Genomic DNA, 144,179 nt, shown 5'->3' on the forward strand with positions numbered 1-144,179 from the left:
CGAGGGGCATGAAAGGGAAGCAGTGGTTGGGAAAGGAGTGAGACAGGGTTGTAGCCTCTCCCCGATGTTATTCAATCTGTATATTGAGCAAGCAGTAAAGGAAACAAAAGAAAAATTCGGAGTAGGTATTAAAATTCATGGAGAAGAAGTAAAAACTTTGAGGTTCGCCGATGACATTGTAATTCTGTCAGAGACAGCAAAGGACTTGGAAGAGCAGTTGAACGGAATGGACAGTGTCTTGAAAGGGTAAAAATCGTAGAGGGAGACCAAGACATCAATACACTAAGCAGATTCAGAAGGATGTAGGTTGCAGTAAGTACTGGGAGATGAAGAAGCTTGCACAGGATAGAGTGGCATGGAGAGCTGCATCAAACCAGTCTCAGGACTGAAGACCACAACAACAACAATGTGCAATGCGGTATTCGATTGCTATGTTGCAATCTAGAGTACCTATCTCCTGTATCAAGAAATACACTCTCATCCATTCATAAGTAATTTAAGACTTGACGTCCTCCACTTGCAGCTCTCTTAACAAATTTTACTGAATGCTTCTATGGTCTCGACATAATACCTATGACTTCATCCAAGTATGTTTCCTTTTCTTCCAAATACACACACAATGCAATTGTGGTAGTAGCAACTGCAGTGCATGATAACAAGTTGTTGTCTGCCATCTTGAAAATTGACGAAAAGTATGATGACAGCGCAATACCCCTTTCTACCGCCATGTCAAAAATCTTTCTCTAAGAAATCTGACAAACATTTGAACATATTTCCTTGTCAAAGACATATTATCACGTAATACTAGCCTTAACACTGGTTCTGTTTATACCAGTGACATGTTATTAGTGAATTAGAAGGAGAGATGAAAATTGTATTTTATTGGTAACTTAATATTTAGTTGATTAATTTGGTATTTTAAAAAGCTGTAATGTAAGTATGTAATTACAGAGGACAGTTTACAACACACTGCTTGTTATGCAGCTAAATGGAAATATAAATCATTGCACAAAGATAATTAGTGGAAGGAGTTTCTAATGAGGGATTTTTTTAAATTTTCTTCTGAATTGGCAGAGATCAATTACTTGATTTATGTTAGATGGGAGCTCATCGAATACCTCTACACCATAGTACATAACTCGGCTGTAAATCAGAAACAAAGATGTGAAGTTTACACAAAAATAATATTTGTGTCTCGTATTAGGGTAGTGCAAATCACAGTTCAGCTTCAATTGATTTTTCGTAAACAAACTAGGCACTGAGTAAAACAAATCTGTAGTTGACTTTCTGGTGCATCAAGTGGCAGCAGCTTTGAACTCAGCCAACTGCAGTTCTTTCTTAGCACCCATGTGCCCACTATATTGGCTAATTTTTAGGCACCACAGAGCTTTCCCAGGCAAAGCCTATTGTGCTCTCTCCATGTAGCTAAATGCTTGGGAGAAGGGGTGGGCGGCGGAGGAAGGGACGAAGGCCAACTATTGCCTTAATGGTCACCCTCTCTAATGTACTTCCCGCTGCTGCTAAAGACAACTACAATCTGGAAGTACATTTTGCTCCATTTGCAGTGTGTGTGCATAGCTATTGCTCGCTGAAGTATGTGGAATACTGTGGACAACCAACAATCCTGCACCCACTATAGATGTAAGTCACAAAGTTATTTTAGTTGAGATTTAGAAGAAAACATAATAACCTCTTATCACTAAGCCAACAGTTCAGAAAATGTTCAACAATAGCCACAAAAATTTTCTGCTGTTTGCCCATTAATAATGTGACAGGTAGCAACACAAATTTTAAATCTGAAATCAAATTGCTTCTTTGGGACAACAGCTCTCTATAGAAATATTTGACTAAAATCTTGTAGCATGAAAGACTAAAATGATTGCTTCCTTTATTAGGATGTAGATAAAATATTTCGTAACTGTGTCATGAAGAATGAGAGAGACTAATATATTCATTATTACTTTTAAGCCACCAAGCTGATTGGTACCCTGTAAATGGCTTATATGTTCCCATAAAGACAAAAAAGACACATATACTGGAATGTAAAACAAATGCAGGCTACATCATTTTCATAAAAATAGCCTAAAGATCCTTGAAACATGAATCTATTTGTAATCAATTAAATGACACACAAAATATATTACACGAATAAAATCAGAGTAAAAGGGACTCAATGCTCAAACTATTATAGAATGTATATTGACAAAAGTTGTGATGGCTGCTGCCTGCTTTGACCAGTGATGTCATCAAGGTGGGTGGAGGAGTCACCTATTTCAAGTGCATAGAATATGGTGACCATGATATCACTAGTTACACCTGCTGACAAACATAAATAACATGTGAAATATTGAACTCCACCAACAGAATGAAACTAGAGGGCAACCACAGGAAGAAGGTTGTTTCAGGCTGAGAAAACCTATAACACCACCACGCCCAAACAAAAGTAAAGCTTATAAAATTCTCAACATTTAACAAAACATTGGTATCACAATGTTTGCTCGACCTATATAGTTCAAATGAAGACCACAATACCAATAACCCACACACTACTGTAAAACATGGTATTGCAAATTTAGCTTGACCTGCATAGCAGCAAAAATGAAACCCACAATACCGAAAACCAACACACCCAAATTGTCAAATCCACTATCCCAACCTTCACTTTATCTTAAATGAAGCCCACAGTGTAACAAAGCAAAACACAGTAACATAGTTTATACGAAACTGTAACCTAACCAAAGATGGTAAACCAGTACACAGGATACCTAATAGTAACAACCCAACACAATTTCCAAACACCAACAAGAAAAACTCCGGAATTCGTGAAATATTGCCCACAATGCGTGCTTTTAGTTCTTAATCCAGGTGTTAAAATCCTAGTCGTCCAGGATAACAAAATGAGGTGGCACCACCAAGCGAAAAAGGTACCCCAAAAGGTCAGTACTGAATGGTTTGTGCTTGAAAATCTTCCTCTCTGTATTGACCCATAAATATATCTGCTAGCACACTTTTATTCAATCTGTTCTACAGTGTGATCTTTTTAAGCAATGCAGGTCAGGTCTAAAAACTATTTATTCTACAAAAGCATACTGTAAGAATATTTTATAAATCTGATAAATGAACACCTTGCAGAAGCCTCTTCAGGGGCACATTCTTACATTTAATGTACCAATCTGTTTATTCCTTAATGTTAATTATGGTTATTAATAATGTGTGTCTTCAGTAGGTGCAGATTTGATGTATTAATTTTCTTAATGCCAACTGTTACATTAAAATTAACCCTCACCTTGTATTTCAGCTTCTTGTATTGCAATTGCAAATTTACAATAGTATCTCCATTTCTGTTGCTCGCCTCTTTTTGCATTTCTTGGGTTCCACCATTAATCATTTCAGTGGCTGAAAATAAAGTTGAAAAGCTCCATCAAAATTTTAAAATGATATATTTGAAAAAAAAAACATTCCAGTAATCATTATAGTAATACTAAGTTGCATGCAGTACAGCAGTGCAGCCTTTCACGTCACAGTTACATTCAAAGTAATCACTGATTTGCTCACAGCTTTGAAATTAATTTGTGGTTTATAATATTCCTCAGTACAACACTGCATTTGCAGTTTAAATACATGTCACAGTATTGGTCACAGTTGTTGGAATGATTGTACCTTTGAGCTTTTACATATTATATGGTATTGTCACGAATTAAAAATTCCTTATACTACACATGTAACCGTAACAAACGATCACACAACACAACACTACGTCAAGGGTCAAAAACAAGGAATTGGACGCTTCCCATGACCCCAATATCCATCGTCTCCATTCATTAAAAATGACGAGTCCACAAAATGAAGCTTAAATAAATCATGTGCAATTATGTTCTAAAGAAGAACACTATATTCTAGGCACAATCATTTTAACTACTTTAAATGTAGATTTCCAGCAATTTCGCAATCATTTCCCCTACCGGTTTTTATCTCTTAGAATTTACAATAGCTTGATTTCTTCTGCTGTGTTGCTACTACAGTTCGTTTCAACTAGCTGGTAAAGAAAGTTAATCCAACTGCTCAACAGCACAAGGTCGACAATATAAAAGTCAGTTTGTAGTAAAAATATTTCTGTTACTGAAAAGTCAGGTATATATACATTTTCTGAGCATTGCTGGTAAATTAAATAAAAATTTAGTTTCTGCAGGGAATCATATAACTTTCTTGGCTTTTCCGAGATTGGTGTCTGAAATACTCCTCTGAGATACAGACAAGAGGGAGATTGATTCAATAATTAAATCACTGAAGACTAAGGACTCTCATGGTTATGATGGAGTTCATAGCAGAATATTAAAATACTGTGCTGCACATGTTAGCCCTGTAGTTTGCCATATTTGTAATTTTCCCTTTTGGAATGGTCAGTTTCCTGATCGATTAAAGAACTCAGTAGTAAAGCCACTTTATAAAAAGGGAGAAAGGGCTAATGTAGATAATTTTCGACCTATTTCTATGCAATCAGTGTCTGCTAAAGTTATTGAAAAGGCTGTGTATGTAAGGATAATTGATGATTTTATATCACACGATTTGCTGTTAAATGTGCAGTTCGGCCTTAGAAGTCGTTTAACAACTGAAAATGCTAGATTTATTTTCTCTGTGAGGTACTAGATGGATTAAACAACAGGTTTCAAACTCTAGCAATATTTTTTTTATTTAACTAAGGCGTTTGATTGTGTTGATCACAAAATATTGCTCCAGAAGTTGGATTATTACGGAATACGGAGAGCAGCTCGCAACTGGTTCACCTCTTACTTTAGCAATAGACAGCTAAAGGTCATTATTCACAATGTTGAGAATGGCTGTGATGCGGGGTCTGAGTGGGGTACAGTCAAGGGAGGGTGCCCCAGGGATGAGTGTTGTATATTTTTGTGTATATATATATTCCTATTGTGATTTCTTGTTAACAGTATTAGCTTATTCCGAAGAATAACCAGATTTCACTCAGTTAATACTCGGCAGAAATCAAAACTGCATTTTGATCGGACTTTCTTAACTCTTGTGAAAGGTGTGCAATATACTGTCGCATGCATTTTCAATAAGCTAACACTCGAGTTCACAAATCTTAGCAGTAATCCAAGCGCCTTCAAATCGAAACTTAATAGTTTTCTCATGAGTCACTCCTCCTATTCTGTCGAGAAGTTCCTTGAAACATTAAGCTGATTCTTATTGTATTGTTGATTGCGTTTACGTAAACTTATGGATTGACTTTTTCGGGTTCATAAACATTTATTTTTATCTGGTATTCCTTTTATGTTATTATTTCATGTACTGACACGTTCCATGACCTCGGAGATTTGCTCCTCAGTTTGATCCTACGGAACTTGACATGTAAATAAATAAATAAACGCATCACATCTTGCATCCCACCACATATTTCGTCTTCAACGATAAAACGCAAAACATATTCCGTTGAATGTGCGAACTGCTGTGGATAACGTGTGTGTCGGGATAATCTTGTTCTCAGAACCAGAGCTCAGTATTAACTGTATCCATTGATATTACTATTAAACGCCTTCTGCCAGAATCCTAAAATGGATATTTAAATTAGCTTTAAGATATAAGCCTAATATATTTTGGCAATTTTATGTAATAAATGTGTGTGTGTTTTCAAAAACAGTAGAGAAATCAGCAACCTATATAAACTGTTTATATACCTCATTGAGAGAAATCTGAAATAAAACCAAAGATGTTAAAACGCTCAGCAAATCGTTAGAATATTATATCTTTACTAATGGTTATGTTTGTGTTTGTTTGTGGAGTACGCGTGGTGCTGATTTGAATGGTGAATGTGCGTGTGTGAGCGAGTTGATGACAATATTATCGTCCCATAATTTTTTAAGTGGTGTTAATTTCGTGGAATGATTTGGTAAATTTTTGTAGACGTGAACCAATACGTGTCAGCGTAAGTGTGAAAAACGTAACAAGTGCAAGGTATACGAATTGCCCTCCTCATCACGAGGTAGTTGGAAAAACGTTGATGTACGTGTGAGAAGATATGTTTCTTGTTTCATTTGCAGATTAACTATCGACGCGGATGTGAGTGTAGTGAAATAACAATGTCTTTCCGTGGAAGAGGCGGCGGTGGCGGTTATGGACGTGGTGGCGGCGGAGGTGGCTTCCGAGGAAGCAGAGGTATCGTATGCGCAGCATATTTATATAAATACGCGTGTGTTTCACGGAAATCTCCGAATTATTAGGAACCTTATGAGAGCAGCTTAGTTTCTTGCCCTCTCTGCCCTGATTAGTGAATAATGAAGTTGGAAATGAAATACAAAATAATGCAACATACTGGCACCAAAATAATTTACTTAAATTTGGAAATAAATAGTGTGAATGCTCTCCGTGGATAAGTATTACCAAGGATTCATTCCATGTCAACTCAACCAGGGGCTTCAGCTCATAGTCTCAGATTTGACTGAAGTAAGCACAGCAATGCTACTATTTGCAGAACGTTCATGTACAAAGTATTAGTCTGCCCCGGGAATTTGTTCCAGAATTAAAGCTCGCGAAAGAAGGTGGTACGCCCGGAAAAATGCAATGCGCGTTTGCCTATCAATCTTTAGAGCCGGCTTCGGGGCATAATAATTTTAGAAACTATTCCTCACGGTCCAGTGAAATTTTTACCACCTAATGACATCTACTTGGCAACCACATGACAATGTAACGTGTTAAAAAAGATACATATTGTAGGTGCCCACCATGCCAAATATAATTCACTCAGGAAGGAGATAATATTTTTTCTAGTAAGCTGTGGGATAAACAAACACACAACACATCATGTCCACATCTTTCACTCATACTTAGTCACATGCACAAGAAATTACAAAAAAATGAAAAATCGCTGGAAAAATGTGGACTCTCAAAGTGTGGTGGCACAAAAGGGACAAGTGATATCTATATCCATACTCCGCAAGCCACGTGACGGTATGTGGCGGAGGGTACTTTGTGTACCTCTATCGGTTCTCCTTTCTATCCCAGTCTCGGGGTCTAGTGTAGCAGGGGATACAACCCGTCGGCTTTGGACAATGACGTCACAAGTCGCCAGAGAGCAGTTTACCATTTTCGCTTTTGCTGTTATGTTTCAGTTTCGTTTTTTTACTGATTGCTTAAGAAAGTGGATCTGTTTATTCTGTCTCGTGAGATTTTTTTTTTAAAGCCAAAAAACACTTATCAGCCACTGAAGGGAGCTACAACACTAAGAAGAATCGCTTCTCGATTGGCGACTTGTGACGTCATTGTCCAAAACCGACGGATTGTATCCCCTGCTACACTAGTCCCCAGTCTCGTATTGTTCGTGGAAAGAAAGATTGTCGGTATGCCTCTGTGTGGGCTCTATTCTCTCTGATTTTATCCTCATGGTCTCTTGGTGAGATATCCGTAGGAAGGAGCAATATACTGCTTGACTCCTCGGTGAACTTCGACAAAAGCCCGTACCGAGCTACTGAGTGTCTCTCCTGCAAAGTCTTCCACTGGAGTTTATCTATCATATCCAAGTCAAAATTTAATACACTGCATAAGTATACCACAATGTAACTCTCAAAATTTCAAAGTTTTATTCCAAAGTATTTGTGTACAACAAAAGTTGACATGGATGTATTTGATGATGTAACAATTGTTGCAGAACACAATTTTGAAAAAAGTATCATAAAAACTTGTGCTTCTTACCTCCCCCCCCCCTCAATGGTTTAATTATTAAGTATCAACATATAGGTAGATTAACACAACATAACCTGTCATTAATGTACCTTAACTGCCAAAAATCAATCACTTGTCCTTAGATCAGAAGTTTTCCCAAGTTGTAGCTACTGTACTCTGCAACATATGTCTGTCAAATATGATCAGGGAAACGATCTTGCTTGTAGCATGAAGTTCACTAATACGTGACCTCTTGCTCCGCAGCAGACTGCGACACGTCCCAAGTTCCATTTTGTCATCATAAATAGCAGCAACCTGGATGTATGTTGCCACTTTTGCTTTTTGAATCCAGACACAGATACACTGTGAAGGCACATGGTGGGCATGAACCTATAATTATAACCACACAATGTGTTCACCTGCACATTGTCAGAGTCCACCATAGAAGAGTGATGATGGCTCACCGTGCCTGGAATAATTCTAATGCCATGTGGGGTAGCAGAGCAGTGAGCGGTCTGTGAGGCACCTTGTCACTGTTAACTGTTTACGAACCGCCCCCCCCCCCCCCTCCCCCTCCATTGCAGGTTTAAGTCCTCCATCTGGCATGGGTGTGTGTTGTCCTTAGTGTAAGTTAGCTTAAGTAGTGTGTACTCCTAGGCAGTTTTCACCTCATTTATAGAAACATAATTGATTGTATGCCAGAGTAAATTGTACCCAGGTAAATAATGGAAGAGGTGTTAGATTGTAGCCTTCTGTAGGCTGCTGCAGACTAGCTTGTGATGCCATGCACTTATGGTAGCTCCAATACCATCACATACATTTTTGCCTTGACTTGTTGCAAAAAATTCCACTCTCTGTGAATCTGAAAATCATGGTAATGCATGCATAAATTTTTGGGGTTAACGGAAACGTCCGATTCCATCCGTCTTCTTTGACCAATGACATCACCAATATGGCGGAAACAACCATTCACAACTACTCCCATATCGCGACTATGACATCATTACGTAGGCATGGCATCAAACACAAAATTAGATTGACAAACCATCACACACATATTCCTCCAAAAATATAATTAAACTAACGGGACAAGTGGGGGAAATTGGGGATTTTTGGGTGGGGACAAAATAAAAATAAATACACGGCACTAAATCAAACGACAAAAACGATAAAATAAAACGACCACAACCTTCCCAAAATCAGCTAAAGACAATATCCAGCGGAATCGAACACTTACCTTGACCTATATAGGTCAACAGAAACTACAGATACCAAATCATAAAACCCAAAACTACCACCACGTCCAGAATCATCACTACCTCAAAAACCACAAAAAATCAACAAAATTGGAATCGAACACTTCCCATGACCTATATAGGTCAACAGCAACTACCGATACCATACTATAAAACTCAAACTTTTCACTACACTACACCTAGAATATCAAAATTGGAATCGAACTCTTCCCTTGACTTTTTATCCATACATCTCCACATACAGCCCTCCCTGGTCCGAGACGCCGGAACTTTAGTAAGCCTCATTTCTCCATGACACACTGAACACTTCGTGACTTCATCCAAAAATCCAAATAGTTAAAGAAATTCTATTAGAGACAACGAAAGACAAAAAAAGCAATTTACCAAAATTCACACATGATGAAAAGAAAAAAACCTCAATAACGTCTATATAACAAAACCAAAATCGTTAACTCACTGAAAAATATTCTGCTGAAAGCACAATCACTACCGATACCACACACATGCAATGCTACTACGCAAATGAACCCTGTATGCCACATAACATGCTACGCATAAGCACACCACCAGAGAGAACCACCGACCGCAACAATACGCCACCTGTAAACACACCACACACACAAACTAAACCAAAAACATCACCTAACACACAACACATAAACACACCGCCAGAGAGCACCACCAATCACATCAAAACTACACCTACAAACACGCCACTCTCACAAACTAAATCCCGCACTGTCGTGACGTCACACACCACAACAGCCTTACGTCACGGGTCAAAGCCGACGGGTGGAATCGGACGCTTCCGTTGACCCAATTTTTGAGATTTTTTTCAATTCTTCTACTGTCTAGCTGCTGCATGCAGAATGTATGTGATGCAGCTTGTTTTCAACCTATGCTGTGGCAATACGTGTGTGAACATGAACTGCAGTTGCCCTGTGAATTAAGCAGTCTCTAAAAACACAAAAGTTCATGACAAACACACCACCTGATTCGTCTCTATAGTAAGTCACAAATGGTTGAAGAGTTGCTTGCAATTGCTCTAGTGATATCCTTGAGTAGCATCTTGCGTTATAAATCTGTAATTTTCAGAAAAATCCAGTTGTACTAAAATTTCATCTCGTTTCAAATTATTCTTTTGAAACTGGAGATAGGAAGATGGCAGTGTTGCCATGAAGCTGTGTGTGGGCAGTTTGTCTGTTGTTGTCCCACTCCCTTCCCTCCCCCTCCACGCAACACAGTTCATCAAAATCTTCCAGTGAATTGTGCTTTTTTTTTTTTTTTTTTTTTTTTTTTTCCCCCAAGAGCTGTGCAAATCTATGTCTGTCCATTGTTTATAAGTAATAAGTTCGTCGTTGTCCATAAGGAGCTCATCATTCAGTTCATTATTCATGTGTTCTGCAAGTTTTGCCTAGCAGCTCCATTGCATCTTTGTAATCCACTCCAGAATCCTTTATAGCAGAAAATATCAGCATTTTGATGGACCTCACATACACATACATTGTGTGTGCTCCTTGCACATATGGCCACAACCCATTTTGGCCAAAGACTGAAAAGAGACAATAAACTCACTTTCGCATTAGAATACTTTTCATGGAATTCTACATATTATTCAGAAATGTTACATAGCAAGAGTCTTTCTTGCATCTGCACACACGTTTCCCATTTTTACTATGACACATTCTTTCTTGCTAGGCATTATTCTGCTGCAGTCATCATTTTCATAAAACACTGACACCAGCATCTTTATTTCTGAACTCCATTATTTACCTTGAGCCTGTCGAAGTTCTGGAAGCACTCCTTGGGTTGCTTTAATTTCCCTGTCTTGCTTTAACATATATGTCCATTCACTGTCCCATCCATGACAAAGTTTTAAAGAAGATTAACAGCATACTTAAGAAACTTCTGATACTCTAATTTGAAGGGAAGGTAAAAAACTGTGATCATCAATAAATCTTTAATTTATTTCTGTTTATGGTTTTTGTTATATTAATTTCTGACTGTTGGAAAATGTAGTGCAACTCTCCCTCCTGTGACAATGGAATCCCTTTTAGTTTCCATTGTTTTTAAATGTTATTTTGATATAGAATTAAATTTTTTGTTAATGATTTTCCTTAGTTTGAAGTGACAGTTTCCAGTCACACTGATATCCATACAATGAGCAGTTCTATTTAATGTGTCGGCTCTTTAGTTTCATAATGTCACCGCTTGCATGTGACGTTTGTGGATCTAAAAACTGTCACAACATGTTTATCATCCCAAACAACTTAATCTGCTATCTAACTCCAACATGATCCTCACAAATTTAGCATCCGCATCTGGATGATGATCTCAAAACCTGTCATTGCACTGCCCAAAATATATGATAGGAAGTGTTTATAATTGGTCTTTGACTTTAAAATGTGGTGAATTCGTCAGACATAGCTCTGTGTTAATTACTATTTTTTTCTTCTCATGTTTTGTTGACACACACTCACCTCTACCGTATGGCCATCTAATTTGTTGCATTGGACAAATGTTACTTTTAATTGGATCAAAAAGAGAATTCACTCATGAAAACTCTAAGGTTACAGGGAAGTAGAATGACTGGCAAGTAGGCCTAACTTGTCTCAGTGGGCATAATTGTGAGAACTGCCTTGTTACAATTGTGAACATAACTGTAATTAAACTTAAACATGCCATAATTACAGATTTTGCAGATAAATTTACAAAATTTTTATTGTGATTTCATTTGCAGCGATTGCTGAATACCACAAAATAAGTACAGTTGAATCAAATGTTTTAGTCTGCTACACATTGTGTATCAGTGCCCCAAAACAAATGTACAAATTTGTGAGACTTTGACAAATGTTGCAGTACTGGGTAAACTCTTGAGAAATTCTGGATACGCTATCAAAATTGAGATTTTGAATTTCTGTGCAGTACGCAATAGTGTACTGTAATCTGTGTTCCATGTGCATCTCATTTCATTATTCTTACTAAGACTACATGCATTAGCTGCACTAATCAGTAAGATCTGAGGCAGCCTGTGGAAAAATCCTCATTGACCAATCCTGCTGAAAACAAAGTGGAATTTGGATTTTGTAGCTAGGTATCTTCTCAGAACTGAGAGTGTAGTAAAATTATAAACAGTGTCGTTGAAAAGAATTTTTAATATTGAGCAGACTACATCCTGAACTGTGATTCTGGAAAACGCCTTGGAAAGGGTAAGGTTGATCACACTGCATTAATTCTCTTGGTAATTAATTTCCATCTGATTTAAAATGAATGTTTGCTTTCCTCATGTTGGTAAAACATTAATGTAGCCTACTTAACTGTTCTGCTACCAAGATTATTTTAAACTTTCAGGTTACCAAGACAGCTGACCTAATTGCTCCTGGTAAATATTGTAAAAAATTGTCAGTCGTGGTCATACAAAAAATTCATTATGACAATTATAACATACATAATTTAAAATCTATGGCATGTAGTAATTTTGCTGTCAGGTTTGAAAATTAAAATTTTAAATAACAAATAAATTTAGCCTCGTTAGATAGCTTCTCCTAACGTTGTAAACATTTTGCCACAACTATGACTCTTCTGTAGTTTTTGGCACACTGATTGTTTGCACTTTATGCACGAGTCTTGCAACTTCTGTATGTAGTTCCGTTTTATTTCTTGCTCATTATTCCTTTGCTAATTCTGTGAAAAGTTCCTGAAGGAAATGCTTCTGTTTTGTTGAATATATATATATATATATATATATATATATATATATATATATATATATATATATATATATATATATATATATATATATATAAAAAGAAAGATGATGAAACTTACCAAACAAAAGCGCTGGCAGGTCGATAGACACACAAACAAACACAAACATACACACAAAATTCATTCTAGCTTTCGCAACCAATGGTTGCCTCGTCAGGAAAGAGGGAAGGAGAAGGAAAGACAAAAGGATATGGGTTTTAAGGGAGAGGGTAAGGAGTCATTCCAATCCCGGGAGCGGAAAGACTTACCTTAGGGGGAAAAAAGGTCCAGGTATACACTCGCACACACACACATATCCATCCACACATACACAGACACAAGTCTGCTTGTGTCTGTGTATGTGTGGATGGATATGTGTGTGTGTGCGAGTGTATACCTGGACCTTTTTTCCCCCTAAGGTAAGTCTTTCCGCTCCCGGGATTGGAATGACTCCTTACCCTCTCCCTTAAAACCCATATCCTTTTGTCTTTCCTTCTCCTTCCCTCTTTCCTGACGAGGCAACCATTGGTTGCGAAAGCTAGAATGAATTTTGTGTGTATGTTTGTGTTTGTTTGTGTGTCTATCGACCTGCCAGCGCTTTTGTTTGGTAAGTTTCATCATCTTTCTTTTTAGACATATTTTTCCCACGTGGAATGTTTCCCTCTATTATATTCCTATCATTAATTTGAAGCCAACAATCACGTTTGTTATTGTTATCGTTATTGTTATTGTCACTGTTACATTTCGAAGTCTTTTCTGTCGTCTTATTTCCTCCTTCTGTTTTTGCCAGCAGTTTCACTTTCTATTCACCTTCTCCCTTTTTTACCGTAATCCAGTATACAATTTTATCCCGTCGATATACACTCAATAATACGTAATAATACGTAAATCACTTCGAAACCATAACCAAAAAAATTTTTTTTCCCCGCTTTGCTGCTATAAAATCCACCGTTTCCAGTCCACAAACAGTTCCTTTTAGCTATTAAACAACCCTTTCGGCAGTTTTAATAACTTTTGCTTTATTTCCATTTCCGTTTTTCTCACATCACCGATCATTTTTAGCCGCTTCCCACAGGTTTTAACGTCATTATTTCTTCATCAAACAATTGTTAGCTTCATTTCCATAATCTGCCACCACCAAACCACTCCTTTTAATACATCCTCACGTAGTTTTTTCGAAATTTTCCCGAATTTCTCCACCCTTTAACGTGTTTTGGCGGCAACACAACCACCTAACCTTTATGCACATCATTATCTACCTACACAAGTGAAATGTCTGCTTGTGTCTGTGTATGTGTGGATGGATATGTGTGTGTGTGCGAGTGTATACCTGGACCTTTTTTCCCCCTAAGGTAAGTCTTTCCGCTCCCGGGATTGGAATGACTCCTTACCCTCTCCCTTAAAACCCATATCCTTTTGTCTTTCCTTCTCCTTCCCTCTTTCCTGACGAGGCAACCATTGGTTGCGAAAGCTAGAATGAATTTTGTGTGTATGTTTGTGTTTGTTTGTGTGTCTATCGACCTGCCAGCGCTTTTGTTTGGTAAGTTTCATCATCTTTCTTTTTAGACATATTTTTCCCACGTGGAATGTTTCCCTCTATTATATTCCTATATATATATATATATATATATATATATATATATATATATATATATATATATATGGAGTCATTCCAATCCCGGGAGCGGAAAGACTTACCTTAGGGGGAAAAAAGGACAGGTATACACTCGCACACACGCACATATATATATATATATATATATATATATATATATATATATATATATATATATATATATAGAGAGAGAGAGAGAGAGAGAGAGAGAGAGAGAGAGCAGTGATGTCCATCAAATCCGTCATCATTCAGTACGGTCAACAATTTGTTGTATGTATACAGTTTTATTGTTTTGCCATCATATCACTCGTGCCAACTGTCCATGTAATCTTATTATAATGGGCAATTATGTTTTTCTGCTTCAACAGTGTCATTGTGGTGTTGTGTTGAAAGCAGAATAACACACTTCTTTTTCTTTGGAACATATGAGATGTCATCTTTTGTGAATTCAAGTAATGAAGATTTTTCCTTTTTTGTTGCATTTGGCAAAACCCTTGAGATATTTCTCTTTTACTGGGTCTTAGAGCACCAACTAATGTAAAGTTCCACTCCCATAATTTTTCGCACAGCAGTGTGGAAACAAACAAATTATCTGTTTTGACCCACTACTAGGCTGAAAATATGGTTCAACCATATCCTGCACTACATGTTGTCCAGACATACTTCTCTCTGGTTGTCCTTCATGTCAGTATGTATTTGAAGATTGCAAGAGTATCCATTTGTAGCAAATGTACATACCCATATTTTTATTCTGCACTTCCCTGGTTTTGATTTCATGCATACATGTGTACTCAAACTGAACAGTTTCCACAGAAAGTTATCAGTCTTTCATTAACAGTTTGGCATTAGGACTGTGATTTTTTTATGCATATATTCACAAAGATGTAACTTCTTGAAGTTTTTCATTTGCTTCAGCATTTCTGATGTGAGTTCTTGTGTTGTGGAAGAGACCAATATCTCTATAGAGCCTATAAAGGGCATTTTACTTATCTTACCAGTACATTCTATTGACAAATGTGATTGTTTCAAGTATGTGTTTCCAAAGTGTATTGAAGTTGAGGAACATGAAACATTTATAGATGTAAATATTTCAATTTTTCTCGTTATTAATTTTGATGCTGATTATTCAACATAATTGAAATAAAAATTCTAGGGTGATTTCTTGTTCCAATTAATTGCACTTCACGTAATGTTCCACTCATTATCTCAAGAATTACTGAAACAAAATTCATGAGGTTTTGTGGAATCGTTTCTTGTTGCCTGCGCTATGCATATATAACTAAATATAGGTTTGATCAATTTCACCCCAAAACAAGTATGAGGCTCATTGTTTATGTATCCATGGATCAACTTACAATGATATGGGATTTGTCACCAGAATACAATGAAAATAAATAACTCAAAAATACACATACACACAGAATATGTAAGTGTGCTGTTATGACGTTTGGGCAGGTGGTTAGTCGTGGCCTTTACAAATCAGATGATCTCTCACGTTTCACCCCAAAACAAATATGAGATCACTCATGTTTTATTTCTTTTCTGGTCCTCTGATAAGGAGTAAGAGCATAGCAACCCATTTTCTTATGCCTTTACTTTTCATCTATGCTCTCCATATGCTAATTTTTGATTGCCTATGACTGAGCATCATTATTGAACGGAAGAAAAAATCTTCAAGGAAAAGGAAAAAAATCACTTTCCCTATTCCATGCTACCAGTCTACAGCTATTATAGCCTCTTCATTTGACTTGTAATGTTTTCGAGACGGAAGTTTTCTTTGATGTGTGAATAACTTCAAGTCAGGATGTCAAATATAGTGGATGTATGAATATTTTAGGTTATTAAATGGATGTATGAATAGTTTAGGTTATTAAAATGTATGTTTCTGAAAGCCTATTACTTTTTTACGATGTGCTCACAGTACAGGGTGTTTCAAAAAGGACTTTACAACTTTGAAAATTCATATAAATTAATTTATAGTACCTACAGAGGTGATTGTAGTGTCAATTTGTAGAGAAATACATCAAGTTTTGACTCATGTAGTTTGCTAGTGCCGCATTGCACGGTAAGGAGCACTAGCAGCAGTTGCATTAAAGATGGTTGCCTTCACTGGACCCGAGCATGCTAGCTGTGTGTTTTGGTATGAAGAATCGAAGTCAGCGACAACAGTTCAGCATAATTTCGATACCAAGTACGCTAAAGATCCTCCTGGTAGGCCTACAATTTATGAGTGGCATAAATGTTTCGTAGAAACAGGGTGCTTGATAAGACATGGGAAATTGTCAGCTCGTCCAAGCACATTTGATGATGTCATTGAGCAAGTGAGACAGTTTTGCCAACAGTTCTACGAAATCAACCTGGCGTGCATCTCGCGAACTGCAAATCCCACATATGACTGTTTGGTGTGTGTTGAGAAACCGTTTGCATTGGAAAGCGTACAGATTGACGATGGTACAAGCAATAAAGAACACTGGTAAAATTGCTCACAAGAACATTTTTGTGGATATGTTAAATCAATTACATGAGGATGAACATTTCTTGAACAAAATCATCTTTTCTGACGAGTCGACTTTTCAGTTAAGTGGCAAGGTTAACACACAACTGTAGGATTTGAAGAAGTGAAAATCCACATTGAACATTGCAACATGTTCGTTATAGCTCTAAACTGAACGATTTTTGTGCATCGAGCTAAAACAAAGCTCCCCGTTTTTCCATGAGAGAACATCAATGGAATAGTGTACCTGAATATGTTACAACAATTATTGATATCGCAGATCGAAGAGGATGACAAAGAATGAAATGTTTACTTCGTGCAAGATGGTGCACCACCCCGCTACCTGACTGACATCTGAAATTTTCTCAGTGACTTCTTTCCAGATCAATGGTTTGGCCATGATGCACCAATTGCACGCCCCCCCCACATTCCCCAGGCCTGACACCATTTGATTTTTTTAATCAGGATTCATCAAGGATATTGTGTTTGTACCTTCTGTGGCTCCCCGTGTGGGTTAGAATAGGGAGGTGACTAAAAGGAGTCTCCCACTTTTTGGCCCTGTAAGTTCAGGTCCCATTTTATGGTTTGACCTTCCACTTTCAAAATTCACAGAAGTGCGGTCCATTTGGGGAAGGATGCCTTACATGGTGCACCAGTAATCCACAGTGCCATTAGATTCGATTGCCTGCATCTTTTCTTGTCATAGCTTTGCATCTCCACCTGCGGTTCAACTATTTTTGTGAGGACAGCTTCTGGGGTATGTCATCTTCTTCTGCTGTCTACTGTCCTCTTTCGCCCCCTTGAAAATATCGGATTTCTCTGCGCCTGATATCCAGCATGGTAGCTAGTCAGTTGTGGTGGGGCCGCCATGTACCCATTTGGTGGTAACCCCCTGGCAACACAGGGATTGCACTGCTGATGCCTGCGCTGTTAACTCGTCGTGTATGCCAAGGAGTAGATGCCCATCTATTTGGGACATCAGGACTCCCGGCAATGGCCATCCTGCCAGGTGGCCTTTGTTGTGGCTGGGTGGTGCCCGTGGAGAGAGCCCCTGTTCACAGTGGGTGGCATCAGGGCCGGATGACCCGCAATGAAGCGGATCAAGCCGTCTCTTGCTGGTGACTGAATGGCGCGAGCAGTCTCTAAAAAGAGGAAGATCAAATACAATGCGGACAGGTATGACCCTAAATCATTTCCCCTCACTTGCTACACCGTGGGTAGAACATAAGGCTACAGAAAGAAGAGAGCCATATTCACCTCAGTGTTACGTCTGTAGCAGAACAGATAGGGACCCCTTTCTAGGTATGAAGCCTCAGTTTTTTTTAATATCTCAAGGATAAGTCTGGGGAAGTGAAAGTGCTGTCCAAAATAAGAAATGGCTCAGTCTTGATTCAGACAGCATCCCCAACCCAGTCCTGGGTGTTACTCGCCTGTGACCAGCTGGGTAATATTCATCCTGTTTTCGTCACTCCCTGTAAACGCCTCAACACAGTCCAGGGGATTATATTCCATCGCGACCTCCTCTTGCAGTCTGATGATGAGCTCCTCGCCAATTTAGAATGGCGGGGTGTTCATTTCATCCGGCGCATCTACAGGGGATCCAAAGACAATAGGGTTGCTACTGGTGCCTTCATCTTGGCCTTTGAGGGTGATTCATTTCTTGAAAAAGGTCAAGGTGATGGTTTACCACTGCGATGTCAAACCATACATCCCTCCCCCTATGTGGAGCTTTAAGTGCTGGAAATTTGGACACGTCTTCCCACTACAATTTCAGCGCCACACATCAAGACTGCGGACACCCACTACATCCAAATACTCCATGTGTGTCTCCTCCCACGTGTGTCATCTGTGGAGAGCACCACTCGCCCTGCTCGCAAGACTGCACAGTACTCCGAAAGGAACAGATAATTATGGAGTACAAGACCCTGGACTGGCTGACTTACCAAAGGCTAAATGCAAATTTGAATGATTGCACCCTATTTGGTTGATATCCACATATGCTGCAGCTAAGTCGACGTTACCCTCTCAAGCGAAAGTAGTTCCACAATCTCTGCCATATACAGCGGGTCCTCTGGGCCACCAGAATACATCCACCCCCATGTTAGTAGGGGACTCATCTTCTTCTGTTGCTCCCAAAGTACCTGCTTCAAGAGCAGTACCCTCCTAAACATCGGGGACGTCTGTTCTCTACCATCAACCGGAAAAACAACAACCTCCTCTGGCTCCTCTCATGCGGCAGGGGCCCCTCGGTGGTCTCACTTCCGAGGTATCCACTAATGCCACAGCAGACACTCGCCAGTGGCTAAAGAAGCCACAAGCTGTTGGACGAAAAGCTTCAGTCTTCCTCTGTGCCTGAAGCTACTTCAGAGAAATCCTCCCAGCAGGTCCCTAAAGAGAGGCAAGAGGGCAATCAAACCAAGAAGTAATCTGCTAAGAAACAGGACCCTCTGGTGGCCCCAGCACCACCACTTTGTACCGGTTCTGCGTCTGATGATGAGGTGCAGATTTTTGCGTCCCCTGAGGTCCTATTCCAGAAAGCATGTGTAACTGTGGTGGTTTTTTGTCCCACTTGGCTGAGTTACGGCAACTCCTAAGCGTTACTCATGCTTTTTGCATTCTTCTTCAGGAAATGTAGATTCCCTCAATGTGGACACTCGCTCACTGTGGTTATTGGGGTACTACAAAAACCATACTGCCTGTGACAGACCATCAGGCGGAGTTGGTATCTTTGTCCTTACCTCTGTCTGTAGTGAGCTTGTGCCCCTTCAAACACCTTTAGAAGCTGTGGCTGTCAGGGTGAGGACAACACGGGAAATTACCATCTGTAACATTTACCTCCCTCCAGCTAATGCAGTGGCGCCCCATATATTGGCTGCACTAATTTCCCAACTGCCCCCATCTTTTCTACTTCTGTATGATCTTAATGCCAATAATCCTTTGTGGGGTGGAACCAAGGTTACTGGCCGTGGTAAAGATGTCGAGGACCTATTAACTGCCCCCTGCAGGTTCAGGGGTAACAATAGGCCCACAGTATTCCTGCCTGTCGTAAGAGGCGACTAAGTCTCAAATGTTTCGGTCCTTATGTTATGGTCCCCTCTTAGGGTTGACCACCATGTTTCAAAATTATTCCAAAGAGTGAGCCAATTGGGGAAGAGTGCCTTACTTGGTGTGTTGTGTCCATTGTGCATTGAGACCTTTAGCCAGCTTATTCATCATTGCATTGCAGTCCCGTTCGCTCTCCATCTCTTGGGCGAGGATACATTCCTGGGTGCGATTTCCGCCATGTACTCTGCAGTATCGCTTTCTGCACTGACGACCACCATGGACCACTTGTCACCTAATATCCAGCACGGTAGCCAGTCCGTTGTGGTGGGTCCGCCATGTACCCTGTTGGTTGCAGCCCCCTGACAACACGGTGGTCACCGATGCCTGCGCTGTTAACTCCCCACATATGCCATGGAGTAGACGCCTATCTCCCTGGGGCATCGGGACTCCCAGCAATGGCCATCCTGCCAGGTGGCCTCTGCTGTGGCTAGGTGGCACCTGTGGGGAGGGCCCTAGGTGGCATCAGGGTGGATGACATGCAATGAAGCGTGACACATCTTCTCTTGCCGGTGCCCAACCACCAGCTGTCCCTAAGCGTTCAAGGGCTCACTTTAATGCAAACATGTATGACCCCAAATCGTTCCCCTCCCTGGCCACACCATGGGAGGAACGAAAGGCTATGAATGACAGAGAGATGTATTCACCGTGATATCTAGTCTGTACGAGAGCTGATGGGGAATCCATTCTGTCCATGAAGCCTCAGTTCTTTGTAGAGCACCTAGAGGACAAGTTCAGAGAGGTGGAGGGCTTGTCAAAAATGCAGTCCAGATCAGTCTTCATAAAAACAGCATCCTCTGCCCAGTCACAGGCATTACTCACTTGTAAGAAGCTGGGGGATGTTTCTGTTACTATCACACACCATAAAACCTTAAATATGGTCCAGGGATCTTCCACAGGGACCTTCTTTCACAGTCCGATGATGAGCTGCGCGCCAACTTAGGGCGATGAAGTGTCCCTTTAGTCCGGCGTGTCCACCAGGGTCCGAGGGATAATCAGGTTGCCACCAGTGCCTTCATCTTGGCCTTCGAGGGTGACACATTACCCAAGAAGGTGAAGGTGATGGTCTACCGCTGTGATGTCAAGCCATATATTCCTCCCCCGATGCGGTGCTTCAAGTGCTGGAAGTTCAGCCATGTGTCTTCCTGCTGTGCTTCCAGCCTCATATGTCGCGATTGTGATCATCCATCCCATCCCGATACTCCATGTGCCCTGCCTCCCATCTGTGTCAACTGCGGAGACCACCATCCCCCTTGCTCACCGGACTGTAAGATTGTACAGAAGGAACAGAAAATAATGGAATACAAGACCCTGGACCGAGTGACCTACACTAAGGCTAAACGGAAATTTGAACAGCTTCATCCCGTGCGCATAATGTCATCTTATGCCACCACTGTCACTCCTGTTACAGTACCATCCGTTGCACCACATACAGTCAGCTCTCAGAGCCAAAGGACCACATCTGCCCCCTTTATGGTGGGGGGCACTTCCCTCCCTGTTGCTCCCGCACCACCTACCTCGGGAGCAACACCCCTCCCCACTTCTAAGCCAGAGCAGCGTAAGTCTTCTTTGGCTTCTCTCGCTAGGAAGGGTAGCTTTGGGTCACTCCCTTCCCAGGTTCCTACCAGTGGCAAACCAGACACCCCCCAGGGGCTGAAGAAGCCCCAGGTAGCTGGCCATAGACTAAGGAAATTGCGGTGGCACCCACTCCACCGCTGCCTACAAGCTCTGCATCTTACGATGCGGTGGAGATTCTGGCATCCACTGAGGACTTAGATCTCGTCGGTCCCTCAGACATGATGGATGTCGCTCCCGTTGGTACTCAGTCGGTGGCAGCAGGTGACCCAGCGGTGTAATCTGCCTCCTCGGTCCCTTCACACCTTTCTCGGCCACGGACAATGTCATCCTCCAGTGGAACTGCAGTGGTTTTTTCCACCATCTTGCTGATCTCTGACAACTTCTCAGCCTTCACCCTTTCCAATGCATTGCTCTTCAGGAAACTTGGTTTCCGGCAATGCGAATCCCTGCCCTCCGTGGCTATAGGGGTTCTTATAAGAACCGGACAGCTAATGAGAGGGTATCTGTTGGCGTCTGCATCTACGTGCTTCACTCTGTTTACAGTGAATCTATCCCTCTACAAACACCTTTAGAGGCTGTTGCTGTTCGGGTGTGGATGCCTCAGGCTGTTACTGTCTGCAGTCTCTATCTTCTACAGGACGGTGATGTCCCGCAGCATGTCCTGGCTGCGCTGATAGCCCAATTGCCGTCACCTTTCCTGTTACTGGGCGACTTCAACGCTCATAACCCTCTGTGGGGTGGATCAGTGGCAACAGGCCGAGACAGCATTGTTGAGCAAGTATTGGCACAGCTCGACCTTTCTCTTTTAAATACTGGTGCCTTCACACATTTCAGTGTGGTGCATGGCACGTACTCAGCCATCGACCCTTCAATCTGCAGCCCTAGCCTATTACCACCTGTCCAATGGAGTGTACATGACGACTTGTGCGGTAGTGACCACTTTCCGATCTTTCTGTCACTGCCAGAGCGTCACTCTTCTGGGCGCTTCTGCAGATGGGCTATGAATAAAGCTGACTGGGACTTGTTCACCTCCATTGCCACTATTGAGCCTATTTCCAGTGACGCCATTGATGCGGTGGTTCACTCGGTCACCACCGGCATTGTTACTGCCGCAGAATCTGCCATTCCCTGTTCTTCTGGGTCCCCTCGATGGAGGACTGTGCCTTGGCAGTTGCCCAAGCTCGCAGAGGCGATTAAAGATCACAGGCGGGCACTCCAGTGTCACAAGTGCCATCTTTCATTGCCCCACCTCATTGCCTTTAAACGGCTCCGTGCGCGAGCCCGCCACCTCATTCCCCAATGCAAGTAGGAGTGCTGGGAAAGGTATGTCTCCACCATTGGCCTCCGTACCTCTCCATCACAGGTTTGGGCCAAGATTAGGCGACTCTATGGCTATCGGACCCCCGTCAGCGTACCTGCGCTTTCACTGAATGGAGCAGTCTGTTCTGACTCTGACACAATTGCAAACCGCTTAGCGGAGCATTTTGCTCAGAGTTCTGCTTCAGCGAATTACCCACTGGCCTTCCGCTCCCTGAAAGAGCAGTTGGAATGTTGGAGCCTTTCATTTCGCACGCGCAACCCTGAATCGTAGAATGCTCGATTCAGTGAGTGGGAATTCCATAGTGCCCTAGCCACTTGCTCTGATATGGCTTCCGGCCCAAATTGCATCCACTGTCAGGTGCTCAAATACCTCTCGGTGGACTGCCAGCAACGGCTCCTAGACCTTTTCAACCACATCTGGGTTGAGGGTGAGTTCCCGTCGCAATGGCGGGAAAGTATCGTAATCCCCATGTTGAAACCTGGCAAGAACCCACTGTAGGTGGACAGCTACCGCCCCATTAGCCTCACCAACGTTCTTTGGATGTTGCTCGAACGCATGGTGAGCCGGAGGTTGAGTTGGCTACTTGAGTCTCGGGGCCTTCTGACTCCATCTCGGGTTGGGTTCCGTAAGGCCGCTCTGCCGCCGATAATCTGGTGTGCCTGGAGTCTGCCATCCGTATGACCTTTGCCTGCCATCAGCATCTGGTCGCTGTCTTTTTTGACATGCGGAAGGCATACGGTACGACATGACGTCATCACATCCTCTCTACACTGCTGAACGGCAGCTGCAGGGCGCTATCTGCGAGGTGCAGTCTTGGGCTGTTGCATATGGCTTCCAGTTTTCGGCTGCCAAGACCTGCGTTGCACTGTTCACCATGAGCCACAGCTTTATCATGATGGCGAACCTCTTGCTGTGGTGGAGACACATAGGTTTTTGATACCTGGTTGACTTGGCTCCCTCACATTCGGCAGCTCAAACAGATGTGCTGGCGACGCTCTTCATTGCTTGAGTCACACCAGCTAGGGTGCCGATCGGTCTACCTTTCTATGGCTGTACCAGCCGTTTATTCGGTCCTGTCTAGATTATAGGAGCCTGGCTTACAGTTCAGCATCCCCTTCCGCATTGCGGTTGCTGGACCCCATCCTTCACAGCGGGATCCAGCTTGCCACTGGAGCTTTCCAGACAACTCCTGTCAACAGCTTACTTGTGGAGGCAGGTGTCCCTCCATTGCGGTTCCGGTGCCAATGATTACTGGCCGCTTATGCTACACACGTTTGTAGCTTTCCCAGCCATCCCAATTATTGTCTCCTGTTCCCTCAGTCGGTCGTCCATCCTCTGGAACGGCGGCCCCGGTTAGGGTGTCCGATCGCAGTTCACGTCAGAGTTATTCTCTCTGGGCTTGAGGTTTTCCCAATTCCACCTCTTTTCCAGGACCCTCTGCGTATACCCCAATGGTGTGTGCCCCGCCCATGCCTTCGGCTATATTTGGCACATGGCCCAAAGGACTCAGTCCCTCCTGAGGACCTTCGCCGCTGCTTTCTTTCAATCCTTGCTGCGTTTCAAGGCTCTGACATTGTCTATACTGACAGTTCGATGCTTGCTGGTCGTGTCAGTTATGCTCTTACTGTAGTGGATCATTATGAACAACACTAATTGCCAGCTGGCTGCAGTGCTTTCACTGCCGAGCTGGTTGCCATCTCTCGCGCCCTTGAGTATATCCGCTCCTGCTCAGGTGAGTCCTTCATTATCTGTAGTGACTCCCTGAGCGGTTCACGAGCTATCGACCAGTGTTTCCCTCGCTCTCGTCTGGTGATGCCTATCCAGGAGTCCCTCCATACTCTTGCCTGTTGCGGCCGTTCTGTGGTCTTTGTGTGGACCCCGGGTCATGTCGGCATCCCAGGAAATGAATGTGTTGACACACTGACCAAACAAGCTGTCGGTGCACCAACCTTGGAGGTTGGCCTTCCAGAGAGTGACCTCAGGTCAGTTTTGCGGCAGAAGGTACTTCTCACCTCGGGTGAAGAATGGTGCACTCTTCCTTCACTCAACAAACTTCGGGCCATCAAGGAGGCTACTGGTGTGTGGCACTCCTCCTTGCGGGTCTCTCATAAGGACTCCGTTTTCCTCTGCTGGCTGTGCATTGGCCACACCTGGATGACACACAACTATTTATTGCGCCATGAGGACCCACATTTATGTCACTGCAGGTCAGCTTTGACAGTGCTCCACATCTTGTTGGACTGCCCGCTTTTAACTCCGCTTTGGCAGACATTTGTGCTGCCTGATACGCTTCCAGCACTTTTATCAGATGACATTGCGATGGGAGATTTAATTTTGAGTTTTACTCGTGCAAGGGGTTTTTATCACTTGATCTAAGTGTTTGTCCTTTTTTTGAGTTGAGTGTGGCCTTTGGCCTACGATTTTAGGCTGGGGTTTTTAGTGCGCTTCTTGGTGGTTGGCTTTTCCGTTTTTGTTTCTATGGTTGGCCAACCACTCGGTGTGATTTTAATTCCTTTTTTCTGGTCTCTGTCTGTGTCTTTCTTGTCCTGTGTTGTCTCTTGTCATCCCCATTGTTTGTTTTTATTCAAGTTCATGGAAAAAGGGACCGATGGCCCTAGTAGTCTGGTCCCTTCAATCCCACAAACCAACCTATTAACTCTACTCGACCTTTGCCTCCAAAATACAGGTGCCCCCACCCGTCGTTTCAGTGTGATACATGGCACATACTCGGCCATTGATCTCTTGGTTTGCAGTCCTGGCCTTCTTCCGTCTATCCACTGGAGAGCTCGACGATTACTTGTGTGGTAGTGACCACCTTCCACTCTTCCTCTCCCTACCCCACAGTTCTTCATCTTGACGCTTGGCCAGGTGGACTCTTCCCAAGGCTGACTGGGACACCTTCACCTCCACTACCACCATTGAATCTCTGTTGCATGCCACTATCGATTAGGTGATCCACACCATCATTATCACCACCCTTCCCTGGAGAACCTCTGTGCCCAGGTCCACCTACTGATCAAACAACGAAAGCAGGAGTGCTGGGAACGCTTTGTCTCCACGACTGGAACACGAACCTCTCCTTCCCAGGTTTGGTCCAAGCTCTGATGACTTTACTGCTATCAGACCCATGCAGGTGTACCTGGAATTTCCACAAATGGAGTTGTATCTGCTGATCCCAATGTAATTGCAAAGTGTCTTCCTGAGCATTATGCTTGCACCTCTGCGTCTGAGAATTACCATCCCATCTTTCGTCTCCTTGAACGGTGGGTGGAATGACAATACCTCTCCTTTGCTCCACGCCACCCTGAGCCATATAATGCTCCCTTCAGTGGGTGGGAATTTCTCAGTGCCCTTGCCGATTGTCCTGACACATCTCCTGACCCAGACCGCATCCATTTTCAAATGCTGAAACATCTGTCAGTGGATTCCCAGCACCACCACCTTGCCATCTTCAACCACATCTGGAGCAATGGCGAATTTCCATTGCAGTGGCGGGAAAGTATCATTGTTCCAGTGCTAAAACCTGGTAGGATCCCACTAGATGTTGATAGCTATTGTCCTATCAGCCTCACCAATGTTCTGTGCAAGCTCCTCGAACGTATTGGGAGCCGGTGGTTATGTTGGCTCCTTGAGACTGGGGGCCTTCTGGTTCCGTCTCAGGGCTGTTTTCACCAAGGACGCTCCTCCATCGACAACTTGGAGCATCCGGAGTCTGCCATTCGATTGGACTTTTCCCAGCGACAGCACCTTATTGCCGTCTTTTTCAACCTGACGGAGGCCTACATTACCACTTGGCGACACCACGTCCTAGCTACTCAGCATGAGTGTGGTCTCCGGGGCCCGCTCCTGATTTTTATACAGAACTTTTTGTTGCTCCACACTTTGAGAATTAGCATTGGTGCTTCCCACAGTGCATCCATAAACAAGAGAATTGCAGTCCTGCAGGGCTCTGTCCTGGAGTGTCCCACTCATTTTAATTGCTGTCATTGGTCTCGAATTTGCAGTGGGTCGTCAGTATCTCCCCTCCTATATGCTGACGATTTTTGTATTTTCTTCTGCTGCTCGTCTGTTGTTGTGGCTGAACGTTGGCTGCAGGGAGCTATAAGGAAGCCGCAGTCATGGGCCCTCACTCACAGCTTTCAGTTTTTGGCCACCAAGACTTGTCATGCACTTCTGTCATCATCATACTGTCCATCCCTATCCCGAGCTTTACCTCAATGACCAACTGCTAGATGTAGTTTGGACTTACCGCTTTTTGGGACTGGTATTCGACGCCCGCTTTACTTGGCTTCCCCATCTTTTTCAGCTTAAGGACAGGTACTGGTGGCACCTTAATATTATTTGATGCCTGAGCCACACCGACAGGGGTGCTGATCGTCCTACACTGCTGCAGCTATACAAAGCCCTTATACCTTCCCATACTGACTATGGGAGCCTGGTGTATGGTTCAGCATCGCTCTCTGCACTGTGTGTGCTGGACCCTATGCACCACTGTGGAGTTCGGCTCGTGACAGGAGCCTTCTGAATGAGCCCCATGAACAGCCTCCTTGTGGAAGCTGCTGTTCCTCCATTGCTACTCTGGCGGCAACTACTGCTTGAAAATTACACTGTCCACATTCATGGTTCGCCTCACACAGCAGTCCATCTCCTGCAGTGGTGGCCCAGAAGCAGGAATACCCTCACTGACTGTGTCTGGTCACTTCTTAATGAACTCGACACTTCCCCCCTACCACATTTCCTGCGGGTCCATGTACGTACGCCTCTGTGGCCCATACCTCAGCCATGGCTTCGGCTGGACCTATTGCGAGGCCCCAAAGGCTCCGCTGGCAATTTATCTCTCTCCTCGGCAAGTTCAAGGACTTAGAAATAGTCTACACAGATGGTTCAATGGTTGACAGTATTGTTGGCTTTGCTTGCTCTCAAGTTGACCATACTGATCAGCGCCCTTTGTCGGATGGTTGCAGTGTTTTCAGTGCAGAGTTGGTAGCCATCTATCTCACCCTTGAGCATATCCGCTTCTGCTCCATTGAGTCCTTCATCATCTGTAGTGACTCCTTAAGCAGCCTACAAGCTCTTGATCAGTGCTTCCCTTGACATCCTTCGGTAATAACTATCCAGGAGTCTCTTTATGCCCTCAGGAACAGTGGATGTTCAGTGACTTTAATTTGGACCCCAGGACCAGGATACCGGACGATGAACTTGCTGACAGCCTGGCCAAACAGGCTTCCGGTAAACAAACTCTGTGGATCGGACTGCTGGTGACCAATCTTCGATTGATCTTCTGCCACAAAGTTTTCGTGTTCTGGGATACTGAATCGCGCACTCGAAGTACCCCAAACTAACTCCGCATTATCAAGGAGACAACGAATGTGTGGCAGTCATCCATGCAACCCACTCAGAGGGACTCTGTTGTCCTCTGCGGGTCCGCATTGACCGTACTTAGCTAACACATCGTCATGTCCTCTGTCGCGAGGACCCACATTGGTGTCACTGTGTCTCCTGTGTAACTGTTGTCCAATTCTTCTTGGACTGTCCAATTTTAGGTGCTCTATGGCGGACTTTTAACCTTCCCAGCACCCTACGTATGGTGTTGGGTGACAACGGCTCAATGGCCGATTTAGTTTTACGTTTAATTTGTGAGGGATGTTTTTATCGTACCATCTGAGAGTGATGTTTTTATCGTACCATCTGAGATTGGGTGTCTTGCCTTCTCTCCCAGGCATCCACCCTCCCTCCCTGTTACCTCATTGTCACTCTTGCTTTGAATTTTGTTTGCCTTGTTGTTCATGTTTTCCTCTATGTGTGTTCTTCTCACCTTGTCTTTTAGCCTGGTGGTTTTAGTAAGTTACAGAGTGGTTGGATCATCCTTTTTTATCCTTGTGATCAACCAGCGCAAGCCTTCTGCTACCCTGTTGGTTTTACTCTCTTTACTTCCCTCAGCTCCTTTGTTTTTAATTGTTTTACCTTGAGACTTGTTTTCTTGAGAAAAAAGGGACTGATGACCCTGTAGTTTGGCCCCTCTATACCCCAAACCAACCAACCAACCTTCTGTGCCAGCTTCTGTACCTGAACGTAGAGCAAGAATTTACGCCACCACTGAGCAAGTTACACCTGGAATGCTACAGTAAGTTTGGGAAGAAATTGACTTCTGTTGGGATGTGTGCAGGATAACCAACAGAAGCCACATACAACACCTTTAATCTAAGGTAAAAAAACTTGATGTGTTTCCCTACGAAATAACACTAAAAACAGCTCTGTATCTTATTTCAATAAATTTGTATGAATTTTTAAATTTGTAAAGCCCTTTTTGAAACACCCTGTATATAGATTGTTCTTCTATTTTGTATGATCTGGCAGGATACCAGTTCTTTTACTAAGCATTAATCTCATCTAGGATGTGGTCCACTGTACTCAGGACTTGGCAGTTTAATATTATGTAACTATATGGCTAGATGCCTATCATGTCACTGCAGCCATCAGTTACCCAACGGAGGGAAGTCGAATGTGTTGCCTGACTGTGGTACATGTAAACTTTGTTCTGTGTGTGATTGTATTTTAACTGTTTGGGAATCGTACATTCTGGGAGATAAATCCAGCATTTGCCATAACTTGTGTGGGAAACCATCTGAAAACCACGTTCTGACTGACCAGTGCACCAGCTGTGGACAGTAATCTCGATTCTGATCTTGCTCATATTCCTCTTGTGCAAGCTGCTGTGCAGCACATTATGCTATATGAGGAGGTTCTCTGGCTGCATACTGCTGTTTCTCCAACAAAAGTTCATCTGTTTATGGTCCTGGAATCAGTTATCCAGGCACGACAGGGGCATAGCAGCGTGTCTGTGATTCTGGAGTCATCAATGAAGGTGTGTAATGTGTCCAGTGATAATGTAGAGAGATACAAAGAAACAGTGCAAAACAATTTTTTATATTGTAGGTTATCTTATACAAATTGTGTATGAACAAAATGCATTTTACAGTAGGTGCCGACTGAATGAGGAAGTACAGTTTTTAAGATATTCAGGAAGATGGACTTAGTTCTGTCCAGTCATTCTGATTAAGGTATTCTCTGGTGTTCCTAAATGATTCCTTCAACAAGGCCATGGTCAACCACTTGCCCAATGCTTGTTAACAACATATATTTTGTGCGTCTGTATGTTTGAGCTTTTTAGTTTCATTATATTGTGACAACAAATCCTATATCATTATCAGATTATCCCTGGACAAATAAACAAATAAATAAAGCCACAAGTCTCATGCAAAAGTAGATGTTGTGCACTGTCAGTGTAAGAGTCCCCAGCTCTAAAGACCTTTATAGATGTCACTCACTTGTTCCTAGTTCTAGACTTTTATGGACATAAGGCACTTGCTACTTTGTCAAAAACTGACATTCTGAGGCCGTGGCTGTGTACAAAATCCTGGCGCCACCACTCCAAGAAAATTTCATCTCATTTGGGAAAACAAAAAGTGAAAGCTAATGTAAAATGTATCTTAACGTGAACAACCTGTCAGAAGATGAACCTGTCGGTTCGAAACTGGTAATAGTGCTATTTCAATAAATAAATAGCATGATGAAAATTGGTTGAGTGCTGTTATCTCCTCTGTAAGAGTCAACTGATATAAGTCACTTGAGCTAAAAATACTGTTTCTACTTGAACTGAGTTGCCCTAAAATTTAAATTTGTTATGTGAGACATTAACACGCAGACTAAATATACAGTAGCAGTCTCTTCTGTTGTTTTTGATTTTATCAGCTTCCCAGAAGGTTCTTGTTCATGGTGGGATCAACAGGACATGGTATTGGGATTAGTTTGTGGATGAATCTATTGCATAGATCAGCTGTTCTCAAATGTTTTTGGTGATGGAACCCTATTGAAATACTCAGTATTTTACAGAACCCTAAAATAAGGAAAACCTGAGTTTACATTCATACTCTAATTATAATCATTAAATGAAAATCATACAAAAATAGGTACATTGTGCACTACTGACTTCAACAATATCCAAAACAACGCAAAGTTTAATAAGTCGCAGCTGCAAAATACTAACACGAATTCCTTACAGGCGAATGGAAAAACTGGCAGAAGCCGACCTCGGGGAAGATCAGTTTGGATTCCATAGAAATATTGGAACACGTGAGGCAATACTGACCTTACGACTTATCTTAGAAGAAAGATTAAGGAAAGACACACCTACGTTTCTAGCATTTGTAGACTTAGAGAAAGCTTTTGACAATGTTGACTGGAATACTCGCTTTCAAATTCTAAAAGTGGCAGGGGTAAAATACAGGGAGCGAAAGGCTATTTGCAATTTGTACAGAAACCAGATGGCAGTTGTAAGAGACGAGGGGCATGAAAGGGAAGCAGTGGGTGGGAAAGGAGTGAGACAGGGTTGTAGCCTCTCCCCGATGTTATTCAATCTGTATATTGAGCAAGCAGTAAAGGAAACAAAAGAAAAATTCGGAGTAGGTATTAAAATCCATGGAGAAGAAATAAAAAATTTGAGGTTCACCGATGACATTGTGATTGTGTCAGACACAACAAAGGACTTGGAGGAGCAGTTGAACGGAATGGACAGTGTCTTGAAAGGAGGATATAAGATGAACATCAACAAAAGCAAAACGAGGATAATTGAATGCAGTCAAATTAAGTCAGGTGATGCTGAGGGAATTAGATTAGGGAATGAGGCACTTAAAGTAGTAAAGGAGTTTTGCTATTTGGGGAGCAAAATAACTGATGATGGTCGAAGTAGAGAAGATATAAAATGTAGACTAGCAATGGCAAGGAAAGCGTTTTTGAAGAAGAGAAATTTGTTAACATTGAGTATAGATTTAAGTGTCAGGAAGTCGTTTCTGAAAGTATTTGTATGGAGTGTAGCCATGTATGTAAGTGAAACATGGACGATAAATAGTTTGGACAAGAAGAGAATAGAAGCTTTCGAAATGTGGTGCTACAGAAGAATGCTGAAGATTAGATGGGTAGATCACATAATTAATGAGGTATTGAATAGAATTGGGGAGAAGAGAGTTTGTGGCACAACTTGACAAGAAGAAGGGACCGGTTGGTAGGACATGTTCTGAGGCCTCAAGGGATCACAAATTTAGCATTGGGGGGCAGCATGGAGGGTAAAAATCTTAGAGGGAGACCAAGAGATGAATACACTAAGCAGATTTAGAAGGATGTAGGATGCAGTAAGTACTGGGAGATGAAGAAGCTTGCACAGGATAGAGTAGCATAGAGAGCTGCATCAAACCAGTATCAGGACTGAAGACAACAACAACAACAACAACAACAACAACAACATGTTGTTTTATACATTACATTATTACACTATTATGAACTAGGCCATGTTGTTCCTTGCATTCAAAACATATTACTAGATTTTAAATGATTTTCTTCTTTTATGCATTTGTAATCCCTCAGAAGCACACACAGATATAATAATTACTGAACATGCTTATATCCAAACATTTGACAACAACAGGAGGCAATCATCTTAATCCACTTATTTGAACTTCTCAAGCTTTCTGTTCTACCTGAGTAATTTGGAGTCTCAAAATGAAATGATGTCAAAGCTCCAGCTCCAGAAAATCTACTTTGTAACCAGCACTACCACGCACCCAAGTGGTGGCTGCATATGCCTATATCCATCCTTCTCAAACGGCAGACCTTCTTTGGGAGTACCATGTACACAGTCACTAGCTTAACCACAAAAACTTGTGTGTACGATGGCCGTGCGTGGGCCTTTATGAGATGGTATTTTACAGAACAAAGGAATTGTGGGCCTGCATAGAAATAAAAGTATACTAATTGTAGGTCATCACCTATGAGTCTCCTTTAATTTCCTTGTTTGATTATTGCAATGCCACTCAGTCTCCTGCAACATTTATGTGTATTTTAATCTTAGTTGACTAGCTGTAACATTTGTGTGTATTTTAATCTTAGTTGACTAGCTGTGTAATGTAGTATTTTTGTGCGTAAGGGATATTGCAAGACATATGTTGATTGCAGAAAAGCAATTAGTGGAAGTTTGTAATTGAAAAAAAAAAACGTTTAATACAATACATCTACAAATTCCAGGTGGAGGTTTTCGAGGTGGTGCCAGTGGTGGAAATTTTGGTGGTAGACAGAGCTTCCATGATCAAGGCCCCCCTGAGCAGGTAAGGCAGCTCAGTTCAAGAAAAAGGTTCAGAAATTTTAATTGGTACTTCAGCTAAAATGTAATACTGTAAAACCAAAAAAGATAACATAGAAGCAAAATACCTTTAGTCACCCTCAAAGTAATCTCCATTTGCCACAGTACCATTTTGTACTATTTCTGAAGCTGCCAGGGAGCTATGAGGGAAGGCTTTCTTTGTCATTTTGAATAAAGTCATTCCACTTATAGGCTGTTAACATATTATTTATTGTGACTGAAATCTCAACATGTGGTCATTGTCATGCATTCTGAAAACAGTCGGTCAACAAATAAAATACACGTAGTTATGAAATTGACAAACATTGAAAAATGAAATTTCAAAGTTACTCAAGAACATAAAACTGCCACATGTTGGAACATAGTTCCTAGTTGCGTAAAAGCAAATGCATGTGGTGTGAGCAAAGATGCTAATACACAGAGTTCATGTGCTTATCAAACATATGCACAGAAAGGAGGAAAGTGACAAATATTTGTTAAATAAAAGCAGTATCAAGATCTTATACTGAGAATGAGAATTAAATTAGGTAACAAGATGAAGTGACTATCAAGTCACAATAATACAATACTCATAAAATTCGAGTATATAAGAGGGTCTTAAATCTCAGATATGGACGAAAGCAGCGGTCCACACATGCAAAATGAGCAAAGTGATAAAATGCAAATAATATACAAATGTGGGAAAGAAGCAGGTGCTACTTACAGGGTGTTTCAAAAATGACCGGTATATTTGAAACGGCAATAAAAACTAAACGAGCAGCGATAGAAATACACCGTTTGTTGCAATATGCTTGGGACAGCAGTACATTTTCAGGCAGACAAACTTTCGAAATTACAGTAGTTACAATTTTCAACAACAGATGGCGCTGCGGTCTGGGAAACTCTATAGTACGATATTTTCCACATATCCACCATGCGTAGCAATAATATGGCGTAGTCTCTGAATGAAATTACCCGAAACCTTTGACAACGTGTCTGGCGGAATGGCTTCACATGCAGATGAGATGTACTGCTTCAGCTGTTCAATTGTTTCTGGATTCTGGCGGTACACCTGGTCTTTCAAGTGTCCCCACAGAAAGAAGTCACAGGGGTTCATGTCTGGCGAATAGGGAGGCCAATCCACGCCGCCTCCTGTATGTTTCGGATAGCCCAAAGCAATCACACGATCATCGAAATATTCATTCAGGAAATTAAAGACGTCGGCCGTGCGATGTGGCCGGGCACCATCTTGCATAAACCACGAGGTGTTCGCAGTGTCGTCTAAGGCAGTTTGTACTGCCACAAATTCACGAAGAATGTCCAGATAGCGTGATGCAGTAATCGTTTCGGATCTGAAAAATGGGCCAATGATTCCTTTGGAGGAAATGGCGGCCCAGACCAGTACTTTTTGAGGATGCAGGGACGATGGGACTGCAACATGGGGCTTTTCGGTTCCCCATATGCGCCAGTTCTGTTTATTGACGAAGCCATCCAGGTAAAAATAAGCTTCGTCAGTAAACCAAATGCTGCCCACATGCATATCGCCGTCATCAATCCTGTGCACTATATCGTTAGCAAATGTCTCTCATGCAGCAATGGTAGCGGCGCTGAGGGGTTGCCGCGTTTGAATTTTGTGTGGATAGAGGTGTAAACTCTGGTGCATGAGACGATACGTGGACGTTGGCGTCATTTGGACCGCAGCTGCAACACGGCGAACGGAAACCCGAGGCCGCTGTTGGATCACCTGCTGCACTAGCTGCGCGTTGCCCTCTGTGGTTGCCGTACGCAGTCGCCCTACCTTTCCAGCACGTTCATCCGTCAAGTTCCCAGTCCGTTGAAATTTTTCAAACAGATCCTTAATTGTATCGCTTTTCAGTCCTTTGGTTACATTAAACCTCCGTTGAAAACTTCGTCTTGTTGCAACAACACTGTGTTCTAGGCGGTGGAATTCCAACACCAGAAAAATCCTCTGTTCTAAGGAATAAACCATGTTGTCTACAGCACACTTGCACGTTGTGAACAGCACACGCTTACAGCAGAAAGACGACGTACAGAATGGCGCACCCACAGACTGCGTTGTCTTCTATATCTTTCACATCACTTGCAGCGCCATCTGTTGTTGAAAATTGTAACTACTGTAATTTCGAAAGTTTGTCTGCCTGAAAATGTACTGTTGTCCCAAGCATATTGCAACAAACGGTGTATTTCTATCGCTGCTCGTTTAGTTTTTATTGCCGTTTCAAATATACCAGTCATTTTTGAAACACCCTGTAGTAGTAAGTGTAGCATGCTCTAGAATATTTGCCAGAATTAACACCGCTAAAGTAAACCATATTGAAAAATTCTAGATTGTAAGATGTTCCTGAAGTAGTATAGGAATCTCCCATTTTTAAGCTCAGTCTTATCATTCAAATTCAAAATGTATTCTGGCTGGTCTCAAAATGCCATATAAATTTCAATCTGTTCTAAGTAATCAAGCTCTTCCTTTTCCAATTCTATGGAGAATTTCTAAAGAGTAGTTTTCAGTGTTATATAACTTGTGTTTAGTCATCTGAATATGATTCACAGATGTATATCTAAAATTACTAGTTTTACTGTGCTCTCTAGAACAAATGTTACAAATTCTACCATTTTTTTCCTGCATAAAAGTTATTGCATTCTGCAGAGTTAATTTTATAAACCCCCAGACAGCATGTAAGGTTTATTGTGTTCACTACTATGACATATAGTCATATGTGTAGTCAATTATGCCACCATTTGCATTTGCTTTTACACTGTGAGGAACTATGTTTCTACATATGACAACTTTATTTTGTTGAGTGGGCTGCAACATCCCGCATTAGTGGTTTTGAAATTTTCATTTTTCAGCATTTGTTAATTTTTTAACCATGTGTATTTTATTTGGCGACTGCTTTCAGAATGCTTGACAATGACCATGTGTCGAAATTGCAATCACAATAAATAATATTTTAATGGCTTAAAGCAGAATGACTTCATTAAAAACTTTCATGTAGACTGTAGACCAAGTCATCATCAAAATTCTGGCATTTTTGTAATCAGTTGAAACATTGACATGCCATGTCCTCAGTTGTCTGTTGAAATGTATTGCAGTTGTCTGTACACAAGGACTGATAAATGTCTGCTTTTCTCCGGAGCAAACTAATACCATCAGGGTATGAGTCCTGATGTTTTGCAGAAAAGACCAACCTTGATCACTTGTCAGTGACTTCTCCACTTGGTTCTATATATGTATTGTCCTGTACTCATTAGTCAGTTGGTGCAGCATGAATTGAAAGTAAATGAAAGTGGACAAATTCATGAACACTGTCCTGGCCAATCCTGAACTTCTCTAATGGCAGTCTCATGCATAGTTTCTCATTATGCGCTGTTATCTTTCATACTAACTTGTTGTTGTTGTTGCACACCAATCTATCAGAAGTTCCATTTCCATTTTGAATGTGTTTGAAGCAGTGATTAAATACAGCTTTCAATCCATGCATCTGTACTGTTACCAAATTTGCTGGCATGACAGTGTTTCGAAGTCTGAGAGTTTGCCATTTACAAGTCCACATCCATAGCTGAATTGTCAGTGTGTCTGACTGCTGTGTGGAGGATCTGGGATCAAATTTCAGTATTGCCAGCAGAGTTTCCTTGGTTTGAGAATTTGAACAGAGTCCACGCAGCCTCATGATGTCAAATGAGGAGCTAATTGATGGCTTCAAGGTTTCTATAGCCAACAACAACTGGATCAATCCACATGAAGTGGTCCAGTGATGGCTGCGTGACCATTTTTAAATATTTTAATTTTTTGTTTGTGATTGTCCTATATTTGAGAAGTTCAAAACAGTTTTTTTTTTTAATAATTTATCTTGCATCTTTACTGGATGGTGGTCATTTTTATTTGTAGGCACGTGACGATTTTTCATTCTGGAGACATTAGCGAAAATTTGAATATCTCTGCACTGGGTTAAGTTACAACATTGCAATTGACATTATTGTTTTTAAAAAAAATTGTCCTCTACAAATTGTCTATTACACAAAATACCCTAAATTCAAAAATAACCAGTCAAAATGACCTCCAAAGTTTGGTATCCAAATTTTCAAAAATCCCCTTTTTAGGCTCAACAATAACAAACAAGGAGTGATTTATGAGAGTCTATTTTTTTCCTATAGTTAGATATCATACACACAAATTTTTGAAATTTGAAAATTTTTATTATTTGTTAAGTTTGGGGTTTGTTATCTCAGGTGGGACTAAATATAAAAATATGATTTTTGCACAGTTTGTACACCTATATGATAGCAATGTACTTTAAAAATTTCAACATAGATATCTGACTGTGAACAAAGGTATGAATTTTTTAAGATGAGGAAATTACAACTGATCTTATGGCTGTTGCCTATTTAAATGGTATATTGTTTCATTGTAATAAAATTTAATTGTGACATATGTTTAGTTAACACATTCACCCAATATTCATTTAGTTTATTTATTTTTAATGAGGCAATATTAAAGAATAGGAGCTTTCGCTTTTGTTATGTGCTAATAAAAATGCCCATTTACGTTTAGGTTTATTGTCAATAAAGAAGTACATTATGGCTGGGTGTGGCATTGTAGAAGTACATTATTGTTAGGTGTGGCATTGTTGTAGTCAGTCTGTTCTGAAACCTCTGTTAGAGTGGATGTACATACTTCATCAAGAGTGTAGAATGTGTTACGTGCTTTGTTCTATGTGTAATTTGTAATTAATTTTGAGAGATTAACTGGAATGCTTTAACATGGATGAACAGTGCTCTGTTGGACAGATAGCAAGTGAAGTGTGTCACAAAACAGTTTACAGTTCAGTTTCAAAAAACTTGAAAAATGTCAATGACTTTGAAGATGTTAGACAAACTTTGTTTATATTTTGAGTAAGTTCTTCTGTCACATCAGTGTGTGAGCATCATGAGAAGACATATGTTCTGAAGTACAACCACATTTTTGGAAGAAAGTGCTGTGATCCACTTCAAGTTCATAAAAAGCCTATTACTAAAGGTTTGAGGAAAGTAAAAATTGAACATTTGTCCTTGTTATGTGACAGTGAAAGAGCTTCCCAAGTGAAACGTAATGTGATTCCTGGAAATTCCCTGTGCCCAAATTGTTACTAAAAAATATTCGTTGTGAATCCAGAACCAGAATCGTGTAACCTCCTTAATGACATTTATGTTCCTAATGAGGAAGCTGTTAGCATATTGGATTTTGCTTGTTCTAAGTTAAATATATCTCCTGCTTCGAAAATAACAAAATTAAGTAGCCGAAAAAGAAAAGCAGCTATTGAAAATAAGGTACAACAAATTTCAGACAAAATAGTAAATATTTGGAATCGTGTTTTAATAATACAGATACCAACATTATTTATAAAGAAGAAGAAAACCTACCACCAGCATCATCTGACACTGAATATTTGAGCTTAATAGAGGGAATAAAAATTAAATGTTCAGTGACATCTAAAGAGGATTGAGTTAAAACTTTAAGTTTGCTCCCTGACTCATGGTCAAGAGAAAAAAATAGTTCTTGAATTAAACGTTTCTCATCGTTTGGTTAAACTAATCCGAAAATTAGTGAAAGAGCAAGACTTTCTTCCACTTTTAGGAAAGAAGAAAGGAGTAGGTGTAGTTGAAGAAACAATTAAAAAGATCCAGCAGTTTTTTGAAGATGATGAAAACAGTAGAATGTGCCCAGGTTGCAAAGATAGCAAAAGAGTTGTTATAAATGGAGTTAAAGTAACAAAGCAGAAACGACTAGTGCTGTCAAATTTAAATGAACTTTATGTAGCTTTCAAAAATTCTCATCATGATTGCAAAATTGGAAGGTCAAAATATTCTGACCTCCGCCTTAAGTGGTGTATTTTGGTTGGATTCTCAGGGACACACTCCGTGTGTGTTTGTTTATATCATCAAAATGTCAGACTGATGATTGCGGGTGCAAAACTCGGTGATCTTAACTACAAAGAGTTACTAGATTTAATGGTCTGTGACACTAACAGTTATGACTACATGATGAGTTTGTGTAATAAATGCCCTGGTAAGGAAACCATTATTGAATTGTTTCACAAATATGATGAGGAAATGCCAGACAGTATTACCTTCAAACAGTGTGTCACAGCTGCCAGCGCAGAAATGATAATAGTGGTTAAATATCACGAAGAGTACCCGTGAATTGATAACTTACAAAAACTCAAAAGTCCCCACTATGTTTCTAAAATCCAAAGTAAGTTTTTGAAGGACAAAAAAAATCAGAACTTCACGAAACTGACTGCATAGTGCTAGCTGATTTTGCAGAAAATTTTACATTTTTGATTCAGGATGCAATACAAGGGTATCACTGGGTCAATGATTGCAAAGTTACTTTTTATCTTGCTTGCCATTTATAAAGCACTTATTTCTAATATTATACATGTCTACACATGACTGGCCACACCAGGTAAATCCGCTTCAATTTAATGGCTGTAGCACTCCTTGAGGTTTCTGTACATGTTTCTCCGCGTGCTCCTACTCATTTTTACCATTTATAAGTTAGCTAATGTTCAGCTCACTGAAGCTTTTAGTTACATGTTGTACATTAATGTTGGTAATAGCTCATTGTATTTAAAAAATCAGTAACCCAGTACAGGGAAATAGGTTAAAGTAGTCAGCTGGGGTTCAAAAGAAGTGAGATTCAAATTCACAAACCAGTTGCAACCAGTTTTGGGGTGGTGCAGTTGAAAAGGACATGACAAATTTCCTTCTTCACCATTGTCTTATTAGAGCTTGCACTCTAATGACTTCAACTTCCAGTTTGTTAAATGTGTATAATAAATAAAAACTCTAGTTAGCTATCTGTCAAAGCTCTGTGTTCAGTAGATTTTCCCTCCCCCCCCCCCCCCCCCCCCCCTCCCCCCTCGTCCTGCTAAATACAATGACTAGTGTCACTTTAATGGACATTAATGTCAGACAGTTATCATCTCCTAATCCATTCCATTTTGAATTTAGTATGGTATAATACAGTATACTATGTAAGAGGTGATCAAAAAGTTTCGAGTCGAAGACCGTACAGCCCAGAATCAGTATGACAGTCAGACATGAGCACTGAGTTAATCATCCCACCAGTGCACCAGGTTGAACATACCTGATTGTACTATAATAATTTGTTCATCCAAGGGTCACTTTGCAACGATGAGGGCATATCATCCAAATAACAGGAAAAACATGTCAAAATGGGTGTGTAAATCTACAGTGTGAAGAAAAACCTACACAATTTGACTGAACAGTGATTCCTTTCCTACTAATGGTACATAAATGTATATAACAAAATTTTGTCTGAGTAGGAAACTGACTTCGGAGATTGGTTGTATGACAGACTAGAATCACATGTGTGACAAATATCTTCTTTTATTACAATGTAACAGTGCTACTCAGTTAGCACAGTGTTTACAGTTTTGCATTAGAATACTAGAAATGGAGAGAGAGTTAGTCTGTGTCTAGGTGTTACATTGTTTTTATTTGATTATTTTGTTCTATCCAATATTGACTCTTACACACCCTAACAACTTAAGAATTTTTTAACAGAGAATATAAAAACCATTATTCAATCATGTCAGAAATATTCATGAAGAGCAATAGTCAGTTAAACAAAATTTGAGAGTCATAGGACAGAAATAACTACAAAACTTACATCTGTGCAAATAGTAATGATACCTAATATATTTGGTATGAGAGGCTAGGCGTAAAACATCTGCAACTTGTTGCTGTTGGTTGGTTTTTTCCCCCCTCTTCATTCAAGTACCTGCACATTGGTAGCCCCCTTACCAGACAGGGATCACACTGTTTGTATCTTAGCTGGAAATTCCCTATGCTAGCTGAGGGGTGTGTGTCCATCATGCCTGGGGCACAGGGACTCCAGCCAATGGCTTACTGGCCTGGTAACTGTTGCTGTGGCAACTTTAGGGGGAGCCCTTGTTTGGATTGGATGGTACTGTGGCAGAAAATTCGCACATAAAGCAATTTAAACTTTCGTGTGCAGGTGGCCGCGTGGCCCCAGCAGTATTTCCTGAAGCTAAGACATACACAGTGTGACCAAAAGTATCTGAACACCCCAAAAAACATAAGATTTTCATAGTAGGTACATTGTGCTGCCAGGTACTCCATATCAACGACCTCAGTAGTGATTAGACATCGTGAGAGAGCAGAATGGGGCGCTCCGCGGAACTCATGGAGTTCGAACATGGTCAGGTGATTGGGTGTCACTTGTGTCTTATGTCTTTACACGAGATTTCCACACTCCTAAACATCCCTTGGTCCACTGTTTCCGATGTGACAGTAAAGTGGAAACTTGAAGGGACAAGTACAGCACAAAAGCATACAGGCTGACCTCGTCTGTTGACTGACAGTTGAAGAGGGTCATACTGTGTAATAGGCAGACATCTATCCAGACCATCACCCAGGAATTCCAAACTGCATCAGGATCCTCTGCAAGTACTATGACAGTTAGGCAGGAGGTGATAAAACTCGGATTCCATGGTCGAGCAGCTGCTCGTAAGCCATACATCACGCCGTTAAATGCCAAACGAAGCTTCACTTGGTGTAAGGAGCGTAAACACCTTCTTGCTTGCCACTGTTGAAGAGCAATTTGGAGATGGTGATTGCATCTTTCAACACGATCGAGCACCTGTTCATAATGCACGGCCGGAGGTGGAGTGGTTACATGACAATAACATTCCTGTAATGGACTGGCCTGCACGGAGTCCTGACCTGAATCCTGTAGAACACCTTTGGGATGTTTTGGAATGCTGACTTCATGCCAGGGATCTCCTCAGTGCAGCACTCCATGAAGAATGCGCTGCCATTCCCCAAAAAACCTTCCAGCAACTGATTGAACATATGCCTGCTAGAGTGGAAGCTGTCATAAAGGCTGTGGGTGGGCCAACACCATGTTGAATTGCAGCATTACTGATGGAGGGCACCATGAACTTGTAAGTCATTTTCAGCCAGGTGTCTGTATACTTTTGATCACATAGTGTATTACATTGTGGAGAGGTATGACCCCAAAATGTTCCCTTCCTTGGTTACGCCATTGGAGGAAAATAGGGCTCAGAGACAAAGTGAAAGAGAACACCCACCAAATACTTGATTGGTTCTAGGTATGGAAGGGGATTCCTATTTCACTACAAAGTCCTTGTTCTTCGTAGAACATCTTGAGGACAGGTTTGAGGAACTGGCAGCGATTTCAGAAATGGAAAAGAGGCTCGGCACTGCCTAAGACTGCCTCCCTCACTCAGTCATGGGTGCTTCTCACATGCGACAAGCTGGGTCATATTCCCATGGATATAACCCCCCATAAGTCCAAATATGGTACAGGGTAGCATTTTCCACTTAGATCTACTTTTACAGACTGATGACAAGTTGCATGCAAATTTGGAACGATGTGATGTGCATTTTGTCCATTGTGTCCCATGGGGACCAAAAGACGTCAGAATGGATACTGACATCTTCATGTTGGCCTTTGAAGGTGACTCATTGCATGAGAAGGTAAGGTTGGTGATGTCTAGTTGTGTTGTCAAGCTGTATATTCCTCCTTCCATGTGGTGCTACAAATGCATGTGATGTGGACACATGTCTTCGCATTGCAACATCAGTCCAATCTGTGCCTGATTGTTGCCATGATTACACACACATGCCCCCCTGCGGGTCCGGGCGTTAGAATAGGCCTGAGGTATCTCTGCCTGTCGTAAGAAGCGACTAAAAGGAGTCTCTCACATTTTGGCCTTTGTGATGGTCACCTGTAGGTTTTGACCTCCATTTTTCAAAATTTTCCTGAAGAGTGAGCCAATTGTGGAAGGGCACCTTACATGGTGCATCGTGTCCATCGTGCATTGAGATCTTTAGCCCACTTTCTGGTCATTGCATTTCAGTCCCTCCCATTCTCCATGTTTTGGGCGAATACACCTTCCTGGGTGCGTTTTCCACCATGCACTATGCAGTGTTGCTTTCTGCGTCGACGGTGACCATGGACTTCTTTGCACCTGATATCCAGTACGGTAGCCAGTCCGTTGTGGTGGGGCCGCCATGTACATCTACATCTACATGATTACTCTGCAATTCACATTTAAGAGCTTGGCAGAGGGTTCATCGAACCACAATCATACTATCTCTCTACCATTCCACTCCCGAACAGCGCACAAGAAAAATGAACGCCTAAACCTTTCTGTTCAAGCTCTGATTTCTCTTATTTTATTTTGATGATCATTCCTACGTATGTAGGTTGGGCTCCACAAAATATTTTCGCATTCGGAAGAGAAAGTTGGCGACTGAAGTTTCGTAAATAGATCTTGCCGCGACGAAAAAGTCTTTGCTTTAATGACTTCCATCCCAACTTGCGTATCATATCTGCCACACTCTCTCCCCTATTATGTGATAATACAAAACGAGCTGCCCTTTTCTTGCACCCTTTTGATGTCCTCCGTCAATCCCACCTGGTAAGGGTCCCACACCGCGCAGCAATATTTGAACAGAGGCCGAACGAGTGTAGTGTAAGCTGTCTCTTTAGTGGACTTGTTGCATCTTCAAAGTGTCCTGCCAATGAAACGCAACCTTTGGCTCGCCTTCCCCACAATATTATCTATGTGGTCTTTCCAACTGAAGTTGTTCGTAATTTTAACACCCAGGTACTTAGTTGAATTGACAGCCTTGAGAATTTCTTTTGGAACTCATGTGGATCACCTCACACTTTTCGTTATTTAGCGTCAACTGCCACCTGCCACACCATACAGCAATCTATTCTAAATCGCTTTGCAACTAATACTGGTCTTCGGATGACCTTACTAGACGGTAAACTACAGCATCATCTGCGAACAACCTAAGAGAACTGCTCAGATTGTCACCCAGGTCATTTATATAGATCAGGAACAGCAGAGGTCCCAGGACGCTTCCCTGGGGAACACCTGATATCACTTCAGTTTTACTCGACGATTTGCCGTCTATTACTGCGAACTGCGACCTTCTTGACAGGAAATCACGAATCCAGTCGCACAACTGAGACGATACCCCATAGGCCCGCAGCTTGATTAGAAGTCGCTTGTGAGGAACGGTGTCAAAAGCTTTCCGGAAATCTAGAAATACGGAATCAACTTGAGATCCTCTGTCGATAGCGGCCATTACTTTGTGCGAATAAAGAGCTAGCTGCGTTGCACAAGAACGATGTTTTCTGAAACCATGCTGATTACGTATCAATAGATCGTTCCCTTCAACGTGATTCATAATGTTTGAATACAGTATATGCTCCAAAACCCTGCTGCAAACCGATGTCAATGATATAGGTCTGTAGTTCGATGGATTACTCCTACTACCCTTCTTAAACACTGGTGCGACCTGCGCAATTTTCCAATCTGTAGGCACAGATCTATCGGTGAGTGAGCGGTTGTATATGATTGCTAAGTAGGGAGCTATTGTATCAGAGTAATCTGAAAGGAACCTAATCACTATACAATCTGGACCTGAAGACTTGCCCATATCGAGCGATTTGAGTTGCTTCGCAACCCCTAAGGTATCTACTTCTAAGAAACTCATGCTAGCAGCTGTTTGTGTTACAAATTCTGGAATATTCCATTCATCTTCCCTGGTGAAGGAATTTCAGAAAACTGCATTCAGTAACTCCGCTTTAGCGGCACAGTCATCGGTAACAGTACCATCGGCAGCGAAGGTATTGACTGCGTCTTGCCGCCTGTGTACTTTACATACGACCAGAATTTCTTCGGATTTTCTACCAAATTTCGAGACAATGTTTCGTTGTGGAACCTATTAAAGCCATCTCGCATTGAAGTCCATGCCAAATTTCGCGTGTCTGTAAATTTTAGCCAATCTTCGGGATTTCGTGTTCTTCTGAACTTCGCATGCTTTTTCCGTTGCCTCTGCAACAGTGTTCGGACCTGTTTTGTGTACCATGGGGGATCAGTTCCTCCTCTTACCAATTTATGAGGTATGAATCTCTCAATTGCTGTTGCTACTATATCTTTGAATTTGAGCCACATCTCGTCTACATTTGCATAGTCAGTTCGGAAGGAATGGAGATTGTCTCTTAGGAAGGCTTCTAGTGACACTTTATCCACTTTTTTAAATAAAATTATTTTGCGTTTGTTTCTGGTGGATTTGGAAGAAATGGTATTGAGCCTAGCTACAACGACCTTGTGATCACTAATCCTTATATCAGTCATGATGCTCTCTATTAGCTCTGGATTGTTTGTGGCTAAGAGGTCAAGTGTGTTTTCGCAACCATTTACAATTCGCGTGGGTTCGTGGACTAACTGCTCGAAATAATTTTCGGAGAAAGCATTTAGGACAATCTCGGAAGATGTTTTCTGCCTACCACAGGCTATGAACAAGTATTTTTGCCAACATATCGAGGGAAGGTTGAAGTCCCCTTCTGATATTCACATGAGAAAGACATGGCAAAATCATAATTTGATTCTGGTATTCACATAAGAAAGACATGGCAAAATCAATCTGCAAAATGTGAATACCACTGGTTTTTAGTTTATCAATCTCAAATGCTGCAAACTGTATTTGTTTGATACTTATATGGCCTTTAAAGCTTGGCAGGTCTTGTAGTGTGGCTTCAAATTGGTCTACAACCTGCCCTTCCTGGGTAGAAAGTTTTAATCCTTGATCATTGTTTTCCCAGCCTTTCCAAAAAACTTCATCATCGCTGTTTTCTGGCACAAGCAAAAGTTTGCCATTACAGCAGGCTTCACACCTGTTTTGCCAGCAAGCAGAATTGGTTTTCATATCACACAGTATTTTTTTTTCCCAGAAAGAGTTTGAATAGCTGTATTGAAAGGCTTTAAGTTGGAAATGAAAGTTCTCGTGTACTCTGCACTTGCACTTATCGGATGGAGTACTTTTCAGAAGTGGAACAGTCTTTGGTTGCAAGATGCAAAATTTGCGGAAACCAATAACAAGATCTGGATTTTCATCTTTTAAAAACTGAGAACACTTCTTTCAAGAAAATTGTTATGTAGTGTTTTTGTAACTTTTTCTTGATTCCATTCTCCGAGATAGTGATAGAGTCCTTAATTACTGGGCATGTATATACAATATTGGCCTGAAGTAGAAATCTCTCACTTTTTAATAATCAACTTTGGATTTTGCATGAGAATGATGCACTTCTGTGGTTGGTGGTGACAAATCAGCAAGTTCTGTTAAGCATTCAAAACTGCCTTTTTCTTCCTTGATGATTTGGGCAATGCTCATGTTGTTCTCTGTATGGCCTTTCCCAGTGACTGCTGACATCAGTATGGACCCACAGAGCCTTGTGAGAACGTGCCTTGCTTCTCTATCTTCCTTAATTGCGAGATCCGCTTGTTTTCCTGTTTTTGAAAATCTGGGTTTTCATTTTTAGTCTTTCACGCATCTTTTGCATCTGCCCTGCACTTGTACTAGCTGTCTTTGTTATTGTATATCCCTCTAAAGAGAGTAAATATTGTAGCCTTAAATAATAATATAGATGATGATCCAGATGTCATTTTCAAGAAAGTGTCAGCTTCTTTAAAGACAAAGCCTTCAAAACAAAAATAGACTAAAATAATAACAACAGTAAAAAAATTAAATAACAAATGCGTAAACACACATAAAGATCTGTACAAAAAAGCGTAACATAAAAAAATCCAGTTATCACATATGGAACACACTTTAATACCTAATGTAACCTATGATAGAAATGTGGTAAAACCATTAAAATTATGGGAGTTTCAGAACATACAACTAGCTTGTAATATAAATAAAAGAAATTAAATTATTGAAGGATATGCACAAGAGGCAAAAAATGTTATTTTCCATCACGAGTGAGACAAAGAAATTCTTAACTAGTTATGGCATAATTACTGTTCATAATTATAAAAATCACTGAATTGAATACTTGTAAATGTGTTGTCAAGTGCTTGATTTCCACAAAGTATGTGGTACGAATTCCTAAAGATCCTTACTGTCTGCTGACGAAGCCTGCAAAATTGGTCACGTTTTGCTTGTTTCAGAAAATTCTACAGTTAGTCATCTTGATTCAGTACTACCAACTCAAAACTGCAAATTTCACCAAAATTACGTTCAATATGTTGAATTTAAAGTTTAAAGACACAGTATTGGCACTTTTTTTAAAAGGAAAATGGCCTGTTTTCTATGGAATGCTTCATTATCAGCCTGCATTTCACGTCCTCAAACAGCAGATACAGCGACTTCCTTTATCACTTACTACACGTCACCTGGAACCTTATAACCCTCCATTCAGTGAGTGGGAACTCCTCTGTGCCATAGCCCTTTGCCGTGACACGGCTCCAGGCCCAAACTGCATCAACAGCCAAATGCTCAAACACTTATCAGTGGATTGCCAACATCACATTCTTGCTGTTTTCAACTGTTTCTGGAGTAAGGGTGAGTTCGCATCACAGTGGCAATAAAGCTTAATCATCGTAGTACTGAAACAGTGTAAGCATCCCATTGAGATGGGCAGCTATTGCTCAATTAGCCTCACTAATGTTCTCTGCAAGTTGTTTGTAGATGTGTTGAACCAACGACTATGTTGGTAAGTTGAGTTTGGGGGTATTTTGGCTCCATCCTAGGATGGTTTTCACCAAGGCCAATCTGCTGACAGTTTAGTCTGCCTGGAGTCTGCTATTTGCTAAGGTTTTCTTTGACTTGCATAAGGCTTAGCACCGCATGGCATCATGACATTCGTGCTACCCTCCATGAGTGGGATCTCTGGGGTCAACTCCTGCCTTTTATCCAGAACTTCTTGTCTTACCATACTTTCCGGGTTTAAGTTGGTTCTTCCCACAATACACCCCAAGTATGAGAGATCAAGGTTCCACAGGGCTCTGTATTGAGTGTGCCCCTTTTTCTAGTGGCTATCAATTGTCTAGCTGCAACTGTGGGATCTACAGTGTGGGCGTTGCGGAACACAGACTGCAGAGTGCTATACGAAAGGCGCAGTCCTGTGTTCGTGCCCATGGCTTCCAGTTTTCTGCTGCCAAGACATGTGTCATGCATTTCCGTCACCAGCATTCTGTCCGGCATCAACCAAAACTCTACCTTGAGGACAAAATGCTCAATGTGGTGGAGTCTTATCACTTTTTGGGATTGGCCTATGATGTCCGATTGATGTGACTCCCCTGTCTTCACCAACTTAAGCAGACATGCTGGTCACACCTAAACTCTTTGCTGTCTCAGTAACACCAGATGAGGTGCAGACTGCTCTACACTTTTGTGGGTCTACAAAGCTCTGATTCTGTCGCATCTTGATATGGGAGTCTGGTGTATGGCTCAGCACCACCTTTAGCATTGCGGATGCTGGGCCTGATACATCATTGTGGGAGCTGACTTGAGACAACTGTCTTTCGGACCAGCCCGGTGAACAGCGTATTCACAGAGCACATTCACTGCTCCCCTAAGCATCTGAACTGCCATGTCCTTTTTCCTGGTAGGGATATCTACTTCCTACAACAGAGGATAAGGTTTGGCATCATGCTCACAATTTGCGTACATATTCTCTGCTCTGAATGCCACCTTTCCTCGCTGTCACCTGTTGTCAGGAAGAAATTGCGTGTATACCATCCTCGGAACTGCATCGACCACTTCCTTGGACCAAAAGACTCAATATTCTGTATGGTTTTTTGCCACATGTTTCTGAATGTCCTTGATGCATTTCCAGGCTTAGACATGGTATACACTGATGGCTCTTCAGTCGACAGACAAACCAGTTTTGCCTACACACGCGCAGGATGCAGTGAACTATGCTTCCTGCTGAATGGATGCATTGTATTCACTGCAGAATTGGTGGCCACTGTTTGAGCCCTATGTCACCATTGTTCTAACACTGGCAAGTTGATCTTAATCGGCAGTCTTCATGGTGTTGACCAGTGCTGCTCTCGACACCTGTTGATTGTGACTATCCAGGATCTCCTTTGTGGCCATCCTTCACACTGGATGGTGGACAGTCGATCGTCTTTGTATAAACGCGTGATCACTTTTGGATCCCAAGGAATGAACATACTGACTAGTTGGCCATATTGGCTACCAGGAGATGGGGGTACTGGAACCGGACCTCCAATTGACTACACTGGCAATTGTTGCAGGCTTGGAATGCGAATTGTTGTGGTGTGCTTTCTCCAAAGAAACTGTTAACCGTAAAGGAGACCATAACCATGTGTCAGTCAGTCTTTGATTCATGCATCTTGCAGAGAATCTTCTGCCCTCTGTCCTCATCACATTGTCCACACTTGGCTGACACATGGCCACATCCTCTGTTATGAAAGTGCATCCCACTGCCAGTGTCGTGCTCATCTCACAGTGGCTTAAATTCTGATTGACTGGTGTAATTTGGCCATCTTATGGCAAAGCCTTAAACTTGCTGACACGCTACCTCTGGTGGTAGCAGACATTGCCGAAGTGGCTGATTTGGTTTTCTGTGAAAGTGGTTTTTACTTCTCGCTTTGACATAGGGCACATTTGCCTCATCAGCTGCTCTGACCTGAGGGGCCCGTGGCTGCCCTTACTCAGTGATCCAGCTTGGCTCCTGCCCTTCCCATCTTCTTAATTTTTATTATTTGTTTTCATCTGTTACTGATTGACAGACTCCTTGACATTGTCGCATATTGTGTCCCAGGGCTCTCCAGCTGTTTTCTGGATGGGACAACTCTAGCACCTTCTCCTTTTCCCCTCTCTCACTTCTACTTGCTTCTGTCTCTTGGCTGTCTTGATTCTCAGATACAGTAGAGTCAGTTGGGATTTTCTTGTGTGCATGTCCTCTCTGGTGACTGTTTCCGGCTTGACATACAAAGGATTAAGGGACTGATGACCTCATAGTTCGATCCCCCTAACCCCATCAATCCATTCATCTATTTCCAGTCTCTTGGCTTCACTGCATTGGCCACCACATGACAATCTTTGTGTGACAATGACCTATTTCTGGTGATCCTATCGCTTCCTTGCCATCACCAGGCTTCGAAGAGCCAACTGGCAATTGTATGCCTCTGCTGTTACCTTTGCCCGTGCCACCAGAATTGCTACTCCCCTTTCTACAGGTCTCCTCCACCACATGCTGGTGCTATGATGGACCAAAGACATTTACAGTAGTTGTTCAGGATTGCCGAAGAGTTCTGCTACATTTCAAGCAACATCCATTGCAGACCAACCTAATGACTTTGAAGCAGCTTCGTGCTAGGCCTCACTATCTGATTGAATGCAGGAACCTGTACGTCTCTTCCCTGGGAACACATGCCTCTTCATGCCAGGTATGGGTCGACCTCAGTAGTTTTCTGGGCTGTCAGTGATCATGTTGTTCCTCAAACTGGTCTTTGTACCGATGTGTCGGTTCTTGCTGAACAGCGGCTGCCTTTCTACTGCAGAAATGACAGGCTGAAGACATCATCCTACATTTCACTTCAGCTGAGCCGAATCAAGCACTGACTGAGAAGTGCTTCGGGCTCTTGCCTCATTTCACAATACAGCCTCAGGCCCAGAATCAATTTAAAATGAGCTGATGCAACACCTTAATGCTACTCAAAGGCTACATCTACTCAGGATCTACAATCATATTTGGCTCAAAGGTGAGATAGTGTAGTCTGCATCTACATTTATACTCCGCAAGCCACCCAACGGTGTGTGGCGGAGGGCACTTTATGTGCCACTGTCATTACCTCCCTTTCCTGTTCCAGTCGCGTATGGTTTGTGGGAAGGACGACTGCCGGAAAGCCTCCGTGTGCGCTCGAATCTCTCTAATTTTACATTCGTGATCTCCTCGGGGGTATAAGTAGGGGGAAGCAATATATTCAGTACCTCATCCAGAAATGCACCCTCTCGAAACCTGGACACCAAGCTACACCACGATGTAGAGCACCTCTCTTGCAGAGTCTGCCACTAGAGTTTGCTAGACATCTCCGTCACGCTATCACGCTTACCATATAACCCTGTGACAAAACGCGCCGCTCTTCTATGGTTCTTCTCTATCTATGTCAACCCGACCTGGTACGGATCCCACACTAATTAGCAATACTCAAGTATAGGTTGAACGAGTGTTTTGTAAGCCACCTCCTTTGTTGATGGACTACATGTTCTACGGACTCTCCCAATGAATCTCAACCTGGCACCCGCCTTACCAACAATTAATTTTATATGATCATTCCACTTCAAATCGTTCCGTACGCATACTCCCAGATATTTTACAGAAGTAGCTGCTACCAGTGTTTTTTCTGCTATCATATAATCATACAATAAAGGATCCTTCTTTCTATGTATTTGCAACACATTACATTCGTCTATGTTAAGGGTCAGTTGCCACTCCCTGCACCAAGTGCCTATCTGCTGCAGATCTTCCTGCATTTCGCTGCAGTTTCCTAATGCTGCAGCTTCTCTGTATACTACAGCATCATCCGCGAAAAGCCGCATGGAACTTCCAACACTATCTACTAGGTCATTTATATATATTGTGAAAAGCAATGGTCCGATAACACTCCCCTGTGGCATGCCAGAGGTTACCTTAATGTCTGTAGACGTCTCTCCATTGAGAACATGCTGTGTTCTGTTTGCTAAAAACTCTTCAATCCAGTCACACAGCTGGTCTGATATTCAATAGGCTCTTACTTTATCTGGCGGCAGTGCTGAACTGTATCGAACACCTTCCAGAAGTCAAGGAAATGGCATCTACCTGGGAGCCTGTATCTAATATTTTCTGGGTCTCATGAACAAATAAAGCGAGTTGGGTCTCACATGATCGCTGTTTCCGGAATCCATGTTGATTCCTACAGAGTAGATTCTGGGTTTCCAAAAACGGCGTGATATGCAAGCAAAAACCATGTTCTAAAATTCTACACCAGATCGATGTCAGAGATATAGGCCTATAGTTTTGCGCATCTGCTCGATGACCCTTCTTGAATACTGGAACTACCTGTGCTCTTTTGCAATCATTTTGAACCTTCCGTTCCTCTAGCGACTTGCGGTACACAGCTGTTAGAAGGGGGGCAAGTTCTTTCGCGTACACTGTAGAATTGAATTGGTATCCCGTCAGGTCCAGTGGACTTTCCTCTGTTGAGTGATTCCAGTTGCTTTTCTATTCCTTGGACACTTATTTCGGTGTCGGCCATTTTTTCATTCGTGCAAGGATTTAGAGAAGGAACTGCAGTGCGATCTTCCTCTGTGAAACAGCTTTGGAAAAAGGTGTTTAGTATTTCAGCTTTACGCGTGTCATCCTCTGTTTCAATGCCATTATCATCCCAGAGTGTCTGGATATGCTGTTTCGAGCCACTTACTGATTTAACGTAAGACCAGAACTTCCTACGATTTTCTGTCAAGTCGGTGCATAGAATTTTACTTTCTAATTCACTGAACGCTTCACGCATAGCCCTCCTTACGCTAACATTGACATAGTTTAGCTTCTGTTTGTCTGAGAGGTTTTGGCTGCATTTAAATTTGCAGTGAAGCTCTCTTTGCTATTGTAGTAGTTTCCTAACTTGGTTGTTGAACCACGGTGGGTTTTTTCCATCCCTCACAGTTTTACTCGGCTTGTACCTGTTTAAAACACATTTTACGATTGCCTTGAACTTTCTCCATAAACACTCAACATTGTCAGTGTCAGAACAGAAATTTTCGTTTTGATCTGTTAGATAGTCTGAAATCTGCCATCTATTATTCTTGCTAAACAGATAAACCTTCCTCCCTTTTTTTATATTCCAATTTACTTCCATATTCAGGGATGCTGCAACGGCCTTATGATCACTGATTCCCTGTTTTGCACTTACAGAGTCGAAAAGTTCGGATATGTTTGTTATCAGTAGGTCCAAGATGTTATCTCCACAGTCCTTAAGCCAAGCAAAAACCCAACATCTCTTTGACAGTTACTCACCAATTAGCCTCACCAGCATTCTCTGCAAACTGCTTGAAAGTATGTTTACCTACAGATTATGCTGAGTTCTCGAGTCTGAGGGCATTTCGTTCCCATATCGGTATGGTTTCTGGGAGGGACATCTACAAACAACCATTTGGTCTAGTTGGAATAAGCAATGTGACAGGCATTTTCCTAAATGCCAACACCTTATTGTAGTCTTTTTTGACCTACGTAAGGCATACAGTACCACTTGGGGCAATCTCATTTTACTTATCCTCCATTACTGGGGCTTTCAAGGCTCCCTACTGATTTTTGTTCATCAGTTTTTATCCCATCAATTGTTCTGTGTGCGAGTTTGTACTACACTGAGCTCTTGATGAGTTCAAGAGAACAACGCCCAGTAGGGCTCTGTCCTGAGTGTCCCATTCTTCATCGCCATCAATGGTTTAGTGATCTTCATTAGACCTCTAGTTGTCCCTGTGCTGTATGTCAATGACTTTTGCATTTGCTACAGCTCCCATTCACTAGGCTCGGTTGAACCCCATCTCCGAGGCACCATTTAATGTGCTTCTGTGTGGACGGTTTCTTGTGGTTTCCAGTTCTCTCGTGGAAAATATGTGGTCCGTGCATTTCTGTCGTTGCACCACACTCCATCCTGACCTAGAACTCGGCCTGAGTAACCATCACTTGGAAGCTATTACACACTCATTTTTTGGCCCTTTTTATAAAAAGCTGATTGGCTGCCCCATATTCATCAATTAAAGGCTAGTAGAATGTGGAAACTTAACATTGTCTGCTTCCTTGTCCACACCTCTTGGGGTGGAGTGTTGCCAACTCGTATCCATGGAAAGATGCTAAATGAAAGATAAAAAGAAGCCAAAAAGTAACTAATTAGTAGCTCAAAATAGTTAAATTAAAAGCTCGACATTATATACACACTCACTCACCTATAAGTTTTCAAAATATGTTTTTTCTTCATCCTCCTCCATATTAATTTCCACTGAGGAAGTAGAAGTAGCTGCTATTCAGTAATTAGTGTGCATGCGGGTCATTTGAAGTGCATTTCTGGGAGCTTATACAATTAGCAGCAATCTAGATATAATTTTTCCATGGCTATGACTGAAGTACTGTATAACTACTGTTAAAAGTTTAACCATTGTGATGTCAGTTGATTAACCTGTTGTTATACTAAATGTTTGATCACTAATATCTTTAACTAGGTCATGGAGGAAGTAAGTGCTAGCACTTCTTTTCCTTAATTGTTTTAGCACGCTTGGAACAATGTAAGTGAATACCAGAATGTTTACTTTCTGTGAAAGCACTTTTGTAGAGTTCAGATGAATGGTACACGATAGTAGGGCACAGTGTTTAGCTTTCATTTCATGTATTCCTAATGAAGTGAATGCAGAAATGAAAACTATTACTGTCTGACATTTACTAAAAAAGGAATACACAAATTTTTTATGTTTATTTCTTTTAGTGTGAGCTTTACAGTCACTAACTTTGGAATTAATTTAACATTTGCAATATTTGCAAGATGCTCATGTTTTGTTATCAGCAACTGGCTGAAGCCAACCCATAAAACTGCATGAACTTTCAGCAACTGAAAGCATCAAGGCAACTATATATCCAGTGATCTGATCATGACAAACAAGAACAGTCTTACTGAATTACCAAGAAAAGAATTCTAGTTTAGATACACTACACTGTTAGAGCAAGACACGGTGATCAGTTGCGTGTGTAGAGCAAGGGACTTTCCCTAGAGTTTTGATCTTGACACGTGACATTATAGCAGCTTGGACACCGAGGCTCGAAGGTGACTAATCTGTAGGTATGATGAAATAACAAGTGATTATGTGGTATCCTATAAATGTTTTCTTTCTTTCTAACAACTCTATAAACTGTAATTAAATATTTGAGTCTATCATTGCAGTGTACCTATTATTCATTATACTGTAAAGAAACTATAAAAGCTAAACTCTAAATTATCATAGTAAAAAATGTAGGTAAAAGCTAAAACCAAAATTTTGTAGCATTCAATCTTTTAAAAATGTTTGATTTAGCTACACAGCCTGTCCATCATTGTCGACATTGTTTGGCCTTAGGCACCCTCCAGACTAGGCTTGTAGACGGTTTTGTTGCCGAAGTGGGTATCTTCCCTATTCAAATTCCAATGGTACCAATTCTTGGTCTCCTATATAATCACCCTGATCATCCAGTGTATCCCATTCTTTTTGGATACTAGGGCTATCAACTTCCTAATTTCCATCCTTGGGTGTGATTACCAGCCGGAATGTCCCCCACAGCCCGCTGCCATGATCTCTGGCTCTCCTCTCTGGAAGGTGCTCCCCATGTTTTCTCACGCACCTCCCCTTCGGCGGAGCCCAAGCCACAAATTTGGACCAATCTGTTCCAAAGTCCTAAAGTCTCAGTTGCCCCTCAGCATCTTTCGGCATCTGTTACGTTCAGTTCTTCAGTAGTTCTGGATGCTACCCTCTTCTACCCTGACAGCTCTAAAACTGTGGATAAGACTGGATATGCTTTTATATCTCCTGGTGATCCGGCACGCCATTTGTTGGCAGGAATATGTAGGATTTTTGCAGCAGAGCTGATAACCATTAACAGGACCTTCCATGTTATTAAATGGGCTTCCCTTGACCGCAGTTTAATATGTAGTGACTAAATGAGAAGTCTTCAGACCATTGACCCATGATACTCTTTTGTCACCCTGTGGTGTGTGCTATTCATGACCTTTCCACTGAACTTAGTCATACTGACTGCACAGTTGTCTCTCTGAGTCCCAAGTAATGTAGGTAACCCAGGGAATGAACTGGCTCACTCTTTGGCTAGAGGAGCAGTTACTTGACCCCCATTCACCTTGCCGGCCCCAGGTGCAGGTTTGTGAGTGCAAATAAGGCCTCTCCCCACCTGGAGATGGAATGAAATCTGGTTGGCTACTGCCCCCTCTAATGAACTTTGCATTATCAGGGAGACTACCGCCGCATGCCACTCTTCATTCCATTCCTCCCAGAACGAATCCACCATTTTCTGTAGCCTCTGAATTGGTCATACCAGGCTAACCCATAGTTTTGTTTTCATAATGAGCCACCCTTACATTGTTCATGTGGAACCTTACGGACAGTAGTTCATATCATGGAGGAATAGGCCCTTCTCCTAGCCCTCCGCGCTAAGCATGGCCTTTTGAATTCTCTGACTCCGATACTGGTAGACGATTCACAGACAGTTGAAATGGGTCTCAGTTTTCTCGGTGATTGGGGTGTCTCCTGTGGAATGCTGTGTCTAGGGGACCTTTGACCCTACCTCTTTGACCAACTCACTCTTTCACCCCTCTCTTACTGTGTTTTAATTTCTTTTAGATGTGGTTTGTCTCCTTTTCTGCCACGCCCCATTTTGTATTTTAGAGGCAGCACTCTGGTGAATAGTGGGTGCTCTTTAATGCCTTGACTACACCAGGACAGGAGGGGGACGGCTATGGGTTGAACGACTCTCCCGCATGTGGAACCCCAGGGTGCCCATCTGCTGCCGCACCTACTGGTATTTGTCTCCTCTTGTTTTTGTTATTGATGGTCCAGCTGATGTTGATTATATTTTTAGCCATCTCGCTTTTACTGTTCTGGTTCTACCAACTAGAAGATATTGTTTCTCTGTAACTATCTTTGCCCTTTATTGGGCTGTCAGATGTTGGATGCGCTCTGAGGCTTTTCTCATCATATGATGAGCCCTGGGAGACCCCTCATCTGCTCAGACCTACTTATCAGCCCAATACATACACTTCTTCATAAATTCTTTCTCAACTCTGGCATCAGCATTGGCTTCAATGCCTCGATCTTACTACTCCTCTGTACCTTCATCAGTACATGTACTTTGCAGGCATCTCTAATTTTGGATGAACGACTCCTGGATCAAAGGACATTTGAACTTGCTTTTTAGCCCCTTAACCCTCAACCAACCAACCAAGCAACCAACAAATCATCAACTACATTCCATCACCTTTGTTTTAATTTTGTTGATATTCTTCTTACCTTTTTAAGATGCTATCAAATCCGTTCAACTGATTTTCCAATTTCTTTGTCATCTCTGACACAGTTGCAAATTCATTGGCAAACCTCAGCATTTTTATTTCTTCTCCTTCTTTCTGAACTTCTTGTTGGTTTGCCTCACTGCTCACTCAGCATACAGATTGAATAACAGCAGGGAGAGGCTATAACCCTGTCCCAATCCTTCCTCAACTACTGCTTCCCTTTCATGTCTGTTGACACTTCAGACTGCAGTCTCTTTCTGTACAAGTTGTAGATAACATTTAGCTCTCCCATTTTCTCACTGCTACATTCAGAACTTGGAAGAGTGTTTTCCAGTAAACACTGCCAAGACCTTTATTTACATCTACAAATAGTATAAACATATGTTTGCTTTCTTCACCCTGTCTTCTAATTTATGTCATAGGTTCAGTATTGCCTACATTTCTTCAGAAACCAAAGGATCTTTCCCAATATTCATGTTGTTATATCATCTTGGATTTCTTTGGTTAAATTCAGTATCTCATGTTATCCAAGGATATCTACTGGGCCTTGTCTTATTGCCTATTTGATCCTCTGCTGCCTTCTCTGTTTCATCTCTTGAATTTGTCCATTTGTTTCCTGTTGTATCTGTTGCCCATGTTTCAGTCAAATGTTGCCTGTTTGCCTAATGCTCCCTTTGAAACTCGACAACCTATGCTTCTGACAATTTATCTAGGTTCTCAATTTGTTACCTTTCTGCAATTTCTTCAGTTTTAATGTGCAATTGATAACTAATGAATTATGATCTGAATCTACATCTGCCCCATGATTGTTTAGCAGTATAGCAACCTGCTAAAATATGATAGAGATGAGTGGCGAACGTGATTTACTTAAGTTGTTGAGGTGTAGGGCATCTTCGGAACTGATTTTTGTTCCCTGTGTGAAACTGGGTCACATATGAATGTTGATCATAGTGTGTTGTACACTAAAAATTGAAATGATACTTTTTTAAACTAATAATCAGTGAATTATACAGTATGTATGTACATAAATACATACATACATAGTGCATGACTTGTGAAATTTTAAAAACTTACAAAGAAATATTCAACAAATGAGGATCACTCAAGAAGATCCACCACAAAAGTTTTTGCCAGTTATTTAGTAATTAACTTTTGAGAACATTTTCTGTATGATTCCTCAAATAGCAAATGGTTTTTTTTCTTTTTTTTATATATATATGTTGAGTTTTAAACCTTTTATTGCAGAAATAGTTTATGATGAGAAAGCAATGAATTGTCAAATAAAAGCTAGTAAGAGCCATCTGACAATGGATTTTTTAAAAATCTGTAATTGGTGATGGCTAAATGTAAATAAACTGTTTATGCCCTGGTTGGTTCCTATGTTTAAGCTATAATACCTATAATTCTACTACACCCACATTTCTCAAGATGTCTGTTTTCGGCCAGATAATGACTGTCTCCCCATATTCTCACCCATATATTGATGTTAAAGTTGACCTGATATTCATGGTCATGGGAGATATGATGTGGTGGGTGTTGGGCATATTGAAGATACCCTCAAATGTGGATACGGCTTCATCGGAGCATCTAAAAATGTTTATGAAGTTGTCATTGGCTTCCTGTTGTTCTTCGAGATATTTACAAAACTGCAACTGCAGTGGTCTTCAGGACATTGGTTTAGAATTAACAAACAATAATGGGGCTATAGCTAGCCCGGGGATAACGTCTGTTCAGTTTTAGTTGCAGAGAACCTCTGTCAGAAGTGAATTTGAGACAATGAACACTTTTTTTTCTGCAGTATATTGGCCAGATTACGTAGGTGCATATTCAGAAGCAGTAACTCCAGTCCTTTTATCAGATCTATCACAGTCCAAACGCCTGTTAACCTATTCAATATTTGTGTATACCATACAACTGATTAGACTGTTTCATGAGGAACACAAGGTGAAAGTACAGCACAAGAAGTACTTTGCTCAGAACTAATCCCCATGTGGAAATACTACTTTTGCCCAAGTGGGCTGTTCTCCCTAACATGCATCAATGCCCTTCTATACTGAATTTAGTGATATTCCTACATACAGAGTTACATATATAAATTTTGAGTTTTTAAATTGAAATTTGTGTAACAACCCACTCCGTGATAAATATGATGAGATAAAATTTTTCAGAACACTTTCAGAAAAAGATTCCAGTTACACTGTTTCCATAGCAGAAAAAGACTTTTTTTTTAGATTTCCAGATGTTTAACTTCTACAACAACTGTAATGAGGGTATGACAGAAATTGGGTTTGAATGTAGTAAATGAAGCATCATGAAACAGTAACTTAAATAGTGTGATTCACGGGATTAAAGGAAAGTACCTAGGATAATTCAATAGCTGAGGATAAGAAAATCTGGGATGACAGTGAGCAGTGCGTGTTGTAGCTACCCTCATATAACTGTATACTTTACCTACATCAACAATTGTAAGCCTGTAATGAATTCCCATAATCTGGTAAAATGTATTTGTTAAAAGTGCCAGACAAACTCCATCTAACAATATCTTCATGTGGCTGAAGGACAGAGTCAAAGATATTATTGTGTTGATATAAATATTAGTTATTTTACATTATGTCTTTCATATATTGGATTCCACAGACTAACATTGCACATTAGGTAGTAAACATTCATACGTACAAGGAAGTGCTGGAAAGTAATGAGTCAGAATTTTTTGTGTGCAAAGTCTTAAAGCTATTTAAATAAAACAAGTGTTGTTAACATTCTTCATCTTTGTTTTTCATGTCTACACATTTATTTCTCAAAATAGTCACCCTGACTAAAAACACATTTCTCCCGACAAGAGATCAGTTTGCCAGTATCATCACAGTAGAATGTTTGCTTTTGTTGTTGGAGCCACAGCTTCACCTCTGCTTGCACGCTTCACCATTACCAAAGTAAAATTCTCGAAGGTGTTCTTTAAGTTTTGGATACATTTGAAAATCCGGTGGGGCCAAGTTGAGACTGTATAGATGTTAGTGAACTCAAGGCACTGGGTTGTTGCCGATGTCGCAGCATTCGTGTGGGGTCTGGCATTGTCATGCTAAAGGAGAGGCTGCTCCATGTATGGACCTACTCTTAAAATAAGAACCCCCAATTACAGCACGCTGTTTCTCACGTACAAGCATAATTGTGTTATGCACTACAATGTTACACGCTTCAATTCGGAGCCCTCTAGCACAAGCAGCCTGCAAAATATGTAGACATGAAGAGTAAAGATGTAGAATGGTAGTAACATTAGTTTTATTTAAAAAGCCGTAAGGGTTTTCACATAAAAAATTCAGAGGTGTTACTTTTCGGCACGCCCTAATACTTAGTTGTAAGAACATTGGTTAAACCAAGGGGCATACCTGGAACAGTTTTTCGAGTTTAGACCCACTATCGTTGGGTTTCTAAGCAAAAAAGGAAAGCAAGAACAAAAATTAGAACATCCAGAGTGGATTGCAGATCTCTCACTTTCAGTGGGCTGGCTGCACTATTTTGTGTGCAGTAGGAAGTGATCAATTTGTAATGTAGTTCGCATTTTAAAGACTAATTCTTTTACATTAGAACTATCCAAGAGTTCTACATTGTTTTCCTTGAGAAGAGTTTCCACATCTCCCTAATGAGGTTGACAAACATGATACGATGTTTCAATCAGCATGTGTGTGCGAGAGGCTTTTTTGGATTGTGGAACTAATTCGGCCATGAATACATGACAATGCAAGTGACAAAAACCTGCAAAATTGTCTATGTCTTCGTGTATGCCAACAGTTTGTACCAGATATAAATAATATTATGTCTTCAGTGCTCCAAAAATAAATAATACAGAAAACTGTTTTGTTTATGATTTTTGTTGTTATGAAGTACAAAACTGAGCTGCCTACAATACATTTAGTGTTCCTTGCATTATTGCATTGCCATCTAAAAGTGTTGCATTCAGTTTACTCCTCTGCCCCCCTCAGAGAGCATGGCTGTGATAGTGGGAGAAGTGTGCAGTCAGGTGACAGAACTCCACAAGTTAGTGAGAGCATTGCACATGTGACTGTCCCTGATGTAACCTAGCATCCAGCACCATTTTCAGTCATTTCAATGCTTTGCTGTTGATGCTCTCATTGTGTGGCACCTGTTCTTGTAGCAATTCCAGGAACATTAATATTTTCACTTGTACTGTCAAACATTTTTGGCAGAATCAATATTTTTTACGAGATTGTTGCTGTGTTCTTACAATATTTGCAAAAAATTCATGTTACTCATTTGCAAGATAGCAAGCAAATGAGCTCCATAGCAGTAGCTAGCACTGTCTCCACTAGCCATTGGGCCGACACTACCTGCTCCGAAAACTTATTGCTCAGATGCAGCTGCCAAGGGCTGCTCGAAGGTCAAAATGAAACTAATTGAATATGAAGTTCTGTATGCTTTAACTGCAATCCCTTCTCGGAAATTTATTTGCAATCCCAAATCTTCCTTCGCCCTTTCTGGTCACACCTCTAATGAAAATGTTAATAAATAAAATACATAGTGCAGTATTTTGATTTATTTGCAGTGCAGGCAATGTAAAAACTTAAAAGGGGGGAAAAGTTTGTGTGTAAGGACTCAACCCCATGACCCATGGATTACTGTTCTGTACTGTCTCCGCTGCACCAACCACTGCCTGAAAACTACACCAACATAAACAGCTTGTGCTTCGCACGACATGTGCCAAAAATGACACATTTTCTAAATGCTTGGCCATCTGGAGCTGACACTTCTGTCACTTTTGTTTCTGACTCATAAATATGGATGAAATGAGTGGTCTCCTTGAAAGTAATATTTAGTTATGTAGTATGCATATGATTTAAAGGGTAGATTTTGACTGCCTTTTTAAATAAATGTATTTTAGTTGTCTTTCTCTTCTCATTGGGAAAACATTATGCAATTTTAATCTCTGGTAGAAAAGCTTTTTTTCCACAAATGATAGCTGTATGGACTCATTTTGTGCAGTGATACTATCCGTATTCTTAAATATTGCCTTACAGTCGGCCATGACTTTTACTTATTGATTTTATGACCCTCTTTTGTAGGTTGAAAACAGTGTCCACATTTTGTGCATTCAGTCTCCAGAAAAGGATCTCATAGCTAAGAATTGTGTGTTCAGAGGAATAATACAAGGTGATTATAATTAAACTTTGAAACTGCTGTAGAAATAACACCACTGATGGGGTCAAATTGCAACGGAATATTATCGGAGAAGGGGGAAAAGTATGGCAGCAGAAAAATAAATAGTTACAAAATGTAGCAATAGATTGTGCTGTAAGCATCATAATTTAATAGTGTTGGACTACAAATGACAAATGAATCATACAACAATGCCTACGGTGTACGTTAGACATTAAACATGCTGTACTACTCAGTGTGCATGGGTGTACAGATGTGATACTGTTAGTTATGTAAGCCCAGCCACTACGGTAAGGTCATATCACATCAGATGGGGAAGATTGGTTTTTAATTATCCTGAGGCCAAACACCGCATAAAAAGCTTCATTCAGAATCGAATCGGATTAATAATTTCATTGTGACTGGTGCAAAACATGTTCAGTATGCTGTCCAGCATTTTCTGCAACAAGCTGAAATCGAGAAACAGCATGTTCCACAACTCTGATTGAAGTGTTTCTGGGGTCACGTTCAGAACATGTTGCTCAATGCATGCCTTCATTTCAGCTAAGTTTGGTGTTGGAACACTGTACACATCATCTTTCAGATAGCCCCACAGCCAGTCACATGGATTAAGATCAGATGATCGGGACAGCCAGGCTGTAGGGAAATGGCAGCTGATAATTCTAGCATTTCCGAAATGGCGCTTCAGCAGCTGCTTAACTGGATTTACAGTGTGCAGAGGTGCACCATCTTGCATAAAAATGATCACATCCATGCTGTTGGAGAGGTGGAATGACCTGGTTGCGCAAAAGATACTCATAGCGTTTACCAGTAACAGTACAGGTAACAGGACCGGAAGCACCTGTCTCTTCGAAAACATATGGCCCTATGATAAATGATGCTGTAAACCTGCACCACACAGTGATGTTTTCAGGGTGAAGTGGTACTGGTTGATTTGCGTGTGGGTTTTCCGTTGCCCATATTCGACAATTCTGTGTATTGACATATCCTGAGAGATGGAAGTGGACTTTGTCTGTCCACAAAATCTTCCACAGCCACGCTTCCATGCGAGCAAGAAATTCTAAAGCAAAGGTCTGTCTTCCTGACAGATCAACAAGAAGCAAGTTGTGCACATGGGTGATTTTGAATAGATGCCAAAGGAGGTTGTTTCGTAGAATTTTATGCACTGTGCTCATGGGTATGCCCAATGTTCGGGCAATTCTCCATGCACTACACTTTTGCACACCACCATTTGTCCCCTCCTTCATTACTGTGGCCGCTGCTCCCACTGACGTCGAGTCAATTTGTTTCCTCCCTCTACCAGGTTGCACTCCAAAATAACTTTTTTTTTTTTTTAAATTTCCGAATCATTTTCTCCAGACCCATGGCAGTCATTGGACCAACGCCTTTTTTCAAACCCTTCAGTGTCCGGAACATCTGCAGAGTGATGTATGCACAGTCATCATTCTTGTAATACAGCTTTACAAGCAGAGCGTGATCGTGCATTGAGAGAGTCATGACAAATATCGCAGACGTGCAAAGGAGGAAAAGCCATGTACCCAGCATGTTTATACCAACTTCAGTGGGTTGTGCACATGACAGGTGTTTTCATTTATATATTCTGACACATACAGCATCATCTATTGATCAAGTTTCACACTGGTTTTTTTTTTTTTTTTTTTTTTTTCTGCAATATATTTCCTCCCTTCTCCGATAATATTCCATTGCAATTTGACGGAATTCTGTCCAGTGGTATTCTTTCTGCAGCGGTTTGAAAGTTTAACTTTAATTATAATCACCCTATCTGTCACCACAAGACGCTGGCTGTTGCACAGTGATAGTAGAATGCTGAGGACTAACATGCTGGTAATACTGTTTTTGTCGCTAACTTCATGTGTACATTCCGTATCAGTTGAAACCTTTTTGTGTGTGTTGCACAGTCCATATAGATTTGTCATTTATGTTTAATATGACAGCTGTTATCCCTCATCAACCTGAAATTCATGCTATTTGTTTTCTTTAAATTCAGTGATAATTACAAGCCGCTCAGTTATAAACATTCTTCAGGGTTTCAATTGATACCTCAACTAGGAGAGCAGTCACCAGTAGTGTTTTTCTCCATATCTTAGATTGTCTGGAAAGCCTTAGATATATATTAAGAACATAATTGGCTCCAATATACTCCCCTGAGGAGTACCTGTATTAATGTTTCTGGTGTGGTAATTGTTTCACTGCCGATCGACGACAAAGGCTGGAATTGTTTCACTGCCCATTGACGACAAAGGCTGGAATTTGCATGGCAGTACTGTAACTGGATGTCCACTGAATTGTGACAGGTGGCATGTTCAAATGATCTCATTTTATCTTCTAGCTAGCTGATGGTTGCTGGTGTATATGGCATGAAACATCTGAAAGAAAGCACCCCGCAACAATTATTGGAAGGATCCAGGCCAGAGGAGGAAGTGCTGAGGTCTGGGAAAGGTTTTTTTGTGGCATTCCCTGGGTGATATAGTCAGTCTCAAATGAACAATATATCAACACAAGTATGCATCTATCCTTTGAGACCATGTCTGCCCCTTTTTGCTGTTTGTTTTTGCTTGGCACGATGGCATCTACCAGCAAGACAACACAATGTTTTGCACAGCTCACTGTGTGTGTGTGTGTGTGTGTGTGTGTGTGTGTGTGTGTGTGTGTGTTTTCAAAGAGACCAGGATGCGTGTGTACTGTACTCCCTAGCCACCAAAATCTCTGGATTTAAACCCAATCAAGAATCTGTGGGTCATCTTGATTGGGATGTTTGTGTCATGGATCCTCAGTTGAGGAACTTCGTGCACCTGACCACGTCAGCATGGCTCCACATCCTTGTCAGTACCTTTCAGAATCTCTCTTCCTGCAAGTCTTGCAGCTGCCCATGCTGGAAAAGGTAGTTATTCAGGCTTTTGACAGGTGGTCACATTAATGTGAGTGGGCAGGGTAGCTAATAGCAGAACCAGATGTGGACCTTGGAAATGTAAACTAAGTTGTATCTGCCTTCTCACTGTCACTTATATCTTCTACAATATCCTTGTAATAGAAACTATGATGTTATAATGATGGAAAGTACAAGAATCCAGCTGTATCCTACAGTCGTCTTGCTTTGTCAGTATGATGTAAATCAAACATTGATAAGTTGTGTGTTAATCTAATATTCATACTATCCTTAAATGAGAATGTCTTCACCCTTGCTATTTTTAAATGTTTTTGACAATATCACAAATCTTTTTCAGGTTATTCCACTTGGGGACTTCGCCCACACTTGCCAAGATGACATAGTTTGCAAATCAGATATTGAAGATGTACCATATTTTAATGCACCAATATATTTGGAGAACAAGGAGCAAATTGGTAAAATTGATGAAATATTTGGCAGTATTCGTGATTATTATGTATCCATAAAAGTTACAGAAGGGATTAATGCTCACTCTTTCAAGAAAGGTCATAAGGTAAGGAGAGCAGATTTCTTGGCTTTGTTTGCACTATATTCTCTCTCTCTCTCTCTCTCTCTCTCTCTCTCTCTCTCTCTCTCTCTTATTCCTTATAATGATGTTGCTTTGGCATATTACCATAATCAAAGATGTTACTTACTAATCAAAAAATAATTAAGTTCGTTTTCTTAATAGTTCAAATTCTATCGTGATTTTATGAAGTTTTATATTTAATGTAAAACTGCATGACAATTTTTTCATGACACTTTGAAAAATATGTGGCATTAAAAGGATAAAGAGTGGCTTTGAGTTATGGTGGGAGAAATAAGCTTGGTGTCACTAATGTCGTGAACTGATAAGGAAGTGCAAAGTAGTTACTATGCAACCCTTCACCAAAGCTTTTTGAGTGTTGAGGCACACATAGCAGAATTGTTAACTGAGCAGAAACCACTCCCTAAATGGCAAAAATACGTTAACGTTATGTCTTACTGCCTCTAATAGGCAGTATGTTCCTCAGTCAAAAACATTAAAAAAATGTAGCAATTACCATTTAACATCCGATGTTTTTTTGGAGTGAATATTGTAAACAACTTGCAAATTTTTACCAATAGTTGTGGGTGCACCTGTGCAAAATAATTCTGTCACCTACACAGTTGTTTGCTGAACAAGGAGCCACTGGTGTCAGCTCTCATGTTTCCCAAAAATCCCTGATGATGTTTGACCATTAACTGAAACAAAACTTGATAGTGGCATGTTCAGTTTTCGTACGGGGATGGAGCCCACGAACAGTAAACATTTATGCCTCCCTAGAAGTGAACTCAAACTGAAGAAAATTTCACCCTGACAACTTCTTGTTCACAGTATCCATTTTGATTAAGAAAGAATGCTGCTACTAAAACCTGTAAAAGTAATGACATGAAATTATGTGGCATACTAGTGTACATTTACAGTGTGTGTGAGGTTGAGTACCTTTGTATGCTACCTTGTTTGTTGATTATCATTTGATAATGAGGCAGTAAGTTCTAATTGCATGCATTTTTTACTGTCTTGTGATTTTTTTTGTAAATGATTAGAATGATTCTAATTTGGCTTTTTATCTTCCATTTGTTTTTACCATAAAACTAGGGTTGTTTCCTATCCTACTGCCGTTCTTGAAAATAGAACAAACTTTTTCTACATACAAGATACGCAGGAAATGAGATGAAATATCAGTTTTTGCGTACACCTGTTTTCTGGGGAGGGTTTTACAAAACTGAAAAAAAGTAGAAACCTGTTTTAAGTGCATTCCATGATCTGGCTTCCGTGAGAAAAGGGTTCATCACCAGCAAACTCATTTGCCAATTTTCTAGGCACTGAATGAAATAGCCATGATTCCTGTTTTTCCCAAACTGCCTATGTGGCATTTAGATTATGAGTACATGGCGATAGATGTTTAGTGTGCTGTCAAGACATGACTGAAGGAGCTTAAAGTAAAGTTCTTTTATAAAGGTAATCAATCCTGAATGTTCTGATCGGGTGATGTTGTAATAATAATAATAATAATAATAATAGTTGTAAACATTCAGCATACAAATTTACTTCATTTAGGACACCCAATTAATGACAAAGGAAATGAGAAGACATTTTCCATGACTGTTTCAATGAGTTGATTCGTGAGAGCAGATTTTTCTTTCAACAAACATAATTTTGTGTTTATTTTGTTATGCTGTGCTCAGAATATAGTGATTCATCTAAAGCACAATTGTTTAGTGAGTCATCTAAACCACATTTTTTTTTTTAAATGTGCAATCAGTGTTCTATACATTTGGAAACAGTATAGGTTATCAATTCTGTGGCTTTTGCACTGACATGGAGTGTCAAAAATTCCAATGACCCTGAAGGTAAGATTGTTCTTAAATGAGTGCAGCATCTATTTTTGTCTTTGTGCGTGGTTGGAAAATACTTCTTACGCCTTGTCTGCTACCTATTTAGCTAGCTGTGGCCCTGTGAGAAACAGGGAGTGTAATAGAAGAAACATCTCAAAATCCAAATGGTCCTTATCAGAAATTGTTGTAGCTTTATGTATCAGCATATTTAAAACCTCCATTTTGTGACCTGGTTGGGGAAAGCTTTACACACTGAGAAATAAGTCAGTGTATGTTGCCTTGAGGTATACAGAATGGGCAGCTGCGCATCTGATGTATGGTTTACTAAAACATCCAAAAATGGCAACTTTCCTTCTGTTTCCAACTCGACAGTGAATTGAGTGTTAATGTGCATGCTGCTAATATGAATGAAATACTGCTGAAGAACTATAATGTGTTACCAGATCATAAATATGTCATCAATATAATGATAAAATGAAGATGAATAAAAGTGTGTCAGAATCAGCCTTTTAAAGGGCAAAACTTTTTTTTTAAAAAAAGGGAGTGCATTGAAACGTAATTTGTTAGATTATTTATCATATGAGCACAAAAATTATTTAAGATTTGAAAAATATTGTAGTACTATTACTATTAGTTTTTATGTTCAGCAAAATATCAACCACAGTCCATTCTGTGGAAGTGCTGCATTTGTGGTTCATGATTTAAGCACTTTGTGATAAGGATTTTTATTAAAATAGCAGTAAATAGAAGAAACCAAATCTTTGTTTTCATCTTTTGCTATTGCATACACATACATAAAATGCATACAAAATATACATACATAAAATCATATATCGTATTTGTTCTGTTGTGTAGTTCTGCTGGTGGAAGGGCTCAAAGCATTGTCTGCACAAAACTACATTGCAAATAATGCATGCTAACTTTCTACATGTAGGTTCGCTTCATGTGCTGCAAATGCACACCACTTTGATGTACCGGCTGTAGACGTACACTCAGTCACATTACTGAACTGCATCCCATGGACTCCTGTAGTCCATTTATGAAATTTTGATCTACTAATTGCTATTTTTGGGCTGGATGTTGGCCCCTTTTTGATTTTGAGCAGAAATTTCTAGTTAGTTCATTGGCTAGAATATTTCTAAATTGTATACATGACAAAGGTGTAGTATTCCCAGCGAGAAAGTTAATGTCTTTATAAAGTGTACATACATTTGCTGTTGCTGCCACAGTGAAGTAATTGGAAATTTTCATCCATCCGCTCCTAGACATGCAAGAGAAAATGGTGAATGCTGCTGGTCAAATTTATCCACCCCTCCCATGTAGCTGCTGTATTCTGCAATTGATGTAGGACAAGAAACACATTCTTTTTTTCCCCTTTCTTGTTTTGTCTGCTTACAAACATTGTTTCCTCTGGATTATGCATATTACTACAAAGTATAACACGTTTCTTTCCTGTCTCTCCACTTGGAAAGAGAAATGTCACTTGCCATAGCAAATCTAACTCCCCAAGTTTCAAATTTTTATCTGCTGTTGCTATTTCTTTTGGAAAAAAATTTTTGTGAGTAAAATGGTTCCACATCCCATTCATAGCAGTTTGACAAAAGTGGTAAATTAGCAAAAAACTATCAAAAAACAAACAGTATCCTCCATTGTGAAAAGATGTAGAGAAGGTGAAAGAATAACATATTTTCCAAGTGGTACACTATCAGCTTTAGTTTTTCTTTAATAAATTTGAGTGTTAACATATAACATATAAAAACACTCCATATTATAAACATTATGAAACCCCATTTTATAGGTTTAAGCGGCATGTATGGCTTCAAAGAACTTCATCCCTTGGAAGCCACCATGCTTTTGTCAGTTGATAAATATCTGCTGGGATTGAAGAATTACCATGAAAACTTTATTCAAATGCAGTAGCAGAAGTCTTACATTGTATAATCTGACATAGATTCATTTCTTTTTCGCGTGTTACTGTTGCCATTTAAATGAACGTGCCTCAGGATTTTCAATAACCTTCTCAGAGTCATCACATAAGCAATTCTAGAAACTTGGAAGTTGGTGTCTGATGACCAGTAAAGACTACTACTAGCTAGGCTATGAAAATCCATTACTGCTAGCATCTCTAATAAAGCTTTCAGCACTTTTTTTAGGTTTAGTGAAGTTCCACCCTATGATGCACACTCATGTGATTCTAAAACCATCATATCAAGAAATTCCTCTGCGAAAAATTGCAAGAAAGTGTCTAGAGGATAATGCAAATTCACAGGAACTCCTGGACTGAATGCTAGGAAAAATGTTTTGAGTGTTATATTGACATGGATTCATTCCCTGCTTAGAAAACTTCAGACGATACAGCAAAACTACAGCCATATATTAGAAATTTCAGAATCTGATTCTGAACTAGAAATATGTACCAATACTTCATTGTTTGACTGAACTTTGTCAAAACTCAGTTGTGTTTGGTGGTCACTGGTGTGCCTCTGGAAGATCCCAGTAGAGCATCCTCCACATATGAATTTCCTCGTTGCTCAGACTTGGAACTGATGTCATGGAACACATCTTCCAAGAGAAGCTGTTCTATCTCAGAAGGGCTAAGACCTGTTTTTCCCCACGACATTATTACCTAAATAGTAAACAAATATTATTTATACACTGAGGTGACAAAAGTCATGGGATACCTCCAGATATCATGTCGGACCTTCTTTTGCTGGCGTAGTGCAGCAATTCAGCATAGTGTGCAGAAATACTGAGCCAGACTGTCTCTTTAGCCATCCACAGTTGTGAAAGTGTTGCCAGTGCAGAATTTTGTGCACAAACTTACCTCTAGATTATGTCCCATAACTGTTTTATGGGATTCGTGTCGGGTGACAGAGGTGGTCAAGTCATTCGCTTGAATTGTCCAGAAAGTTCTAACAAATCGTGAACAGCTGTGGCCTGGTAACAATTCCATCATAGTTTGGGAACGTGAAGTCATGAATGGTTGCAAATGGTTTCCAAGTAGCCGAACATAACCATTTACAGTCAGTGATAGTTTCAGTTGGACCAGATAACCCAATCCGTTCTGTGTAAACATACTCACACCATTATGGAACCACCACCAGCTTACACAGTGTCTTGTTGACAGCCTGGGTCCTTGGCTTCATGGGGTCTGTACCACACTCAAATCTTACCGTCAGGTTTTACCAACTGAAATTGGAACTCATCTGACCAGACGATCCCATATGGTCAGGGGCCCAGAAGAGGCACTGCAGGTTATGCCTTGCTGTTCTGCAAGGGACTTTGCAGAACTGTCCTAAAACATATATTCATCATATCTCCCACATTGATTTCTGCAGTTATTTCACACAGTGTTACTTGTCTGTTTGCAGTGACAACCCTATGCAAACACTACTGCTCTCGGTCATTGAGTGAAGGCCATTGGCCACTGTGTTGTCCATGGTGAGAAATAATAGCTGAAATTTGGTATTCTCTGCATGCCTTTGACACTGTGGATCTCGGAATATTGAAATCCCTAACAATTTCCGAAATGGAATGCCCCATGCTTCTAGCTTCAACAATCATGTTCAAAGTCTGCTAATTGTTGTCATGTGGCCACAATCACATCAGAAACCTTTTCCGATGACTCACGTGAGTACAAATGACAGCTCCGCCAATGCACTGCCCTTCTATATCCTGTGTACGCGATACTAGCACCATCTGTGTATGTGCATATTGCTGTCCTATGACTTTGGTCACCTCAGTGCATCACAATGTTGCAATGGTTATACAAGCATGTAAAAATATGATACAGAAGCAAGAATGGCGATTAAAACTATTTACTGAATTCAATAATAAAATTTTGAAACTATTTGCTAGAAGTGTCAAGTAAATACTGAAGTACCATACCTCATTTCACAGTGATTAACAGTAAATACAGTTTAACTGGAGGCAGATTATTGTTAATTATCTATACTTCACTACAATATAATAAAGTGATTTAATTTTATAAATATAAAGACCTACAAGCAAAATTGGGACACAATCAGTGAACTGAAAACTGAGACTGCTTCGAAGCTACTTTATCAGCCACAAAGTACAAGTGATAGTATCGGTTGGCAAAACATTGTAAGCTCATTAAGGTTGCTTTGTTGGCCACAGGCTGTTCCCGTGCAGGAATTTATAAAAAGTTTTCCAGATGATGCCAGAATGACATGTTAACTGATAATAGACTGATTGTTGCGCATTGTGTGAGGTCATCACAGCAGCAGTTATGTTAATCAGTTGCTGATGATGAAGACAGTTGAGATTATCATCAAAAGCTGGAGTTCTTACTTTGACACTGCAAGATGAACAAAACCTATTTTATACAAATATGTTGTCATGAAACACTTTTGTTTCCATTTTTCTTCTTGGTCCAGATCAGGATGCCTGAATCATTGAAATAAGTCTGTAGACTCTTTGCATGGACAGTTTTTCATACTTTGCAATTAATTTTAGTTTGTAATAATTATATCAGCACAAGTGTACGTGAAATACTGTTGTGTTGCGGTGTTGTCTAATATTCTATTAATTTAAAGGAATTTCATTCCTGTAATGGGATGGCATATTTTTAAAGCATTCCCACAGGGAATAGGAGTTTACCAGGATGAATTCCTTCAGCCAGGTTTTAAAATGTAGTTTTCTCATTAACTAAATTCAATTCTTGTAAGTACTTACTGAAAATGCACATAACAGGCTGCTGCACACTTTCAACAGCTGATTTTAAGGGACCAATGACTGAACTGCAGCCAGCCATGCATTTTGTAGCCTTGAATTTAAACTTGTGTGCTAACCTAACCACAACCTCATGATGTGCAATGTATCCGAAAAACGGTGATCAACATTTTGCGGCAGAACTAAAATCACGATCACTTTGTTTATGACGTTAAGGGTTAACCTGTATGAGCTAACTCAAGATAGAAATATTTCAGTTGCAGCACTAAAAGCAAACTGTAATTTCTCACTGTTACTGGCTACACAGGCTGCTGTGTTACCAACTGATGAGCAGTCCTGGTTGTCTCTTGGTTGCAGATTATAAGTGACACAACCAGATTCCACACAAAAAATGAATGATAGGAAGAAAGTCAGAACAAATAGAATGGTCAATATAGTGATGAAAATAATATGGCAGAGTATTGCTAATAAAAAAAATTACAATTAATTGAATAAAAATAATAGTGTGTTCTGATTAGATTTACAGAAATAAAAGAAATTCTTTGCATTTAATGAGATTCAAATGTATGACCTTCCACATGTCAGCTTTATCGCTAACCACTGCACTACGCCATTACACTGTGGGAGGTTGTTGCATTTGTGATTATGGTGCCAGTCACAATGATTAATTCCAGCCTTCAAAAATTTGGCTTCATACTATGTGCTGTGAAGCCTGTAAAATGTAGTTACTCTCTGTGATTATAATTACTGTATATGTGACGGTGGATCATGTCTTATGCAGAAGAATTAAGAAGTGGTTGGTTACTGTTGTGTATGAAACATCAGCATCTGTGTGTGTGGAGGGGATAATCTTGTGTGATGAAATACGAAATAATAGGGCCAGACCCAGGATTCGGAATCCAGACGCGTCAAGAAAGAAAGATGTACAAGGAATTGGAAGTGAACTGACTAATTGTGGCAATTTGGCAACAGCGAATGGTTCGGGCGTGATGTTGAGTGCTCTGATAGGAGGAAACCAGCTACAATGTGTGGAATGTCAGCTATCAGACTATAATAAGTATTTCCTTTATTCGTGTATACCCTGGATAGATGCTATTGTCTCTCATAAATAGATTCATGTTATTCTGCTGTTTCTCAAACAGATTCATGTTGTCAACCGCAGTTGTCATAAGCTAGTGTATGTACTGGGATGTCAATGTAAGAATCCAGAGCTTACTAAATAGAGATCCAGGTGAATTTTATGAGTTAATTCTGTGCATGATTCAGTTGTCTCCCAGCTACCCTCAGTGTCACAAATCTGTGTTTACCTTAACTAAGCGTACTCCCATTGCAGGAGAGTGGAATATCATTACAGATTTTATTGCAATTATGCCACTAAACAGTAGCCATAAGCCACGAGTCGTTTCTCTGGAGAACATTGGTTTGCTGTATAATTTGGTTCCTAACCTGAATGTGTAACATTTTCACTTGGATTAGTCATTAACTAAACAGCGTCTGGTTATCTACTACAGTTTAAATCAAGACAGGAATGATCATGTGACAATTTTGAAACCAAAATAAACTTTGCACATGATTAGGATTACAGAATTATACATGATCTCTGACTGTGATAGTTCAGTATTGTATGAAGCCTCCACATTGTGAAATAGAGCTTCAACCTTTCTTGGCTTGGGACTGGGATATGTTTCTGAAAAATTTCCTTCCAATCAGTTTGATGAGACTGGGGGTCAATGAGGAACAAGTTCCTGACAAACAATATTCAAAATGTAATTAATGACTGAAGTAAAAGTTACAACTCATTGTGTAGTTGACACACTGGCTGGTTGATAGGCATGCAATCAGGGACCAAAACATTGCTAAGCTTTTGCACAATGTTCTCAAACAGAGTTGACTACACATGTAAGGGCAATAAAAAGTTTTCATTTGAGAGTATTGCTGCAGCATATAAGAACATAGTGCAACTCCAATGCGGGTATATAAGCTCCAACATGTAGGCAAGGGAGTAGTGTGGTGTTCATGTCTTTCCAACTTGCAAGCAGTAAATATGGAATCGTGAACTGTGGGAATGTTACTACCAAAGTGTTAAAGCAGGATGAACGTGCTGTTAGTCTTTTCTTGGCTGCCAAAGGACAAAAACTGATAGACATCCATCGGAGGATGACGAATGTGTATGAGGCACCATGTATGTTTTAAACCACTGTTGTGGGTGGGGTTCGGCTGCTTCATGATTACACACGTCCCCATATTGTAGATGTTGTAATACAGAAGTTACACTACCTGAAGTGGGTGACAACATGAGCACGCGCCTTATAGTTCTCATTTCTCCCCATGCAATTATCATGTATTCAGTTCTTTAAAAAAGGTGTTGAAAGGTCGACAGTTCCTGTCAGTTGAGGATGTGCAGCAAGCAGTTATGGACTTCTTCACACAGTCGGACACATTGTTTTACCATACGTGTATCTTCAACCTTGTTTTTTGATGCGATGATCGCCTTAATGCTCTCGGTGATTTTGGCTTATTGACATACTGATTCTGGACTCAGATTTGAATGGAAACTATTTATTGCCCCTTATGTAACCTGTCACCACCTCCCCAACCCACTTCTAACATGTGACACATGTGTACAGTTTTAATAATAATAACAATAAAATATATACAATGCTTTAATATAATAGCAATAAATTGTTTAAATTTCTTAAAAATCCAAAATATTTCAGTGTATTGTTATTAATTTGCTTGCTGCAATAAACAGTAAATTGCTGTAACATAGTGTCCAAGAAATTGCAATTCAGAAAAATACAGTCTATGAAAAGGATACATATGAAAATTTGAGATTTACTTGTGTCACACAATTAATTTAAAATTTACAGTAGCAACTCACTCAGAACTTTGATATCATAATTTATGCAATATACAATCAAAGTGTGTATTCACGGCTATAATTATTTCAGTAAGCACTTCACTTTCACATTTTCTTATGTGGGTACCTCACCACTTGATATTTAAGTCTGTGAGAACAGATAAATGGTTGATAAGGTTTAAGAGAAACCATAAGAGGCAAATTTTTAGAAATTGTTTTACAATTTATGGTAAAGTGATAAGTATCACATTCATAATAATGACCCACTACTTATAATTCAGTATGTGAACACACAGTGCTGTTGCCGCATTCACTTGTACAGACCATGGGAGTCTACACTCACATGTGCATTTCAGCTATATAGGTGCTTAGTGGAGATGAACCGTGTTTGGGTACTAGTCAATTATTACTGAGAACACTGGGATTCCATCACAAATTGCGCTTCTTGATTTTCACTGAGAAGCTGTTTGAGAGTTAACAAATGCAGAAAGGTATTTGTAGCAGAAATAAGTGTTGTATCATATATGAATACTGTAAACAGTGCTTTGCCTGGAAATCAAAATCTGGCAGCAGCATATGAAGTGTCAGAAAGTTCAGACAATCCAGGCAAAGGACTGAAGAGCAAATGGTTGCAAGGAGTACCTATTTCTTGGAACAATGCGGCCTATGGTAAAACGACTATGTAATAGTTTCTGATTTCCATCTGTTTTTGTTGCAATCTCCAGTCTGAAGACTGGTTTTATTCAACTATCCATGCTATCCTATCCTGCATAAGCATCTGTCTTTATCTCTGCATAACTTTCACAACCTACATCCATTTAACCTGCTTACTGCAGTGTAATGTTGGGTCTCCATCTACAATTTTTACCTCATAGAGTTCCCTCCATTAACAAATCGACAATTTGTTGGTCACTCAGGATTTCCTAAGTACCTTGCATTTGATGGTAGCACATTTCACTTTCATAAATGCTTTTCTTCATACTGCCAGTCAGCATTTTATATTCACTCTACTTTGTGACCATTTTCAGTCTTTTGCTGCCAAAATAGCAAAACTCATTTACTGCTTTCAGTGTGTAAATTTTTTGAGGTTTCCAATGTGATTATGACTGCACAATGGGAATTAACAGACACCGAATGCAGAATGGTAGTTGGAGCTAGATGCATGGAACACTCCATTTTGGAAATCGCCACATATCCATTAGTACATTGTAGCGAAATTTGACACTAATGGGTTGTGACAGCAGACCCCTGATGCGAATGCCTTTGGTAACAGCGCAATATCGCCTGCAGTGCCTCTCTTAGGTTCATGACCATATCGGTTGGACCTTAGATGACCAGAAAACCATGATGTGATTGGATGCGTCCTGATTTCAATTGGTAAGAGCTGATGGTAGGGTTAGTGTGTGGCACAGATCCCATGAAGCCATAGACCCATTTTGTCAACAAGTCACTGTACAAGCTGGTGGTGATTCCAAAATGGTTCGGGCTGTGTTAATGTGGAATGCACTGAGTCTTAAGGTCCAACTGAATCGATCATTGAGTGGAAATGATTATGTTCAGCTACTTGTAGACCACTTACAGCAAACAACGATGGAATTTTTATGGATGACAGTGTGCCATGTCAGTGGGCCACAATTGTTCATGATTAGTTTCAAGAACATTCTGGATTATTCAAGTGAATGATTTGATCACCCAGGTTACTCCTCATGAATCTCATTGAACATTTATAGGACATAGTCGAGAGGTCAGTTCATGCAAAAAATCCTGCACAGGCAATAATTTTGCTATTATGGAAGGCTATAGAGGCAGCATGGCTCAATATTTCTCCTGGTGGCTTCAAACAACTTGTTGAGTCCATGCCGAGTTGCTGCACTACACCAGGCAGGAGGTGGTCCGACACGATATTAATAGGTATTCTGTGACTTTCGTCATCTCAGTGTATAACATCTTTTCAAGAAACTTCATTACACTTAGTTGATCTTCCAAGTAATTTGCTGTCTGTGACAGAGCTACAATTTCATTTATAAACAAAAAAGTTTTAATTTTTTCTTCTTAAATGTTAATTTCCTTTCCGAATTTCTCTTTGATTTTCTGTACTTCTTGCTCATTGTGTAGATTAAATAACATCGGAGATAGACTACAACCCTTTCCAACTCCTGCTTCCCTTGTGTCCCCTTAGATGCTAAAAAGTCCTTCATTTGCTGCATTTTTGTATTTTCTTCTTCTGTCACCTAAATTCGATTTCACGTGTGTTATGCAAGGATTTCAACTGGACCTTGTAAGTTTTGCTTATTTGATCCTCTGTGGCATTCGCCACATCTCTCAAAGCTACGAAGTTTTTGTACTGAAAACTCTGTATGCATCTGACAGAAGTCTATTCTTCCTCTCATCACACTTACTGGATCTCACAATATCTAACGTGTATTTCTCTTTTGAAGTTCTCTAACCTACCTACACAATTAAGGAAATAACATTCCATGTTCCATTCAGTAGAATGCGAGCTTTGTTTCTCTTGATGACGTCCAATTGATTAGACCTGCTTGGAGGTGTGAATGGGGGACTATTTTACCTTCAAAATATATTACTCAAGAGGATGTTATCATTAAGCTATACAGTAGAGCTGTAGGTCCTCAATACATTCAGCAGCTCTAGTTTCCCTTAGCTTTCAGCCAATTGCAGCACCAAAAAGCACAGCCATGTCGGCCAATGTTAAAAAGCCAGTTCAGTCAATCATCCAGTCTGTTGCCTCTGAAGGTACTGAAAATGCTACTGCTCCTCTTCAGGAACCACGTATTAGTCTCGCCTCTTGACAGATATCTCTTTGATGCTCTTGTACCTACCATAAGATAGAAATTGCTGAAGCAGTCGGGTCATTCTGCAAGCTTCAAGAGTTTCACAGATTTCTATTTATTAAATAATAAAAATCCCACATAATATGGAGAATATCTTTCCATTCAAAACTACTCTCCACACTAAGTTAATAATTCCAGTAAATTGCTTTGCAAAATTGTTTATCCTTAATGTAAATATTTTGTCATCTTGTCTCTTGAATCTTTCATTCGGTTTTGTCAAAGTATTGCAGTGGATGCAACTTCCGTTGAAAATGATGGGCATTATTTTTCACTTCTCCAGTGAAAAGTATTGGACTTTGCATAAAATTTTGTTTTCTGTGTTTGTCTACAGTTCTACATTGACCCAGCAAAGCTGCTTCCTTTGCGAAGGTTCCTGCCACAACCTCCAGGTGCTCCTAATCCTAGGGGAGGTAGAGGTGGCAGCAGAGGAGGCCGAGGTGGAAGAGGAAGTGGACGCGGTGGTTTTGGAGGTCGTGGTGGTTTTGGAGGACGTGGTGGAGGTCGTGGAGGTGGAGGTGGTGGTGGTCGTGGTTGGGGTGGAGGTGGTGGACGTGGAGGGGGTGGATGGGGTGGAGGTGGTGGACGTGGAGGGGGTGGTTGGGGTGGAGGTGGTGGTCGTGGCGGGGGTGGTCGTGGGGGAGGTGGTTGGGGTCGTTAAGATTCTGTGTCTTTGACAAAGGAAACCCTTTTACAAATGTGATTAACTGGAGACCATAAAGAATTCTCATATAAAATGGACTTATAAATCATCTTTCCATTAACCATCAAAATGTGGACTTTACTGACCTATATCTTCAAAAAAAGAAAAGGTAATCAGTTGTGGAACTGAAGATATTCTACATTGAAACGCTGCTTATTGTGAAAACTGATAATTAAATATTTTAATTACATGTTAAACAAGTGTGTACTTTTTTTCTGTGGCCATTTTGTGTTACCTTTCATGCAAGGTACCTTTGTGATAAGAGCTAATACTTATTGCTAGGAAACTTTTGTATTCTTTATTTATATCATCTGTGTCTGTATCCCAAAGGTTAATAAGAGAAATAGGTCTCTATAAGATGGAGGATTTCACTGTTGCAAAAATCTAACTTGCACACTGGATTCCACACGTCATCGGAGAAGTATTTCTGCCACAAAAATTCAGTAGATAAATACTGAGAACAAAAACATAGGTGTCTGTCAGACAAAAGGAAACAGATGTTGATAAATTAACATAAACAGTCATGTTGTTACTTAGCAGTGGTTAAGTGTAACTCAGTCCCTGAAGTGAAAAGCTAGAAGTGGTGAAAACTAATAAGCAGCTGTTGTATTATTGTAAATTGTTTGGATGAAATTTCAGCGTACTGTGTAGGATACAGCGTAACAATAGACATGCCCTGGATTGTGATGCCTAGTGAAGTGTTGAGAACATCGAACTAACACCCTTCTCACTCTGTTTTCTAGTATATGTATGAGAATGGCCAGTGATTTTGTTTTGTTAACTGATCCAGTTGTGAAATGAATTTACTCATTCTAATCACTTTCACCTCATAACTTGCATTGAAACTTACTGTATGTTAGTATGTGTTCTGCTGTAAGTTTTATGACATATTATGGAGATGTTGAGGCACAGACAGGCACAACAAAAAGACTGCTAAACAAGTAGCTTTTGGCCAAAAGGCCTTCTTCTAAAGTAGGCAAAACAGACACAAATTCATACAAGCACAACTCTCATACATGTGACTACAATCTCTGGCCACCGAGGCTGGACTTGGCAGTGAGAGACAATGGTCATGTGTGTGAGACTTATTCATATTGTAATTTTCCCCTTGTACTGTAACATTTTTGAGACACCAATATACCTGTTAACTATATGGTCCATAGTGCAGGTAGTTTCAGAAAGTTGATTTCATTGCTTTATTCCTCCCTTGTGAGAATTTATTGGCTCTTACACCTGATGGAGCCAACCAGCACTGGCTTCAGTACAAAATGGTTGTAAATTATAATTCTCATTTTTAATGCTATACGATGAACTAGTAGAATTCCATTTTATTTTGTAATTTATTTTCCCTTCTATGGTTCTGTGCAGATCAAGGTAGCCACCATGAGCAGCAGGCCTACAGATAAAAACCAGCCCTATGCACCTAGAAGTGCAAAGAATAAAGCAAAATATTAAATGGAAAAAAACTATTACATCAAAAAACGTGAGCCCTTTGTGTTATGAATGATGTTACTGATTCTAAAGCAATTGAAGCAGAAAATATAGAAGTTATGCCTCATTGTATAGATGATGGCAGTAGACCCATTATAACATACAGCATTTATAAGGATCTGCAACTCTTCCCAATGTTGCCAAATTTTCTAAAAATGATTCTGTAACTCATACAGATAGCAAGTCTTCCCATCCCAGCCATGTTACGTCCAATCAAAGAGAAGTTAAAAAGCATGGCAAGCTGTCTAGCCCCTGAGACATCTTCAGGCCAAAGAGAGATGGAAAGTATCATGTGTCTGAGGATATTACATATTCTATAAGTCAAAAGCAAAACAACAATAACTGATGAATGGCCACGCAGCTTTGATTGTGATTATTGGATTGCAAATGGAAATAGTGAAGTGTAACATATTAACAGTAATCCTTTGTGTTCAATGAAAATGTACAATAATTTCGCCAAAAGTAATTTTCCACACATAGGCATAATGTAACAAAGAAAATGCACATGAGAGATTGTGTTATTCAGAGTCTGAAGGGGACATTTGTTTCATTTGCGAAGTTAAGATTCAGATGGTTTGTCAGGTTCTATGAAACATGGATTAGGTGACTGAAAGAAAATATTTTGTTGGAAAAGCACGAAGAAAGCACTTTACAAAAAAAGTGATAATTTTGTTGTTAGTTCGCAAAAACAAGGATGTACATGTCTATTCTCAACCTGTGAGTCAAACTGAGACTCAACTAAAGTATTGGCAGACTCTCTTAGAATGAATTATTGCAGTTATAACTTGTGTAGCAGAATGGGGTTTTGCATTTTGGTATAAAATTGTTGGATCACCTTATAGTGAAAATTATTTAGCTTTAATGGAATTAAAAGCCAAATCTGATGTTTTTCTTGACAAAAATATACATGGAAATGAAAGCGAAGGAACATACTTCATATTTGTTAAAAACAATATGCAAGGAATTTATCCATGTAATTGCATCAAGCATGTGGGATCATATTACTTGTGGAATTATGAGATGCAGATACGATTCTGTATCAGTGTATTTCACTCCAGATATATCGCACACAGACTTGCTGACTCGGATGGTGTGCTCTGTCCTGTCATCGGAACCAGTCGAAAGATTTGTAAGGTTCTTGGGCATCGAAGGCCATACTGCTGAGCAACTCACCCAAAGCTTACTTGATTTTTAAAATGAAAATGACATTGATATCAAAGATTGTTATGGGCAAAGCTACGACAATACCACTAACATGAGTGGGAATATATAGTGGCGTAGAAGCACGAATTAAGAAGGTAAATAAATATACAGAACACATTCCATGCTTTGCACATCCATTAAATTTTGTTGGCATGTGCACTGCAGAATGCTGTACAGAAACATTCTTTTTCTTCGATTTTGTTGAAAGCCTCTGCACATCTTACCCACCTCTATCAGTCAGTGGGGGTCTTCTTTTGAAAGCATTGAAATAAACTAACTCAAAAATTTCTAATTTGGAAAGGTTCGCTAATGAGGTGGTTGGTCTGAGCAGATGCTATGAAGTTCCTTTTGGGTGACATCTAATAACATGGATCAAAAGGTAGTGTGTCATAATCAGGCTTACAGACTAGTTTCAAGGCTAGAGAATTTAGAAGTGGGAATAATGACTTTTGCTTGGAATGAAATCCTAGAACGCTTGCAAGCACTTTGCTGCAGTTGTCTGATCCAGATGTTAACATGGGATACACTCTTCATAAATCGTTACATAGGTATGTCCAGGCAATGTGGTCCACATTTTCAGATATTTAAGCTGACCAGTTATGAAGAATGTACGTAACAGACTGGAAGACAGCATAACTGAAATACGAAGTACGGCCATTTCAGTGGCTGTGCTGCACTTGAAGTTGGAGAAAATCAAACGCCTGGTCAACATTTTCAAATTCAGGTGTTTATGGTCAAAATTGATAGTGTGCCATGGGCATTAGGTAAACACATCGAAGTGTATAATCATGTGGCTAGTGTATTTGGAATACTTCAGGATTTTACATCTTTTAGCAGCAGAAGAGATCTTAAAAGGAATTCCAATTATCATCAGTGCTTACCCAGATTATTTGGAAGAAATTCTAGGTGACAGACTGGCACAGTTTGCTGAGCTGCACAAAACAATTGTGGCTGCTGCTAATGACAGCAAAAAGCATGAGCCCTTGGGACTGCAGTTCTATGAACTTTTAATGGAAAATTGATCATAATCATGTTTCCCAACTGTAGAAATAGTCTTACATATTTACTGATCACCAGCTGAACTGGAGAACATTCTTTTTCAATATTAAAGTACATTAAAAATGAGTGAAGGAATACCATGGGAAACGAATGTCTTAATGACCTTACCATAGTGAACATATAATTTGATTTTCTTATAGAGATTGGTTTGACTAGTGTTACCTCTAAATTTTCCAAAATTTAATTAAGGAACCTTTTTTTGTAAAGTATTGTTCTATTTTGCACTTTCCACAGGGCCCAACTACATCCATTCCCACAGATGAGGGTGTTTATATTTTGACTGATCAGCAAAGAGCATGATTGTTGCCAGGTACCAACCATTCTTTAATCATTAAAATTGCAATGCCATGAAGAAGACGGCATGCAACAAATGTCGAAATACCGTGAAAAGTACTTCCATACATTGGATGTAGAAATGATTGACAATTTAGCACAATTGCAATAAGTATTTAAGACTACTGTCATCTTAATACTGTATATAATGAATCTAGGCCTTTATAGTTTGTGGTTTATTGTTCTATGATATTGCTGCTCATGTTGATTGAGATCCCCCAAACTGTCATGCAAATATGAAATTGATGGGTTTGCGAGGAACGTACTTGATGTCGTGCAGGATCTCATTAGCCCCAACACAACTAGTGCCCAAGAGGGCACACATATTGTTTGCTAGGCTGTGTTGCAGAATATAGCCACATCACATACTTTGAGCCTGGAAATGGGCTAGACTGCAACAAGTCAAGTATGCTCACAGTCCTCGTGACATCTGTAACACCAGACTGTCAGCACAGCAGCCACTGTTACGGTTTTTCTTGTTGTGTCACCAGAGAGAGAGACATGCTAATAGTAGTGCACCCATCCACAACACTGGATACAGATGTGGCATTGCTTCATGTTTTCAGACGAGTCCTGGTTCTGCGTACTGAAATGGAGTGGATGTATCTATTTCTGGAGGCTCCGAAGAGAACGGTTGTTACCAAATTGCATTTGAATCACATTGTGTAATTTTGTGAGGTGCTGTTGGGTACACACCACAATCATATCTGGTTTGGTAAGCCGGTAATGTGGCATTACACTTCTAACATGTTAAGGCCCGTGACTATGCCTTATCATTGAGGTCTCCATGACAGACCTTGACATGGAAGGTGTTAGACTGCTATCCACAACTGCACATTCTCCAGATCTCTCACCCATAGGAAACATCTGGACATGGGCTGCTGAGAAATGGCTACACCACCACTCTCCAGCCACTACAAGTGATGATCTCTGGCATAGAGCTGAAACAGCAAGGAAGTACTGATTTGCGATCCAAACTCAGTTTGACTTTTATGCCTTGCTGGGTTAGAGCCAATGTTGCTGTCAGATGTGGCAGCTCTGTGTAGTTAAGTTTCACACCCTGTATACTGTCAGATCACTTACAAATTTATTCACTTTTTTTGCACTATATTGTTTATTCGAAATAAGTAAAATTTCATTATTTACTATCCTTTCTTGTGCTGCAGTTTCAAATGCCTCATATTTGGAAGTCAATTTTCTCAATGAGCTTTTGCACTTGCTACGACAAGGTATATCTTTCTTCCATCTGCTTATACTCTGATAATTCGTTCTTTGAATAATGGCATTGTTGATTTCAGGTAAGTCCAGCAAAAACTGGATGGTCGTATTCCATCACAGATATCTTACAGTATATGCAGTATCGAGTAATGGAGTGAAATGCAATGCAGTTATCTCATTTCCAGCTGATATATGCCACCAGATACTACATTCCTCCTCTCTTTACCTTCTCAAGCAATATTTACGTTTCAGTTGTGTTATCTTGAGAGCTGTTCTCTATAACTGATACGAGGCCACTACTTTTGGAAGTGAAAATGGTATTTGAACACAGCTTGAATGTCTGTTTCATGTAAGTATTATAGCATCACAGTCAAAAATGCATTCTTTGAAGTATCACAAATAAAATAGCATTTTCACAAGATTTGCAGGTGTGCAGTCATGTCACAGTCGCCATAACATATAGAAGTCACCTTCAGATGATAAATTGTATTAATCATGCACTACAGATACGAAAAATAGTCTGCGCACAGGATTATCATCACTCAGTGCTTTAAACAAGAAAGAAAGCTATTTTGACTCATAAATTCTGGGACATTTTGGTACGTAACCATGGCAGTGTGGGAGCATCAGAATCTCATTGATGAGTTGATACCTCATACTATGTTTGCCATCAGTTTTCACAGAGTGTCCATATAGACATTTGCCTGCAGATCATGAGCATCATTTTCCTTCCCTACATCATTCCTTTGGAGACAGGAACAGTCAGCAACCCAATGCAGCAACTAAAATGTTTCAAATTTCCAGACTTTTGTCAATTTCATTACTAGTTCCCCAGTAAAATCCTTCAGAATTGCTGTGTTCTCAAGGCCATCTAACCTTGGTGCTATTGAGCATGTATTGTACATTTACAAGAATACTGTGCATACTTTTGGACTGTGCTGTTAACCTCTCTCTGGGAATTTTGCAGTTTCAATGTGAGTTCATGGACCATTGGGGGACCTCTACACACCCCACATTTTGCAGAATCCAGAGAGAGAGCATGGATACAGGAAGACTGTCACAACATCAATCTCTCAGCAATACAAACCCTGAATCATAGTTGAGGAATCCAAAGTTTTTAATGTATTAAGAATAATCGATTTGTATTTATGCTGCTTACTGTTCAACAGCCTGGTAATGTGGAGCTATGACACAAGAATCTGCTCTTGTGATTTGTATTTCATCTGACACATCCACTTTCCTGGTTCTGTCTACTGTCCCACATGATCAGTGGAAACGTCCATATATTCAAGAAAATAATTCCACTTAACAAAGTGGAGTATCATGTATGTTACAGGTGCAATGTCTGAATTGAAACACAACATGATAATTTGCCGTCCTCATATTGTCACAACAACCATATTTTTATGTAACAATTCAGTCTTTCCATGCATTTCACAGTCTGTGTCACTGATTTGAGCCCCGTGGATACCTCATTGTCCTCAGAAAACAATGACCCAACTGCCAGGCCTGACATTTCACTTAACCACCCACTACTTCCAGTAAACTGCATTGGATTTGGTGTAAGAAAGGTCCTGAGATCATAGATGTGGAAGAGCCAGTCACCAAAATGCAAACACTTCAATATCCACAACTTCATAACCATCTCAATAATCCTAGTCAGGTCCATTTCCATGCCTATTTCATATTGCTGTTGGGAATACAATTTAACTTACAAGCAGTCACTGATAAGTAACTTCTCATTTTGCCACCAACAAAGTACTGACCCCCTTGCAAACAATTAATCCTTCCCTGCCATTACCTTCCTCCATATGGGAGCAACAGTGACAGCTACTTCCTCTTCAGACTTAAAATTCAAACTCTGCCAGACCCTCTCACCTTCAAAATGGAACTCCCTACATGCTTGTTTTATCACCAGCCACCCCTGTTGTTTCTTGAGGAAACTGCTGTTGCATTCTGTATTAAATGAAGAGAATATCAATTTGTTGCCAAATATATATGCGCATACCAGTTGTTGATGCATTCACAATGGCAGAATGTAACTTTGTCTTCTGTAGAAAAAGAAATGGACTTCTTTTTAACAATATCTTTATCATTTGTGTCGCAATCATTTTCTTACCCAGGGCCTTTCCATTAAAACTTCAAACCACAATTGTTTGTTGTTCTCCCGTACATACATTATTGACTTGTAATCAACATCTTCAACAATGGTAATGACTCTACTTTCACGATAAATTAATATGCTGAATTTATATACAGCCTCTATAAGATAATTGTAGTGAATTAAAACCAAGAAAATTAACACACACAGAAATTACATTTATAGTTTATTTCACATATATCAAAATTATGAACATAGGAATAGCATACATCAATTTTGTAAGCAACTTAAATGGTATTTATCTTAAACATTTAACACCGAGACAGACCATTTCTGCTACGAGACAAAACACACAGTCAATATGTGATACATACAGGTTATAGTGGTTGCTTGCTGTGCTTGTTCTACCTGGAAAGTTATGTATCGAGTATCACCTTTTGAAAGAGTTTCAGCTGGCATCTCCATCACTGACACATTGTAATGAGTAATTTATAATCTATTTCTGCCGTAAAAAAATATACAATTAAACTCTAATTTTAAGACTTGTGAAATAAAGTGAAATTGGTATTCAAAGCAATTAAGGAAAAGTAAGTACAGAAAATCATCATATATAAATGTTTCACAATAGTTACTCCATGAATTAGCTTGCTTTCAGTGTACAGTTAGAATTATTTTTTAAAAAAATAGCTTTACAATTCAAATTTGTATTTTCTTTCTGCTAATAACTTTCTGTATTTGCACAGTCTGACATCAGCCAAGGACTGTGTAGCAAATGTGTTGTTTTTTTTATAATGATTATCATTTCACCACCCACATTCTTGCATCTTCTCAATCATCATTTCAATGAAAGCAGATTCTTTTGCTTCAAATACAACTAATGAATTCACAATGAATGCATGGTTTTATCTTCTCAAACAACTGTTAGTTCTTCAAAACCTTCAATGCCCATTTAATAAAACACAGTCATTGTTTACAAAACGATTTTAGTTGTTCTCTGAAGCACCTTTGACATTAACACCACCAATCAATCATGACAGAAATAATGAATATCTTCTAAAAGCTACTTTTTTGAACACAGAATACAATAAACAATGAATTGGTCATTCACTACAGTAGACATCTGAGAAACCTGTAAAATCTTCACTTTGCTGTAGTTAAAATGAAATCAGGTGAGAGTTTATAAATGAAAATACTACTCCCTTGCTTTGTTGTACCACACCAGTTGCTTAAGGTTCCACCTACCAGCCCATAAGTGACATCACATTTGGCAGAGCTCTACAACATGATGTGGTCTTAAAGTGAATCAGATGCCATATGAAAAAATAAATCAGTGAGATTAAGTAGTTCAGGGGAAGAAAAGTACATATAACGTCCTGAAGTACAAAGTTCCAACACAAAACAGTTTTCATGGGATATTCACCATCAGATTAGTACCAAGCCTTTCCCTTACAGAGAAATCCAAAATTGAGAGGACAAATCTGATACTCCAGTGGCCACAAATAATTTTAATAACTAAATCACAATTGGTAACACTTTACTTCTTTACTTATTAGGAATTTGGAATTGGCTGCCAGCCACTAAACGGAAGGGGGGGGGGGGGGGGGGTTTACAGTCACCCATCCAGGTACTGACAGGGGCCAACGTTGCTTGCTGGTCACTGGGGCAGGAACCAGTCGCGCCAGCGAAGCAATGCCGTTGGTTACTAAACAAGTAATACTTCACAAATAAATGCTTCACCTTGAATTTCTGTTGCATCATATTTGTCCATCTCTAGTGATCAACTTCATCGCCTGGTGATTACATTTCAGCAGGCCAAATTATATCCTGCTGCTGCGAAAAACTATACTCTTAAAGTAATATTTCATTTCCTTACTGTCTTGAACTCAAATGATGGCTGCATTATTACGTTAGTTAGTCACAGCTGACAGCAAATTTCTTACCCACAGATATTATGTACATTTTTGTACAACTGTAAGACATTCAATTCTTCAATGCTGTTACACTGAAATGGTGATTTTCATATATGTCACAATAATGCATGGCTATGTAACTAAACTTGATGCTCTTATAGAACAGTAAAACAGTCTTTCAAAAGTGACACAAACAAATGTGCAGAAACAGCTGGAGTTTTGACTACTTCACAGTTACATTCTCACAAAATTCACATTAAAACATTTAAATACATGGAGTGGCTGCTATACTTGTCAGCATTATACACACAGAAATAATTTCTTTATATTTTGCACATATATCTTCACAATTTTCCAATTACAACATTCAATATATTGATAAATTAGCTGTAGCTCTTAACAGCATTACAGATACATCAATAATGTTCGTCTTCCGTAAATCTATTGTTAGTGAAATCAAATGAAAACATTCAACTATATAAACATGATCCAAATTTATACATACCAGGTGACAGATGACTTGACTGCCCAATGAAATGGAGGGCTGTAGCTCAGCTATTCAAAAGTTAGGCAATTAAGTTATTGATGACTATGGGCCAAATGAGATATAGCAAGACAAATAAAAGATGAGGGGTAAAAATATATAGGGTGTAACTAAATTCCCTTTACAGTCCTCGAGGGCAGGTTCCTTATACCAAAATAATAAAGTCGAGTAAACATGGGCTCTATCATGCATATTAAGAGCTGTGGGCACTTGTTCAATAGAAGAAATGTTTCACAGTAGTGAAGATGAACAAGTGTGCACATAGCTCTTACGGTATGCATTTTACAATCTATGTTTGCTGAAATTGTTTTCTAATGTTCTGGTCCATTCTACCTCATCTTAAAATATGAAAAACAAAGACCTTGCAGTATCAGAGACATTTTTCATAGTATTGAAAATGAAAATGTGTTTATAGCTTCTAAAGTATGCACCTTAGAGCCCATGTATACTAGACTTTTTAGTGTAAAGAACCTGTCCTCAAAGTCTGTAAAGGGAATTTAGTTACACCCTGTACACAGACAGTTTACTGCCACCTAGGAAGTATAGTAAATATTTGCATATAAGAAGTTATCACCGAAAGTATCTACCTGTCATCATCACCGACTCTCTATACCTGTCATCTTCAGACAGAAAAAATATTATTTAACTTTCATAAAATTCAAACAAAAATGTGGAACCTCTGGCTAAAGTGTCACCAGCCATCTTCAGACACAACTTTCTTCACAGTACACAAATAAATCTTCAGAACATTGAAATGTAAATACTAAAGACATGGTTTGATACTCTGCTTTCTTCAGAAGCTTCCTTTGTGGCTTCAGTTCAGTTTCACTTTTTAGTCCCGCCATACCCATTCATATTGGTTCACCACTTACTCATTGCCAATTACAACTTCCACATCTTTATCAGCCATCTGACACAGTTGCAACCTGGAAAAAAAATTGTTTGTAACTTGATCTTCAGGAAGATGCTCTTTCATTTATTAATTTTAAGCCTTGTATTATGAGGAAATGGTACGATTAATTCAAACATGCTTCTTAAATACTAAATGTTAAAAGTATAACTGCTTGCAGTAGGTCAAAATACATCTCTTCATTGTCACAGAAAATAACTGTCTGCCAGGGCAAATTGGTGGCTCTCCTAGAAAGGCAGGATGAATTTTTATAGGTAGGTGTCACCTGTGTGTGTGTGTGTGTGTGTGTGTGTGTGTGTGGGGGGGGGGGGGGGGGGGATCTGCAGTTACATATTCAGGAAGCTGAAGATAAGAAAGTACAACCTCCTCATCCTGCATACTTGGTAAATGGTTTGACGTACTATAAAAGAATGAAGAAAAGAACAGCTATGTCCACAGTAACACTGATATTGTAATATAAAAAAACGTCATGGCAACGGGAAGAGGAGGACCATGAGAAACGTGATATACCTCAAAAAGTTGAGGGACCTGTAACATGTTAAGACAGGCTTACATAATAATAGTGCTGGTAACAATGCTCCGTTCTGAGACCAAGTGTCACACGACATAGCAAAAAAACAGAATTAAAAGATCTAATTGTCATTAGCAGTGGACAGCAGCTTTTTGAGCAGTTGGTTTAGCAGTTTACGTTCTTGAAGATGTCAATAATTGCTACCAATGATGCTTTCTCTTCCACTAGCAAAATCCAATTAAAGAACATGAAAAGTTGTAAACAACAATTAATTTGGAAAATTAATTTTTCTACAACACTGTTGAACTGCTATATCCACAATGGGGAACCAACAAACATCCCACATAGTTCTCGCACTGCACAGTTATAAATCATCAAACCTTAATCATTGTTGTTATAAAAGTACAAACTTACATAGCTACCAACTCACAAATGGGAATATATGGCAATACTTGCTTCCAGGAGACAAACAGAAATGAAATTATACAAACTAAAAGTTGACTGGGTATTTCACGAAGAGAATACATTCAAGAACCTGAGTATTAATCTGAATACTTTTTGGAACACAGCTGCCTTACCTAAAATTTAGTACATCCAGTGCTCTCACAAGGTTTTCTGAGAAGTGCCAGTCATTGATACATCTGAGGTTGTTTCAGTGTCCTTTTCACTGTCAGTCGGCTCACTGTCATCCGATGCGTGAGCACTCGACTCCTCCACATATCATTGATCTCTAAGAGATCTGGTTTTGCGCTTTGCTCCCCAGCCGTGGACCTTCCTGCGTTTGCTGCGCCTTGTCGGTTGTGCACGTTGTTCTTCTGGTGCCTTTCGCTTTTTAGATGATGGCTGTGCAGTTTCCTTCTTAGCTGGTTGTGTTCGTGTAGACTTTGTTTCAGCAGACGATGTAGATGGTTCAGGTGTATCATCTGGTACTGCTCTCTTTGGAGTCCCTTTGCGTCTGCCTTTACCTTTTGAAGCAACACCATTTGGAATTTTAGGTACTAGGGGTTCTTCTGGCTCTGCATCAGGCTCCTTGCCAGGTTCATTCTTGTCGTCTTTTGTCTGTTCAGTGGCTTCTTTATTATCAGCTGCAGATGTGTCATCGCTTTTCTTTGCGCACACCTCATCTTTGTCATCTGCCATACCCACAACATTATCAGCTCCCTTATTCTCTGGAGTTTCCGTGATTTGACTTTCAGTTCCTACAGCTACCCCTGCATCTTTGCTAACTGTGTCTTCATCTGCAGCAACATTCTGTATGTCACTCTTTATTCCATCATCTTTACTAGGTGCAGTATCCTCTCCCCCTTTATCTCCTGGGGTTTCAGAACTCTTTTCTGCACCAGCAGTTCTCTCTGTCTTACCATCTGAAATCCCTGCTGGGCTGTCTTTAGGATCCTCGCCCACCTCCTTTTCTGAATGTTTGTCATCTGGAATCTTCTTTGTATCATCCTCTGTCTCCTTGCTTTCTATATTCCTTGCTGACACAGATGCTTCCTCACTGTCATCCTTTGTGGTCTCTAAGCTGAGGGCTGTCTTACTTTCTGAACTTTCAGCTTGTTTTATAGTTTCACCACCTCCAACTGATTTTGTTTTGCTATGGTTATCACCTACTAACTTTCTGTCATCACTGTCAAGATCTGTACTGGCTTTAGTATCATGAACTTCTGATAGTGACTTAGATTCCATTTCACCTAACTTGGTAGTCTCCTTATTATCTTCACTGGTCAATTTTTCTTCTAGCCCAGTTTCTTTGTTTTCCGGTGTATTGACATTTTTTGACTCCTGGTTAGGGTTTTCGTGATATGTAGATTCTGAGCCATGCTCTTTTGTTTCAGCACTTTGTGTGTGTGTTTTCTGATCTTCCTTAGCCTCATTATCCTCAGATTGATCAGTTTTTGCTGTTGATACACTTGCAGACAAACCTGTCTGTGAGGCTGCCATCTTATTGTGGCAGGGTTAGTTGCCTCTGTTATTGCAACCTGGAATAAAATTATGGAGACCATGAGACACATTTAACAGACTACATAACATAAATCTAATACTGCATTATTGGCTTGAATGAGTAATTATTAACAAATTCAGAATTAGCATTCCACTACTTATTGTTTGGGCATAGTTTAATATATCTAAAATAGCAGTCACATCCACACTAACCTACTGCATCACACGTACTCTGAAATACTGGTACCAAATAAAGAATCGATAACATTGAAGAAACTAGTTCTTGATAGTTATGATGATTGTAGCGCATCATTTCACACACTAAAACACTCTTACCAGGGGTATAATATCAATGTGCTAGTACTTTATTGGCCCGTTTTGCGTGTCAAGTTAGAGTTTTGTTTCAAATAACATGCTTACCTGTTCCCCAGTTAACTGAAGAAAAACTGACCACCTCATAGACTGAACAACGCTTACTGCGCACATATAGCAACACTAGCTTTATGGACGCACAGAAGAAAGAAAAATGCCGCGCGCGCGCGCGCGCGCGCGCGCGCGCCCACACACACACACACACACGCACACGCACACACACACACACGCACACACACACACACGCACACAGAGGGAGAGAGAGAGAGAGAGAGAGAGAGAGAGAGAGAGAGAGACTAATTTTGTTATTACAAGTCGAGTTCATGTCGTACATCGAAATGTAAACTTACCGTGCAGCAACAAAACAGTAATCCGGTGCAGCAAGAACTTAAAGTTGACAAAGAAAGTGAAGCTATATTTATATGACATAAATGACACAATATATACATAGATCTGAAAATATGGTTTCCAAATCTATACATTTTCTTACATACAATGACTGATGACTAATAAATAGGCATTCATTATAAATGACAATGACCAGTGTACCATGAGCGTAATGAAGTGCGCTAACGATCATATGGGAGCTATATACACGTACGTCATTTGGAATTTTTGTCAAGAGAGTTTTAAATTATCAGCGTTGAACTGCTAAGTTTCGAAAAAATTCACATTTTCTAAAATTTAATAAGGAGCACTGTACTACAAGAAACAGATTACTTAAGTTACTGTTGTTGACGCAGTTTCAGTAGCAACAAATCAGTGGTTCGGTTCAGTGTGGCTCACTCAGGATTCTCAACACAACCGTCCACTTCAGCGGGGAAAAAAAAAATCTCTACCATCCCACTTATTGCAAAGCCACCGCACATTTACACAAATGGTGGAAAAGGAAAGATGATACTACGAGGTATTGATTTAAATACCCGTTCCTTACGACAAAAGAGGGTAAAACCGTATATACATAATAACTCTCGTACGATTTCAACTGTAAACTCTCGGCACACCGTAATAGAACCGTCCAGACGGAGAAAAACTAACAGGTGGAAAACAAACATTTAAGCGAAAGCGGTCTAAGATCAAAGCGCGTTATGTGTAGCAGCACGGACAATTAGATATCTTTGTTCTGGCCATATTAAAAGCTGCAAATCTTAAAAATATAAGATTCTCAAGAGCAAACTATATGCGTTCTTACCTTAAGTAGCTTTGCACTCTCGAATCCACGGGTTTCCTGTAAACATTATTCTAAGCGGACACTTGGTGATCAAAGCTAACTAAATTAACGCTATCCTTAAGAAAAAGTGAATGCTATCCTTAGGCAATTAAAAATTACACATTGTTATTGAAAATGCGCATGTACGCGCCAAAATACCGGTACATCTGCGACGACAAATTACGCCAGAAATTAACAGTTGAAGTAGTAGTTAACAAAAAAGAAAGTGTTTAAGGTACTTTCGTGTTGTTCTTTACTTTATCAGTGGCAATACAATTATCGTATTCATACATGGGCAAATGTATAACCCTACAATCAAAATTGGTTCAGCACATCCAAGTTCACATCCTAACAATCCCTAAAAGAAGAAAATTATTATATAGTACGGATAGGAAAACTGAAAACAAACAGTGTTCACCCCGCCACAACAAAACGAAATTAAACACCACACCTCACTGACGTACCTGCACTTGCCCTCAGCATACATCAGCTTCCAACGTCCACCGCCTACTGATCGATGGAAGCGACAACAGGTACTTTTAAACACTGTAGTTCGGGGGTGGGCGGGGAGAGCAAGAGGAATTCTCAAAGATAACAGTAGAAAGATATAGTACTTCCCATTGTGAACCTCGACAGAAGTGCACAAGCTGTCGTCGAACATAAATGTTTTATATTTGTTTATACATTCAGGCGATTGTATGACGTACAAATATATATCGTGCGGAGAAATGCGTTATTTTAATAGTACAGTGTGTATGACTATAATATAATTTGTTGCGTGTACAATTTCATATAACAAATATACTGCATATGTAGAATAACTGAAGTGCAAGACTTTAATGCGAGAAAGTACAAGAAATATGTCTTATGATCGGTAAAGGTGCGGTTGTAAGCCTAAATTTTACTACAAGTAACTCAAATGAACTCGGCCGATGGCCCGTTCAAAGGCAGTGATATATCTGCGCAAATGTCTGTGCATGCCGTAAATCGACTACTCGCCCGCCATCTATCGGTCAAGATATGAAATTTCAGCGGCAAGCAACTAGGCTCTCCAACCTCAAAGTTCATCCAATTTATTACGAAATTCGTGATGGCGGAAATTCTGTAATGGTCTCTGTTCGCAACTTGAGCTGCAAAAAACAAATAAATAAAATATAAAATGCAAGAAACAAAGTCCGATCAGAATGGTTACTTCGCGAGTTGCATGGCGAACCCGATGATTGGCGTGATTATTTGCAGATGGGCACACATACTTATGTTTGACGCTTATAGTCCATCGTATAATACGGATAAAATTTATGTGGGGAGAGCAATTATTCCATGTGAGCGCCAGACGCTGACAAGGCTCATGGCAACAGGAAGAAGCTCCAGGGAGCTAGAATTCTCACTAGGAGTTTCGATACAAGCATTGAGTGTTGTTACACTCAGTATATGTGAAACTATTCGCGCTGTCCTGAAGAACGATTTCACGAAGACAAAACACCTCATTTCTGTAATATATCACTTTTGACAAATACAGGTAATATTTTTACAGTTTTAAACGCGTTTGAAACTTCATTTTTCTTACAAATAATAGGTGTGGCTCATAAGCTATAGTTTGGCTTGTTTCTGAGTCGGAATTTTCAATTCGCTGCCTGAAGTTTACCAACAACCTGTTACAGACTTTTGCACCAGAATATAAAATTCAATTCTGAACTGTGCACTCGGATTTATGTATGGTGTATCTCAAAAGTTTTACTCTAGTATTGTGGTAGTTAACTCTACAGTTCACCACGAATGCACTCTTTTTTTACTAACCACATATTATTTTAGGAAGTAAAACCATTATAAGGAGATTACTTTTGAGTACATTATGGGAGTGACAGTGATCAATATGTTACAAATATTTACTATTAAAAACAGTCTTGATCACAATTTTTTATTTATTTATAAGTTGTGATCAAGACCGTTTTTAATAGTAAACATGATAAGAAGCCCTATGTCCCTAAAGTCACTGCTGCAGGATATTCCATTATCATTCTTAACATTCGTAACACAATGTTCTGACTGCACTTTTCTTTAAACAGGGCCTACTTTTTTTCTTTTTTTACTCTGTCACGTAATATTTTAGTAAAGGACACTACTGAATGAAAGTGTACTAGCAATATGGTTTGCAGTTCAATATAATTAGAGAGATTTCAAAGTGCAAAGCAAGCAGGACTGGGAATTCTGTTAAGTTATCCATATGCTGGTGCCTCCGCAGATTGATGAAATGATTTCTATCAGTAGCATCTACAAGAGGAATCGGATGAAGCTCAGTGCTAATATATGCAGTCACATCCCTTAGTAGTTGTTGTACGCTATTTGTCGTGTAGACAAGTGAATAGAGTTGGAAAACGTAAGTAATAGTTACTGTTATCTGCAACACAAACATTAAACTGTGTTCCGTCGCTACGAAAGCAGGGGATGTCGAAATACCACAAACTTAGATTTTATGTTTTGTCGTCCCAGGCGCCAGATGGTATGGGTTTCATTACTTTACTTGGCACTTTGCGGTAATATAATTGATATCAGGTAATGGGAAGTATCAGTGTCAGACAGCACTGTATTCCATATTTTCCCAACCTTTTTTTGACATGTATTTCCGAAACTTCCACCAGAAAATCTAATATCTTTGTCCTGATTTTAGATATTAATTTAACGCGCACACGTTACAAACAAGCATCGTTTATTCTTCCTTAATGACATAAAGTAGCACATTTAAAGTTCTGTTGTGCAGCAGTTCTAAACCAATAATTTAGTGAAAACAGTGGCAGCTTTATTCTTTATGTACTTATTTATTGGCCTGTAGACAGCTTTCAAGCAGCATAGTTCGTCGGCGGCAGCTACATTTATTGTACCTGTTTAAATTCAGGCTGTATTTGTCAGTTTGTGACTGCGTAGTTACGTACTGATATACAGAAAGACTTATCAATTAAACAAACACTGACTGAAAAAAAATTGCATCACCAACAAGGAGTTATGCGACATAAAAGAAAGTTGGTCGGCGTGTTTCTACATCTGAAAGAAAATATATATTCAAATTTCGTGCCAGTTGCATAAGACTGACCCTAGTAGTGCCACTAAGTGGAAGCAGATGAGTTTTGCTTTAAATACACGCTGTAACGGTCGTGAGCATTCGTTACCTTTAAGACTGGACATGGTGAGTTGATGTTAATCAAGAATTTCTTAAGACAATAAAGACGCCATTATCAACACCTCACTGAGTTTGAACGAGGTCGTGTGATAGTATTACGAGAAGCTGGATGTTCCTTCCGCCATTTTGCAGGACGACTTGGCAAAAATGTAGACACTGTACCTGACTGCCAGCAGCTGTGGTCACGAGAATATACAGTCGCAAGAAGGATCGGGCTCTGGACGTCCACGTGGCAAGGGAAGACTATCGTGTTCGGCGTATAGCTCTGGCGCATCGTACTGCATCTGCATCAGCAATTTGAGCAGAAGTTGGCACCACAGTGACACAACAAACTGTTAAAAGTTACTTGAAGGACAGCTCTGATCCAAACTCCTTGCAGTGTACATTCCACTGGCCCCAAACCACCACCACTTGGACTTCAGTGGTGGCAAGCGAGAACTCATTACAGAGCAGGGTGGAGGTCTGTTGTGTTTTGTGATGGAGAGCTGGTTTTGCCTCAGTGCCAGTGATGGCCATGTGTTGGTTAGTAGGAGGCCAGTTCAGGGCCTGCAACCAACCTGTCTGTGTGGCAGACACACTGGATCTATGCCGTGTGTTATGGCCTGGAGTGTGATTTCATGTGACGGGAGGAGAACTGTCGTTGTTATCCCATTCACTCTGACTGCAGATTTGTATGTCAATCTGGTGATTTGATGTGTTGTGTTGCCATTCGAGAACAGCATTTGAGGGGATATTTTACAACAGGATAATGCTCACCCACACTGCTGTTGTAGCCAAATATGCTGTTTGCTCTACAGAGTGTCGACATGTTGCTTTGGTCTGCTCAATCATCAGCTCTGTCTCCAGTCGAGTTCATATGGGACATCATTGGCCACTGCCCCAGCGTCATCTACAAACACCATTATCTGTCCCTGTATTGAACAAGTGCCACAGACATGGTACTGTATGACACAGTGCATGTTAGCTTGCATGCAACATTCTGGCGGTTACACCAGTTATTAATGTAGCAGCATTTTGCATATGCAATGGCTTAGTCATGCTTACATTAACCTGTTGTCTTGCAGTGTTAATCACTTATATGTTACCTAAACAAATGCTTTCCCAAAATTTAATTATTTTACATTAACTATTTTTTAGTGTTGCGATTTTGTTCCATCATTGTACGATACATAGGCTGAATTTGTTTATAGGCACATTCTTAGAAATTATGAGAACTGAAGCTGTTCACTAATAACTGAACTTATAGATCACTTACACCACTATTTACAATGTCTTAGGATCGTAAGGAATGAGATTTGTTGCGAGTTGTGTAATAAACACACTGTCCAGTCACATTAATGTGACCATCTGTCAAACAATCGGTGTCGGCTGTGGGAATGGGGTGAGCAGCCACATTGTGGTTCCCCTCATGATGGTGAATGGTGAACAGATTCTTGGCCCCACTAGTGAAGCCTCCAGTAGACCAGCAGATTGATGGTGATCGCTACACCACATCAGTGATGACCCAGAAGTAGGTGCTGCAGCATGCTGTGACAGTCTCTCCAACGAGACTTGGGACTCCATAGAGAATCGTAGATGACTAGGTGCACTGAGGATCGACTGACATAGCCTCCCGCATCGACAGGACAGCTGCAACAGAGATCATTGATTAAGAAATGTGTAGTGCTTATGACGGCCCTTCCTGAGTGATCTGCTGCTGTGGGGGATGGCAATGACATCACGTTTACTAGTTTTCACATTTGGTCATTTCTCCTGGTGGCTTCAGACTTTCGTAACTTCGTCTTTCACACCATCGTTCCTGTTATGTCATTGGCTGAATAGTTACTGTTGCGTTGTAGATGGGCTTCCTTGTGACTGCTCTGTCACCAGTATGATGGCATCTTTCTGTGGCCTTGATGTCATTGTGCTACATCCACAGACTTGGGCGCTTGCTAGTCAGTGGTAAGAGGAATGACGACTCTACAGGTGCTCCTTGATGTTTTATCTTGCCGGGCAGGTTAGCAGATGGCGTGACTTCTCGTTATACCGTGGTGTGACCACTGCAGCCTGCAGCTCTGGCCAGAGTAGTTCCAGTGCCCTTTTAACGTGGTCTGACTACAGCGCTTGTTGTGACCGATTTGCTAATAAAGTCATCCTAACTGCCCCTTTCTTTCCATAATGCACCTGGTGGTACACTGCGACTGGATATACCTGCACTAATTGTAACTGTAGTAATGTCTCATGAGTGATTTGTAGTGGAGTTGTTTTATAGTGTTTTGCATATATTATAGTGGACTTTTATGTCCAATGAGAGAAATAAATTAATAATTACATCTTACTTTTCTCCTTATTCTGCCTGGGGTTGTGGCTGACCTCTGTTGCTGTCACTTCATTACGGTGTACAGAGCATGAGTTAGGAGTGAATGTGATGATTAGTAAGTTCAGGAGAGTTGTGGAGTAACTCGTTTTTGGACTGACGGGGATTCTTATTTTTGGATAATAGATCTTTATAACTTGGTGATAAATAATGGAGATCATACATTAAGATGTGGCTGAAGTGTTGCTTATACCACATGGCATAACTTAGAATTTATAGAGGCCATCAGGTGTTATGAAGCTGTATTTCCCTGCTCAGCTGCATCAACTTGGGTCTATCAGTAGACAATAAGAATATCTAAAGTAAAGAAATAAGTCTCTCTCACCAGACACTCAAAGATGTCATCAGTTTGTGGCAATGATTATACATTCTTTCTGGAGATTTTGTTCAGATCTCAGTTATCGACACAGAAACACCTTCTTTGCAGCGATCACAGGGAAGGAGAAAGGACACTCTGAGAGCTGAACGAGCCATTTATTCTGAATTATATGTCGTTCAGCTGTATATAATGTGTATGTTCATTGACTGATGGGAGAATGATCCCTACTGTTTATATGGTATTTCACATTACATCATCTGGTCTGTATTGTCTCCACCCTGGATATGAATTCATCTGAAAATTGACACAGAATTGTTGTTCCTTGGTCAAACCAGAACCTATTAGCAGCTAGATAGTAGATACCTCCAGTGGGTAGATGGTACAGGCAGCCTAGCATGATTTTCCATCAGTAACAGTGAGCTGACCTTCTTTGACAGGTCTGGCTGTCTCTGTGCATGTACCTTTAAGGATGAGCTGCAACTGTTTGTCAGTCTGTTGTCCACTTGGGATGATTATGATCACAGCATATAGATTTGCTTTGTTAGCTCAGAACTTTTTTCTGTTCGACTAGAGCTTCACAGTTAGACTGAATATCTAAATTATTGACTTGAACTCGGCTAGTTAAGAATGGTGGGATAAATGTGTCTTCAATAATGGAGAACTATGTAAGCAATCATTGCATGAACTTGTTAGAATAGCTTCGTCATTCTGGAGCTCCAGTCTTCCATAGCCTGGCTGCTCATGATGCCCGCCAGAAGTCCCACCCAAGAATAACATTATGGCTGCATTCTGGTAAAATAATAGATTTGAAGAGGTGTGTTCTGTCACTGATAGTTACTAGGATAACGAAGGTTCTTGTCAGATGGACGCTTTAGCGCATCAAATAGCTTCACACAGTACCAAGTAAATCTTGGAACATAATCTTCATCAGCTGGCGAGATAAGCACCCACATCAAAGATAATTATACCAAAGAGTTGGCAAGTGCCTAAAGAAGTTGATCATCGATTATGACATCGATGTGATTTCTCAACATCTTGGCAACTGTAGTCCATGGAAGATTTTCATCTGTAGCTGCATCACCTCCATAAATGGTTGTTTCATTTACTTTGCCTTATTTCACTGGGTGAGAGTGTGGCTGAAATCTTCGTATGGTGATGGGGAGAGACTGCGGCATGAAGTGAAGTGTCCTCGAACAGGCATTGAGCATGGACTTCATCCCGTATATCAGCTGTAGACATGTACAGGTACTTTTTGTGCATAGAACTGCTCTGTTGTTTCATGTCTTGAACTCTTTCTCTCTATAGAGTATCGTGTAACCCCCAGCTTATGTAATCTGGGATGCAATACGTCCAGAGCGTCCACAATGAAAGAAGCTGGTGTGTTGTCCTTCACTCTCCAAATGCCCGTTTTTTGGCATGGAGTTCAAATTGGCAAGGGAGCCCATTGTAAATGTGTCGGCAAGGACTTGCAGCACAACTGGCGTTTGTGACTCCATTCCACTATGGTGTCGACATCAGTGCCAATGATTTAACAACAATTATTGAATTAGTGATATTATGTCGTCCTGCATAGGTTTAATATTCAATGCTGCTACTTCCGGCCATCTGGGTTCGACATTAATGGATGTCATAAACCCCCACATCTATTCACTTCCTATTATTTTTGCTGTATTATCAAGCAAGGTCCCTATGGTCTTCCGTGACTGTTATTGGTGTGGGATTTTGAAGTTTGACGAATGTCTTTTGGAGAACCTTCTTTGGTGCATTTCCTCGTTGTGCTGGCACCAACTGATGAAGCCCTCTGTTGTGATGACAACCATCAAACCAGTACTTGATAGGCGTCTTCTGCCAAACAATTCTTTAGGCGTGAAAATTTGTCATTACCATCATGTTCAATGTGTGTCACAGCGCCAATACGCTCTTTATATACAACTGGGTCATCTCCCCCTGACACTGGGCTCTCTTCTTCAGCTATTCGTCGACTATGCAGAACTCTTGCCTGTTGTCGCCAAATGTTTTCTTAATTTCTAACTGAAATTTGTCCCAGATCTTGAACTATACCCCATGGTCCTAAAATTATTGCTGGGCTCTACTGTCGAAGTAAAAGCAGACATCGGAAAAATACATGTCAGGCCACCAGTTGTATTGAGCGGCATTGCCAAATTCCTGTAGACATTTCGTAGGATCTTGGTAAACATCACTCTAAAATGCTGCTGAATACCTGATGTGCATCTGATGCACCGATGCTTTTGTCTCCATTGGTACGCTGACAATGCAGACTGTAGGATGAATATGCTGTTTAAATTCAGGTTACTGCCTGGAGCTGAGCTCCCTGCCTTAGCAGATAGTGCTCTTATTTATAGATGCTAGAATGCCGATAAGTTTTATTTTAGCACCGTATGAACAGTTGTGGTACAGTAGTTAGAAATAAAAAGAACAAATAGAAATATTGTCACGGTATTTGTGGATCTAGAGTAAACCTCCAACAATGTAAGGTGGAATAAGGTGTTCAGATTGTTGAGATGAAAGGGATGAACATAGAACATGCCACACGTTTTCCATGTTCCTCGCACCTTTGAACAGAAGAGCTATATTATTTGTAATCCATAGCATTGGTATCAGTTTCATTTACGATTTTCCCTCGTCTGATTTTTCATTGATTTTCTTCATTATTTCTTCGACGTACACATAAACGAAATAAGATACAGTCGAACCTTGCAGCTCTCGTAAAGCAGACTTTTCCTTTTATGTTTACTACTCCCACTTCTTAATTACTAGAAAATGTAGTATAAATTTTATGTTTTGTAATAACAAATTGATAAAGCGACAATGAAATGACATGACTGTGTGGCATTAGTGGTTGAAAGAGGTGGTGTTTGGCCACGTGGTTCAAGTAATTCTGTTTGAACCCACTTCAGAAACATACTCGTCTTAATGATGAAGGTGGGATGAAATGATTAGAACAACACAAACATCCAGTCCCTGAGCAAAGAAATTTTGGGGGATCCAACTGGGTACCCCAGAATATAGAGGCAGCAGTGCTAACCGCTAAAACATGAGCTAAAGACATAAAGTAACAATAAAAACACTCGTAAGATTTATTTATATTACCTGAGAAGAGTACCCTGTTTTATTTTGAAACGCTTATCATTGATAACAATGTATCATAAGTGTCAGTAACTTCAGTTTTTAGAATTAATAATAATTAACTGTGACAGAACTTTCCAATTAGAATATATAGTGAAAGTGCACAATGAATCAAATCTTGATTACCATAGGGAAAATCTGTTAATATCTGGGATATGAAGCTTAAAATGGCTAGGCACTTTCAGAAACAGTAAGCTTAACTCAACTGCTTGTGTATGATATGGCTGCTCCTGATAGTAATTATTTTGTGCTGTGACTTATATTTTTAAGTTTGTTGGATATATAACAGCGGGACCTCTCCCAATTATTAAAGCCAATAATCAATGCATTATTGCAATAATTGAATGTTTCAGATTGTGATATTGTTTAATTTTTCCAGAACAAACTGTCTTGTTTTATATGAACGTAGCCACAGTAACTTTCACGAGAAAGTGGATTTAACAGTGACATAAAAGGTGATAGGCGAAATTTACTAATATTTTATGATTTTAATTTACATTTGTTAATTACACTGAAAGACACTATAGTCGAAGTTAATTTGTCACAAAAAGAATTATTGCTAGAGAAATCTGTCGACTTTGTTATGGAAGCTTAGGTTAGTGTCACTAAGGCTGTATAAGATGTATGATTGATCCCATATAGATCAACGATATTCACACAACAAAATGTTACACACCCTTATGCAAATGATTATGACGATTATACAGCTAGATAATTTTGTTGTCACATTGTAATCGGAATCAAGTATAAATCCAAAAGTAGGGTCGTCAATACGGTACAATATTTATCACTGAGAGCTCGTTTACTACGAAAACGACAGAACTGCAGCTGTTTGTACAGACTTCCAATATTCCAGAATATACGACGGCGCGCTGTAGAGTAATGCCTCAGAATTATTTTTGTGAAAACTCTTAAAGCTTTTTAAATGAAACAAACGTTATTAATAATCTACATCTTTATTCTTCTTGTCTAACATATTTGCAACTCTCTGCCGCTAGAGGGCTCTGAATTACAGTGTGTAACGTAAGTACGTCGGTACGTGAGAAACAGCGCACTGTAATCGGGTTTCGAATTCAAAGAGCTCGTCCGCACATGTAACACCCTCTCATTCTGCATGACAATGTCAGACCACACACAAGTGTTGTCATCTGCAACAATCCGACGTCTTGGGTGCACTGTCATTGATCATCCTCCATACATTCCTGACCTGACCCCACCCGATTTTCGTTTCCAGAACTCAAAGAACAACTTCGAAGACTTCACTTTGATAGTGATCAAGCGGTGCAAACAGGGTGAGATTGCGGCTCTGAAAACAAAGTCAAACATTCTACAGTGACGATATGAAGCAACTGGTCTCTCGCCGGGAGAAATGTATTCGCCACCATGGGGACTGTGTTGAGAAACAAATACGTAGACATGAAGAATAAATATGAAGAATGTTAATAACATTTGTTTTTTTAAAATCTTAAGGAGTTTTGCCATAAAAATTTCGGAGGCATTGCTTCTCAGCACGCCTTCTTAAAAATATTACTAAAATTAAATAGTCCGAAAACCTTCCAGAACTGACAAATGCTAACAAGAGAACCTCCCAATCGCACCCCACTCAGATTTAGTTATAAGTTGGCACAGTGGATAGGCCTTGAAAAACTGAACACAGATCAATCGAGAGAACAGGAAGAAGTTGTGTGGAACTATGAAAAAAATAAGCAAAATATATAAACTGAGTAGTCTATGCCCAAGATAGGCGACATCAAGGACAGTATGGGCTCAGGAACGCCGTGGTCCCGTGGTCAGCGTGAGCAGCTGTGAAACGAGAGGTCCTTGGTTCAAGTCATTCCTCGAGTGAAAAGTTTAATTTTTTATTTTCAGACAATTATTATCTGTCCGTCCGTCAGTCCGATGCGAGGTAACTGCGCCGTAGTATGGGAACGCTACACCTAAACAAACATCGAAACACACGATGTCCGTCGACTACAGCGCACGGAAGAGAGAGAATTCCTGCTAACGAGGCTCCCTCGCTGGCAGCTGACTGTTCGCTACTTTGGACGAGAGTGCATTAAATACGTGAGATGTATTACGTGGGCAATATGAATCCAGCAAATATAGCTCGCACGGTTTTGCGGTGCGGTCGCAAAACTCGAAGACTAAACTTATTGCAGTGAACAGAGACGTCAATGAACGAACGGACAGATCATAACTTTGCGAAAATAAAGTAAACTTCTCACTCGAGGTAAGACTTGAACCAAGAACCTCTCGTTCCGCAGCTGCTCACGCTAACCACGGGACCACGGCGCTCCTGAGCTCATACTGTCCTTGATGTTGCATATCTTGCGCATGGACTACTAAGTTTGTATATTTTGCTTATTTTTTTCATAGTTACACACAACTTCTTCCTGTTTTCTCTATTGATCTGTGTTCAGTTTTTCAAGGCCTACCCACTGTGCCAACTTATAACTATATCTGAGGGGTGTGCGATGGGGAGGTTCCCTTGTAAGTACCAAATAACTGCAGTTTTTCGGGTTCGAACTGGTGACCCAGAACACACCAGTCAGCAACAGCATGCAGCACGGTTCACGCCATTGCTCCTTCTCCTGGACAAACGGCTACCTGCTGCTTCAGAATTTCCCATCAGAGCCGACTACAGTATCCTCGATCTAGATCTTGTTAATGGTCCTCAGTATAGCAGTACTGGCGAATCCTCATCGTCTGGTTGCGTTCTCACATCCTCTTCACTATGACAAGCATCGCAGGTAGTCCCTCACATCGAATCTTCGCGATCATCGAAGGAGTCTCCTGTTTCCTTGAAAAAGAAGTCCTCATCCTCGATCTGCACCTCATGCCTGTAGTAAGGCTTCCTACAGAGAAACTTGTCGACGTATCTGCACTTTTGTCTCCTTAATGAAGGGTCATAATACTCGACTTCGTATGTAACGTCCGAGAAGCGATGAAGGATAAGATACCGCTCAATGTAACATGTTAGTGACTATCCTGAGAGCGTCACTTTCCACACAGACGTAAAAATTCATACCAAGTCTCCAGGGCTGTATTTCACTGGCTGGTGTTGGCTTTATAGCGCTCTCGGTCTTTCTCCTGGGCGTTGAGGGTTCATTTGTGAGCCAGCTAACTTGCTTCTTTGGTACTGGTGATGTTTCATGTAGTCGTCATTAATATCATCTAGTTGAAACAGGAGTAGTGTATACACTGTCGTTTCGGCCTCATGGCAATGGAGGCGTGGTGGTTAGCACTTGCATTCGGAAGGACAATGGTCCAACCCGTATCCGGCCGTCCTGATTTAGGTTTTTCGTGATTTCCCTAAATCACTTCAGGCGAATGCTGGGATGGTTCCTTTGAAAAGCCACGACCGACTTCCTACCCTAATCCGATGGGACCAATGACCTCGCTGTTTGGTCCCTCACCCCTCAAACAAACCAACCAACCAACCAACAATGGCGTAAAACGAACAGTGTGAAGCCTGTAGCGTCTGGATTTGCTGTGTTATATGTAAATGTCGTAATGGAAAGTACACTCCTGGAAATTGAAATAAGAACACCGTGAATTCATTGTCCCAGGAAGGAGAAACTTTATTGACACATTCCTGGGGTCAGATACATCACATGAGCACACTGACAGAACCACAGGCACATAGACACAGGCAACAGAGCATGCACAATGTCGGCACTAGTACAGTGTATATCCACCTTTCGCAGCAATGCAGGCTGCTATTCTCCCATGGAGACGATCGTAGAGATGCTGGATGTAGTCCTGTGGGACGGCTTGCCATGCCATTTCGACCTGGCGCCTCAGTTGGACCAGCGTTCGTGCTGGACGTGCAGACCGCGTGAGACGACGCTTCATCCAGTCCCAAACATGCTCAATGGGGGACAGATCCGGAGATCTTGCTGGCCAGGGTAGTTGACTTACACCTTCTAGAGCACGTTGGGTGGCACGGGATACATGCGGACGTGCATTGTCCTGTTGGAACAGCAAGTTCCCTTGCCGGTCTAGGAATGGTAGAACGATGGGTTCGATTACGGTTTGGATGTACCGTGCACTATTCAGTGTCCCCTCGACGATCACCAGTGGTGTACGGCCAGTGTAGGAGATCGCTCCCCACACCATGATGCCCGGTGTTGGCCCTGTGTGCCTCGGTCGTATGCAGTCCTGATTGTGGCGCTCACCTGCACGGCGCCAAACACGCATACGACCATCATTGGCACCAAGGCAGAAGCGACTCTCATCGCTGAAGACGACACGTCTCCATTCGTCCCTCCATTCACGCCTGTCGCGACACCACTGGAGGCGGGCTGCACGATGTTGGGGCGTGAGCGGAAGACGGCCTAACGGTGTGCGGGACCGTAGCCCAGCTTCATGGAGACGGTTGCGAATGGTCCTCGCCGATACCCCAGGAGCAACAGTGTCCCTAATTTGCTGGGAAGTGGCGGTGCGGTCCCCTACGGCACTGCGTAGGATCCTACGGTCTTGGCGTGCATCCGTGCGTCGCTGCGGTCCGGTCCCAGGTCGACGGGCACGTGCACCTTCCGCCGGCCACTGGCGACAACATCGATGTACTGTGGAGACCTCACGCCCCACGTGTTGAGCAATTCGGCGGTACGTCCACCCGGCCTCCCGCATGCCCACTATACGCCCTCGCTCAAAGTCCGTCAACTGCACATACGGTTCACGTCCACGCTGTCGCGGCATGCTACCAGTGTTAAAGACTGCGATGGAGCTCCGTATGCCACGGCAAACTGGCTGACACTAACGGCGGCGGTGCACAAATGCTGCGCAGCTATCGCCATTCGACGGCCAACGCTGCGGTTCCTGGTGTGTCCGCTGTGCCGTGCGTGTGATCATTGCTTGTACAGCCCTCTCGCAGTGTCCAGAGCAAGTATGGTGGGTCTGACACACCGGTGTCAATGTGTTCTTTTTTCCATTTCCAGGGGTGTATTATATTCTAATCTCACTTCAACATCAATGTTCATCGAGAGCATATCTGCCAATCTCTTATTGAAGTGTTCTGCGAAGCCATGAGTCTGTGGATGGTAGGTAGTTTCATCCTGTGAGTAATATTGCAATGTGAGATTATTTCTGATACTAGTTTCTAGTGGAAAACATTTTTAAGATCAGAGGTCACACACATCATGCTCCATGCTATAAAATTATTTCTTCTACAAGGAACCTTTCAATTCCTGGAGCGCAAACAGTCGGCACAGCTTTGGTAGCAAGTTAATGGGTGAGTTAGTCATTGCAAATCCATCTATTCCCGTTTATGGACTTTGAGAACCTCCACATGAGGTCGATTCGAAATTGATAAAGTGGTGCAGCTGCATGCCCTAGATGTAGCTGAGCCACGTGATTCTGTCACTGGCGTTTCTTACAGTGGCTCTCGTAGTGTACAAAGAATTGGTAGAGACCTGGCCAGTGATAACTTCGTCTGATTCTGTCTAGAATCTTCAAGAATCCCAGATGACTAGATGTTGTAGCATAGTGGAAAAACTTAAGGATAGCTGGCCATGGATGAGCTGGGATAACGAGCAGTCATTTCCGCCATATTTCATCGTAGTTCCTCCTACACAATGTGCTGCTTATTAACTGGAATTCTCCTTTGGTCGATTACTCATTCTTGAAGGTTTCTATGGTTTTTTGAGATGTTGGATCTTTCCTCTTTCCAGTAACAATGTCATATAATGCAGAGATGAGTGAGAATTTGTCCAAGCTGCTGTGTATGGCCACATGATTCCTTGAAAGGCAGTTAGCGTCCTTGTGTTTGCACCGTTTCCATACGCCACTGTGATGACGTATTCTTGAAGCCTCAGTGCCCATCTCGCCAGTCAAACTGATGGAACCTTCAGGCTAGTCAGCCAGCATAGAGTATGGTGTCTGCCACAACAGTGAATGGTTTTCTAAACAAATATGATCAGAACTTGTTGACGATTCAAAAAATTGGAAGGTACTCTTTCTCAGGTTGTAGAGTAGTTACTCTTGGACTTGCAGAGTACTCAGAAGCCGGTCGCTGTGACTGAGCGGTTCTAGGCGCTTCAGTCCGGAATCGCGCTGCTGCTACAGTCGCAGGTTCCAATCCTGCCTCGGGCATGGATGTGTGTGATGTCCTTAAGTTACTTAAGTTTAAGTAGTTCTAAGTCTAGGCGACTGATGACCTCAGAAGTTAAGTCCCATAGTGCTAAGAGCCATTTTAACCATTTGAGTACTCAGGAAACATGAACTTCCACATTTTCAGCACTCTCTTGCATTTTTAATAAAAGTGCACCTAGCCTATAACCGCTAGCAACAGTGTGAAATTCTTTCTCAGCATTCTCGTCATACAATGCTAGGACTCTAGATGGCTGGAATTTTACATAGTCCAAGTGGCGTAACTTTGAATGTCTAGAGGCACTGGGGAGTCATGAAGGCAGTCTCTTCCTCTTAAGTATCCTCTCTGCATGTCCACAACTGAGATATACTTTGCTCTTCTGAAGCGATCTACCGTGTCTTCAATGCAAATCAATGGGTAGATATCTTTTTTCGTGATTTCCTTGGTCATCAGCAGTCGATGCAGAAACGTCATGTGCCGTCTTTCTTCTTCACAAGGACTATAAAAGAGAACCAACGACTCTCTGGAGATTCAAAGAAGTCATCTTGCAGCCTCTGCTCCATTTACTCTCTGATTATGCATTGTTCAGCCAGTGACACCCTATATAAGGGCTGGCTAAATGGTGAACGATCTCCATTGTTGATACAGTGTTTTACCAAGGGCCGTTGGATGTGTCTTCGATCTAGTCCCATTTGTAAGCATCTGAAAAGTGGCGCAGAAGGCTAACATTACCCTACATTGTTCCTTGGTCAGCCCACATCTTATTGGCCGTTAGTAGCTTCTTCCCCTTTGTTCTCTGTAGTGGTAGTTGAAAACTGTTCTTTGTAAATGGCATTAAGCTGCCATTCCTGAACTACTTGAGCTGTCCCTATGCACGTACCTATATGGAAGGGTTGTGGCTGCTCGTCACTTAGCAATCCACAAAGGTCCCTCTGATCACCTAAAATGCTTGTGATTGTCACTGGCATCTAGATTTCTGTTGTCAGCCTGAGTAGGCTTTTACAACCGTCAAAAGCTTTACAGACGAACTGGGCATCTCAATTGACGACTGGATATTGTCTCATTGATGATGGCAGGATAACATCATCTTCAATGGCAAAGATCTGACTAGAGCAATCGTTGTTTATGTTCTTACTGAAATAGCTTCATCAGTATGGAACTATGATCTTCCACAATCTGTGACTGACTTTGATCCCTGCAGAAAGTCTCATCTGAGAACAACATTATGACTACTTTCTGATAAAACGATAGATTCGAAGGACTGTATTTTGTCACTGAAAGGTTATTCTTGCAATACATGTTCCTATTTGCCGGATGTATTTCCCATTTGCGACTTACAGAACAATCACTTTCACATTACGGAACATAGACTTCTTTAGCTGGCAACGATATGCATTCAACATTACAGTAAAGTTAGCCCCTGAGTCAACTAGTTTTCGAACAGGTCGGCTGTCGATGATGACGTCAGTGACATTTCCTGACATTTTGGTGACTGTCGTTCATAGAGGATTTTCATTTGTGATGGCCTCACCTCCATAGTTGGTGGCCTTGCTTAGTTTTCCAAAATTCGGTGGCTAGGCAAGCAGCTGGTACCTACTTCTGTATGGCGACAGTGAACGTCCACGGCGAGTTGGGGAGCGACCTCGTCCAGTGTACAGCGATGGACTTCATCATACAAGTCGACTACAATCGTCTGCAGTTGACTAGCATTAATGGGACTGTTCTGATGGTTGACGTCTTGCAGTGTAATCGTCGTCGAACACTCGTCTCCTCTCTCTGCAGGAGCTTACAATATGTCGATGACACCCACAGTGAAAACATAATGGCATGCTGTTCTCCATCCTCCAAACGTATGTTCTCCTGTGGAGAGTTATACTTGACAGAGTATTTGGTTGTACTTTCGTTGATCGGGTAGTAGGTTGTCATTTAATGGCTGCAGCGTAAGTCCAATTTGGCTGAGCCGATTCGTCCTTGCGCATTTGACTAGCAGTGGAGATTGGTGCTAAAGATCGATATACTCTTCTTGAACATTCTCTTTTACCTCCTGCCATTTAGGGTTGGCGTTCATGGCTGCTTACTCGGTCTAACAGAGTCCGACAGTCCTGGCTGTCAACAAATACTGGGTCTCTTCCCTTACTATCTGGCATATGACAGAGTCGAGGTCATATTGGGCCACGACTGTCATAGGGATCACATTTAGAAGTCAGTCACACCTCTTCCGTCAAATTATTTTTTTTTTCTCTTCCATTTCCTTGGTCTGTTGGCACCACTTGATGAATTGGCATAGGGCTAAAATATTCTGTATGTGGGTCTGTGTCGTTTTCTTAAGACATTGTGCCCTGCTCTTCAATTTAGAGCCATCTACATTTTCATCCATACTCTGCAAACCACTCTGGAGTGCATGGCATGGGCTACTTCTCATTATACCATATATTAGGGTTTCTCTTGTACCATATAGAGCATGGGAAGATTTGCTGAACTGGTATTGCTTGAATGAATGATCACCTGGGTGCAATGTCGGCCGGCAGCTATGGTTATTTACTAAAACTGCTCGCAGCTGGTATTTGGATCCATCAATTATTTAGAGGCGTGAGAGCTTTGTTCCAAAATATGTTCCAAAATATGAAAACAGAGAAAAGGGAGCACCAGGAGAGTGGTTTCAGAAAACTAACATACGAGTAATACGACACCAGACATGTAGAAAATAACACTGTTGTATTCTTCAACAAACGATGAGAATTATATAGAAAAGAAATAAACGACAGATAACACTCCTGTTCACTGTACAAAAGAGGTACTACATCATAATGATTCATGGGAGTAGTTAACAAATATTTTAATAAACAATTTAAAACAGATTTTCCCTGTTGCAGGCAAGGTAGTGAGCACAACAATATTTTCTTCTGACCCTAGACTACTTCTGACTTGAAGTACACAATCTAAGACTAATACCCAAGACCAAAGTATTTATAAATTCTTGAAAAGAGCAAGAACGCATAGCAAGAATGTGAACTTTTGTGGAGAAGTTAACTCCAGACATAGGTTTTTACCTGGCTGGGCTGCTGGGTCTGGAGAGGAAGCAGCATCTGGTATTTTGGCAGCTATGGCGATGGTGAACTACCAACACTTAAATCTACTAAGATTTTAAATTTGGCTGTGCTTCAGCAACTTTACATACAAAACCTTCAATGGATTGGATATAACTGCCAACCAGTTGCAACATATAGGTTTATTATTAAACCTTGACCATGGTATTGACAGTTTTAAACTGTCTTCTTCATGAGGTATTGTACCTATTAACAAAGAATACAACACTGTGTGTGGAACAGAGATGGTATCATCACAATGAACAAAATTACAGGAAAACTTTACAAATAATTTTAGTGAAGCGTTCCCAGATAGAATCAGATATCTGTACCTGATGTGAGAGTAGCTGACTCAGTGTAGTACAGGAGCATGTCATTCAGTTAATCACCATTTTAAACACAGAATTAAAAGTAGCAGCTCTCTACTGTAGGACTTCGTCTTAAAACGTTTTAAAATACCACACTTTTGAGAATGTATCCAACAATGTGTAGTGTGCCACTACAAAGGTTTGTGTATGTGTATATAACATTTAAATGTAAAATGCATCGGATCCTACAGAGCATGAGTATGCCATGTACAGAGCTAGTGATACGCGCTGACTGGCTGAAAAGTGGAGGCACAGTCTTTAGTTCGCTTCTGGTAGGTGGCATCCTTTATGTGCGTAGCAGCAGTGAGCCGCATGTATGGTTTCACAAGTACATATTCCTTACAAGAATTGACATATTAATTAAAAAGATGAAAAGAGGGAGAGGAGGGGTTAGAAAAAGTGTGCCAGTAAAGTCATGTGGCTTATAAAGAGCCTGCAGGTGCAGGTGAGCATAGCAAACTCTTTACAATATGCGCAAAAAATACATCAGATGCATCTGTGTGTGAATACGCAACTATAATAAGCATGAGAGTCAAAGCAAAAACGCTTCAAGGAAATATCAAAGTATAAGAGGCCCAATACTTAACATATTGAGTTGACCACTATCATGAAGAGATTCTGCAAAAGAATACATTGTGACAGAGAAACTGCAAATATTAAACGACAAATGCTAATTAGGGAAAAAGAAAGTGGGAAGAGGGTGATAGATCATAACTTTTGAAGAATCATGCCAAGGGAAGAGATCATACAGATAAAGAATGCGGCATGAAAAAATGTACTAGAAAGGGGAAGATGTTATAAAATACCCTGTAAAATAATGAAAAAACGAAGCTTCACAAAGCAATGTATATATGCCTAGAAATCACGATGTTATAGGCATAATAAAACACACTAAAAATAAAAAAATGTGGGAGTTGGATTTGAGGCGGTTCGTTATTGAAATGTTAAACAGCAGCTTCACTGTAGATGACGAAGTGTACGTTGTAAGCTAACAAAGGCTTCCAGAATATGTCTACTTGCAAGTTGAAACTGATTATTTAAAATGAAGCCATTGGTTTTCCCAGAGAATTGAAAATTCAAGCTCTTTCAATAAATCTATCCTACCCCATTCGACTTCTTTGTGTAAGATCACGGTATCTTCTAAGTCCTTCAGAATATGACCAGCAATAAACAAACTTTCTGCAAAGATGGAATTGTGTACATTACTACCTTTCTTTCTCAGCAGATATTCTTTATATCTCACCTCAATTGCCCTACCAGTTTATCCAATATGGTAACAGGAACAATTATTGCAGATCACTTTGTAAATGCCTGATTTTGAGAATGGATCCTCAACATTTTTGATAGTATGCCCAAGATTTTCCTTTAGGTTGTTACTATTAGAAAAAGTTACCTTGCATTTATATTTATTCACTAAAAGGCGTCTTATCCTATAGAAAAAATTTCCTGAACATGATATATACATGAATTTATTATTGTCCTCTTTACTGTATGTGGATCTCTTACCCTGTAAAGTTGAAAATTTTTTAGTAGTTTCGTTACTGATGATGTGGTCTACTATATCTAACTTATACCCGCTGTTAGCAGCAATGGAAGAAGTGGGGCAAGGGGGCCCTGAGGACACTGTTGATGTCAAATTGATATGCAAATTAATTAAATTGATCAATTAATTGCTCCCACCCCAACTTACATCTGTGGATGACGTCATGGGGTTCCCCCCATCTGGCACGTGGGTCGCTTCTCTCTCCTCTCTCCTCTCCCAATCTCCTCTCTCCAATCCCTCTCCCCCTCCCCTTCCCCCCTCCCCCTCTCCCCAATCCTCCCTATTGGTGGGAATTTTTATAGGAATTTCGAATTTTGGCAGGAAATGAAAGAAAAGGTGGTAATTTCAAAAATGCTGGGAGTTTCTTTGTCCCAAGGCTTTGGTGACGTCCCACCCCATCTCCCATCTGGGAATTGGCGGGAAATTAAAAATGGCGTTGCCCTTCCAGGACTCCAGCCCTGGTCCTTCTGGGTAGAAGGCCTAAGTGCACCCCCCCAACACATGGAAACTGTCCAGATGCAGTAGAGGACGTTTAGGTTAGGGTACTTTATGTATTTTGGCTGAGTAACTGAAGTAACGATCGGTCCTAATTATGTAATTAACCATAAAAACAGTCATAATTACACAATTATATCTATTGCGCGATACAAGGAGCGCCTAAAGTCGCAATACAGCTCAAAAATTGTTGATGTCATACAACTGGTGTTATTCTGCTGAAAAAAAAATCGCAATACCACTCGAAACTAGTGACAGACTTACACAAACTCTACATAGAATGATCTCTTCACCTATAAGTTGACAGGAAAAACGATAGAGTGGAAGGTGCTATCTTTATTTTCAGGAGGAAATATGTACAACTGAAGAGATGTTGGCATTTGACAGAGATGAGTTTAGTAAGTCTATTACCTGTAAGCATGCATCTGAGGACTGTGTGTATCGCTGTTGGACGTTGTAGTTCACTACAGATACCATCCGCTGCATTGCTCAAAAAACACCCTGCAGCCCAGGTGCTCGAAAGTCAGGAAGGCCAATACATGCTACCACAACTTATGGAATCGCTTCACTGTTCTAACTACACGTCGAAATAGTCGCGAAAAAAACCAGCACTTGTAAAGAAAGGGTCATAATGGAAATGATCGTATGGCGTCAGTGGTCAGAAGTTCCCAGGTGGGAAGTTCGGTCGCCAAGTGCAAGTCTTATTGAGTGCGACGCCACATTGGGTGACTTGCGCGTCGACAATGGGGATGAAATGATAATGACAACAACACAACACCCAGTCCCTGAGGGGAGAAAATCTCCCACTCCAGCCGGGAATCGAACCCAGGCCCCCATAAGTGGCATTCCAACGCGCTGACCGTTTAGCTACTGGGGCAGACAGGGTCATAATGCAACATATGTACTGGGAATTTGAAAAAAAAATCATTGTAATAACACAATTACCACAAAAACCGACCCCAAAATATCGTACGAGGAGAGAGGGGAGGCGGCAGATGCATGTGTATTCTCCTCAATGTCCAGACACGAAGTTACCAGCTTAGAGCCAGTCTTACCTCTCCCCCTACCGTCCCTCATCACCCCCTCCTCACCATCGGTAGGAATACAGGCGTCTTCTATCCTGTCGCCGATGGACCAAAAGACATCCAGCTGGTGGCAGTGATATACTGTCTCCAGTCTGCAAAATTCGGAGAACTCGCCAAAACGTTTTTCTAACCTCTACTGGTTGGAAAACAGGCACCCTCCACTCCCGCTGCTGGCCCTGTCAATCTGGGAGCATAGTTTTCAGTCAACTGCCAATTCAGCCGAGCTGATGGTGTGGGCAGTTGGCACTCTTGATGCCAACAAAAGCTACCTATACACAATGGGCCGCTACCTTGGCAGCCCACTGAACCATGCGACACAAATGGTGGCTATCCTGACTGCATGTTGTTTGTCTTCAAGTGAAACTGCAGCAGCACTCTGCCTGCTGCGAGTGAATGTTTGCACTGGTGCACGCCATTTTAGATAGAGACCACTTCTGTGTAACAACTGTATTTAACGTCCTATGCACTTCTTACAAGCGAGCATCTGTTAAAAAAGAAAAAACAGCCGTGAAAATTAAAAAACAGTCTCGTTTCCATGAAAATAGGTGCAGTCCATTTTCTTTTTGTTTTATGAGCAAAATGGAGTATAGTTTGAGAGCATTCCTGATGTTCAAATTCTGAATGGTCATGTATGACGGCTTTACATTCTCTTCAGATGATTGAATTATCAACTTAGAAAGGTATCTATACATCATTCTCTTATATTCGACTGCAGAATACAGTTTGCATCTCTCTCTCCCTCCCTCCCTCCCCAGCCACCTGTTATTTTGTGATATCCAATGACGTGAAAAAAAAACCTGCAGCACTGTCGTCTATTGCATATCAGCAAACTGCAGAGGCCGGAGCTCTATAGTGATATATCTGGCAGATGTACTAACTTATTTTCCATCTCCTATACATGTCCACCCTGTGTAAGCTCGAAAAAGCTTCCATTATTGTGCTGCGAAAACTACCGATCATTGTAGAATGTCCTCGTTGTTTTGAAACTATCATTGGAGTAAAGAACAGGCGAGAATTCAAATTCCGAAGGGAAAAAAGTCTATGTTAAGCGATTTCTTTCAGTTTGATGGACAAAATTACATGGTTTGAGAGTGTCCCTGACGTTCAAATCAGCGTCTGTAAATATATTGTCATGCACATGTGTACTAAAAATGTTTCAGACACATGAAACAACATTACAGAATACAACCTTTCATGTCATTTCATCGTGTCGGAGAAAACACAATCATTTTGCGTTCGTCAACAACGAGCTATAATTGAAGAGGATGTTGTTTTGTACACTGTGGCAGGTCCCGTTTTAACAGTGCAGTGGTATACCCCACTGGCGTTTATGAAATGTAAAAAACAAATGTAACAATATACTTTGTAATAGAACCTCCTAATATCACCTAGTAGGGAACCGTATAAGATTCCTCTGATTGATCGGAAACAAATACCATCTGTGTGCTGACATCTGACATTTTTGCTCCATAACTCGCCTCTACCGACCTGTGTTTAAAGTTTCTGTCACTGGGACTTGAAGTAGTAGCCCACGTCCAGCAGACTATCATTCACAATAGCAGCAGATACTTGTGTTGTAGTTTCATAAGCAATTTGGCCTTCATGCAGCAGCCTGTTTCACACAATCTACTCACATGTCAGGAATAACAAGTTCATTTCTAGGGTCCACAGTGAGCTATAATTCTAGTAGTGTCTACTTCATAATTAGAGATTATGAAGTATGAAATAATATAGGACTTACAGTAATAGTGGCCGAGCGGTTCTAGCGCTACAGTCTGGAACCGCGCGACCGCTACGGTCGCAGGTTCGAATCCTGCCTCGGGCATGGATGTGTGTGATGTCCTTAGGTTAGTTAGGTTTAAGTAGTTCTAAGTTCTGCGTGTTCCAGTTACTAATTGTCATGCACCAGGGCATCACATTCATTTCAGATGTTTGAAATATCGATACACATCATTATCTATACAGTCATTTGTTACACTGAAGGCAAATCCTCATCGTTATTTTGTAAAATCCAGACTAGGCAAAAAAGCTACACACTATATGCATCCAAACTTTAACCAGTCGCACCACTGCTTGTAATACAACCTCCTAACATCACCCTAAGACTTACCACATCTGTCTTTTCCGATTTATCAAAAAACAAATACAATCTGCATGTTGACACTGAGCATATTACATTTACACGTATTGGTCCACTGGAGCAGGTGGCCAGTGATCGAAGTCACTTGCAAAGACCTGGGTAACGTTTTGTCACCTGTGCTGGAAGAATCCCATATCCCACAGACTATCAATCTCATGTGAGAGTTCGTTCATAAGCAGTTTGACTCATGTATCAATGAACGAAAATATTCATGTCGTTTTTCCTCGCTCTATTTCCTACTGTGGGAGGATCGCATCCATCAAAACTTCTACTACTAATAAGCACAACTGACATGGGAAATGTGATTGGGGGTATGTATATTTCCGACATAGAAAGACGTATAAAATCCGCCAATTTCCTAAGAGACAGAACAGAAGTCTCGTGACTTCGTTGTAGTTGGTTAATAATCAGTTCTTGTGCCATGTATAAACCGACGATAATTTCATAGTGAGGAACAGCTCAGTCACTTCCTAAGACATCACAATAGTGTAGAAGGCAGTAGTTTTATCATCTTAATAGTGAAAAGGTAGAAAACTTGCAGGGTGGTTGTATTAGAGTATTAGGAGGGTTGCATTCCACAAGACTAATACTTCAGAAATCACATGGCGTTTTTGGTACTGACTCCAGACACTGGAATAATACTCCAGAATCGATAGCACAGTTAATTCACATGTTTCAAGCTCCGTCCATCTGGTATATAAGACTACCACTCTCATGTCTACTATATACACTGATAAGGGATGCTAACCTTCTTGACATGCACACATCAGCAGAGATCTTTTGCACTTGGATGGGTGCCATGGGTAAGACTGGTGCAGAACAGTCTTCACTGAATAGCAGTTACAGACTCAGCTCCCTCTGTTCCACTGAGCGGGGTGGCGCATCCGGGAGGACGATGGTTCAAACCTGTCTCCAGTCATCCTGATTTAGGTTTTCCGTGATTTCCCTAAATCGTTTCAGGCAGACGCTGCGATGGTTCCTTTGAAAGGGCACAGCAGATTTCCTTCCTAATCCTTCCCTAATCCAAGCTTGTGCTCCGTCTCTAATGACCCCGTTGTCGACTGTACATTAAACACTAATCTCCTCCTCTTCACTCTGTTCCTTCATGAGGTGTGGAATGTAGTGGGTATAGTACCCTCCTACTTCTAGTCAGTTACAAATTAAATCACCGACTGTATTGCAGGGAGGGTTGGTCAAGGACAATGCAGGGAGATATTTCAATCTCTGACTTTATTCTGTGAATGTGAGAATACTATTTGACTTCTATCCACATAGGGAAAGATGGCCAGTCATAATCATAAATTCAGCACTGTGATTGATGTGCTAGAAATACATAGATAAGTTAAATGCGTCAGTGTAGGATTCTGTCTGGTATAGTCTGGTGTGTATGACCAAATGGCCGTAATGTACAGTCATCTATCTGCATTCACAGTCTAGTATATGGTACTGGAAAAGTAGTGTTGGGGTGGTTTAGCGATGATACAGAAATTGACAAGCATTCAGTTGTGTCATTGGCTGGCGTTGAAAGTACAAAACAACTGGTGAAATTTGCAAAAATTGATCACACTATTAACTGTGGTGCTTTTCATAGTACGTCATCCCATATCAATGGTATCTTATCCATCCCACCAGTCGACTTGTACACTGTTGATTACCACATAATATTCCCGGGTTCGATTCCCGGCGGGGTCAGGGATTTTCTCTGCCTCGTGATGGCTGGGTGTTGTGTGCTGTCCTTAGGTTAGTTAGGTTTAAGTAGTTCTAAGTTCTAGGGGACTTATGACCACAGCAGTTGAGTCCCATAGTGCTCAGAGCCATTTGAACCACATAATAATTGATTGACACCACTTGTTTGAGATGGAGAGAGCCTTGGCAAAACACTGGACATCAGCTACTTGTCACTGTGGAACATGTGATTAAATGTATAGGTCATCACTTTCATACAGTTGTTTAGAGACATTCCACAAGGGCCGCCAGGGTGGCCGAGCGGTTCTAGGCGCTACAGTCTGGAACCGCGCGACCGCTACGGTCCCAGGTTCGAATCCTGCCTCGGGCATGGATGTGTGTGATGTCCTTAGGTTAGTTAGGTTTAAGTAGTTCTAAGTTTTAGGGGACTGATGACCTCAGAAGTTAAGTCCCATAGTGCTCAGAGCCATTTGAACATTCCACAAGGCTGCAGACTCGTTCTGTTTCCATATGCTGTGATGTGGTCCACATTTTTTTTCACCAGTAAGATAACAGCACCTCTTTTTATTTGTACTACCCTGTGGTTGTGAACAACAATTTCTGGGGTTGGTCAACACTGGAACAGTAATCATGTACATGACTGCAAAATGAGGAAACAATCCTCTTGGTCTCTTTGAAACAGAACACTGAGACACTGTGGAAGCCCAGATTAAATGTATAGGTTATCACCTTCAGACATGTTTGGAAATGCTCCACAATGCCACAGACTTTCCCAGTTTCCGTATATTGTGATGTCATCTGCACTTTTCAATAAGAAACATCGCATCTGTGTCTTACATCCACCATCCTCTGTGTTGTGGAGTACAGTTAATACCATGCAATATCCAGCTTTCTGTAAGAGGCAATGGATCGAAACATGTTAATGTCGGTTTAGCACCTGACACATACCACAAAGTCATCTTAGAAAAACAAAATGTATGGCGATGTACAAATTTGTAGTCATACACTGCTTGGATACGTTACAGCTGAGAAACAATGTGTCAAACTGATTATGAAAGAACCGTTGCTTGTGATTGATAGCCTGTGTGATATGGTCTGCCTCCAGTACAGGTGACAAAAACTTTACACAGGTCTGCGCAAGCAACTTCGATCACTGGCCACCTACTCTAGTGGACCAATAAGTGTATATGTAATATGCTGAATGTCAGCATGCAGACTTTTTTTTTCGATATATCGGAAGAAAGAGATGTGGTAAAATCTTAAGGGTGAATTTAGGAGGTTCTATTACAAGGAGTGTTATGAATGGTTAAAGTTTGGGTGCAAATAGTTCACAATTTTTTTACCCACCTTCCATGTTAGAAAATATCGGTGAAGAGTACTCCTCAATGTAATAAATGACTTTGTAGATGCTGATGTGTATCGATATTTGGTACGTCTGAAACGAATGTGATGTCCTTATGAATGACAATTAGTAATTTCACTCCAGGAATGCTCTCAAACTGCACTGGTTTTGCTCATGAAACAAACAGAAATCGACAGTATCTATTATCGTGGAATCATAACTTTCTTTATTATTATTGTCACAATTGTGTGCTTAAAAATGTATTACTGGAAGTCCTACATTACTTCGTACTTCATAACCTCTAATTATAAAGTAGACACTACTTGAATTGTAGCGCACTGTGGAACGTAGAAATAATCGTGTTATTCCCGACATGTGAGCACATTTTATGAAACAGGCTGTTCCATTATGACCAAATTGCTTACGAAGCTACATCACAAGAAGCTGCTGTTATTACAAATGATAGCAAGCTGGATGTGGACTACTTCTTCAAGTCCAAATAACAGAAACTTTAAACAGAGGTCGGTAGAGACGACCTATGGAGCAAAAGTGTGAGATGTCAGCACACAGATGGTAATTGTTTCCGATCAATCAGGGGAATCGTATAGGGTTCTCTACTAGGTGAGGTTAGGAGGTTCTATTACATGGCACGCTGTGATATTTGTTTTTTACATTTCATAAACTCCTGTGGGATATACCATTGCACTGTTAAAACTGGACCTGCCATAGTGTACAAAACATCATCATCCTCTTCAATTATAGCTTGTTGTTGCCGAAAGTAAAATGATTGTGTTTTTTCCGATATGTGAACTAATTGCGTGAAAGGGTGTATTCTGTAATGATATTTCACGTGTCAAATGGTTCAAATGGCTCTGAGCACTATGGGACTCAACATCTTAGGTCATAAGTCCCCTAGAACTTAGAACTACTTAAACCTAACTATCCTAAGGACATCACACACACCCATGCCCGAGGCAGGATTCGAACCTGCGACCGTAGCAGTCCCGCGGTTCCGGACTGCAGCGCCAGAACCGCTAAACCACCGCGGCCGGCTTTTCACGTGTCTGCAACGTTTGTAGTACACATGTAGATGACAATTTATTTACAGACGCTGATTTGAACACCGGGGACGTCTCAAAGCATGTAATTTTGTACATAAAACTGAAAGAAATCGCTTAACATAGACTTTTTTTCTTCGAAATTTAAATTCTCACTTCTTTACTCCGATGAAAGGTTTTTTTTTTTTAAATAGAAAAGACATTCTATAGTAATCGGTAGTTTTTGCAGCAGAATGGAAGAATTTTTTCGATTTTACACTGGGTAGACACGTATAGGAGATGTGAGATAAGTTAATAGATCTGGCAGATGTATCGCTATAGAGCTTGAGCGTCTTCAGTTTGCTCATATGTAATCGGCTGCAGTTCTGTGGTTTTTTCCGTAAATGTCACAAAATAACGGGAGGCAGGGAGAGGGATAGAGAGAGATGCGAACTATATCCTGCAATCGAATGTAAAAGAGTGACTGTATACATAGATGCCTTTCTACAGGGTGTTTCTGTAAGAGCATACTTTACTTCTCCATAACGTGGCTCTGTTGTATGTACAGTCTTAGACAATAAAACTGACCACCGCCCGGCCGCCACAGAGACTAAGTCCGAGTCATTCACTTAAGGTGGCCAATAAAACTGACCGCCCCTGACAACTCTAAGTCCGGCCATATGCACAATCTGGCAACACTGTAAGATGCGGAAGTGTTAGGAGGAAGTGTTGTCTACTTCCGAGACGTTGTCGGACAATGTGAGCCCGTGGTCTAGTGGCAAGCGTCGTGCGTCCAACTGTACTTTTTTTTTTACCATACTCGGTCTTAAGTTATGAGTCTGACTGAACATCGAAGATAATTCGCTTAACATTCTACCCACCAGCAATAACAAGTATTCCACAAACATTTCCGCAGGACAGCTCGTGGCTGCGCCGCGATCATAACAGCTTACGCTCGAGCGTTTCCTCGCGCTGCACGGCTACCGGCCACCGGCAAGACGCCACCCGCCGCCTGAAATCCGGCGCCGCCCATGTGAACGCGGCGCCACGCTGTCAGTGTATGTGTCAATTGTCATTTTCGAATTTGAAGTTCTAGTTATCATCTTGCAGTTAAGCATTGTAAAATTGAGTCGCAAGTGGAAATAGGTGTAACATCTGCAACACAACGTTTACTTTTGGTATAACAGAGGGGTGAATGCAAAGGACGCAGCTAGAAAGATTTGAATTGTGTGTGGAGCGAGTGCTTTTGGCAAAAATACACCAGAAAAAGATATTCTTGTTTCAACAGAGGTCGTTCTGGCATGAATGATTTTCCACATTAAGGAAGTCTCGACTACTGATATATGTGATAGATTACCATTTTACCATCATGCGACATTTGCATTCAACAGGCAAAGTTCAGAAGTCTGGTGTAGGAGTACTGAATGCTCTAATTCGAAACAACAAAAATAAACGGAGTGACTATTATTGAACGTCATCAGGTCGCTCATTGAGCATTCGTATGCAGCACTGTTACTGGTGACGTGTTATGATGCCTTTATCGTTAACTTCCTAAGAAGAAATGAAAGGCTGAGCCCCTCCAAAAGACATAAACTCGAGCAAAGAGTAGTGTGAACATAATATTTTACATCTGATAGCTCCAAAAGTGTGCTTTGGGCTAAGCATTCTGCCCCAAGGGCTGTGTGCAACACAGCTGGAATTTGTTGCCAACAGCTGAGACACCTTTCGGTCTCAGCGTAAGAAAATCGAGCAACACAACTACATCACATGTGCTACTGCATGATAACGCACTTCATGATTTGAGAAACAAAACTATCCAGGAGATTGAAATTAAAGTCGTCTCCCAGGCACTTGTATTGATAGAGAAGTCCTCTCTCAAGCACTTGTCCCTCTCGTCATATATTCGTAAAGCTTTACCTTTCCCGCTCTTGATCGGTCAACCGTCAACGCAATTCATTTATAGACGAAAATACTCTTAAAACTACTCTGGTATAATGATATCGTTGGAACCAGTAGGTTTCTACTGGCGTAGAATTTGTAAACAACTTTAGCATTGTCAGAGCGTTTTAGATATCGTGAAAGAAAATTCTTTTGCTGATTACTGTTGCGTTTAGTAAACTAATGGAAAATCCAATTAAAATATTCACTGTACTAATACAAATTAAATTCAGCTTACTACAGAAACATCACGACGGCAGACTATCTTAATAAAGCATTAAGTATCTGTAAGACGATTGAGCCTATTTTAACACGAATTAGTAGGACATTACCGACTTTTGACTTCGAAAAGATCTGTATTTACTTCATTTCCTGTATCATTCGCAATTATTATGAAAATGTGGCATTTCATAGATATAATTATGTATTCACAACAATAACAAAATATGTCGTCATTATGAATTTGGCAGTACGGTAAGGTTTTCGCTCTGACACTAAGGGTTACTGAAAGTAGCAAGGCGCATTTTGCTCGAGCGTTGTCTTACGATTCCCTTATTGCGTTTGTATCTGCCTGCTTGTAGCTCTGCTACAAAAGAATTAAAAATCTGGCTTTCAGCGAGTCTCGAAAGGCGAACGAAAGCAGCTTGCACCTGATAGCCAAACATGTTTCTTGGGAACAGGCTACTTCCTAAAGTGGGAAGCCATTCTTTTCTGGTTGAATTGTTGGCAAATGTCAGTCAGACGTGTGCCGTTGGTCTAAGCGTTTTGGTGTGTTGAATTTGTACCAACGATTTTTCTACAGGTTTTTTCTGTCCCAAATAGAGAGTTGAAGTCTCCCATTAGTATTTTCACGTCATCTTGGTGAATTTTGCTCATAGTATTTTCGTGTGTATATCTTTTATAGGGGCTCTGAATGAGCATAGTCATAAGTCGATTGTTGATGGATGCGATTTCTTTGACAGAGTTGATGATAGATCTGTGTTCGAGAAATGCAGTGCCGAAGATTGGTACGCCTTTCGCTACCTTTTGTTGTATTTTGCTCTTGAAGATGCCATGGTTTCCGTAATGCAAGTTTTAATTGTCAATTAATCGTGGTTCTTGAAGAGCAAGGATGAGAATTTTTTGGCGGTCGTTTTCTTTTGTGAGATTATTGAGGTTTCTTGTTTGGATCAATGTATCGATGTTTAGTTTTTAAATGAATGTTTTCTGCTTGTAGGGAAATTTACCAGAGATCTTCGATATTCTCTGCCGTGCTAACCTGGACTTCCCAGAGTGCGAAAATCCAACTGCCGAATATCGGTGGCCAGGTTGTGTACCACCTGGGGTAAAGTTACCTTTGCTTGCATAGTTCATGTTTTCTTGTGTTTCATTGGTTTGGCCTGGGTGATACCGGGACCAGACAGGACAAGAGGGTGTTGAAGCCTTTGGAAGCAAATATTTTCAGCCCAGCTCATTGAGCTAACAGACGGTGACCAGAGTAGCGGTGATTTTCACTCAGATGTGTCTGGATTTTGGGTTCAACGGATTGAATAGCCATCCAGGATTGTGTTAGTATTTGGTTCATCCCAAGTATTTGATTTCCTCGGTACCACCCATATGGGAGAGGGTTTTCCCTATCGGCCACACGGGATTTTTATTATTATTATTGTCATTATGTCATCAGCAAATCCGATACGGTGTATCTTCCCTCCACTGAAATAGATGTGTATTGTTCGATTCAGTATTTCCATCACATAAATATGGGTTATAATTACTTTACATTGCTGCTAGTAGACATATTTCTCACTTTTTCTTAGACAGTAGCTAGCTGTTACTCCATCATAGGAATTTATGTGCGCAGCATTGTTGCAATACAGACGTTCAAATTATCCGAGTTCTGTAATTTCATTTCGATACAAGATCGTCCTAATCGGATTCAGCCAGTCAGTCTTAATGTGGATAACCGACTACGACTCTCATCATATGATAGACTGGGTGAACCACATTCTTAATCGGACTGTTGAATCCAGATCACTTATCTATGACAGGGAATGAATTCTTAAACACAGTGGAAAATAATAATCCAATATGCTTATTACAAATACGTTATTTAAATATACATATATGAACTAACGAGATAACAATGTATTTACAGGAGCAGAGACCCACCCATCATAGTAGAGTAGTGCGAGATTGGTTTCAGGGCCAAGAGAGGATAAAGCTGTTGCCGTTTGTTCCACGATCACCGAACATCAACCAGATAGAGAATATGTGGGCAGCCATGTGTCCCTACAAATGCAAGCGACCTTTGGACGAATATAGAAAACGTATGGTGGGAAGTAAACCATCATGCTACACTGTCGACGACTTAATGAAATCAATTCCCCTACGCCCTCGAGAAATCTTACGTAATGATCGTGGGTGGGTTGGTTACTAAAAGTATACTCGTCCACAAAGCCCATGTGGACAATTATCTGATAATCGGTCAAGCTTTTCTTTGTCGCAGCTCTTTAGCATACAACAAGTCCATTCACTTTCAGTCCCTTCTTTACAATTCTTGCAATGCAAGGTAATTGAAAAATCTCATCCACTTGGCGCCAACTGAGGAACTGACTGGTGCATGTGTTGTTCAACACACAGTAGTTGTCACCCTCACTGGAATCAATGACTGTTTGTGTGTGCGTGCGTGTGTGTGTGTGTGTGTGTGTGTGTTTTCGTGTTAACGCACAATCTGAATCAAATGGTTCAAATGGCTCTGAGCACTATGGGACTTAACATCTATGGTCATCAGTCCCCTAGAACTTAGAACTACTTAAACCTAACTAACCTAAGGACAGCACACAACACCCAGCCATCACGAGGCAGAGAAAATCCTTGACCCGCCGGGAATCGAACCCGGGAACCCGGGCGTGGGAAGGGAGAACGCTACCGCACGACCACGAGATGAGGGCAATCTGAATCAACACTATTAACATTAGAGAGACAACCAACAATAAATATTGCATCAAATATGACTGTAAAGTATTTTAATGCGATGGGAAGTTACAAACTGAATTTTTACCCATCCCACGTCCTGCGTATTACGTTAAGTAAGATGTATTAACTCCGTAGTATCGTTAGCAGAGACAGTGCGCTCTTGTTGTCGAGGCTCGCGACAAGTGCAGCGATTAGCAGTGCCCAATGCCGCCGCGATTTGTTTATGTTGGCTGAGCGTGGACACTGCAGCAGACGCTTCGCCCTAAACAGAAAGAAATCACCTTGGCTCTGACTGCAGTAAGCGGATATCACTGCCTGCGTGTTCTTATAGTAACCAACGTGAGACTCTACTCACACTGCCATGGAGCAATTTCAGCGGGGATCATGTCATTAGTCATCAGAATATTAACCAGTGATGAAATGTCCATTCTATTTGAATCCCAAGAAAATAGGAACCTTCTCACAAAGGAATGTGAGGTGATATCAAAATTTATCCAACATACAAAAATTGATTGCAGGGCTTTCATGTATGCAATAATAGCACACAAGGAAATATTATGTCTTGGAAGCGTATATTTCATTTCCTCTTCTCATATTAACGCCCTTGTTTCAATATGAAGTGAGAAAATAAACACGAAAAACTAAAATTCCTGAGAAGCATATAAGTCATTTCCTCTTCTCATATCACAGCCTTTGTATTAGTATGAAGTAAAAAAAATAAACAGTTCAGAGTTCTGAAGCATAATATGACACCAGATTCTTATCGTAGGCGCTATCGGAGACGCCAAAAGGAGGGAGCTGTCCATTCTTTTGTCCAACAGTCTGTTTCCTTTCATGTATTACTCCCGCTAGGAGATTCTTATTTAAGGACTTCTGGGCATCACGTTCTTCAGCAGAACAAGCCTTATGTTACTGTGCTAATTACGGTATGGAAAAAATGCAACAAAGACGAGTTCCGCTAGAGCAGTGAGGATATTTGCACATGTGTGTATTCAGCAATGACTGCAGCTGCCACAACACTTCACAGAATCCTTGCGGCAGGCAACACAACTGTGCGTGCACTTCAGACATCATTCAGTGAGACGTCAGGAGATGGATGAAAACGTCAAATTAACGTCGCTTTCCGAGTCGTATTCAATCCAGAATGAGGTGTTATTAAGGTAGTTGAGCGTTCTAGCAATTACACTTTTATGATTCCCATATGAGTATTTCGATAGCCAAAAGAACCCGTTAGTGTGAAACTATCGGGAACTGCATTAATATCAAACTGTAAGAACTTGAGACAATACGTGGACTCTTCTCTTCGCTGGGTGACCTATTACTGTTATTTAGCATTCTCTCCGTCCTAGTCGTAATGCAAATCGAACTTCAGAGGCACTTTCCGCTATTGACAAACATCAGCAACCTGTAATCACTGAGAGTCACAACTGCATGATGATAATGGTTCAGATTGTCAGTAGCTGTGGTGGTGTTATGCTGTCAAACTGCTTATAGTAACGTTAATGGTGGCGCACATAATTTAGCGCTGACTACCTACTTAAGTAAAGATAGTGTTGTGGCGTCATCGCTTGTCTTTATTTGGCCTCAGCTTGAGCAGTATGACTGCAGAGATTATCGTGTGGATATTACATTAATTATGCAATGAAATGCTTAACAAATCTTACCCTCAGCTATGCAGCTGGAATGACTCATTACACAGGTACTCCATGTTGCAGTTGGTTAAGTGATCAGCTCGCTGCAATCCTGCTTGTACTGTTAGTAAACACTCGTATACTTCAGAAATGGCTCTGAGCACTATGTGACTTAACTTCTGAGGTTATCAGTCCGCTAGAACTTATAGCTACTTAAACCTAACTAACCTAAGGGCATTAGACACATCCATGCCCGAGACAGGATTCGAACCTGTGACCGTAGCAGTCGCGCGGTTCCAGATTGTAGCGTCTGGAACCACTCGGCCACCCCGACCTGCATACTTGTATACTGACCATTCGTTATTTGACTAAATATGAACTACAATCTAATTCGCATGTATATGACATGGGTTAGCGCCGGCACAAAGGTATGACTAAGGGTTGGATGCCGTTGTAGTCCTGTTACATTGATGGCAAGAAAAATGTTCGAAAATCACCTCTATTGCCTCAAAAAACAATTGCACCTTAAATATCGAAGTACCGACGTCCACACTCTCACAGCGCGTTGAAATACAGCAACGACGGCAGATGAAAATTTGTGACCGACTGGGCTTCGAACCCAGACCTCTTGCTTACTAGAGAGACGTTCTGATCACTGCACTATTATTTTTTTTAAATGTTTGAGAAGACTTTCAGCACCAGGTAGGCGGAGGCAAAGAGGGTAGGGGTCGAAGATCCGGTCCTGTCATGGGCCTTCAACAACGTTCGGATGACATTCCGCTCCCAATTGTTAGTGGCCATGCGCTTGGGATTCGCCTTTAACCACAGTCGGAGTTGGAGATTCTCTTCAGTTACATCTAACCAGTGCGCATCTATTGCACTATTGTAAGAACCGAGATGCAGTATTTTGGTATTAAAATTTTGTAAATTTGTGGTAAGAACTTATGAGACCAAGCTGCTTATGTCAGCCGGCCGTTGTGGCCGAGCGCTTCCAGGCGCTTCAGTCTGGAACCGCGCGACCACTACGGTCGCAGGTTCGAATCCTGCCTCGGGCATGGATGTGTGTGATGTCCTTAGGTCAGTTAGGTTTATTAAGTTCTTGGGGACTGATGACCACAGATGTTGAGTCCCATAGTGCTCAGAGCCATTTGAACCATTTTTTTGCTTAGGTCATCGGTCCCTAAGCTTACACATTACTTAATCTAACTTAAACTAACTTACGCTATGGACAACACACACACCCATGCCGGAAGGAGGATTAGAACCTCCGACGGTGGACACTATGGTGACACAGCAGTCAACCTCTCTGCAGCACCTATCTACACACGCTCCTCGTCAGACGCGAATTCCCATTTTTGCCGCATACCACATGCGCGGTACCCCCCGGCCATTGTTCCACTAGCTTGCGTCCACACTGTATTCCCGCGAGGGTCGAACGATGTCGTGCGTCTAGCACTGAAAACTTTCGATGACCCGTGGAGACCCAAATAATTATACAGGATGTTTCAGGAGGAAATGTAAATATTCTAGGAGATGGTAGTATAGACAAATTGTTGAAATAATGACATATAACATAGGTACAATTTTTATTGAAAATATGGATAGCTGGGTTCAATGCATTTTCGTTTCGTATGTTGGTCCTTACAGGACCCAGTTGACTACACTTCCTTGAAAATGAGCTTCCAGCGTCATTGGAAGAGGTTCATTTGGCTACAAGAATGCGTATGTTCCTCCAGCATGACGGGACTCCTGCACATTCTAGTCGTCAGGTGACACATTATCCAAACCTAACATTTCCTGGAAGATGGATCATTAGATATGGGCACTTTGCTTGGCCTTCAAGGTCCCCAGACCTTATCTCTTTCGATTTTTGCCTGCGGGGATGGTTAAAGGCGAAGTCTACAAAGAAAAAGTAAACCCAAGAGCCGATTTGATCGTTCGGATTATGAATAGTGCAGCCCTCATAAAAGAACGCAAAGACGACCTAGACGTGGTGTTATCAAGAGAAGTCAAATGTGCATTGAAGTTGGTGGGGGAATTTTTGAAAATCCACTTTGAATGTCCTCGTTGCCTTTGCTTTGAGTTTGTTAAGGTTACGTACTAACAGCTGTATCTCTGTACACAATAAAAAGTGGACGCATTTATATGGAATTTTTTTATGCAATTCGTCTGTACTACCACCTGCTAAAATATCTAATATTCCTCCTGAAACATTCTGTATATGGATATATGTGTGGTGTCTGTTCTTTCGGACATATCCGAAAGAAAATGCTTCATGGCATTCTGCAACGACCTTCGGTCGCAGGGGCTGATAGAGATTTCAGAGCTGCTTGGCTGTCTGAATAAAAGTAGATGCTACGATTTTTGTAGGGTCTACTCTAATTCTCCTCCGTGCACATGCTAATAGAAGATACTATGTAATACTGTGGCCATCTTCCCTAAAGAGGCATTACACCAGACCCGTGGTTTCATCTGTTTTCGACCTGTCAGTATACCACTATATTATGTCTCCTGAACGGTGTAGTGGTTCGTTCTTCCACTGCTCCCTGCTTCCAACTGTTACATGGCAAGGTGTATTGAAACATCTAGAAGTTATTGTATAGTTAGTCGGCATTTCCCCAGCCATCGCCATACTGATTTGAGATTCCGTATATTCTAACTATATCCAGTTATTTACAATTTTTAGCCTTTATGTCCCTGCTGCGGCCTCCATTTTAAGCCACGGGTGTAAGGCGGGCATGTCTAGCCTAATATCCATCCCAAGAGTGGATGTCATGCTAATGCCGTCTGTTTGTGAAAGCAGGCCAGTCTCTGCACTTTGCCAGACTCCCTAGCAGCCACCTTCTGTTCGACTTTGTTCATATTATATGACAATAAATTATCATTGGTATTTTTGCAGAGGTGTATATCCAGTACGTACTGGGTTTAGACCCCAGTTTACCCTACAGCAGCTTCTAGTGCTTATAAGATTATCTTTCGCAGTGGAATATATTCTTTATGTGAGGTGTTCATAATAGTTTTCCACCCAGGGCTAACTCTAGATACACTACAACCCTCTCTAAAGTTTCATCGAGAAACATAATTTTTCAGTATATGTGCTGGATATGCTTCCCCATAAATAATACTACACCAATTTTCGTGCGGCTTGTCTTTAAATACTTTTTCACAATGTTCAGTGCACATAGGTTTAACAATACTATCAAATTTTCTAAGTCTTACTGTGAATAAATCGTCTACTTATTCTTTTCAAGAGTAGTCTCTCGCATTCAGCTCATCTATGAGTTCATTCACCACTAGGTTCTTCATCTCTAACCATTTACTGGAAGGTCGTATTACTAGAACCCCCTCGACATCCAGGAAGATACAGAGAGCATCCAGAAAGGGTAGTGCTTTTTCCACCTTCCCGACAAGTTGGTGAAGTGTTACCTCACATGATTTGCTTCGTAAGTATTATGAAAATGTGGCAGTTCATAGATAAAATTACGTATTCACAACAACAAAAAAGTATGTCGGCAGAAAATAAAAGTGGCATTATGAATTTGGCAGTACCGTAAGGTTTTTCGCTTTGACACTAAGGGTTATTAAAAGTAGCAAGACGAATTTTGCTGGAGCGTTGTCTTACCATTCCCTCATTGAATTTGTATCTGCCTGCTTGTAGTTCTGCTACAAAAGAATTAAAACTCTTGCATTCAGCGAGTCTCGAAAGGCGAACAAAGGCAGCGTGCACCTGACAGTCAAGCACGTTACCTAGGAGCTAGCGAACAGGTGGGGGGTCTTTGACGTACTTACTGGCTCAGTAGCCGCTATGGCAAATAAATCGCAACATAAGAGACGAGAGTAGTTGTATTTCCCGTGTGGAACCACTTTCGTTGACTCAAAAGCATTAACTGATATCCTTATGTCACGTCTCAAGAGAAAATCATTTACAGTATTCAATTGAAATGACGCGATAATATAAAGTGAATTTAGCAGGATAGTTCTGTACCATCAAGGAAGTAACTCGTCGGTCACAGAGTTGCCAAACATATTCTGCGCTGTTGCCAAGTTTCAGTTATAGTGCCAGGAAGGATACCAGTTGATGTGTTCTGTGAGTGACCTCGGAAGGGACTATAGCTTGATCTCAAAGTTGCGGGTGGCAAGGGCCGCAAGATCCTCATTATATGCCCATGAGTCTTATTCGCGTTTCTGTAACTAGGTTTAGAGGCTAGAGTGCAATTACTTGTAATACATCGATGCACTGAATGCAAACTAAATGTCATATATTAATAACTGCGACAATTATTTGTGTTTTACTGTCTTAATCGGATCGAAACCTTGAAAGCGTATTCACCAGACGCGATTCACAATTTTGGAGCTTCTCCAGTGGTTGAGTTGGCAATGCATCTTTGCTGTACAATATTGTTATTGAGATCACTGTCATTGGCACATCCGCCAGAAGACAGGCATCGCCTGGCTTATTGTTGTCAGCTTTCCTGACGGATATTCCGCCTTTGCTCGAAACGTGAAGACTGAAGGTGTATTTGAACATTCCATATGGCGAAAATTTGATGTTTGTATTCCTCCAGCTCTAACATACAAATAAGTTACAATAAGCGGCAGAAAAGCGCCTGTGAACCAACAGTTAATGATGCAATCATTATTAGTGGAATGTTACAAATTCCATCTGTCATCTGATAATTGTGAAAACTACTTTTTCATCTTCACAGCACCGCAGTATGAACTCAAGTGTTTCATAGAATACCTATACTTAATTTTGTTGTGATCGTTTTCAATGACAGTAGGGGAGGAGCAAAACCATCTGACTTGAAACATACTTTTCCAGTGGGATTTGAATCTTTGGCTACAGTTGCAGTAGCACGTCCAGTGAGGTATCAAGAATGTGAGCAATCACTCATTGCTATAGTATAGCCTAGGGCAGAAAGAAGCAGGTTTCCGACAAAGTAAACAATGAGAGACACTGTCGCTGTCACTTATTAAACAGGAATTGTTCAGAAAATTACAACAACATCTAGTGAAATGAGTAGGTTGATACAGCTCCAGTCTGGCACTATCACTGAGTTGCCAAACGTTTTCCGAATAGCACTTATGATATAAATACGTGTGTGTGTGTGTGTGTGTGTGTGTGTGTGTGTGTGTGTCTGTTCTTAGGACATTTCCGAAAGAGCAGACACTACGAATCGAAATAGACACACTTCTTAATCAATTAAAATATTGAAGGACAGATGTCCAGGCTGTCATGGGCATTAAAATAGAACAACAGCGTCAGATGAAAATTTGTGCCTGACCAGATTCGAACCCGGATTTACAAAATTTTAATACCAAAATACTGCATCTCGGTTCTTACAATAGTGCAATAGGTGCGCACTGGTTAGATGTAACTGAAGAGAGACTCCAACTCGGATTGTAGTTAAGGGCGAATCCCAAGCGCATGGCCACGAACAATTGGGAGCGGAAACTTAATGTCATCAGAACCTTGTTGAAGGACCATGATATGCGATCGTTAGACCGACTGCACAAAGTGCAGATCATAAATACATACATACTTAGAAAAATATATTACGCCGGAGCAGTCTTACCGATACTCCAGGTCACTGCACATAAAAATATAAGCTGTAGCCTCTTGGTATGTGTGGAAACAAAATATCATCAAAGTATCCTTCGACACGGCGACTTCGCAGAGGCAAAACGGAGGACTTGGAATTAAAGACGTGCTTTTAAACTAATACACGCCACTAAGACAGGCATCACAAAACTTCTGTTCCTCTCGTTAGAACCTGTGGATAGGAACGCTCCTGTTAATGTAGCACGCCAGCCTAGATTGCATCCGAAAGTACTATGGCGATTGGAGCTGTATAAGACTTCCACGAGCACAAACCAACACTAGAACCGTTTATGATTATATTACCAGACATCGTCTTCACAAACCAATTCCGGTAACTTAACCTACAAAAAACTGGAGGAACGTCTGGAAAAATCTCAACAATAAAATTATACCAACTAGAGTAAGTGCCGTATGGTGCGACTTTGTAAACGAAACCATACCCACAGCGGAACGATTATGGAAAATCAAATTGAGACCATCTCCATACGGCGACAAATGACGGCTTGTAGAAACTGCAGTGCTCATCTTCTCATGTGAAAATAGAATCAGAATTTGGAACTGGACTAGGAAGAAATTAGCACTGTCAATAGAACAGCAGAAAGTCAAATACCGATAACTGAAGCTTTACAACCCGACTGGAAATGTTACCCGTCCGCAAAGAATAACAGTTATTCGTGGCTTCTGGGACAGTCTGTGTTTTACGTCATAACAAACAAAACTTAGAACTTAGTAGAGTACATGTTCTATATTGCAGTAGAACATTTTAAGCTGAAGAAGAATAACAAATATAAGGAATGGTTTTAAATTTTTTATCTATTGCTTTATGTGGGCTACAAAGAGGTGGGCAGTTTTATTCATTAGAAGAGGAATACTATTCTTTCACTTTTTTTATTCCTGGAATATTCTTTTACGTTGGATCTAAAATCAGAACTGTTCTAATTTGGCAAAACCCCACCGGCTCCGAAATCTCTTTTATTTGTTGAAAAATATATGATTTCCTTACAGACCTCATCTGCATCCAGTGCATAATAAATTAAAATGTGAATATATTTCTGAATGAATGTTTGTTAGCCGGCCGTGGTGGCCAAGCGGTTAAAGGCGCTAGTCTGGAACCGCGCGACCGCTACGGTCGCAGGTTCGAATCCTGCCTCGGGCATGAATGTGTGTGATGTCCTTAGGTTAGTTAGGTTTAATTAGTTCTAAGTTCTAGGCGACTGATGACCTTAGAAGTTAAGTCGCATAGTGCTCAGAGCCATTTGAACCATTTGAATGTTTGTTATGTATTTTTCCGTCAACCTTTCCATTGTTATAAATTATGTTCTACAAGGAACGCACGCCATTGGAGGCGGCAATCTGTAATTTATTTTACCTAAATTACTACTTCAATTTTGTTCTACAATTTAAAAGAATATACTGGTGCAAACATGGAATACATGAGAATAATGCAGCTGCTCAGTGCCAGGTATGGGAGAGGCATTGTGGCCAGGCCTCGGTTCTTCAACCCCTGCCCTCTTTGCCTCCGCCTACCTGGTGCTGAAAGTCTTCTCAAACATTTTTAAAAAAAAATAGTGCAGTGATCAGAACGTCTCTCTAGTAAGCAAGAGGTCTGGGTTCGAAGCCCAGTCGGTCACAAATTTTCATCTGCCGTCGTTGCTGTATTTCAACGCGCTGTGAGAGTGTGGACGTCGGTACTTCGATATTTAAGGTGCAATTGTTTTTTGAGGCAATAGAGGTGATTTTCGAACATTTTTCTTGCCATCAATGTAACAGGACTACAACGGCATCCAACCCTTAGTCATACCTTTGTGCCGGCGCTAACCCATGTCATATACATGCGAATTAGATCGTAGTTCATATTTAGTCAAATAACGAATGGTCAGTATACAAGTATGCAGGCTGGGGTGGCCGAGCGGTTCCAGACGCTACAATCTGGAACCGCGCGACTGCTACGGTCACAGGTTCGAATCCTGTCTCGGGCATGGATGTGTCTAATGCCCTTAGGTTAGTTAGGTTTAAGTAGCTATAAGTTCTAGCGGACTGATAACCTCAGAAGTTAAGTCACATAGTGCTCAGAGCCATTTGAACCATTTCTGAAGTATACGAGTGTTTACTAACAGTACAAGCAGGATTGCAGCGAGCTGATCACTTAACCAACTGCAACATGGAGTACCTGTGTAATGAGTCATTCCAGCTGCATAGCTGAGGGTAAGATTTGTTAAGCATTTCATTGCATAATTAATGTAATATCCACACGATAATCTCTGCAGTCATACTGCTCAAGCTGAGGCCAAATAAAGACAAGCGATGACGCCACAACACTATCTTTACTTAAGTAGGTAGTCAGCGCTAAATTATGTGCGCCACCATCAACGTTACTGTAAGCAGTTTGACAGCATAACACCACCACAGCTACAGACAATCTGAACCATTATCATCACGCAGTTGTGACTCTCAGTGATTACAGGTTGCTGATGTTTGTCAAGAATAGCGGAAAGCGCCTCTGAAGTTCGATTTGCATTACGACTAGGACGGAGAGAATGCTAAATAACAGTAATAGATCACCCAGCGACGAGAAGAGTCCACGTATTGTCTCGAGTTCTTACAGTTTGATATTAATGCAGTTCCCGATAGTTTCACACTAACGGGTTCTTTTGGCTATCGAAATACTCATATGGGAATCATAAAAGTGTAATTGCTAGAACGCTCAACTACCTTAATAACACCTCATTCTGGATTGAATACGACTCGGAAAGCGACGTTAATTTGACGTTTTCATCCATCTCCTGACGTCTCACTGAATGATGTCTGAAGTGCACGCACAGTTGTGTTGCCTGCCGCAAGGATTCTGTGAAGTGTTGTGGCAGCTGCAGTCATTGCTGAATACACACATGTGCAAATATCCTCACTGCTCTAGCGGAACTCGTCTTTGTTGCATTTTTTCCATACCGTAATTAGCACAATAACATAAGGCTTGTTCTGCTGAAGAACTTGATGCCCAGAAGTCCTTAAATAAGAATCTCCTAGCGGGAGTAATACATGAAAGGAAACAGACTGTTGGACAAAAGAATGGACAGCTCCCTCCTTTTGGCGTCTCCGATAGCGCCTACGATAAGAATCTGGTGTCATATTATGCTTCAGAACTCTGAACTGTTTATTTTTTTTACTTCATACTAATACAAAGGCTGTGATATGAGAAGAGGAAATGACTTATATGCTTCTCAGGAATTTTAGTTTTTCGTGTTTATTTTCTCACTTCATATTGAAACAAGGGCGTTAATATGAGAAGAGGAAATGAAATATACGCTTCCAAGACATAATATTTCCTTGTGTGCTATTATTGCATACATGAAAGCCCTGCAATCAATTTTTGTATGTTGGATAAATTTTGATATCACCTCACATTCCTTTGTGAGAAGGTTCCTATTTTCTTGGGATTCAAATAGAGTGGACATTTCATCACTGGTTAATATTCTGATGACTAATGACATGATCCCCGCTGAAATTGCTCCATGGCAGTGTGAGTAGAGTCTCACGTTGGTTACTATAAGAACACGCAGGCAGTGATATCCGCTTACTGCAGTCAGAGCCAAGGTGATTTCTTTCTGTTTAGGGCGAAGCGTCTGCTGCAGTGTCCACGCTCAGCCAACATAAACAAATCGCGGCGGCATTGGGCACTGCTAATCGCTGCACTTGTCGCGAGCCTCGACAACAAGAGCGCACTGTCTCTGCTAACGATACTATGGAAATGGCTCTGAGCACTATGGGACTCAACTGCTGAGGTCATTAGTCCCCTAGAACTTAGAACTAGTTAAACCTAACTAACCTAAGGACATCACAAACATCATTGCCCGAGGCAGGATTCGAACCTGCGACCGTAGCGGTCTTGCGGTTCCAGACTGCAGCGCCTTTAACCGCACGGCCACTTCGGCCGGCGATACTATGGAGTTAATACATCTTACTTAACGTAATACGCAGGACGTGGGATGGGTAAAAATTCGGTTTGTAACTTCCCATCGCATTAAAATACTTTACAGTCATATTTGATGCAATATTTATTGTTGGTTGTCTCTCTAATGTTAATAGTATTGATTCAGATTGTGCGTTAACACGAAAACACACACACACACACACACACACACACACACACACACACACAAACACAAACACAAACACAAACAGTCATTGATTCCATTGAGGGTGACAATACTGTGTGTTGAACAACACATGCACCAGTCAGTTCCTCAGTTGGCGTCGAGTGGATGATATTTTTCAATTACCTTGCATTGCAAGAATTGTAAGGAGGGGACTGAAAGTAAATGGACTTGTTGTATGCTAAAGAGCTGCGACAAAGCAAAGCTTGACCGATTATCAGATAATTGTCCACATGGGCTTTGTGGACGAGTATACTTTTAGTAACCAACCCACCCACGATCATTACGTAAGATTTCTCGAGGGCGTAGGGGAATTGATTTCATTAAGTCGTCGACAGTGTAGCATGATGGTTTACTTCCCACCATACGTTTTCTATATTCGTCCAAAGGTCGCTTGCATTTGTAGGGACACATGGCTGCCCACATATTCTCTATCTGGTTGATGTTCGGTGATCGTGGAACAAACGGCAACAGCTTTATCCTCTCTTGGCCCTGAAACCAATCTCGCACTACTCTACTATGATGGGTGGGTCTCTGCTCCTGTAAATACATTGTTATCTCGTTAGTTCATATATGTATATTTAAATAACGTATTTGTAATAAGCATATTGGATTATTATTTTCCACTGTGTTTAAGAATTCATTCCCTGTCATAGATAAGTGATCTGGATTCAACAGTCCGATTAAGAATGTGGTTCACCCAGTCTATCATATGATGAGAGTCGTAGTCGGTTATCCACATTAAGACTGACTGGCTGAATCCGATTAGGACGATCTTGTATCGAAATGAAATTACAGAACTCGGATAATTTGAACGTCTGTATTGCAACAATGCTGCGCACATAAATTCCTATGATGGAGTAACAGCTAGCTACTGTCTAAGAAAAAGTGAGAAATATGTCTACTAGCAGCAATGTAAAGTAATTATAACCCATATTTATGTGATGGAAATACTGAATCGAACAATACACATCTATTTCAGTGGAGGGAAGATACACCATATCGGATTTGCTGATGACATAATGACAATAATAATAATAAAAATCCCATGTGGCCGATAGGGAAAACCCTCCCCCATATGGGTGGTACCGAGGAAATCAAATACTTGGGATGAACCAAATACTAACACAATCCTGGATGGCTATTCAATCCGTTGAACCCAAAATCCAGACACATCTGAGTGAAAATCACCGCTACTCTGGTCACCGTCTGTTAGCTCAATGAGCTGGGCTGAAAATATTTGCTTCCAAAGGCTTCAACACCCTCTTGTCCTGTCTGGTCCCGGTATCACCCAGGCCAAACCAGTGAAACACAAGAAAACATGAACTACGCAAGCAAAGGTAACTTTACCCCAGGTGGTACACAACCTGGCCACCGATATTCGGCAGTTGGATTTTCGCACTCTGGGAAGTCCAGGTTAGCACGGCAGAGAATATCGAAGATCTCTGGTAAATTTCCCTACAAGCAGAAAACATTCATTTAAAAACTAAACATCGATACATTGATCCAAACAAGAACCCTCAATAATCTCACAAAAGAAAACGACCGCCAAAAAATTCTCATCCTTGCTCTTCAAGAACCACGATTAATTGACAATTAAAACTTGCATTACGGAAACCATGGCATCTTCAAGAGCAAAATACAACAAAAGGTAGCGAAAGGCGTACCAATCTTCGGCACTGCATTTCTCGAACACAGATCTATCATCAACTCTGTCAAAGAAATCGCATCCATCAACAATCGACTTATGACTATGCTCATTCAGAGCCCCTATAAAAGATATACACTCGAAAATACTACGAGCAAAATTCACCAAGATGACGTGAAAATACTAATGGGAGACTTCAACTCTCTATTTGGGACAGAAAAAACCTGTAGAAAAATCATTGGTACAAATTCAACACACCGAAACGCTTAGACCAACGGCACACGTCTGACTGACATTTGCCAACAATTCAACCAGAAAAGAATGGCTTCCCACTTTAGGAAGTAGCCTGTTCCCAAGAAACATGTTTGGCTATCAGGTGCAAGCTGCTTTCGTTCGCCTTTCGAGACTCGCTGAAAGCCAGATTTTTAATTCTTTTGTAGCAGAGCTACAAGCAGGCAGATACAAACGCAATAAGGGAATCGTAAGACAACGCTCGAGCAAAATGCGCCTTGCTACTTTCAGTAACCCTTAGTGTCAGAGCGAAAACCTTACCGTACTGCCAAATTCATATTGACGACATATTTTGTTATTGTTGTGAATACATAATTATATCTATGAAATGCCACATTTTCATAATAATTGCGAATGATACAGGAAATGAAGTAAATACAGATCTTTTCGAAGTCAAAAGTCGGTAATGTCCTACTAATTCGTGTTAAAATAGGCTCAATCGTCTTACAGATACTTAATGCTTTATTAAGATAGTCTGCCGTCGTGATGTTTCTGTAGTAAGCTGAATTTAATTTGTATTAGTACAGTGAATATTTTAATTGGATTTTCCATTAGTTTACTAAACGCAACAGTAATCAGCAAAAGAATTTTCTTTCACGATATCTAAAACGCTCTGACAATGCTAAAGTTGTTTACAAATTCTACGCCAGTAGAAACCTACTGGTTCCAACGATATCATTATACCAGAGTAGTTTTAAGAGTATTTTCGTCTATAAATGAATTGCGTTGACGGTTGATCGATCAAGAGCGGGAAAGGTAAAGCTTTACGAATATATGACGAGAGGGACAAGTGCTTGAGAGAGGACTTCTCTATCAATACAAGTGCCTGGGAGACGACTTTAATTTCAATCTCCTGGATAGTTTTGTTTCTCAAATCATGAAGTGCGTTATCATGCAGTAGCACATGTGATGTAGTTGTGTTGCTCGATTTTCTTACGCTGAGACCGAAAGGTGTCTCAGCTGTTGGCAACAAATTCCAGCTGTGTTGCACACAGCCCTTGGGGCAGAATTCGTAGCCCAAAACACACTTTTGGAGCTATCAGATGTAAAATATTATGTTCACACTACTCTTTGCTCGAGTTTATGGCTTTTGGAGGGGCTCAGCCTTTCATTTCTTCTTAGGAAGTTAACGATAAAGGCATCATAACACGTCACTAGTAACAGTGCTGCATACGAATGCTCAATGAGCGACCTGATGACGTTCAATAATAGTCACTCCGTTTATTTTTGTTGTTTCGAATTAGAGCATTCAGTACTCCTACACCAGACTTCTGAACTTGGCCTGTTGAATGCAAATGTCGCATGACGGTAAAATGGTAATCTATCACATATATCAGTAGTCGAGACTTCCTTAATGTGGAAAATCATTCATGCCAGAACGATCTCTGTTGAAACAAGAATATCTTTTTCTGGCGTATTTTTGCCAAAAGCACTCGCTCCACACACAATTCAAATCTTTCTAGCTGCCTCCTCTGCATTCACCCCTCTGTTATACCAAAAGTAAACGTTGTGTTGCAGATGTTACACCTATTTCCACTTGCGACTCAATTTTACAATGCTTAACTGCAAGATGATAACTAGAACTTCAAATTCGAAAATGACAATTGACACAAACACTGACAGCGTGGCGCCGCGTTCACATGGGCGGCGCCGGATTTCAGGCGGCGGGTGGCGTCTGGCCGGTGGCCGGTAGCCGTGCAGCGCGAGGAAACGCTCGAGCGTAAGCTGTTATGATCGCGGCGCAGCCACGAGCTGTCCTGCGGAATTGTTTCTGGAATACTTGTTATTGCTGGTGGGTAGAATGTTAAGCGAATTATCTTCGATGTTCAGTCAGACTCATAACTTTAGACCGAGTGTGGTAAAAAAAAAAAGTACAGTTGAACGCGAACAGGCGACTATAAGTTTACAACGCACGACGCTTGCCACTTTTTTTTCTTTTCCATCCTTTTTTTTCATCTTTTTTTAACAGTAAAAAAAGGACTGTGTTGAAAATAAAGAAATACAAAAAACAGCCGAACGGTACTCGATCCAGTGATTACGGGGCTTGAACGCTAACCATTTTTTACCACTTTTTTTATTTTTTTAGATTTATTTTTTAATTGTTCTATCAACCTTTTTTTTGGTGCCTAAAACCAGTGCCTTTTTTTCCCCCAATGTCAGGCTTACCACCTTTGCTGACATACATTTTTTTGTACTACCGCATAAATAGTGTCTACAATGTCCATATGTTGACAAATAGTGGCTAATTAGAAAATTAATTAATTAAGGAAATGAATAAAATTGAAAATGCCCAAATGAAAGACATGAAGACTTTGCGGATAGTACAAATACAAAAGAAACATGCTCCTCTAGCAATGAAATGAAATTCCTGTCGGGGGCGACAGCTGCTCGCGACCCGACGTTCGATAGAGCAAGAGAGCCATCTATCGACTCGTTCTCCAGACGTTGGTGTAAGACTGGGTCGTCGTCTCGAAATTAACTAAGGGTCCGTAAGTGTGATCGATGTCTATCTCGGCTTCTTCGTCTATCCCATCTGGCCGGCGGGTCGGAAAATGTAAGTCGCAAGTAATTAGCGAAGTCTTGCCCATATTTCTTATGCTGTTGCAGCTTCGTGTGTCCATCCAGGAGAAAATGCCAAAAATCAATTTTGTCCTTTTCCGATTCGTTAAACACGTAGCCCACCACAATTCCCCGTACCCATGTCACTGCATTGGTTTTTTGGACCGGAAAATAAGATTCTTGGGGGAAAAAAAGTGTGTCTGATGAAATTGTGTGAGGGGCGGAGCGTAACAGGAACGCCAATATCTGTTGTGCCATGTGCCACACTGGAGCCGTCCCACTACATGCTAAACGATGTTCATCAGTGTCCACTCTTGCGCAGCCTAAACATAGTGGAGTGTCTGCCAAATGAATCGCGTGCCGTCGTTGATTCGTTGCGACTTCCTACACTCCTGGAAATGGAAAAAAGAACACATTGACACCGGTGTGTCAGACCCACCATACTTGCTCCGGACACTGCGAGAGGGCTGTACAAGCAATGATCACACGCACGGCACAGCGGACACACCAGGAACCGCGGTGTTGGCCGTCGAATGGCGCTAGCTGCACAGCATTTGTGCACCGCCGCCGTCAGTGTCAGCCAGTTTGCCGTGGCATACGGAGCTCCATCGCAGTCTTTAACACTGGTAGCATGCCGCGACAGCGTGGACGTGAACTGTATGTGCAGTTGACGGACTTTGAGCGAGGGCGTATAGTGGGCATGCGGGAGGCCGGGTGGACGTACCGCCGAATTGCTCAACACGTGGGGCGTGAGGTCTCCACAGTACATCGATGTTGTCACCAGTGGTCGGCGGAAGGTGCACGTGCCCGTCGACCTGGGACCGGACCGCAGCGACGCACGGATGCACCTCAAGACCGTAGGATCCTACGCAGTGCCGTAGGGGACCGCACCGCCACTTCCCAGCAAATTAGGGACACTGGGGTATCGGCGAGGACCATTCGCAACCGTCTCCATGAAGCTGGGCTACGGTCCCGCACACCGTTAGGCCGTCTTCCGCTCACGCCCCAACATCATGCAGCCCGCCTCCAGTGGTGTCGTGACAGGCGTGAATGGAGGGACGAATGGAGACGTGTCGTCTTCAGCGATGAGAGTCGCTTCTGCCTTGGTGCCAATGATGGTCGTATGCGTGTTTGGCGCCGTGCAGGTGAGCGCCACAATCAGGACTGCATACGACCGAGGCACACAGGGCCAACACCCGGCATCATGGTGTGGGGAGCGATCTCCTACATTGGCCGTACACCACTGGTGATCGTCGAGGGGACACTGAATAGTGCACGGTACATCCAAACCGTCATCGAACCCATCGTTCTACCATTCCTAGACCGGCAAGGGAACTTGCTGTTCCAACAGGACAATGCACGTCCACATGTATCCTGTGCCACCCAACGTGCTCTAGAAGGTGTAAGTCAACTACCCTGGCCAGCAAGATCTCCGGATCTGTCCCCCATTGAGCATGTTTGGGACTGGATGAAGCGTCGTCTCACGCGGTCTGCACGTCCAGCACGAACGCTGGTCCAACTGAGGCGCCAGGTGGAAATGGCATGGCAAGCCGTTCCACAGGACTACATCCAGCATCTCTACGATCGTCTCCATGGGAGAATAGCAGCCTGCATTGCTGCGAAAGGCGGATATACACTGTACTAGTGCCGACATTGTGCATGCTCTGTTGCCTGTGTCTATGTGCCTGTGGTTCTGTCAGTGTGATCATGTGATGTACCTGACCCCAGGAATGTGTCAATAAAGTTCCCCCTTCCTGGGACAATGAATTCACGGTGTTCTTATTTCAATTTCCAGGAGTGTATTTACCACCACATACCATGTTGAGCGTACCGACGTTGGGAGGTAAACGTTCCGTATAGCGCGCCATATCTAGGTACTTCTTTTCCAGGGTATTCCTGGGGCACCGGCGTAGTAAGAGTTGGTATACATCTCGCGTCGTCGGTAGTCGTGTTGGTGGGAAGGAATCTCTGAATAGCTAAGCTCCACAAAAAAAAAAAAAAAAAAGACTTGAAATGTGACAGCTTCGGTGAAATATGGCCCACATTGACTGGGGGCAGCATTGAAGTGGGCGCTAGTACATCGGCCAACGCACTCGAGATATTGCGGAATTGACCGCGCCACTGTCGGAAAATCGTACTGACGAATAACGCCCGTGCCTTTTCATACACATTCACTAGACCAAGTCCGCCCTCTCCAGGTGGTAGCGTAAGCTTTGTGTATTGGATCTTAAACAGGTGTCCCACACTCACGTAGGTTCCGAA

At 40.9% G+C, this 144,179-nt stretch overlaps 2 protein-coding genes across 3 annotated transcripts; one reads left to right on the forward strand and one right to left on the reverse strand.

Moving 5' to 3' along the window:
- The first annotated feature begins 5,780 nt into the window (after positions 1 to 5,780).
- LOC126470540 (probable H/ACA ribonucleoprotein complex subunit 1) lies at positions 5,781 to 78,641 on the forward strand. Of its 2 annotated transcripts, none has more exons than XM_050098470.1 (5): positions 5,781 to 5,970; positions 6,057 to 6,171; positions 32,865 to 32,944; positions 65,300 to 65,515; positions 78,101 to 78,641. In XM_050098470.1, exons 2-5 carry the CDS (start codon positions 6,096 to 6,098, stop codon positions 78,425 to 78,427), a joined length of 699 nt encoding a protein of 232 aa, XP_049954427.1. In that variant the 5' UTR covers positions 5,781 to 5,970; positions 6,057 to 6,095; the 3' UTR covers positions 78,428 to 78,641. The 2 variants fall into 2 exon arrangements, with proteins under 2 accessions (XP_049954427.1, XP_049954428.1); XM_050098471.1 differs by having other exon boundaries at positions 5,781 to 5,941.
- Positions 78,642 to 86,087: 7,446 nt separating this feature from the next.
- On the reverse strand, positions 86,088 to 93,831 carry LOC126470541 (proteoglycan 4-like). The gene is made up of 3 exons (XM_050098472.1): positions 93,737 to 93,831; positions 90,328 to 91,728; positions 86,088 to 89,254 (listed from the first exon to the last, which is right to left on the reverse strand). Exon 2 carries the CDS (start codon positions 91,688 to 91,690, stop codon positions 90,470 to 90,472), a length of 1,221 nt encoding a protein of 406 aa, XP_049954429.1. The 5' UTR covers positions 91,691 to 91,728; positions 93,737 to 93,831; the 3' UTR covers positions 86,088 to 89,254; positions 90,328 to 90,469.
- Positions 93,832 to 144,179: the final 50,348 nt, after the last annotated feature.

The sequence above is a fragment of the Schistocerca serialis genome, chromosome 3 (assembly GCF_023864345.2).
Source record: "Schistocerca serialis cubense isolate TAMUIC-IGC-003099 chromosome 3, iqSchSeri2.2, whole genome shotgun sequence".
In the NCBI taxonomy this organism is placed as follows: domain Eukaryota; kingdom Metazoa; phylum Arthropoda; class Insecta; order Orthoptera; family Acrididae; genus Schistocerca; species Schistocerca serialis.

What these genes read in the sequence shown, in the direction of transcription:
- LOC126470541 (XM_050098472.1), bottom strand. Translation starts at nt 91,690, where the DNA reads ATGGCAGCCTCACAGACAGGTTTGTCTGCAAGTGTATCAACAGCAAAA.
- LOC126470540 (XM_050098470.1), top strand. Translation starts at nt 6,096, where the DNA reads ATGTCTTTCCGTGGAAGAGGCGGCGGTGGCGGTTATGGACGTGGTGGC. An exon ending in TGGCTTCCGAGGAAGCAGAG is followed by an intron (nt 6,172 to 32,864) that starts GTATCGTATGCG and finishes TACAAATTCCAG; the next exon opens with GTGGAGGTTTTCGAGGTGGT. An exon ending in ATCAAGGCCCCCCTGAGCAG is followed by an intron (nt 32,945 to 65,299) that starts GTAAGGCAGCTC and finishes AATCTTTTTCAG; the next exon opens with GTTATTCCACTTGGGGACTT.